Source organism: Schistocerca cancellata, chromosome 4, assembly GCF_023864275.1.
Source record: "Schistocerca cancellata isolate TAMUIC-IGC-003103 chromosome 4, iqSchCanc2.1, whole genome shotgun sequence".
In the NCBI taxonomy this organism is placed as follows: domain Eukaryota; kingdom Metazoa; phylum Arthropoda; class Insecta; order Orthoptera; family Acrididae; genus Schistocerca; species Schistocerca cancellata.
Window position 1 is genome coordinate 860,051,264 of NC_064629.1, and position 144,179 is coordinate 860,195,442.

Genomic DNA, 144,179 nt, shown 5'->3' on the forward strand with positions numbered 1-144,179 from the left:
TGAAGAAATTCTGGATTCAGCACTCGAAAAGTTGAAATATTATTCCACACAGTAATCAGATTTACGGTGGTCAAAATCTGTGTGCTGGACGGAGACTCATGACAATGATCATTGTACTATTAGACACTGACTTTTCAAAAAACTTTGCAATGTAAGAGAGTAGATATTGAAGGGTGCCGCCTGCTTTCCAAATCCAGAACTAAATACACCTATCTTTCATACTGAGACTATATTTCCTATCACACCATGTCGATGGCGCAAAGCTTAATATTGCATTCTGCAAAAGTTTTTCGCGCTGTCAAATAAATACATTGTATCAAACTGTTTCTAACGGTAAAATTTGGCACGGGAAAGTGCAATTTCCGCTTCCTTATTCTGGCAGCAAAAACATACCGGTAATTAACAAGGAGGCACGCACAGCGATAGGCCGAACGTTCAATTTTGGCGCGTGGTACTCCGCACGGAACAAAACAGCGCAAAAGCTGTAATTGCTGCATCTGCTCCGCGGATTAATTAGGGGGAAGTTTGTAATTAAGAAAACCACTGAGTTGCTGTTCTTTTGTTGCTGCGGGCGGTGTAAAAATCTTCATTGAGTCGATGACACTTCTTTGTCGCAATTATCGTTGTCTCCGGCGCGGCCGCTAATCTGCTTGCGCGGCTTCTTCCCTTTACTTCTTTTGTGGCCAGCAACAAAGCGGCATGTTGCCACCTCTGGCCGCGAGCCGCCCTATCCCGTGCCGTTATTTACATATTCCGAGCCTTCGCCCGTGGTTCGTCAGTGAATACGGTTAATTCGTAAATCATAGAATCATTAATATTTTGTGCAGATTTACCCCGATTAAAGAGGCTCGGTTTAATTGCAAAAGTTACTGAGCGGCGATATGAAAAACGGAACATCGCAGAAAGTAAGAGCCAGCTTTTCTGCTGCTCTCTGTCTCTTCCCGAGTTAATCAACGAGCTAATGCTGTCGGCTAATTTACATTTGTTCCTGTTCGCAGTGCGGGGATGCACACGTCTAGGAAGGAAGTACACAACGCCGAGATGAATATTTAATGATGTAACTGAAACTCCGTCATATATCCCGCGTACTGTACCGGTAACTTAAACGACAGATCTGCGCGCAGTTCGCAGATACGCACCGCGCTTCCCGGCAAAGTCTCACTCTTGGCTACGTGGCGTGCAGTAAAGGGGGGAAACTAATCATTTCTGGTAACTAACTTATACAGAAATATTTTTAAAGAGATTGCACCACAGCTCTGTAGTGCCTCTACAGCTTATGAATGCAGTACAATTTTAGCTGTATTCGACGACGAAGCAAGTAGGCTAGCATAGATTACCATTCACACCCTTTTTGACTAGTATACAACTTGTTTTTTGCTACTTTTACTACAGGAATGTGGACTTCTCAAGATCGAGGAATACGAAGATATTTGATAAATTAGTATATTTCTATATTTATGCGAATGTGATCACATACTAGTGAAATTCAGCATTATAGGTATTTCAACACTCCCGATACAGTTAAACACATATAAATAATACTTCATTAACACACGAAGGGCGCCTCATTCTCTGGTTATATGCTTTCCTGTAAAAGGCTAAATCCATAAAAAAAACTTAAATGAAAAAGCCAAGACGATAAATTAGATGGTTCGCAAAGGAAAGACGAATTCACGATTCTGAAAGATCTATGTTACGACAAGCAATTTTTGGACAATAGCTATCATGAAAATTTCCTCTTATAAAATAATAACATAATTTAATTCGTTTCATATAATAAGGAACTCCTTTAGCGCTTTCAAACGAAAGAATTCCATCAAAAATACGCAGTTTTATTTTAAAGTACGTAATCACATGTACATAAATGTTAAATCACCCAAAAATTGTAAAACAAGGTGAGGCAAGCCAATTGAGCACTCTAATATTGCAAAATTTTTCTCATACCGGAAGTATTTTCTAGTCACATTAAAGTTAACCACACTCAGCTAAAATTACAAATGATAAATGTAAATCCGACTGGCTACGAACAGCAATTAAACCCATGTACACATACATACGAATAATAATTGTGGCTGACTACAGATTTTCTACAACTATTTGAAGAAATTACATAAACTGCGAAATAATGTAGAATTACGATTATCGAGTTAGAGAAATAACTGCTGAGGCCATCGGTCCCTAGGCTTACACACTACTTGATCTGACTTAAACCAACTTATGCTAAGGACGACACACACCCATTCCCGAGGGAAGGCTCGAACCTCCGACGGGGAAAGCCGTGCGAACCTTGGTAAGGCGCAACAGTCCGCGCGGATACCCAGCGCGGCAACAACGTAGATGCCTCATTGTTTTCAACATGTCTGCGGCCGATAACAACACCCAGTTATACAAAAATCTCAATAAATACACAGTAATTTCTATTTAATATTTAAATCGTAGGAAAATATTTTTATAAAATCAAACTTTTGTTGTAGGATGTCGAAAATATTTCCACCGTTAGTTCCCATAAATACATCTTTCTGCGGTGCATCCGTCACGTGGTACGAAACACAAAACACAGATGTGTGGTTATTTCTAATACCCGAAAGACGTTCGCCCGGTGACAGCAGGCTGATGTGCCAGTAAGAGTACACAAAACTGCTTCGATCGGTTGATAAGCGATATCAGTGAAGGACGAACGTCGAGCACCGTGCATGCAAGGATTTGGTTTCTGTGCGTTGCACGGTACGTGCACCGTCGACACATACAATTAAAGCAGAAAACTTAAAGAGCACTGGCGTAAGGCCAAATATTATGCATGGTGTGAGATAAAGAGAGCAGTAGGAAGCAACAAATTGTAGCTCCGATAGTATAAGTGTGTAGCTTTTTACTGATAAACGCTGTCCAGCTTCACGACAAGTAAGCTTAAAGATCCAAACTGACATACGTTAAATGGTTCAAATGGCTCTGAGCACTATGGGACTTAACATCTGTGGTCATCAGTCCCCTAGAACCTAGAACTACTTAAACCTAACTAACCTAAGGACATCACACACATCCATGCTCGAGGCAGGATTCGAACCTGAGACCGTAGCAGTCGCGCGGTTCCGGACTGCGCGCCTAGAACCGCTAGACCACCGCGGCCGGCATATGTTAAATGTTAAAAAAAACAAGGTTTGCAATACGATATTTTCGACGGTACAGTACGGCAAAAATTTTCAAAAATTACCTCTAGTCGTGAAACAGAACATTTCACAATATCAATCTTTTCTAGAATTCTTAAAAAATCTATTTGAAGCGAAAAGTAGTTCAAAAAATAAAACAAGCGGTATACTTTTGTATAGTTCTTTGGCGATGTTAGTCAACTGTATTAAGATGAAAGCTGAAAATAAGCGTTACAAAAAATATAACGAAAACAAAATTAATCGTAATGGAATGGTGTCGATTAATTTCGAAAATAAACGATAGCGACTGAATATAGCTGAAAGGTGAAATAAATGTATAGCGAGCATAAATATTTAAAATTTAATTAATCGGAAGCAACCTACCTAAATTTCATTCGTCAACAAGTGAAGAAACAAAAGAAATTCGTTTGCCGTGCTGTCAAAACTTGGTGATACATTCTAAATATATAGCGCGGCCTGGGAGAGGCACACAACGCGGGAAACGGCTTCGTTGTCCTGTCGTGGTAATCGCGAATACCTGCGCTACATTATTCACGGCAATCAATTACCGTGCGCAGTACGAGACAGATGAGTGCATTGCATAAGTGGGAATGCAGCTCCCCTGAACAAACTGTTAGCATTGGACACACACTAGTATTTTGGTATCGCGATCTTCATGATGCAGAACGGGTTCGCAACTATTAGAGTGAACGAAATTTAATGCTTAGTTCTCATGTAAGATACAAAACAATATTATAATTTAATTCATTGCTTTCGTAGGATATTCCACAAATGAAGCCACAATTTAAAACAAAGTTATGAAACGCAACTGCTTATAATTCGTCTTATCATGTTCCTCTCCATGAGGCAATAAACGCAAAAATAAAATAACGCGCTCTCTACGGAGGTTCGAACAAGAGAACTTCGTCTTGATAGCGACGGCATTTATTAGGCCGCCATCGCACTCACGACAATATGTTTATTTTCATATTCATTTAATAATGTTACTACTGAATTTGTAACAAGAAAATCAGTATTTGTGATAACTTTTTATTGCGTGAGTTCACGAGCCACATACAAACTACATTCGAAGCTGCCTTCACTTTTCATTATTTGTACGTCCGGAAACACCAAAAACTTTCAAATAATTAAAAAAATATTGACGGTAAAATTAAGAAACTGAGAGGAAGTACGAAGCTACTGTGGATGTTTAAGCAAGTAATCTAAAATGAGCTGTGTAGGAGATTGTCGTTCTTTTCCCGGAATCTGATGATTTTCTAAAATCTTAACACAAATGAAAAATATGAAATATTAATACCGAGATAAGTTTATCAGTATCAGAACCCACTACAGCGTTTTTAAGCCCATTAGTAGCTAGGTTCAAAAATGGTTCAAATGGCTCTGAGCACTATGCGACTTAACTTCTGAGGTCATCAGTCGCCTAGAACTTAGAACTAATGAAACCTAACTAACCTAACGACATCACACACATCCATGCCCAGGGCAGGATTCGAACCTGCGACCGTAGCGGTCGCTCGGCTCCAGACTGTAGCGCCTAGAACCGCACGGCCACATCGGTCGGCAGTAGCTAGGTATATTTACTTTACGTACGTGCATGGTTCGTCATCGTCAAATTCTTTTCAGCTTGCGATGTGCTTGCTCCAACCTTATCCCTCTCAGAAAGTTCACAGAGCCCATGATGATAACAAATATCTTACAGCTTTGTGTATAAAATACGCTTTAGTCCACTTGATGTTACTAATCGCACACTATTTGAAACGTAAAGAAAAACATTTATGCTGTAATTAACGTCGCAGATTACTTGAGTAGCACTAAACCAGTACATTTCAATTTCGATACGCGAAGAATAAGCCTAGAGATGCATTCTACTTAAAGATGTCTCCTTTGTTGAGCCAGGAAACAGTGGCGGCAATGTTGGTGCCCCGTGTGTGTGCATGTTACGGATAACTTAATAATAACCTCTTGAAACAACCAACAATTTTTGTTATTGCAAATCGAGTGTTGACAGAACTCAACAAGATTCCGTGCAGAACGAATCTCGGACGTACTCCAGCGTATTATATTCCAAATCTAGAGTTATACCCTGTAACTCATTGCAGAAGTAAGTGCAGAATGTATTTCCCATTGTATCAATTATCGATAGTTCCTCAAATGCGGGTGAGGACTGTGGAACGATAAGAACAGCCACTAAAATATCTTTGCTGGAACTGCAACTTGTCCAATCTCATTTTTGAAATCCAAACGGGACTGTAGCGTCGATATTACGAAGTTCTGAGTTAAATTTTCAACTGTTTTTCTTTTCTAAAATATTATAAGTGGATATTCGAGAAATAATCGGCGTTTTGCCTCGAGTTCTTGCCAATGTAAGTTATTCAGCATCTCAGTAGCAAACTCGGGCGGATTGATCAAACCAGTGATCATTATACAGTGACAATAGACCAGTTTCCATCGATTACGTATTCTGTACGACGCCTATAAACACCCACTGTGGATATTTTATAGTATTTCCATTTAAATTGAGCCATAAGCGATTTCTAGAATCAACACCCATCTTCTTGTGACCAGACACGTTTGTTGCACAATGCGTAGCGTTAGCGACATACCGTCTGTTATTGCAGTGCGTGAAGGAAAAACCAAGAATTAAAAAATTACAACAGCAGCGGAAGATATGTCGCTAACGACACGCGCTAAGAACAGATGTGACATAGCCAACTGAAGATGTGTAAAGATGCCCGAAATCGTTTCTTATCTGTATAACATACAATACATACTATAGGTCATAAACAGGGTGTTTTACAAAAAATGGTTCAAATGGCTCTGAGCACTATGGGACTCAACTTCTGAGGTCATCAGTCCCCTAGAACTTAGAACTACTTAAACCTAACTAATCTAAGGACATCAAACACATCCATTCATGCCCGAGGCAGGATTCGAACCTGCGACCGTAGCGGTCGCGTGGTTCCAGACTGTAGCGCCTAGAACCCCCCGCCACCACGGCCGGCGGTGTTTTACAGCTCTTACTACAAACTTGTAGGTGAGCAGAACGAGACTTAGTAGATACAGTTTTGATGAAGAAACCATGTGCAGAAACGTACAGTTTGGATGCAAAATAAGTGTGAAGATCGGACCACTTTAAAATCTCCCCCTAGACGGTACGCGGACAGCGGAGCTCTGCAGAAGCTACTCCACGTGGCGGCTTTGCACTAGGTGTATCTGCGACACTTTTTCATATACATTCTCTAGAAACACTGGTGAGCGTTCGTAGACCACCACAATCAGCTCTCCTAGTTGCCAAGTAACAGTTCCTCACAGCGGTTTTCGTAGTCGGAGGAAAACGGTATTTGATGGACTGAAACGATTAGAAAACGTTTCGATACATGCGTTGAGCAGCTCTGCCATTAACGGGAGATATGAAAGTGATGTGAGCTTCAAACTTATTTTATATTCAACCGATACATTTCCGTACACGGGTTCATTATCAGAACTTTGTGTACTAAGTCCCCTCTATAAACGCTAGAAGCCTGTGATAGGAATAGTGAAGCACCTTGTACATAGTGACTTAGTATTTCGCGTCATCAACATACAAGATAAGTAGTCACAGAGTACAGTTCAATGAATTAAATTACGTCCTGTTTCAGTATTATAAGTGGTGCTTGTATATTATGGGAGCATTGTTGTGTCCCTTCAACGGGAGAAACCTTATGAACAAGACAAACGTAATGCAGATGCTGTGGCTGCCAGCGAGGAAATGTAATCTTTCAGTCATCAAACAAGCGGCACGTACATGGCACCTTTCTAGTCCAACGTATTTTCTCATCTAGGTTGTAATGATTTCAGATGATATATTCTTCATTAGAATGAATGAAGTACACATATATTCACGCATTTATTCGTCTAGGTACGACACGCACAATAAGGGCACACTAAAAACTCGTGTTTGCGTCAGGTATAGGAGTCGAACTAGAGACCTCTGTTTTACGAGACCGTGGATGTGATCAGAGCACCACCGCTTCCCTTTTGCGTCCTATAACTCGACATACAGACAGATGCCTCTCCGACAACATTTGCACAACGTTAATAGAAAGTATTGACATATCCGCAGTTGAGCTATGGAAGCTCCTCCATCTCGCTAGACGTTATTTTAGTTGTTTTGTTTCTTCTTTTGCGATAGTGACATTAATATTTCCTATTCCATCTGCGAGACGTTTCTAATAGTATGTGGATGTGACATACAGGGAAAATAATTTGTTTGATACGTGAAACCGTAGTATACCATGCCAGGTGACAACTTGGATGACATTTTTCTGCATGAAAGACCTTATCATTTTATGAAATGAAATAAAACGATGTTTCGACTGCCTTCCAAGAATTACCTGTTCGAGCCCTACTAAACAGACCCTCCAAAAAGAAAGCCCTTTTAATGTTGCAGAGAGAGATTTTTATTTCATTTTACAAGGTAAATGATTTTATCTGAATCGTCGAAAAGCTCGTTACGTTAACTGTCTTGGGGCTCGTGTAATTTTCTTCTCTCTTGCAACTGATTTACAAAACTGGTCACTGTATCAGCTATGTGAACGGGAAGATAATACAGACGAACTAATTTTGGAGATTAAGCGGGGCAAACAAAGACAAGTGAACTAACATGCATGCTACGCTTCCAAATGCTGTACCTCTTAGGAGCGCAGTTTGTAGTCCAGAAATCAAGATACGTGTTTTCTGGTGCACTTAGTGTATTCGGTGTCCGAAGATTTTCTACAACGCGCATGCATGATCAACTACGTTCCCTTCCTTTTCGACTCTAGGTATTCTCCAACAAAGTAATTGTAAAATCTAGTTCTCAACTTTTTCTGGACTTTTGAAACACTAATGTTCAATCAACAAAGTTGCACATGGTATCAGGTGAAAAGACAGGTAGTAATTCTCGGTATTTCTGCCCAAGAATACGCGCAAACGGCTATTTCTTTCGAGGAATACCTATTATTTTTTAGAACTGTATTTAATTTATTAAAACCTCGAAAATGTAAAACGGACGAGTGAACTCGGGTGCGCAGAATTCCTAACTGAAGGAGTTGGCACACATCTAGAAGTGAGCTTTGATACAGACGCAGGAGTGATCGGCAGCCCACGCAGAATGTACAGAATCACGCCGCTGAGGACTCAGCACTCTGGGGAGACATGGGCACCGGCCAGGCCGCCGTCATATTTGCTCAGCTTTATTGATATTCGTGTGACGTAAAATTCAAGGATAATAGGGGCCTATAGCGATTCCGGCCACAGTTTATACGCAGCCGTACAGTATGAGGCAGTTGTGTTCCATTCGGGAAGGACGTTTCATTTCATGCATAAGAATTTGGAAAATCATCCGTTGTTACGTTTCATGGTAATGCTTTCCGTACTATTTCATTTTCTCTGCATTACGAATGTGAAGAAACTGTAAACGCCTTAAATGAAGATTATGTACCTATTAATTGAGAGGCGACACTGCGTTTGGAAGCTTACTTAGATTTGTTCGAATTGCAGAAGCAGATGTAGCGCCCTCTTGTAATGGATCGAATCGCGAAGCGCTCAAGCCCAATACGATGGTTGCGCGTTTACATGCTCTCTTATCGTTTTCCAGAGAATGCATTCTGGACGTGGAGTGTGGTTCATTTCACTGCGTCCTGTTTCTAAAGAATCGTTCGGTTCCCTTACAGAACTTAAATATTATGTAAGACTGGTTTTCAGCGTTGTACAGGTAGTGGCGTTAGTGTCTGAACAAATGAGTAGATTATTAAGACTGTTACAGATATATGATGCTGTAATTTGCTTTGGAAACTGGAACATCAACAATCCTGGACACAGAGTGAACTGTGATTTACTATAATTCCAGCCCCTCGGCCAAAAGTTTCCGCAGGTGACACCTTCCAAAACCTCTTTAAGAGACAACTTATACTCAATGTTTCTGATTCACGACGGCCGGCCGGTGTGGCCAAGCGGTTCTAAGCGCTTCAGTCAAAGTGCGCGACCGCTACGGTCGCAGGTTCGAATCCTACCTCGGGCATGGATGTGTGAGTTGTCCTTAGGTTAGTTAGGTCTAAGTAGTTCTAAGTTCTAGGGGACTGATGACCTCAGATGTTAAGTCCCGTAGTGCTCAGAGCCATTTGATTCGCGACTAAAATGCTGTACGTGTACGCATATCTAATGCTACTCTATACGCTAGCTTCCTGGCAATGCTACTCTATACGCTAGCTTCCTGGCAAAATCCGAAACAGCTCCGCTGTTTTCGTTAGCTTAGGCCACAAATTTTATTTCTTTGAAGCCCATTGTAGAAAAACTAACGGTGAAAATCAAACGAAGATGTTTTCTAATTTCACTAGTCTGCGTCACAAGCATTAGATATCACGAACATGGAATACAATTTAGCTTTCGTACGCGGATCTGAGTTGCAATTTATATGATATTTTATAAACAGATGTAATTTCCAAATGTGCTAAATAATAGTGCGAAGTATTCCATAAACGTTTGAACGTAATCATGTAAAACGTGTAAACAATCAGAAATGTTCGTAAGCCATGGAAAATTTCTTCAGACTTATTCGGTAAAAACAAAGGTAGTTATTAATTAATGGTCAGAAATAATTATTTTACTGCAGCAGAGAAAAATATCTCGAGGGCGACGATGTACCCGTTCAACCACTATTAGTATCGTGTTTCGTTTTTAGATTTCTTCGATTGCGCCTATAATAAAACAGAGATTTTTGTTTCCTAATTAAAGAGATTTATTAATTTTTCTTGTTTTTATAAAATTATTGGATAGAAGAATGGAAGAACACCATTTTCGTGTATAGCCTCGATGACAATATAAAAGTTAGCAGACACTAAGCGTTTTTGTCTGTTAACCGTTACCTGTCCGCAGGAACGGAAGGTCTACTCCCTATAAAATTTCATCAATCACTACCATATGCAAAAAGTAGAGTATTACCATTACACGTGTATGGAAAGAGGAGAAAGTAATTTACCTTTGCCAGTGCCATAGCCTTAGACAAAAATCATAAGTACATGACAAAAGAGATGTGTCTCAACCAGATCATTCAAAGAAAAAACACTACACTTTGCTATTAAATTACTTTATGATACTTGATGTAGCCACGAGATGCTTCGGTTGTTAAGGTCTCAGAGTTGGTTATCGATAAGCATCAGAGTTCAGTCACTTTCAGTGCTGTAACATACATTATGTTTAAGCTGATAATTATGTTGATGCTCCCTCTTGCGTTAAACGTTGGAGAACTATTATTAGGCAGTGAATCGAACAGCAGAAACTAAATGTTTCCATACTGACCACGTGTGTGTAGGCAAATCCGTTCCCCGTAATCTTCAGAGGGGTCCAGCCGTGGAAGCTGAATGTCTCTGCAGCGACAGACGGTTAATCAAGAACTGACGAAAATAATTTCACCTGAAAACTGAGGCACATAAACGCGAGAAGTGGATTACGGGCTCTGCGTCCTACTGTTCTTTGCGCGAAAGAGTTTGTAGTTGGACGAGACACTCGACTCCAGAAAGAGAATCGAAAAATTAAATTTCGCCTTTTCCCGAATAAAATGTGTTTTCTTCTTTTATAATATGTCCATTCTGCGCACGAGTCCACTGTTATTGCACTACGAAAAATTTATGTTCTGAAAAAGCGCTACGCATTTCCCTCGACCGGGAAGGGGTATCTGCGCTATATCTAGCATACGAGCTGAAAGAATTCTCCCAATACTAAGTAAGGCACACTGCAAGCTGCAGTAACGGAGTATGTACGGGTTACATTTTATCATCGTCAGGAGACGATGTCTGATTCTCCCCTTTATTATCGTCACACTCTAAAGATCCACCCTAGGTTTACGAATTGCATAGGATAGTGTGTGACAGTGCGAGTCCAGTATATTATATTCACATTTTCCCATCAACAAGAACACCAAGTGCTTACCAAAGACGTGAATAAAGTCCCCTAGCGAACCGCGATTCTCCCATCTCTCCGAATGTATACTACACTAAATTCGCCAAAAGAAATTTCGCTCAAGTAAAGTATATACAATATCCGCTTTCATCAATAGTATTTTAGTTAATTTGGATCTATGCTCACCTGCGAAGAGAGATCGATGACTATTCATAGATTTCTCCAGCGAGGATATGGCGATAGCTACGGCAGGCTATATTTTCAGCCAAGTGTTGTAGCCAGCCCATTCCTACCCATACAAGGATAAGTTACTTCTTGACACGTGAAATTTGAAATTTTTTCACGTTTATGGTGCACGAGAGAGCAGGTGGCCGGGCCAATCTAGATATATATTTCGTAAATCACCCCACTGAATTTGCTGTTTCTTCTTTTCAGTTTGCTATTAGAGTCAGAGTTTCGAGACTCCTCGGAGATTAGGTCTCAGTTTGACAACTGCTTCCACGAAATTATGAAAATGGCAATTAAAGAAAAAATGTAATTCGCCACGTTATGAAGGGTCGCGGTGTAAGGCGGCGACAGCGAGCAGGAACGATTTTTCCTGAAAGGCGATAGCGTCAGGCGCTATTTGGGTTGCTGTATACGCAGAGAGCGCAACCGGCAGAATATGTGGCCGGCGTTTATAAACGGACTGATGAAAATACACAGCTACGAATTCCGAAGTGAGTTATAATGAGCAGAACGTCCCGTCTACCTCGCCCTAATCCCCCAATCACAGCCTACATTTCGATTGCTTCGTGCAAATATTGACCTCATACAACTGCAGTAAATATGACTTGTCTCTCTCAAATATTATTTTGTTAACGCTACTTAAGAAAAGGGCTCGATTTTATTACGAAGGACAGATTAGCGATCAAATTCTTTTATTGGAATTCTGTATGCCGCTCCTGTTATTGTTCGCTTGTGAAGTAGAGCCCTGCAAACTCGTGATCGTGCTATGTAAAGTAAGTTCAAAAGCAATATTATCCGACAAAGTTATTTCGTAACTAATATAAAGCAAATGGCAGATAAGCGTCAATATTTCGAATCCCGTTTAACTTCCGATATTGACTATTTAAACGCAATTCCAATTCGGCTGATGATATATTAAGTGTTTATACGACAAATGTTAAGCAGTTCGACGAAACGAAAATAATTGTCAAATAGCCGACTGTTTCAAAGATTGAAATGTGTTCATGGAACCAGGCACACACTGATTAATCTCTGTGACTTTGATACCAGTTAGAAATATTTTAGTTTTTTTATAGTTTTAAAGACAGAGGCCAAAAAAACGCGTGAAAGACAGACTTTCCCGTAACGTTGATAACTGCCGTCGAGAGGTACTATGAAACACGTCGAAAAATTCTAAGCGCCACAACACGATGTCTTGTGGCGATATTTTCGAAGAACGGGTCTTATGATAGATTTACCATGGTCTCTCTAAAATTTTCAGAAATATATCGCGTAAGTTCCATGCGCTGTTGATCACAGAACCTACAAACTAGTAGCGAAATGCATTTGTATTATTATTTCAATATCATAGATTAAAATTACGTAATTCCAAACATTTAGATATTAAAAACTGCACTTCTCGAACACGAACTTATAACACTGATATTAGAAAGGAATAAATGTAGTGAACATTGATGCATAAGAGATGAATATAAATACAGGAGGTAGTGCTTTATATCGTTTGTTAAGCTCGTATATAGTATTGGCTCTAGGTCGGCTTTCTGACTTTGGTGACTGATATACATCGAAGAAATACAGCAGGACAAACCGAACGCGCACAGCTGACAACTGAAATTAAAAAGGAGAACTTCTGTGTCCGTTCGGCCTCTGGAAGGAACAGATAGTCGCATGCACTGAGGAGGAAGCCTGATTTGGCTTACAGTTGCTACCAAAATAAAGATATATCTCTGTTGGAGACAGATTACGAATTTCTTAGAAGTAAAAGAACGATGAACACCGGGACGGAAAAAAAACGGGGCCTCTTATGTAGACCAGAGCGTGGAATACGCATTAAAATATACTCTATCCTGTACTCACAGAGTTTCCTATTTCTGACATTTGGTTTACAATCTATTCGGCTTTCAGAAATATTATGCCACCCTTTAAAATCGGTACGCGTCTAGCTCCAAAGATGAGGAGGACGGCAGCAGTGGAGGGGCGTGCACCGCGCAGGATAGGGGCGTGCCGCCGTCGCGCTAATTCGGATGGCGTGTCGCGATCGCATTTCACTCGTCACGTAATCGACCTGCAGCGTCGCTTGTCGGTTACTACACTTTGTGCGAGAGCCAGCCTCCATTTATATTTTGGGCGCATCCGCCACTTGTACAGCCGATAAACAAGCGAGCCGCGATTGGCGGCTTTAATTTTAGTTTCTACCTACGAGACGGATATCATAATATTTTAGATAGAGCAGTTTTTTCCAGTGTGTAAGTTCGGATCTGTGACTTATGTTTAAGCGGAAATTGTTTTATTGTCATTCGGCTCATAAAAAAGAGATACAGAGGTAATAGGATGCTGAAATGAAAACTTGCTTACAAAATCAACCCGGTGACACACAAAACAAATTTTGATGTTAGGTTCTGTCTTCTGACATTGCATTTTAGGATTCTAATATTTATCGCAATAAACATCCTACCTTTCGACACAGCAACTCCTCCGAGTTTTCTTTTAACTGAGCGATATGATGAAGAGGTAATAAACGAGACCGACAGCAGTAGATTGACACGTACCCCAAGTAACTTCAGCGCCCCTAATACTTCATAAAAGGCTCTATGTACCTAAACTTCTTTTTACCAGTGACAGTTCGCAAGTATGCGAGAGTTCAGTTACATGGCGAATGCTTGAAAATTTTCTGTGTTATCTCAAACGTGTATATTTTTTCTTCGAAATCACTGAAAAACTAGTGTATAGTGACATGCCGCACGTTAAAATTTGTAGTGACACGTTTTGCCAAAATAGCTGGAAAGGTGTGAAGTACGGAAAGCATGACTGCCAGCACAATATACGTGCCGCCCGCTGTCCCAGTGTTTGGATTCACATTTAGCACATTCCCCGTCATATGCAGATGAAAAAGGAATATTACGCTTATAGGTCCCGTCAGTGTCTCAAAATACTGCTCCTTTCAAGACCTCGTCGACGACGTTAAAAGAAATATTCAGCTTCATTAAACAGGTTGTTTTCAATATATCGTTAGTTTAAGCGTCGACTGTACAACAAAGTACTCACGCCTCTGTATATTACGAATTGTGGAAAAGCGTGTTTCGATATCTCAGGAATGTATGAGATATTAATATTGTCTTCGTTGTGCAGCATTCCTTGCAAAATTGACCACACGAAACGCAAAAAAAAAAGAAAAAAATTAAAAGAATTTCCAGATATTTCTACGCGAATCCATTTTTATACACTTTAAATTTTACTCTTCTACGCCGCACCAAGTAGGCGCTCGACTTTGCGTCACGGCATTTAAGCTAGCTGCCTGAAATTGATAAGATCGTACAAAATAGGCGAAAAATGGCGAGTGATAAACTCATCATACAGCGTGGTTCGGTGTGAGGGCTGGTAGGAGTGCGTGAGGTGAAGATCCCAGAGAGTCGGAATGACGTAGTTCCACGGCGAGCGTTAAGCAATGCTTGCTTATCACGAAGCACCATTTCTCTGCGAACAAGGGTGCGTTATCTATATCTGTCCCGCACAAACCACCGTATTGTGCTACTACCATAATTATTTTGTTCCCCATTTTGTTTCACTCGCGAAGGCTGTACGAGAACAACTCCAACCCGAAACATGTGTCGATGCCCAAACTCTTATAATTTAGCAACTGCGCCCTTACGATATATGTGCTCTCGGGAGAGGTGGGAAGTCACAGTTTGCGAAAGCGATGTGAGAGGTAACGCCTCGGTAACATTTGCCACGGTGACACGGACCAAAGTAGCACACAATCTCACTGGCGCAGTAAAATTAATAACGATTTCGCCGCTAGTTGCACGCATTCTACTAGCTCCATTGTATAAGTAGACTTACTGTAGAGTTTTCAGATTAATGTCAGTAACGTAGGTTTCATGTTATTGTAGGAAACTTGAAAGTTGATGTTCGACACCCGAAATCCGATCGTTTCATAACTTTTGCCGTGTAAGTGAGACTGTGGTCGGTGGCAGGCAGCAGGAACAATTTCGAATTTGAACTGTATTTTACGAACGTCAGTTGTCTATTTTTATTCATCTCTCGAGGTGTTGGTAACAGACACGGCATCAGTGTTCGCGATTTGGTGGAACGCAGGTACGTCCCCAAGCGCGCTCGGGCACTCCGGGGGCTCGTAAGGAATATAAAAAAAAAGAAAAAAAATAAAAAGTACAAAATAAATAAAGGGGGTGAATTCTGTCAGATTTGGCGGATAATTTTAACTGAAATTTCCGAGTGTACTTATTGAATGAGTGCGCGACGATTCCAGAGGTAAACGGGCAGGAGTGAGCGTGAGAAGGACTAGCGCTTACCTGAAGGGACCGCAGAAAATGCAACTCGAAAATAAATAAGAAATATGGCTTAAATAAAAAAATCAACAGAGCAAGGTACACAGCGCAGCAGCCCGCACCCATCTCCACTGGCTTTTGAAAAATCAACAGTGTAGTAGAATATGGACTAACAACAAACACATCTGATAAATACTCTGGTGCAAAGCCAACAAGTTGCGGGCTGGCTGCGCACAAATATTTCCTCACGTTCGCGCAGTTCGTTAGCACGGCCGGCTCGCCGACACAATCGAACGGAGCGGCATCCGCAGCCTCAAGTAACCGCGGCTCCTTCCCACAGCCCCTACCTGTATCGTATCAGTACGGTGTTAAACTAGGCTACGTGCTGGCGGCAGGCGCAGATTTGTTTCCCCGCGGCCAAGTGACCCTTCGGGACCGGGTCGCTAAACTTTGGCAAGACGGGGACGCACCTTCTTAACGGCATTCAATTGCCCACGATTACGCCGCCCATAAACAGCGCTTGGCGCAGAGCGACCCCAGTTTTCTGCCCGAGAAGCGACTTTAGGGAACAAAAAGCGGAAGGCGCTCTGTTTCCGCTTACCTTTCCTCCCTCGGATATCCGACGACAAACGGCGGGAGACGTGACGCTGCAAATACTCGGCCTATTTTCAACAGCGTAGCGATCGGCACATTTATTAGATAAATAAAGGTAATAGACAGGGTGGTGGAAATACTAAAAATAACGTAAGTTTGAACTGCTTGGGATTTGCTGATGATCCTGCTCTCCTAGCCAACAATGCACTCTTAACCAGGCAACGACTTAAATCACTACGAGAAATATCACAGAAAACTGGCCTCGGAATATCATTTGAGAAAACGGACATTATGCTAACTGACCCACAACTTGCAAAAAAATTACGATAGGAGATCAAGAATTGAAAATTGTCGATAAATTTAAATATTTAGGTGAAATCGTAAATTGCAGTCTAAATGAGAAGACATCGTGGTCGAACAGAATAAAGAAACTGAACGAAGCAAATTACGTTACCAAAAACATATACAGTAAAAAAGCCTATCCATAGAAACAAAATTAAAACATTATAGAACAGTTATAGAACCAGAAATAACTCACGCAGCTGAAACCATCTTCGAAACAACTACTATAGCAGAAACTGACAGAATACTGAAGATAGAAAGCAGAATAATTGGAACATGCATAAATAAACAATTTCAAGTACATGGACATTGGAGAATAGCTTCAAATGAAATGTACAAGAAAATAGAAGCAGTAATGAGCAACTGAATTGTCTTACTGAATTATTATTAAACTGTATTGTATTATTGAATTACAACAACCTGCATAAACCTTTGTATAACTGACTAGAATGGTCCAATGAAGGCCGTAAAATAAGCATAAAATAAATAATATTAATATACAGGGTGGTCAGAAACGATCTGAAAAGCTTTTAAGGGTGTTTCAGGGCAGATTGTGCTGAGAAATAATTATTAAGAAAAAAAGAAAAAAACATCGCGCCGTTTCCGATTTAATTAGCACTGTACTTAGTCAGTCAGGTTATTGCGCACGCAAAATCAAGCAGCCTGCTAGAGGAAGTGTCGCCGAAGGTAGTCCCCGTTTGGTTACCTAACTTAAATTTATCAGGTCCGAAAAAGGTGCATTTTAAATGACAATGAGCATTTGAAGACGTGGTAATTCACGAACCCATGCATGTGTGTGCATTACCGCATCTTACCACGTACTGGTGCCTGAATATACGCGCGCGACGACACTGTTGGCTAACTTCATTGTTAAATACCTCGGAAATGGCGAAATATAGAATTTTTTTCTTAACAATTATTTCTCAGCACAGTCTGCCCTGCAACATCCTTCCAAGCTTTCCGACCATCATCTGTAATTTTAATACCTATAAGTACGCCAGTTGTCTATATTTAGATGTTTTATTTTTATGTATATGTATTTTGGAGCCGATTCTCCAACTTCAGGCTTTACTAATTTCAGTAGAACTTTTTGTCGTGACGTGGTGAAGCAGTATCAGGTGAGGGTAGCTATAGTGTTACATAAACGGAAAAGAAATGAGCGGTAGTGTCTTACACTAGAATTCATTTGTCTCTTCCGTTTATTTAACAATATAATCTCTCTGGTGTGACTTCTTCACCACGCAATGATGAAAAGCCGTGATTGAAATTGGTAAAACCTAAAGCTGGAGTGTCCGCTTCGAAATACATATCGGTAAAAATAAAAAGTACCAACAGGTGACGGAATTTCACACATAAAAATATATACATGTTGTAATGTTCTTGTGTATCAAGTGCGACTTTTGCGGAAACGTTAAAAAAGGAAGTACGTTATGTGTGACATTGTGTTCTGCTTCCTCTACACACCAATGACTGATTTATTCGCAGTAACAGTTAACCAGACATTCTTCTGGACCCGAAGGAAATAGGGAAACCATTTTTCCGGTAAGAGTTTCGAAGCCAACGAACGAGCGCTTTGCGCTTAAGTCGTCAGTGCTAGTCACTTTTGTGGCCCCTGAGATATTTGTTTAAAACATGGAACGAGTTTTTAAGCGGGGTTCCAGTGCCGTAGATAAGAGCAGGTTAGGGATCTGAGACTTTGTATGGTTTTCAGCGAAGCGTTTCTCAAATTCTACCGGAGAATGTGCGAAGTGCGACGGCGTTCCTGCATAGCTACCGGTCCGCCTCCCAACGTTCCCGTGGCGGAGTCGGTGCCACCGCCTCAGCGGGTGTCACCACTACCATCTTTAGCCTAGTTTCATCTGGAAACCATAACGATCACCAACACAATCTCTGAGGGATTATCATTCAAATATACTGTTCAATGTTCTGTATCCTACTAGTCATACTCCAGTAACGCTTGAAGTCTTTGTCTTAAGTAGTCAGTTTACCAACGATTTAGTTTTCGAAACGAATGATGACCGGAATTTCATGTAAAAAAAAAAAATCAAGTTCTGCCGTCTACCATCATAATTGTCCTTACTGTTAATCGTAAATATTATTGAATCTGTACAAGGGATCGGAACAAGCTTTTACTCAAGCCACAGCACTTAAAGCGTCATGTGCGTTTTTATATGTTCAACGCTCGTAACTTTTTTTAATCTACCGCGTCGTTGAAATATGTTTTTGATGGAACTGTGTAATTTTAGACGGATTCTCTATTGCAGAGCTCTCGAATGCTGTCTAAAATTACACAATTCCATCAAAAACATATTTCATCGGGGCAGTAGATTAAAAAAAGTTACGAGCATTGAACATATAACAACGCACATGACGCTTTAAGTGCTGTGGCTTGAGTAAAAACTTGTTCTGATATCTTGAACAGATTCAATAATATTTTCGATTAACAGGAAGGACAATTATGATGGTAGACGGCAGAACTTGACCTTTTTTTTTTGACGTGAAATTCCGGTCATCATTCGTACCGTAAACTAAATTGTTGGTAAACTGACTACTTAAGACAAAGACTTCAAGCGTTACTGGAGTATGACTAGTAGGATCCAGAACATTGAAGAGTATATTTGAATGATAATCACTCAGAGATTGTGTTGTCAAGTACAATTCTTATTTAGAATTAAAGATATTAATGGTAATTCTTGGCAGAGCGGGTGAGCGTCCCAGGAATGCTCAACAGACTGACGTGGGAGAGACGAGAATAAGACGAGAGCGCTCACTCTAAAAATGCGACCAGCTACCTCACTATTCCCATGCCCAGTTCAGGTAATGAGCATTACAGAAGCTGGGGCTTGTACGGGCTGATGCTGTCAGCAGATGTTCCGCGAGTAGAATGGTCACCTTGTTGCCGCACCCTCGAAACGTGGATCCACAGGTTCGCTTCCGTCCAGGACACGGGTTCAATTTTTAGATGGGCCGCCACTGCATGTGTATACGCAAATTGGTTTTAAAATGTCAGAAATGTGTTCGTGCGTGATTATCAGTTTGCTTCGATTTAAATTAGGGTTAAGCGTAGATTAGTCAAATTAAGAAAGAAGATTGGTGTTGGAATATATATATTTCCAATATTTGCAGTCTACAGAGCACCAATTTTTCAAAAATGTGTTTACTTTATTTTTAGAAAGCCATTATCGACTTTCCTCAAATACGTTGAAGAAACAGATTGTATATTTCTGTGTGTTGGTCATCCGTGCATCTTAGATATGGCACAATTAATTATCTATTTCCTACGTATGTACGCTACTTCTTAAAGCGCTTTATCTTCTGTTTATGACTGCGTTGAATATTGAAACTGGAATGTACAAGAAGAAGGAATTTGGAGTGCAAGTTTCTGTCTTATTGTGGGAAGCTGCAACTAGCAGCGATAGAAGATCGCCCGACTCGCCCGCAGTTTTTAATTGATTACTCTACTTAACGCTCAAATTTTGATGTGCAATTTTCATATAACACAACAGTGCTGAGTTACCGTCAACAACGTCAAACTGACACATTTTACATTCGATAAAAGACTTCTGGGGAACATTTAGACCAAACTAAAGTTTTAAAAATTACAGGAATTTTTTTCGGAACAGGTGTGTGTACTTCAACATCAGACCATATCCAGGTGCAAATTTTAATCATTTAGTAACAGTTCGGAACGGAGGGTTCCAGTAACAATGCACGGCGAGCCAAGAATCCAGAAGGCACACTGGCCGAGTGGCAATCGTCATGGGACTGTACTGCCACTAAAGAAATAAACAATATTTTGCGTGTAAAGGAAGAGGAAACATATTATTCGATACTGAATAAGCAAACCGTTTTCAACAGATAGAGCTACAACTTGCCGATTCCTGTAGACTTGCGGCAGAGGGAGTAAATTCCCTGTACCTCTAATTGACGTGTGCGGGTTGTGGAGAGTCGGTTCTCCAGTGTGGACGAGGCAGGCAGTAAAAGAAGTCTCTTATAAATGTGAAAATGTGTCTTCTTACTGTTCGTGGTACAATCATAAAAAAAGAAAGAAAAGTATTTTGAAAAGCGGTTTTTTGTATCATATCGCTGGACATTATTCGAGTTAATGCAAAACGGTAATCGCTACTGATTCCTTAAATACAAAGCGAAATACTATTTATTAAACGAACTGAGTGGCACTTTGAGGTATATTTGGTGCTGGAAACCTTTCTTTTGGTTCCCTAGTCATGTTTCGGAGCGTATGTACGATTTTCTACGGTTATAGTCTGTTCTTTCTAATTCATAATGGCTGTATTGTCATCAGTGTTTTAAATTATGGGGGTGCCATTTTACAGGAAAACAGCGATTTAATATGTTGCGGACAAGCGCCAAGAACTAAATTAGTTTTCAAGTTCCTAAATATGTGTGGCTGGCTAAAATGAGGATAATATTTAGCATTTTTCAGAAAACGGATGTCCATAAACACAAATCAGTTCTGAAAGCGCAATACAGGAAATATATGAAAATTTATTTGTACGATTATTGCTAGAATATGTGTATTACAGAACTGTGCGTAATTTGAATACTACTTTGAAGACAGATCCTAAATTATTTCTGCGCTATGGTATTTAGTATTCTGTGAGACGACTTCTCCGCTTTTTTTTCTATAACGTTGATATCGTCAATATTTTCGCGCCAATACCTTTCCGAGAAGGTAATTTTCCGGGGAGCCACACGTGTTGGGCAACTGACGTGAACAGGGCGATTTAGTCGGACTGAGAGAAAAGAAGGATGGTCTGTATATTGCGAAACGAAGGCTGTAAAGACGGACAGTGAGAGAAGCGGTGCGGTGTATGAGGAGGGGGGCCGCACACTTACAGGACGGATCCCGCGCCGAGGGGCGTAGTGCGTGGTGCGTTGCGCGCGGTGCGTGCCGCGCGTAGCGGCGCCGCAGCAACGGCCGCCGGCCAGCGCCGTCTCCCGTCCTTACCTGAAAAACAATACAACCTAATTAAATCAATTAACACAAAAACACTTTCTTTGTTCTCGAGTTAATTATCGAAATAATGAAAGCTTAAAAGGAGCCCCTAGATGAAGTTGCACAATAGAATCCACGTTTCGAAATTTATCTCCACGGTGAGACAAAATTCCTTCGGCCGATAAGGTAAGACGAAGACATACATAAATTACGAGAAAAAATACGCTTCTGTTTTATTTGTGAAACAAAATCGTTTAGAAATAAAGGCCAGCGAAGTATCTGGCAGAGAGTTTTATTCTTTCGAGCACCTTTTTCCTTATTGTTGCTCGGTTTGTACGACTTTCGCCCGATATTGGCCACACAGTAAGTTAAAAGCGCACAAAACTGAATGTGGGCACATTATAATTTGGAAAAAACTCTCCGAGAGAACTAAGTTAACCGCTTATTTTAATTTCGGTGCCTCGTGACTGCATATTGCAACGAGTAGTATTAATGTATGCCCTTTCTAAAATTCTCCGCTTCTTACAACCGTCGTTTGAATCGCTTTATTACTGCCGAGCATCCTGATCTGATAAGGTGAATTTTCATAGTGAGCATGTGAGACCAAGAAATGACGAGTTAAAAACTTTGTGATCCATCCCGTTCGGAATTAATCGTTGATAGACTAATGAAGATATGAAATGTGAATAAAGTGAAACGTAAGCGGCATACTAGAAAGTACTCTCTGCCCATTGGCTTTAGCTGATTTACTAAAAAAAAAAAAAACTACGCTACATAATTTTAGATTCATTTACAATCTGTTAATAAACATATCAACAACAACAGTGGATGATAATGACGCATCGAATCACCATCAGTTGTTGATACAAAAGCTTGTTGGCAAAATGTGTACGTCAATATTGTAGTCATGTGAAACAGTTCTTACTGTGCAGTAATGAAGTTGAGTGAACGACAGATGCAGAACAGACAGTTGAATTCGCTTTGGTCAAAATTTTCAGTCTTGCACGGTTTTTGGAAGTCTTGGCCCGACCGATGATACAGCGCGAGGCAGAGAGAAGAGGGTGCATTTCACCTCCATTCACTCACAATTTCGGTTCCTCTAGTAGCACTACATTCTCACTAATTTTGGATGCAGCAGTACTACTGTTTCAGCTTGTCTGTCACCATGCAATTGCACCTGACTCTATCCGCTAAGCTGGAACCGGCGGTACCGTACATTAACAAGTTTCATATATGGTATTTTAAATCACTTTCGGTATGACGAAATCTTTTTACGATAGTAATGTATTGAACTCGTATTTCTTAGGGAATCTTTTCATAAAGACACAAATACGTCAGTGAATGTACCTTTGACAAGTTGATACATATCGTCGCCGACCCACTCAGTGCGATGGAATGTAAGCGCTATGCTTTAGAGTACGCATCTCGCCATCCCAAAGCCTCCCCATCGTTCGAGGGGCAGTTTCAAGCAAATTATTCCTCCTGCGAGGTCAACTTATCTGCGTTAAACGTAGCACTGAAAAATGTTTCGGAAATCCATATTACACAGTTTCCGAGTAAGTTTCAATATATCCGCGGATTTCATCCTGGTCGGTGTTCACGGTACGGCGACCGATCTCGTTGAACAGTGCGACATCGACGGGGAATTTATGAGCTCTACGATTTCAGTATTAAATGTACTAAAACTGAAGGAGAAGCTCCTGCGAAAAGTGTGCAAATTCCCTGCTACGGATACTGGAGAATGTCAACCATTTGTGTCTTAATCAAGCAAGGTACTCGATGCAAGTGTCATTGATGAGCAAGTAAGCCTTCATTAGAAAATATCCGATACCATAATTCTCAAACTTTTATTGTCTCGGGTTTGCAGCGGAATTGTGCTAATTTATGAACGGTACGTTCCGAGAGCAGAAGAATTTCACAATGTGGACATCTGTGGCCGCCGTAACTGACGATGAAATTCGTGGGTTGGAATGAGATAAATAGTTTCCACTTACGTTTTGGAGTCGATGTTGGATCTTTATACCCGGGTGTATTTTTGACAACGATCTTCACCATTGTTGAAAATAAAAAGCAGACCTAGTCCTTTTACAAAGACACCCGAAAAGAAGGATTTAGTATAGAATCCAATTTCACAGCAAAAATTTCTTTAACTGATCGCAACGCTGTGACACGGGACAAGAAGTTCATCAGGATGTTCACAGTTCCGACTTCTCCCAAACGCGTCGACGGGATGTTAAACGATAATCTTCTTTCGATCTTTCTTTCTCCCGACCGGAGCTAACCAAGGCAGCTCGAATGTAGGGCCAGACTGTTACTTCTGTTACAAAAGGGAGTTTATGTTTTGCCTGATACGGGGAACTCGCTTCCCACGAAACAAATGTTCGCCTTTTGTATAATTTGTTAATGAACTCGAGTACTTTTAACAGGGCGCGCATTGCGCTCCTTCTGATTCAGTCGTCAAAAAAAGTATAAAGCAATTTTCCGCCACTCGGAAGCTTTTAATAAGCACTTTACACGGAAAGACAATGGAGTTACTCACGTGTGGCAACCGCCGGCGTGGCGGTTCGGATGAACGGTTTACGAACAAAACTAATTCAGAATTTTGTTATGTGGTCGGCTTTGTGGGGCGCCACTTAATTTATGTAAAAGCTGAGAAATGCCCGCGCAGCAGCACCGGCTGTGATGTATTTGAACAATTCGTTTGTGCCGGGGTGCCTTCCTGCGGACTGACAGATAAGGCGTGGCCGCTTATCGCGTCTCGGCCACAACACGGCTGCTCCGCGGATCAACGCAACCTCCCGCCACGCTTCCCGATCGGCCACACTTACTTGTTCCGCTCTTCAAACCCGACTGTATTCCGTGGAGCCGCAAGCTGCGGCTTGGTCTCATAAATGTTCCGGGAAAGAGTCAAGTAAAATTAAAAATGAATTAGCGGAACGAAACAAATTATAATAATATAGATATGCATATCCTGAATGGAAACACTATAATTAGAACGGCTTTAAAAACATTACCGAGACAATTAAGAAACGTCATTCGTGTCCACGGAGATCATAACTTATAGTGTATTTAGTTTTACGGAAGAAAATTTTGCGGACGTTTTACCAACGAAAAAAATTGTAAATGTTGTTTTAAACATATGCTTTACGTTACAGACCAAGAAACAATTCTTCACGGCATCAGTATTTTGTGTAATGAATACACAGAAGTTGGATAATGTGATCATTACCAGTAATGAAGGACCGGAAGGACGAGAGCAATAAGAAAAGATGTAGTGAGGGTCTGGTTGTGGCCTTCTGGAAGAAAACGTCGCGGAATTTGAGGCAGCCTTGGAATACTTAAATAAAGTTGGTTCAACTGGCAATTCTGTCACGATTCTCCCGAAAACGATCCCGTTGCGCTACGTCGGTCGACGATGCAAGAAGTAGGTGTCGAAATGGGGGAGACTACGGCTCGATTCTGGGTACGAACATTTCAGGTGAGTCTGTTCCGCGTTCCTTCATCAGTAACATGGAGTGTGGAGGAAGATCCTCACGCAGATTGTCGTTTGATCTCTATTATGTTCTTACGAAACCTACGACCCCTGAAGACCAGTTTGCTGGGTGTCGCTCAAAAGCAATTCTTAGAAGGCGACTGCTGTTTTGCAGCTTATATTTACAGTGGTGCATCGTCTTTTACTTCCCATCACTTTGTCATAAATTAGCGCTATCGAATTTGGAGGATTAACCGGAACTTACTGACGTTACTATCACTTAAACTCTTTTTTCCTGTTCGTTAAATTGACATAAGTGGTCTGAAACTATTCCATTTCATCAGTAGAAGGATAACTGTTTAATGATGTCCCAGAGCAATTCGAAAACTCTTACGACAATTTAGCAACCCAGGAAAATACTCTGACGAAATGACTGACATCGATTATTTGAAATACGTGTTATTTATTTTGTCTGAATGAATACAAGACATCTAATGATACACTGGTATACGTAACGAAACTTCTCAAATGAAAAGTGCGTCTCTGGGAGGGGCGGGTGTAGGCGCAGCGACCGCAACGCTCTGCCTTGTTCCTTATTAACTAGAGATGGAAGTCATTTGTGAACGCGCTGTCTTCGAAAATATCGCACAATAGCTGTTACAGTTACTCGATATCTTTATGACAGTGACATAATTTTTTGTAGTTACCAAGAGGCACGTACCCAGCAATTCAATTAACATGTGTACCTCTGTAAAAGAGAAGAGTTTTCGTCTCTATTAGTTATTTTAAAATAAGGTCCCACAGAATTACTAAAATAAAGGGAGATTAGAATTTAACGTCTCATCGATGACGAGGTCATTACAGATGGCAGACTTAAAAATATGAAGTACTATTGCACATAAAAAAATTATGTGCTAGGATTTTTTTTGCTTCAAGTTAATGTACTCGTATGAGGAAAACTTGAATATCTTTTCCTTTCTGAGTCATTATACTTAGAAGCCATTGTGGAACTGTGCTAACATATTGGAAGAAAGTCAACATCAGTAGGTCCAAAACATTTATACTTTCAATAATTGAACGATTTATTCGTTTATGCCTCGTCGAACCTCAAATAAATCTTCCACTCTTAATTATACACACTTATCAAGTGTACGAAAGTATGGGATACTAGTCTTTTATTTTGTTTGTTAGGTCTAAGTAATTCGTATTTAATTTGATATTCGACATTTTTTCTGTTTTAGGTTGCTTTCGAGAAATCCTAATGCTTCGCAGATTACACTACCTGAACTCATAGTACAGAGATACATCAGAACACAGTGCATTTATATTTCTGTGCGTCTCGTGTTATGACCCCAGAGGAAAGCCTCGGTTTACATTTTTTGTCTTTCTCCTTTTCGAGCGCACCCACAGGTCTACTAGGCAGCTGTTCCGCCGGACTCGCAGCTGGAAGAGTGCGAAATTATTTACTGTTGACGCTTTCGGCGGCAAAGGGCGGAGGGGGGGCGGTCGGCAGTCGGCGGCTGTTGTGGCTCTTTGTTTAGGGGTGGCTGTCTCCATTTTTGAGCCGCGGCGATACAGGCGCGGAGGGGATGAGATTTCAATACGCTCCCCCGCGGCCACGTGCACCCTCACACCGTGACAGCCAAGTCTTAATTATACAGGGTGAGTGCCAAGCGGCACACCTGCCGTCTTCCGCTCCCGGTTCGACACCGGCAGTCGGCTCTTCCCTGGAAACCGGTGCGTGTAATTTAATAGAGACACGCGCGCCTCGGTGCTCCTTGACAATGGCGCGCAGTCTTATCTGGGCTCGGTACTCGGATGTAACTCAGATACAACAGAATGCCAAGCTGCCACGGACTGAAAAAAAAAAAAAAAGCGACGGAGCGCCAGCCAGCTTATCACCCTTCGACAAACCCTATTGTGTCTCACGTGAACAATTGCTTGCGTGTCCATACATATTCGACTATCGACGAATTCTGTCAGTTTCCAATGCTAAGAAATTTTTGAAAGGCTGAATGACACAAGTAGAGAAAAATTTATGGCATTCCCGCTCCAAACCGAGGATCTGCGGAGATTTTTTTACCTCTTCCTCTTCTTTTCGAACCTCGTTATCTAGAGGTTTCTTTCTTAAGCGAATTTCTATCTGCCGACTTTCCCAAGCATTAGAACGCTTAAACTAACGCTTTCTGTAGTGAAATTTGTCCCATAAAATCGTAAATGAAATGCCTAACATATTTCGATATTCCTTACTTACAGCTTAATTACCTGAAACTTGTAAGAGATTTTAATACAAGAAATAACAATTCTGGCATATTTAATAAAGTACAAAAGAGCTACACTATTGTTATACGTGAACATGGACTTTTGCGAAACAATTCCGATTCAGTAAAATTCTTTTGGGTAAGTGACCGACACACAGAGTAAATTAAATAACTACCAAGTTTCGTCTACTGCTGTAGGCACTCTTCGACACGTTCAATTACAAGTGTGGAATCTGGCAAAAAAAGTAATTATCTAGAAGGGGGCTGCGTAGCCAGTAAACGATACATCAGTTGCAATTTTATTTGGATTTGTGAAACGGTCACTCGCTCAGAAGATTTATACTGAATACTATCATTGTATGGCGCAAGTACTGCACATTACACAAGAAATATTGCTCATTACACGTACAGTTATGACGCAATGAAAACGTATACGAGATTAAGGTGCACGCGTCGAAAGAGACATAATTAATCAAACAAGTCACATGCCACAATTCACATATTTAACACGACATAAACGTAACAGTCACAGAGTGCAAAGAAAAGTCTATCACTATGACACACAAGACTCAGTTTAATACAGAACGTATAAAGGCAGAGCGCAATCTTAACATGTACGCAGAACATTCTCACACGAATAGAACATTTTAGTAGCGAATTAAAGCTACGCAGTAATGCAAAGACATATATATTTACAGATTTGTTTAACAGTAACACCAGTTGTAACGCCATCCGTCGCTGTCAAGTTACAGCAACAATGTTTGTGAAACAAGTAGTTTTGCAAATCGTGAATAAATTTGCTTACAGGGACGTAAATGGACACAGGATAGTTGCTGTCCTTCAGTGTCGCGCCGCTGACACGGAAGGGTGAAAGCGAATGACAAGGCAGCCGCTGAGCTAAAACAGGCGCAAAGCCGCGTAGCGCAACAATGCCGAGTCAAAGTTCCCGCCGGAAGCTGGCTCCTCCCACTAGCTGCCGCCTTTTCGGCGTCGGCCGAGCGGCGGCTGGCGTGCGATAGCGACAGCGACAGCAACAGCAACAAGACAGCAGACAGCGGGGGCGCGCAGCTGCGAGCACGTGCACGTGCGCGTTACCTGCACGGGGCGCCAGCGCGGTTCCAGCATGTCGGTGCGAGCTGCCGCCTGCGACTTGTGGTAGTGGCGCGGCGCGTCTTGGGCGGCGCAGCACGCGCCGCGGCGCTCGCTTCGGCTGCCTCCGCCGGCGCTCGGCGGCGCTCGCGTCGCTACATGAGTGACCAGAGCCACAACAAGCATCTGCGAGAGAGGCATGTAAGCAACGGCCCCCTCTCCCTCGGCTGGCCGTACTTGTTTACTCGCCAGCACTGATCAATACCCGCGCTGTTTGCTATCAGACAGAAACATACATGCTTATCGAGCCGCTCCAAATAAATAGGTCTCTCCCCTTCCTCTTAAACAAACCGTATTGTTCCACCCCTGAGCCGATGTGCAGCTGACAGCGGGACGCCATTTTTCTCGCCACCCGAACAATAGAGTTTAACTTAATTAATTATGCTATCTAAGAGGTAAGGAATCGTTAAGTTTTCCCAACTTATTTACTTCTTCCTTTTTTATCTTTTCCTTTACGCCGTTCTCATACCGCCGCGCGTCGGAGTATTTCTCACATTCCCGATCGTTTAACGACCGCTTTTATTTTATTATTATTTTTTATTGTTTAGCGAAAGCCTTCATTTTTCAAAAAACTTTTCCCCCTCGCGGGTCCGCCGATCTGCGGGGCGAAAGGAACTAAAATAAAGTAGGCAGTGGAAAGTGCGCGTGCGCCGCGCGCGCCCGCCACGCAAAGCCCACGCAACTATTTGCATCCCATTTATTTATATCCGTTTGCACCTGTCACGCTCTACCTATCACAACAACGGGCCGTTTATCACGTACATTTTTCATAAACGCGCTTCGGATTTTGCGCTTCGAATGTTGTGACTTTTTCGAGTTACTATTCGGACGACTGACGGAAGACGCGCTTTGAAATAATCCCTAGGCGGCTACAAAATCTCGCACGAAAAGTAAATTGTACGCGGTTATCGTAAGCCATTTCCAGATTTGTGTGAGTACTACCTCGAAGCCCGAAATAGTGCTTTACTAAAACTATATCTCAAACGCATTTTGTTAAACGATATAGGATTCTTTCTTGGTGAAAGACGATGACGGTTCTTTCTTCTTGATGAAAAAAATTTCACTTATTGAGCTGAAATGTAGGTATAGAACAACGTCTCCTCGGAAAAAATAAAGAAAAAAATAAACGAGGATCGCGCAGATTCATCAATTTCTTCATTCTGAAAAATGAAATGTGTAGATGTTCTTTGTTCCGTGTAAACTGCATGTGCTTTAATACAGGGCATCGATATAAACCTGAACTACTTCAATGGGTCACAATTTCCATCCGAAAGTTCGTAGAAACGGGAAACTTGTTTTAACGGTCTCAGTGGCTCAGGGCAATCAGAAGTACTGCCCGTTGGTGGCAAGTTGATTGTTGTTTCTGCGCATGAGCTCTTTTGCCCCGTATAATGCAGCACATGCTCGGCTCGTATTAATCCGTTAGTGACCTCGACGGTCGGGATTTGTGAAGTCTGTGCGTGTGTAGTTCGGGCCGCGTGACAATAAGGACTATTCAGCTGGCAGAAACATGCAGTACACACTTCGAGATCGGGTTTTTATTATGAAAATATATGGGAAGATAGGTTCATTGGTTATAACACAACGGGCATTACGGAGAGAATTTAATTTGCGGGATGTTCCAACAGAGGCAACAATCTTATCGACTGTAACGAAGTTGGAGACAACCGGTGTGTGAAACAGTGACAGTGGTAAACGCAGACCTTCACGGAGAGCAGAGGTTATTGATAAGGTACGAAGACGCTTGGAGAAATCGTTGCATCGATTGAGCCAGGAGACAGGCGTTTAATATTGCACATGTTGGAATGTTGCGAAGAAATCGAGACTTCCATCATACAGAGTGCACATAGCAAAAAAAAAAAAACAGATCGTCCGAAAACTTTCAAGGGTTTCTTATTCAGCGTCCACTCATTCTCTCCATAACTTGATTTACAGATGAGGCATGGTTCCAACGGTCAGATTAAATTAACACATAAAACACCTGATACTGGGCTGGTGTAAACTCCATGTCATCCACGAAACACTACTGCATGATGAAAATGTTGGAGTAGGTGTGCGGTGTCAGCTTCCAGGACTGTTGGCCCCATTTTCCTTGTTACGACCGTGGACACTACAATTTATACGGGCATCTTCAGTACATTTATGGAGCAGCTGGATGACGTAGAATTTACTGAAGTTTATTTCAAACAAGATGGGGTGAAGAGTCACACATGTAACGCTTCCATGCAACCTGTAGCCAGTTTCTTTGGTGACCGAATAGTCTCAAAAAAATTGTGTCTTGCTCGATCAACTGACCTAACCAACGGATTTTTTCTTGGGGGAGTATCTTAAGCCGGCCGCGGTGGTCTAGCGGTTCTGGCGCTGCAGTCCGGAACCGCGGGACTGCTACGGTCGCAGGTTCGAATCCTGCCTCGGGCATGGGTGTGTGTGATGTCCTTAGGTTAGTTAGGTTTAAGTAGTTCTAAGTTCTAGGGGACTTATGACCTAAGATGTTGAGTCCCATCGTGCTCAGAGCCATTTGGGAGTATCTTAAAAGCCGAGTGTACAAGACTAGACCAAAAACAACTGTGAAACTCCGCGAGGCAATTAAATACGAAATAAGCAACACTGGCAAGGATAAACGTCACAGAACGTCGCGGAATTTGGTGAAACGAGTACAGTTGTGCATCGATGCTGGTGGAGGGCACTTCCAACAGTTTTTGTAAGCACTTCGTATGTAGGCCCTATGTATGTGACATCTCAGTTGTGTAATATCACCTCGCAAAATGACAAATGTGTCCCATTATTAATTCAAATATTTGACTCATTAAATTAATGCAGTTTATATGAATCGAATTGTAGTAATGGTAAATATTTTTCTCCAGTGAGATGTACATCGTCGCAGTACAGCTTCGTCATGGCTACTGTACCAGACGTTTTCGAATTTTGATAGTTCTCCTCTTTCAGTCGTATAAAGTGATGAGCGAAAAAGAAGATCTCTTCAATACTTGAACTTCATGACTAACTTCGTAAATTATATGTAGTGACGATTTTTTTCGTAAACTCTGGGTGAAAGACGGATGCGCTAAATTACTCTGGTACTGAGGTGAGTTTAGATATGAGTAAGTGTTCATAATCATTACTTATGCTTCCAGAGGGGATTTTTCTCTCTACTGCGGATAGTGTGCTCTTATGGAACTTCCGGGCAGATGAAAACTGTGTGGCGGACGGGGACTGGAACACAGAACACTGCCTTTCAAGAGCAATGCTCTAACTGACTGAGCTATCCAGTCACCTTTTTCTCTGCCAGTTCTCCTTACTCCTCTCTGTACGCTGGGGAACTAGCTCTCAAGTGAAAGGCGATTCTTGGTTAGGCACACAGTTTTAAACTGCCAGGAAAATTCAGATCGGTACACACTCCGCTGAAGAGTGAGAATTCGTTTATAATTTCTTAAATAAAATTCCACCTCTGCCACAATGTCCTTTATTAGAGACGACCACTTTCGGAGGATTAATCCTCCATCTGCAGACATTATAACATGGACAGTTACAACGACATGACAAAATGTAAGCTACCAGCGAGCCGTGGCGAGCTGGCGCTTGTGTTATTTTGTTCATGTAGCGTTGAGATCGATTGTGGTAGAGCTGAGCTATCTTTGCTTTTCGCATGTCTTACTCGGATCTTCCGGATTGGTGGGCGAAGCGATTAGGTTGTTGGCCTTCGACGGGTAACCCTAGAGATCTCGTGACATTCGCTGGGAGACGAGGGTCAACGGCTGCCCAACCAGCGTCATGACAATTATATGTTGTGGTGTGAAATTGGTCGGGCGTTTTGGTGACATGGGCAACTTGGAGATACAAGTTCTGTGACTTCGCTGGCAACAAAATTTGAAGTGAAGCGGCGAAGCTGTGGAACCCGCTCCTTCGTATTGTGTACGTGATATGAAGTAAGTGGTCATAATTGGGTTTTGTTGACCGACGCACTCAGAGGCATTTAAATTTGATTATTATGGTAAGACTTTTATACTCGAACTTTAAGATGGTGTGGAAGAGTTCAGTTGGCCTAGTTAAATGGTGACCGTTATTTGAAAGTTCTCTGAGAAGTTTTACTAGTGCTCTGTGTTTCTTGTAATCAAATGATTTTATGTTGGCGTTTTCAAAGCCTGCACTCTATTAATAAGGTTGTTCACGTGTAAAATGCTTATGATCAAAGTTGCGAATTTGTCAGTAGTGTAACGTGTTCCTTTACACGTTTACTCATATATCGAGTCAAAGGTTCTGCCGAGTGTTTCTAAGAGTTATTCGAATGTCTTTGTGATTCGCACAAATACCTTTGATTGTGCCAGCACCTTGGCGGGGAGTGAAATGTCATCCGAGGACTAGGCCTGGCGGTGTTTAAGCACCTGGCCACTACCGGGGGTTGTTCACATACGAGTACCGCCTTCCAAAGTTTAGTATTTGTCTTCCTTCCGCTAAGGCAGGTTAAGCTCGTAGATATGTAAATATATATTGTATGTAATCTGTTCTTACACGAACCTGTTTCCTTAAATATTAGCGACTGGCAACTGGCTAAACTATAAATTGCATAGCATCTGCTGAGTTCCTTGCGCAGCTCCTTCTAGTAGTCTTTTATTAACACGTCTGAGCACGTGAATATTCATTTTTAAAGATCAGTGTTTCCGCTGTCTTAATTATGAATTGTGACGACCAACCACGATTCCATTCCGCTTCCTCTTTTATGGTATCTAAGATACGGTGGGTAAGTGTGATACGATTAGGGAACTACGTACCACTTGGTAGCAGAGATAGAAGGGGTGGGGGGCGGGGATTTGCTTTTCCTATCCTCTCCAATGTTGGTAGTCGTTGCTTAGTAAGTTGTAAAATTGTCATTATTGTGTTTTGAAACTTGTCTGCCTGTTTCAGGAAGTTATGTAACATGAGTCTGCGAGCTTGCCCCGGCATAACGTATTTACGGAAAGAGCGGCTTATGTATGAACTCCGTGTGCGCGGGCTGCCGGTAGACGGAAATGTGTCTGATTTGGTGGCCAGGCTTCGTGCAGCGTCAACACTCCCATTGCCCTACCGACAGACATCGTTGGCGAGGTAGGTGACTTGCTGTCGAATATCGATACAGCTTTAAGTGACGTAGGTCGGACAATTGAATTTCTGGCGTCTACTCAGCCGACGCATAAACAAATTTGTCGCGTGCAGGCGCATTTAGCCCATTACTGTAATTGTTTATCGGATATCGCTTCAATCGATCTCAATGATGCAATGGGTGCTCTCCGTCATAAGTTGTTTGGTGTTGCCGGAGGTTTGCAGTCACTGCAGTAGCGCTTGCTTTGAGCGGGGGAGGTTTAAGTACTAATTCTGAGCCTGAAAATGTGAGGTCACACGCGTTAAGTGTAACGAAGAATTTTTGAGTTTATTTTCCAGGTTACCTAATCCAATTATGAATGTCTTGAAAGATATATCTGTCTTCTATATCGAAAATTTGAACCAGATTCAATCCTTCCTGTGGTTGCTAGCCCGTCTCCAGATTCACGCTGATGCGTTGCATGTTCCACAGTGTCGTATTAGCATCATTATATCTGACGGCTAAGGGTGTGCTTAGTAGCATGATAGCCGAGGAAATGGAACAACAGGGTACCTTAGTTTAGCTCCGTCAGCGTATTATTAATAGAAGACTCTCGGCGCGCATGCGCATCAGATTAGAGCGGGAATGTTATTGGAAGGTCCAAGCGTGTAACGAAATCTTAGCGCAGTATTTTGAGAGGGTTCGCATGTCCGTAGGGGCGTTGGATATGCGTGTGTCCGACCTTGATTGTATCGAATATATTTGTTGGAAGGCATGCGAGTACAGGATCGCGCCAGGTTGAACCTTGTACAGCGCCCTTGCTCTACGGAACAGTTTCAACATTTGGTTGATGCTATTCATGCCATTTTTTGGGCGGATGAACAGCGTTCCGCCGCACAAGGGAAAGTAATATCTGAGGCACCAACGTGTAGTAACTTTATTAATGCCAGTTCAAATTCAGTAGTTCGGTGTTGCTACCGTTGCCATCCGGTTGATCATTTAGTACGGGAGTGTCCGATTTCTTTCTTAGGCCATTTGGTATCTGCAAAAGGAGTAAGCATCGTCTAGGATAGAACTAAGGCCTTACGGGATTTTCCCCCTCCCCAGAATAAGAAAGATGTCGCTCGCTCATTGGCATGGCGAATTTCTTCCGTAAATTCATTTGCCAATTTCGACCATCTTGCAGCCCCCCTTAATGATCTTCGGATGAAGAATAGTGATTTCGTATGGGGAGAAAATCAGCAGCGAGCCTCCGCACAGATTAAGACTGCAATTACTAATCCCCCGTTGTTAGCTGTACCGGACTTTAAAAAAATGGTTCAAATGGCTCTGAGCACTATGGGACTTAACTTCTGAGGTCATCAGTCCCCTAGAACTTAGAACTACTTAAACCTAACTAACCTAAGGACATTACACACATCCATGCCCGAGGCAGGATTCGAACCTGCGACCGTAGCGGTCGCGCGGTTCAAGACTAACGCCTAGAACAGCTTCCGGACTTTAATAGTACGTTTGTGGTACAGACAGACGCCTGTCATACCGGGGTAGCGGCACTTTTACTTAAAGAACATGAAGGGGAGACACGGCGGATAATGCAATTGCCGATGCTCTGAGTCGTATCTTTACACCCGACTCCTAGGAAGGTCGTCAGGAACAAGGCGAACAGGACATTAGTGTTCGGACGATTTTGTCCGATCTTGCTAACCTGTTTGGTGGGCTTAAGGAGAAGCGGGCGCAGGACCCGAGTTGTGATCCGATTCGAGAAAGGGTCATGGCTAGGGCTTCGGTGCCGGGTTACTGTGTAAGCAGGGTACTGGCGATCAACAATGGAGGGTGTGTTTGCCAATTGAGTTAGTGCCGATGGTCTTCCGGTATTATCACGATTCTGTTCTTGGCGCCCATTTGGGCCTGTATAAGACATTGGCCAGGATCTGCGAACATTTTGCGTGACCCTCTCTTTATCGCGACATTAGGCGACCGGTGGGGCAGTGTGCAAAAGGGCGAAGCCTGCCCCGGACAAAGAAAGACAATCATTACATCTTGGTTGTCATAGATGCTTTCTCCCGGTTTACATAGCTGCTTTCTACTCGGGCGGGGGAGGGGGGGGGGGAGCGTCACTGCGGAAATCACCACCCAGCAATTGTCGAAGCTCATATCATCCTGGTTCGGGCCGCCGAAATCGTTGGTAAGGGACAATGCACATGCCTTTCTGTCTCGTGTGTTTAAGGCCTTCTGTTTCAATCAGGATATTAGACATATTACCCACTATGCTTATTATCCTAAGGCGTCATTTAACGAAAGAGTTATTCGGGATTTGAAAAGAGCCCTAACGATCTACCACGTCCGGTCACCTGGTAGATGGGATATCACTTTGCCCTGGCTCAATCAGGTGTTTAATACGGTCAGACATGAGGCAACCGACATGACACCCGCTGCGTTAATGTTATCCTGTACCATTAATTCTCCGTTGTAAAACTAGTGGAGTATAAACGACCTCTTACCAACGTCCATTAATCCTCAGAGCCTCCGTGAGAATTGACAAAGGGCCAGACGGAACATCCATGCAGCCCACCGGCGACAGAAGCTTCGATATAACAGGGGTCGTAGACCATTTTCGGGAAAGGTTGGGGACCTGGTTTTTATCCGTAACTTGGCAGCTACATCTAGCCAAAATACCAAGGGAAAATTAAAACCGAGATATAGGGGTCCTTGTCGTATCTGCAAAACCTTGAGCCCGGTTAACTTGCAGGTAAGGGAGATCGCGTCGGGCAAGCTGTTTAGGGGACATCTCAGCCAGGTTAAGCTGGGATGAGTAGAGAGGGTCTGTCCCACCCCTGGGCGGCATCCTCTCGCTTAGGAGGGCGAGGATGAGCCGTGGCGAGCGGGCGCTAGTGTTACTTCGTTCATGTAGCGTTGAGATCGATTGTGGCTGAGCTGAGCTATCTTTGCTTTTCGCGTGTCTTACTCGAATCTTCCGGGTTGTCGGGCGAAGCGATTGGGTTGTTAGCCTTCGACGGGTAATCCTCGAGATCTCGTGATATTCGCTGGGAGACGAGTGTCAACGGCTGCCCAACCAGCGTCATGACAATTATATGTTGTGGTGTGAAATTGGTCGGGCGTTTTGGTGACATGGGCAACTTGGAGATAAAAGTTCTGTGACTTCGCTGGCAACAAAATTTGAAGTGAAGCGGCGAAGCTGTGGAACCCGCTCCTTCGTATTGTGTACGTGATATGAAGTAAGTGGTCATAATTGGGTTTTGTTGACCGACGCACTCAGAGGCATTTAAATTTGATTATTATGGTGAGACTTTTATACTCGAACTTTAAGATGGTGTGGAAGAGTTCAGTTGGCCTAGTTAAATGGTGACCGTTATTTGAAAGTTCTCTCAGAAGTTTTACTAGTGCTCTGTGTTTCTTGTAATCAAATGATTTTATGTTGGCGTTTTCAAAGCCTGCACTCTATTAATAAGGTTGTTCACGTTTAAAATGCTTAAGATCAAAGTTGCGAATTTGTCAGTAGTGTAACGTGTTCCTTTACACGTTTACTCATATATCGAGTCAAAGGTTCTGCTGAGTGTTTCTATGTTTAAGAGTTATTCGAATGTCATTGTGATTCCCGCAAAAACCTTTGATTGTGCCAGCACCTTGAGTGAAATGTCATCCGAGGTCTGGGCCTGGCAGTGTTTAAGCACCTGGCCACTACCGAGAGTTGTTCACATACCGCCTTCCAAAGTTTAGTATTTATCTTCCTTCCGCTAAGGCAGGTTAAGCTGGTAGATATATAAATATATATTGTATGTAATCTGTTCTTATACAAACTTGTTTCCTTAAGTATTAGCGACTGGCAACTGGCTGAACTTTAAATTGCATAGCATCTACTGAGTTCCTTGCGCAGCTCCTAGTAGTCTATTAACACGTCTGAGCACGTGAACATTCATTTTTAAAGATCAGTGTTTCTGCTTAGTTTTTTATGTAAGTGGTTCTCTCGTGTTATGTAATTGGATCTTAGCTTGGCACTAGTGTTGAAGCGTCATTAAGTCAGCCTTTATTGGTAATTGTTTTCATTGTACGTATTTTGAGGGAAATCCTATATGGGAGTTTGATTTTCTGAAGTTTGTCAGTAATTCTGTTTTCTTAATAAGGGAAAATAAAGCGAGGGGTACTAGCGTCGGGCAACGTTAAGTTTGTAATTGACCTTTTAACAAGTGCTTCTTTAACGGATTGAAATAGTAAGCTTATAAGGGTATTTTAGTGAAGAATGTTAAGTGTGACCATCTTAATGTAATAACTGGTTTTAAGGAGTTTGATGAAGTGGCTTTCTGAAGTAATTGATAATTGCTATGCTTAAGGATTCTATAAATGCCTTCCACATTAAGTTTTTTTATAACTTTCTCTTAAGGGACTGTTTGTTTGAGTACTGAGTACGTTGGGTTTCTAACTATATTTGCAAAGCTTTATCTAGTAGCTCGTTCACAATTTGTAATTGTCAAATTCTTTATAGGGCGTAATGTCAATAAACTGTCTTAATTATAAATTGTGACTGCCAACCATGATTCCATCCCGCTTCCTCTTTCATGGTATCTAAGATACAGTGGGTAAGTGTGGTACGATTAGGAAACCACGTACCAACCAGATTCCAATTATGTGCGTCGTGGAACAAGGTATATTATGTTTAATCATCATTACTGTGTTCGCTACCTTAATTGGCGGCTGTTGATTTATCCTTTGTCAAATGGTTCTAAATGTCCACGCTAAAATGCCTGAAGACGTTTAACAAAGGTCATTGTGGTAGAGGCGCAATTTTATTTATTGTAATTAATAGCTGCCGTATAGTCGCAACAGGGTAAGCTTCTTCTGTATGTCACGACACTATACTTAAAACAAAACTGTTGTGATGCTGGTAAGTAAACCTTTAAGCTCCCTACTTAAAACAGCACAGTGAAGATCTCTGAGTGACTTGTTTCACCAATGTCTAGAAAATCTATTTCAGTGGTGGAAATGTATTGAAATTTATACATTTTTTTCTCAGAAAACACTTACGAGGGAAATTCAATAATGATGTCACCACGACTTTGAGCGACATTCTTTTGTCAGAGGCGGGCAATATCTTGGTCGATACCAACGAGCTGTTTACATAACAGCGAGTAGCACCCACTTCGCCCTGATGACGACGGCGTCGCGTTGTTCCATAGGCTACGTGAGATGCGGAAAGCATTAGGAAGCAATACTAATCCATTGGGCGTCCATAACTCACAGAGAGCGAGTTGCACACGCATCGCTTGATTATGTCCCAGATGCACTCAGTAGGAGTGAGGTAAGGTGATGTTGGAGGTCAACTACCAAAAGCATCCTAGAGTAGCATTCTGACGCAGCTGCGGAGTAATGGAATGGAGATAGTGTCGCCTGTAAATGATCGGAAAGTAGTTTCCTCTGTTATTCGGAGAGAGACGATTGCAGATTACCAGTGGCTCAAATGTCTCTGAGCACTATGGGGCTTAACATCTATGGTCATCGGTCCCCTAGAACTTAGAACTACTTAAACCTAACTAACCTAAGGACATCACACAACACCCAGTCATCCCGAGGCAGAGAAAATCCCTGACCCCGCCGTGAATCGAACCCGGGAACCCGGGCGTGGGAAGCGAGAACGCCACCGCACGACCACGGGCTGCGGACGATTATCAGTGCTACTGTGTTAATTCGTACAAGCATTTCCTGCACGACAGTACCGTCTCATCTGCCTTAAGGACGTCTGAGGGGATGCATTGTTCCATACAGTTTTCGACGTACTCGTTCCCTGCCAACGACGTAAACCAAAGTGTACCGTAATTCATCAATCCAGGAGGACCTTTCACAAGCTTCGAGAGGTGTTCGTGCTGCTGCGCTAATGTGTGTGGCATGTGGCGTGCGATAAGAAAATACACGTGTGTGGCGGTGGCTTTTGTACCTTAGAGCGAGCATGTATTTCTGGATGATATGCCTGATCATCGACTGTTCTTGTCAACTAGTCGACTAGAGACTGATTTTCCGCACTGAGGCCCGTCTGCTTTTGTTACACTTTCCAATAGTCAACAGCGACTCCTTCAGTCTGTACCTAACCTTTCTCGCGTCAACATCGTAGCAGAAGCATCGCTCCGGATGACACTGTTTGTGTGTGCGGTGTTTAGTGAGGCGTTCATGTGTTACTAGAATAATCTTCGTCAGTGCAGATACAGTAGTATTCCAGTACACTAAGATAATCGTGTGAAACTATGACGGGGTTTCAGCTATAGGCCTACCCACGTCATTGAAGCTGACAGTGGAGGATAGATGCTGAACGAACGTTTACAGAACCGAGTAGGCCTGAAAGTGGATACGAAAAAGGTATATATCCATTCTACTTAAAAAAAATTGAAAACTGTCAAGAAAGGGCACGTGTCGTGGTCAATAAGAAGTTCGAACTTAATGTACACAAAATGGAGCGTATTATGACTGCTGTAGAATGTGAAGGGGAACCAAACAATTTAGTTAGTGTGGAAACTTCGACTGCAGAGGGGACAGAAGCCATTCGGGTAGTAAGGAGGAGATAGAAATCGGTGTAACTGAAAGCAACATACCGCAAGAGCAGACAAAACGTTCGAGGCAGGGGATCGACATGGCTCCCACCATGGACTGTGTTCCATTTCTCGTATACGCCGAGGGTATGACTCAGCGTCTAAGCACTTCCGAGCGTAGTATAGGTCGACTGCACCCCATGTCATTGGCCAAACTAATCCGTGAGGTCATGCCCGGAGCAAAGGATGCCACTGTCAATATACACGGTCCAGGCACATTAATGTGACCACCTCTGTGTTCGATGTCAATGTGCAGTAACCAGTCAGAGACGGCAGGTGGCAGCACTAGCAGTGAAGGGTATATGAAGCGTGTCGCGGGGACGGGGAAAACAATGCAGCTGTTGTCGTAATGCGGAAATGGATCGATGTTTCTGACGACCAAAAGGGCACGACCATTGGCTTTCGGGCCAAGGTTGGAAGCATTTTCGAAAAGGCTGAGTTTGTAGACTGTTCGCGTGCCGCCGTAGCTAAAGAATACAAACTAAACTAAACTCCGTCCGAACAGGCCTTGGAGGGCCCAACGGTACCGACCGGCCGCCGTGACATCCTCAGACGACAGGCGGCACTGGATGTGGATACGGAGGGGCATGTGATCAGCACACCGCTTTCCCCGCCGTATGTCAGTTTACGAGACCGGAGCCTCCACTTCTCAATCAAGTAGCTCCTCAGTTTGCCTCACAAGGGCTGAGTGCATCCCGCTTGCCAACAGCGCTCGGCAGACCGGGTGGTCACCCAGCCCAGCACGACAGCGGTTAACTTCTGTGATATGACCGGGACCGGTGTTACCACTGCGGCAAGGCCGTTGGCTAAAGTATACAAAGCATGGCAAAATGGCGCTATACAAAACTGGCGCCGAGGCAACTGTGGTGCACCATGGAAGACAGATGACGGTTGCGGTGTGTGTAAGGGCGAATAGAATGTTGAGCATCTGACCACCCATATAAACCAAGGGGAATACCAACAGCGTCTCCTCAACGACCATTCACCGAACGTTGCTATTTACGGGTCTCCGCAACAGGTGCCTGGTTTATGCACTCATGCTGACTGCTATTTATTGGCGACGAGGGCTGGAATATGCACTTCAGTACCGCAACTGGGCGTCCACTGAGTGGCGATGGGTGGCCTGTTCAGATGAGTCACATTTTGTGCTCCTTCGAACTGATGAACGTTGGCGCGTATGGCCCTGCAACAATCGCCAGGCCGGAGAAAGTAGCGTTATGGTCTGGGGAATGTTTTACTGGCATTCCCTGCGTGATATCGTCCTTCTGGGAGGCAAAATGGATCAAAAAAATAATCCATATATCCTTGGGGACCATGTCCATCCCTATCTTCAGTCTAGTTCTTCCTCTGCACGATGGCATCTATTAGCAGGACAATGCAATGTGTTACGCATCTCGCAGTGTACGTGCGTCGTTCGAAGAGCGTTAAGATAAGATTGCTGTACTCCTCTGGCCACCAAACACCCCGGATTAAGCTCCAGTTGATAATCTGTGGGACCACCTCGATCGGATTGTTCGCGCCACGGATCCTCAACGGGGAAACCCAGCACAGCTGGCCACGGCAATGGAAGCAGCTCGTCTACACATCCATGTGGGCTCCTTCCAGAACCTCATTGGCTCTCTTGCTGCAGGTCCCTGCATTTGACGGATGGTCACATTAATGTGGTTGAACTACATATCTATGAAAGATAAAAACCGCGTACAGATTGAGTTCAGACGGCGCACTGGGCGAACAACCTTGCAGTTTTTGCAAGCCACAAGCCAGTGGAATGTTACGTATGTACCTAGTTTCTTTGTCGTCAAGGAGGGTTTGATATTAGACGTAGATACTAACATTTCCGACTAAGAACTTGCGGAGCACTGGATACTGAAGTGAAAATCATTTATGTTCTCCGTTTCTTGAAGAATGATTCGAGACACAGAGCAGTTAAATATGTCCCTTCAGGGTCAGTTAAAATTACATTCGCCGGCAGAAACTTCTGACGACAGTTTACTTGTGGATACGATGTGCACTGTAGACCCTTACGTTCAGAATATCACGCAGTGCTGCAAATACCTTAGGATCGCCACTCGCAGAAACAGGGCCGCAGTGGAGTACGATGTGCAAATTGTGCTAGACCGTATAACATAACTCTATACAATTTCGAGAGAGTGACTCAATGTGTCTACTCATCATGGATCAAAATTTTACTGAATATCTCTTACTAAGTATTATACGACTGTGGACCAGGCTCGGCGGTTGGTAAACGGCAGCTCTTACGCAGGACGTGCTGTACCAGACTGCGTGCATCCGACGTTCCGCCATTGCTGTATGTTTCGTAGCCGCTGCCCGCTACCTGCTGGTCAGCCACGCTGTTGCCACCAGCATGTTATTCCAGCCCAGTTACACACCCTCCGCTTCACATGACGTTTATGTAAAATTGAAACGTCCCCTTAGAAAAATTATACAAGACTGTGCTTAAACTGACATACAATATTTTTAGCGCAACGCAATCTGACTTTCAAAAATCCCTACAAAAGGATGGCCCTGACTAACATTAACCTATACCTTTCACAAATCACTTACCTCACAAAAATCTTCGTTACTCAAGCTACAGCAAAACAGCGAGCGCCACTACTGCCAGCTAAATAACAGATTCAAACTACGGAAGGCACTAACTACTAGTAGGCATAGTTAGAAAATGAAAGATTTTAGTAGAGAACAAACCATGTATTTACCTTAATAATCATCAAAAGTCATAATATATACAGCAGTTCATGACATGCATTTTTACAAACTTTCAAAACTCCGCCATCTCTCCCTCCACATCCACCACTGCTGGCGGCTCACCTCCAACTGCGCAACGCTACGCGCTGTTCACGTCCAGCTGCCCAACACTACAATGGCAGACAACAATGCAAACTAGCCACAGACTGGACACAGCACAGCCAGTGATTTTCATACAGAGAGCGCTACGTGGCGGCGGCGTTACCAATATAAGAACCTAAACAGCCTACTTAGAACCTAAACAGCCTACACAGCCTACTTAGAACCTAAACAGCCTACTTACAAAATGTGTCTATCATTAGTAAGGGTCAGTCGGGTGCAGTAACAAAGGATTTGAAAAATCGTATTGCGAGAGTGATTGAGGTACATTCTGTTAATCTCACACAAAATTTGGATAGTAACCATTTTTATGTTTTACGTTTTGGAGCATCCGGTCAGCCCGTTCTAACAGAGAAAGTTAGTATTGTTTCTTGAAGGAATATAAAATTCATACTGTGGGATTGGCAGAACTTTGGCTTCGGACGAAAGAGAACTTTTATATGCCAGGATTTAAAATGGTCAGTACAGAGAGAGACGACGGATTTGCGGAAGTTGGTACACTAATAAGAAATGGGGTGACTTTAACCCACTACCTACAGATATTGGAGATGATCCATTCGAGCTATGTGCTATTAGGATAATCATAGTGAATGAAACGTCCATTGTGGTAGTATACTGAGTCCCATTTTCTGGTGGCAGCAGACGTGCCTTCCATAGTTTTTTTTGGATAAGATCACCTACCCAGAAATTATCATCTGGTATTTCAGGCCATAGTACGGCATGGGGAAGGAGTAGGATGGACCAGGTGGGCGCACTTGTGCTCGATGCGTTGGGCAAACATAACCTGGCAATGCTGACGATTCTGACACCAGAATATCAAGACCAGGCGAAGCCCAGTGGGTAGTAGATGTCGTTGCATCGTTCCCTCAGCAGACACCTCCTGAGATATGGGAAGTCCTGCAAGACAGCGGAGATTTGGAGTGTATATGCAGTATGACAATGTTAGGAATTACGGTCGAAGTAACAGTCTATATGTCTGGAATACGAAAAAAGGCAAATGGAGGAAGTACAATGCGGCAGCAGGTAGAATTCTCGTCATACATTGAATCCAGAGACGTAGAGGTAGAATAAAATGACTGGGATGCAGCGGCGACAATCGACACCACGAGTAAAGCAACGCCTGGTGAAGAGCGGGGTAGCTGGCCCCTGGTCGAATGAGGAATGCCGAGCAGAGATTTCAGACAGGAAAGAAGCACAACGAGCACACGAAAAGGTTAGTGTGGAGGAATACAGCAATCGGTTTCACGAGTGTCAGGCGCAACTGAAAAGAAAACTTAAGGAAAAAAATGCAAGTGGCCAGAATATTGTAATAAGTTAAATCATCAAACTCCATTAGCGACAGTCTGGAAAAAATACTATGGATGCACGGCCCTCTACGCTGACAAACTACCAAGAGATGGAGGAAATACTGTTCGGCATAACCCCGCCAACTGTAGAGAGCGTGAGTGAAACCGAGCAAGTCGAAACGACGACTCTCAACTTATGCAACATTAACTGAGCTAGAAATAGCCAGCAAATCATCCGAAAGGACAGTCCCCAGACTGGATAACATCTGCTATCCCTTGATCAAATTCTTGCTCTCATGAGGAAAACAGATATTATGTATTTTAAACAAATTGTTGTAGGATAGAATTAAGATTGCTGATATAAAAACAACACGCATCATGCCGATTTTCATATAGACGAATATTATTGTTATCCTGTGTGCATAAAACTTTGGAGTGTATGGGTAAAAAATGTTTGGAATGGTCGGTATAGCATTTAGAACAAGTACCCAATGTTTAACTAGGTTTTCGGCACGGACAGGGCACAGCAGATATGTTATCGCACCTGACAGGGGATAACCAGTTGTGTTACTCAAAGAACAAATATTTAATGGCGTTTTATACGGATTAAAGTAATGCGTACAATAAGTCCTGTTACCTATCCTTGCTCCGAAACTGAGGAACGTGCAGCTAGCACTAAGTTTTGTCTGCAGCCTTCTGTCTCTCTTACAGGAAAGGAGGTTAATGATGTTTTCAGATCAGGGTACTATCGGACCGAGGACGACCACCACTGCGCTGGCACAAGGATCAGTTCTCTCCTCCTTATTGTTTAACATTTATACCAGTGACCTCCGATGTATCCTATGAGCCATGATCAGTCTACTTCAGTTTGCCGACGATCTGTGTATTTATGCTACTGATGATTCCTTGAAGGCTATTAAAAATTAGTTGGGCGAAACAATACACCACTTCGGATAGTAGTTACAGATGAATGGATTTAGTATTACATCTAGTTAAGTCGGCAGTCAGCAGATACTCACGAAACAGATTCAAAACGATTGACTCCACACGACTAGGCACTTACCAGATTCCCTTTAAAGGATGTGTTAAATATCTAGGCCTCGATATAGATGGTCTCGCCACACTGCCCATATCGAAGGTAAGTGTGAAAGCGCTCTGAATTTACTTCGTACGACGGTGAGGAACACATGAGGTATGGATCCCGTAATAGCTTTGCAATGTATCGCACAGTGCTGCGACCTCAGCCACATTACGTCTGCATGTTGTATGGCACAGCCTCCAGGCACCTGCTGCAGACTCTCAACAGGTATCAATACAAAGCACCGTGATTATGCACAGGAGCTCACGGATCCACTCCGACAAATGCACTGTTAGTCGAAACAATGCGAGCACCCTTATCAATACGTAGAAAATCCCTCGGCAGAAAATTTATTCTGAAACACCAACAACGCCTACGGGATGAGGTAATAAATAAAATTTGAGGCCTTACAGTGTCCTGCTACACCAACCATTACTGGATACATAAATCAACACCACTATTTGTACAGGAATTTGCAACACTAAGGAAGCGCTGAATCTCATTCGAAGAACGCGATTGCTACCCTTCTTTGAGCAAGATTAAGAATAAATCAAGCAGGTGCTGTGCTTATGTATTAATTTGGATTACTGTCAGAACCCAGTAACCAATAACAAAAAATTCGAGTTCCTTCTAGAACAATGGCTTGGTCCTGGATACGTGTACTTCATCGGGTCTTGTGAGGGTCTTAATTTGAGCAATATTTTGTTTGCCATGTTTTAACGTTTTGTTGGGACGCTCCCTGTGTTAAGCAACAATATAGGTCGCTAATGTGGCGAGCAGGAAAGCAGTTCCAATGATCGGAACTCAGGAAGTGAGACTGGCAACGCCATATGGTGTTAAAACTACGCCGGTGAAGTGAGGAGCCATGTATACGCCGTGAGAGTGAATCCAATACCAACATTTAGGAGCAAAACTAATGTTTTTTCTCTATCGAATATTAATTGTTGGATTCCACTTTTCGCATATTAAATGTTGGGGAAAGCTTTATTACCGTAATATTACACTATGCAGTGAACTATTTATCTCGGGAAAAAATGGATTATTATTCCACTGACAACATACGAATCGTTCAGAAGTTATACGAAATGTACTAGAGACTTCGGTTACGCGGTGAGCACTTCAATCGGCGTTATGATGCAATTCTACTCTGACCTCTGTGAAAATCAAGCTATAAATTTTCAGTGTCTTTTTGAGATTAACTGTAAAACGATTTATCGCTGTTGGTCTATATAAACACTATAATGGTATCCCAATTTTGATTTAAACTAGATGAGTTACCCGAAATTTCTTTCATAGCTACATAAGTAGACTGCATCTAGTACACTGTGAGAACTATTTCGAGGGACTACATAAGCAACATAACGGCACAGAACAGACAGGACTGATTCACTAAGTGGAACCAGGAAAGGGTTAGTTTAAGGGGAGCCGGAGGTGGTCAAATCCAAAAAATTACAATTTTTTTTGCTACCGAAAATTAATTGGAACATTCCTCTTTAATGTAAACTTTGAATTATTGTTCTACTCGCCCTAGAAGTGGAGTTATTACCATTTTCCCCCACGCCTGCAGAGGAAATAGCGGCCGCTGAATGCATCTAACACCCTCTCGTGACTTCCTGGCAAACTGCTTGGGATTTTCTCGCCCTGTTACGCATACAGCGCCTTATGTTACGCATACAGCGAGTGTGCAAGGGTTGGCTACATTGTTTTCTGTGACAAATGAAGCGCTAAGAGCGCGGAACATCGTCTCTTTGCTGTTTACTGTTTCGAATTAGTTCAGTGTTGCGCCTGTTGTTGGTAGTATTATACTTCTTGTGTAAAGCGTTGTTCTGGTTACGATGCCACGTTTTAGTAACCGTGTATATAAGAGGCAGAACGTAGGGAAAAGAAAATTAACACTAATACCAAGTTGTGATACTACAATTACTGAAACAGTGCGTTCTTCTGCTAAGTGACACATGGCCGGCCATAGCCCTGTGACATCTTCTAGCAAGAAGCTGACTGGTGGAAGTGACAGATTTCGTGAATATGTTAGTGACAGTGATGATATTAACGAAGTACTGAATATTGAATTATTATCTTCTGTGCTGAAAGAAAGTGTTCTGTGCAAAATGTGTTCAAGTGTAGGAGTGGGACTAGAGATAACAAAGCACTTTGGTTTAGCTTGTGAGATGAAGATAATCTGTGCATGTTGCAAGTATCAAGTGACTTTCTACAATTCACATGCCAGTCTCTTTGGTGAAAATGGACGATCTAGAGTGTTTGATGTGAATGTTCGACTTGTGTATGGTCTTCGATCCATTGGAAAAGGGTCTGCTGCTGGTAAACTGTTTCGTGGTATTATGAACTTGCCATCGCCTCCAAGCAAATTTGGGTACTACTGTGAACTGGTAGGATCCTCTGTTGAAGATGTGGCTTTGAAAACCATGAAGGAAGCAGTGGAGGAATCTGTAGAAATGAATGGTGGTTCTAGGGATTTGGTAGTGGCATTAGATGGTTCCTGGCAAAAGAGGGGTCATAAATCCCTCAATGGGGTTGTAACTGCTACTTGTGGTGATAGTGCAAAAGTGATAGATGTTGCAATATTATCAAAACATTGTAGGTGCAAAAATAAAATCAAAGGAGAGCACAGTGGAACCTGTGAGGCAAATTTTAGTGGATCAAGTGGAGCAATGGAAGTGGATGGAGTGAAACAAATTTTTGAACATTCAGTTCCCAGGTACAACATTAGGTACAAATACTACGTTGGGGATGGTGACAACAAAGGTTTCAAGACTATAGAGGAACTGAAACCATATGGAAATGAATTTGTAGATGAAAAGTTGGAATGCATTGGCCATGTGCAAAAGCGTATGGGTGCACGGCTTCGAAGGCTCAAACAAACTTTGGGTTCAAGTAAGCTCAGTGATGGAAAGACAATAGGAGGGAGAGGCAGGCTTACTGATGAGGTGATTGAACGTCTACAGAGATACTATGGGTATGCTATAAGGCAAAATACTAGTAATGTTAGTGACATGTGAAAAGCAGTGTGGGCATTGTTCCTTCATACTGCCTCTTCCAATGAATACCCTCAACACAGCCTGTGCCCAAAAGATTCCTGGTGCAAATATAATGCAAAAAAGAACTATGACCACAAACATGGTTTGCCAGCAGCTGTGATAAATGCAATAAAACCATTTTTTCATGACTTAGCACAGCCAGAATCCTAATGAGAGTGTAAACAATTTGATTTGGAAAGTGATTGTTAAAAGGGTGTTTGTAAGCATAATAACACTGCACTTTGGCATTTATGATGCAATAGCAACCTACAACCAAGGGAACAGTGTTAAGTGTGAAGTTTTGAAGGCATTAGGTTCAAATGGCTCTGAGCACTATGGGACTTAACTTCTGTGGCCATCAGTCCCCTAGAACTTAGAACTACTTAAACCTAACTAACCTAAGGACATCACACACATCCATGCCCGAGGCAGGAGAAGGCATTAGGATTTACAGCTGGGGTGAACACTGTACGAGCACTAAGAAATATTGACAGAGAAAGGATAAGAGGAACAGAAAGAAGAGAAAGGCATATGAAGTATGATGGAACAACAGGCCAGAAAAGAAGACAGAAGAGGAAGCTTTTGGAGGATGAAGAAGAAGACCCTGATAATCCATCCTATAGCGCAGGAATATATTGAGAAACTTTGATAGCCATTTCCCGTAAATTAGACTTTTTCGAATATAAGGAACATTTTCTCAAAATCCACTCAAGCTAGAGAGATGAAATTTTTATACAGCACTCCTAGTGGTCAAACTTACATTGTAACACAGCCATTTGGCAATATGTTCAGTAGTTTCATTTCAGTTTAATTATAAAGCAATTATTTGTGCAAAAATTTGGATCATTAATAAAAAAAATAATTGGAAGGAAACTAGAAAAGATACTCCAAAATCCCTCTGTCATAACTGCAATACTAAACCACTCTATATGTAAAAAAAATTCAAATTTTTCTATTTGGTAGTTTATTCATAAATGTTCCTCAAACTTAGTGATTTTAACATGGGCAGCATAGGCACCTCCGGCTCCCCTTAACTTTCGCAGGCGCGCATGCAAAGGACCGACCAGTTGCATTGTATGTCACATATACCACTTTCTTCGGACTCGCAGCTAGAGTGAGAAATATTTATGGAGGTTTAGTATCATGGGGGAACTCGTAGTCTAAATACAAGTATTCCGTCAGCTGTGCCGAGTAGATATTAAAAATAAAATAAAAATAAAAATAAAAATAAAACTACACTAGGGCCCAAAACGTTATGGCAACTGCACACCGCATGACTGAATGCCTCCTGGTCATGTCACGGGCACGTGACGCAGTGAGGGAAGAATGTAAACGGAAGAGAGAGGAATGGGCAGTCATTAGAGCGAAGATACGGGCCCCAAATGCAGAAATCCACTGATATAAGCGGCTTTGAGAAAGGGCATATCATTTTGGTGCTACGGCTGAAAACGAAATCTCTGAAACGTCAAAACTGGTCGCTTGATGGCGTACCACCGTCGTCAGCACCTATGAAAAGCAGTTGAAGGGTGGTGAAATAACGAGTAGGCCATATGGGATTGAATGACCACGTCTTATCACAAAACGTACAGGTCCGAGGATCCCCCACTGTGTAATCCAGGATAGGCAGCAATATGTGGCAGATCTGACGCCAAAGAACAATGCTGGTGCAGCACAAGTGTTTCGAAGCTCGCTGTTCAAAGACCACAGTTGAACATGGAGCTCCACATCACACGACTCCTACGTGTTCCTGTGTTGACCCAACATGCAGCGGGCATCATTGAGTTTTCACCGTGGATCAATAGAAACATGTCGCCTGTCGAATGAATCGCATTTCTTGGTCCTTACACGCCGTCATCCGGGCGAATAGTTGCACGAAACACGCACCGCTCCACAGATGCAGGCCGGTGAGGGCAGAATTATGTTATGGGGTACGTTCACTTGGGCTTCCATGGGATCTGCGGTGGTAATCGAAGGCATCATGCCACCAGTGAACTACGTGAACGTTATTGCTGACCAGCTGCATCGCTTCGTGCATGAAGTCTCCCCCTACGGCGACGACATCTTCCAGCAGGATAACCGCCTGTGTTGCAAGATCAGAATGGTGCTACAGTAGCTTGAAGGGCATTATGCTGAGTGCACACTGATGTCTTGGCCAGCAAATGTGCCTGATCTGTACTCATTGGAACACACATCAGGCGCAATTGCTTGATCTGAGCGTAGGCATCTGGTGCCACATACTTCTGGGATCCTGGCAAGGACTTGTAGAATCCATGCCAAGCATATCTTCTGTGCTGTGTTTGAAAAGTGGAACAACACACTATTTAACAGGCGGCAGTAATGGTTTGGCTCAATTTACACGACTGAACTCCTAGCCATAGAAATGGCACTAAAATTGGGCATTACCATAGCAGCTACCCATATCGTAATACTCACTGACTCGCTCGCCGCGGTGCAAACACTAACGTCAGTTAGGTAGTTGGTATCTACCATTATGAATAGCTGCTGCCGTATCAGAGGTAAACAGAACCGGACGTAGCTATCATTTGAATGGATCAAAGACCGTGCTGGGATTGTTCGAAAGATTCTAGAGTATTATTCATGAATCTGGACTCTTACTAGGTAAGACTGATAGAAGAGACTGGGAAGATCCAACGCAAGGCGGCACGTTTCGTCACGGTATCGTTTAGTCGGCGCGAGAGCTTTACCGAGATGCTGAAAAAAATCCATGGGCAAACGCTACAAGAGGGGCGTTGTGCCTCACGGAGAGGTTTACTATTGACATTTCAACAGAGTACTTTCCGGGAAGAGTCGGAGACCACATAACTTCCTCTCACATTCATATCGCGAAATGAATACGGCGAGAAAACTCGAGAAATTAGAGCTAATACAGAGGCTTACCGACAAGCTTTATTCTCAGGAACCATTCGCGATTTTAACAGGCAAGGAGGGATCAGTTAGTGGTACCAGAAGTACCGTCCGCCACACACCGTCAGGTGCCTTGCGGAGTGTTCATGTAGATGGGGAAAACAGTTGATCAATTGGTCAGGACGCAACGAGGAATGGCGTGTAACAACGACGCAGTCCAGCATCTGACCTCATTGCTGCAGTTAGACACATTTCCAAAAGCGAACGGAAGATGGTGTGGGAGACCGAAAATCTTCACAATGGTACCTTGTACAAACAAATCCAGCCGTATTTACAGTAGACTTAATGGTATGTTGAAAAGTAGACTCTGAAACGCACCTCAGTTGACATAGGGAATGCGACACAATTTTCAGATATCATTACCACGTTGAAATTCAATCACCGCTGCTACCATCAACACCTTTATGCACTCCACATTATACTATCGCCATTTTACGACTGTAAGGAGATCCTGGGCGTAAACCATATCTACACTATGTGATCAAAAGTAACCAGACACCCGGTTGAAAATGATTTAAAAGTTCGTGGCGCCCTTCATCGGCATTGCTAGAATTCAATATGGTGTTGGCCCACGCTTATCCTTGATGACAGCTTCCATTCTCACACGCATACGTTCAATAAGGTGCTTGAAGGTTTCTTGGGGAATGGCAGCCCATTCTTCAAGGAGTGCTGCACTGAGGAGAGGTATCGATGTCGGTCGGTGAGGCATGGCACGAAGTCAGCGTTCCAAAACATCCCAAAGGTGTTCTATAGGTTTCAGGTCAGGATTCTGTGCAGGCTAGTCCATTACAGGCATGTTACTGTCGTGTAACCACTCCGCCACAGGCCGTGCATTATGAACAGTTGCTCGTTCGTGTTGAAAGATGCAATCGCCATCTCCGAATTGCTCTTCAACAGTGGGAAGCAAGAAGGTGTTTAAAACATCAATGTAGGCCTGTGCTGTGATAGTGCCACGCAAAACAATAAAGAGTGCAAGTCCCCTCCATGAAAAACACGTCCACACCATAACACCACCGCCTCCGAATTTTACTGTTGACACTACACACGCCGGCAGATGACATTCACCGGGAATTCACCATACCCACACCCTGCCATCGGATCGCCACATTGGGTACCGTGATTCGTCACCCCACAAAACGTTTTTCCACTGTTCAGTCATCCAATGTTTACGCTCCTTACACCAAGCGAGGCGTGATGTGTGGCTTATGTGCAGCCGCTCGACCATGAAATTCAAGTTTTCTCACCTCCCGCTTAACTGTCATAGTACTTGCAGTGGATCCTGATGCAACTTGGAATTCCTGTGTGGTGGTCTGGATAGATGTCTGCCTATTACATATTATGACCCTCTTCAACTGTCGGCGGTTTCTGTAAGTCAACAGACGAGGTCGGCCTGTACTTTTTAGTACTGCACGTGCCCCTTCACGTTTCCACTTCACTATCACATAGGAAATAATGAACCTAGGGATGTTTATAAGTGTGGAAACCTCGCGTACAGACGCACGACACGAGTGACACCCTATCACCTGACCATGTTCAAAGTCTATGAGTTCCGCGGAGCGCCCCATTCTGCTCTCTCACGACGTGCAATGACCACCGAGGTCGCTGATATGGAGTACCTGGCAATAGGTGGCAGCACAGTACACCTAATATGAAACACGTATGCTTTTGGGGGCGTCCAGATACTTTTTATCACATAGTGTACTTTTGCTGCCCTCCACACAGAGGAAAACCCTATTGGCTACTTACGGAGCTGGTCCACCTGATCAAGAACTTCATTCGAACATGTTAACGTGCTATTGACTACAATGAATACTGACATTAATCAATTGCTTGTGGAATTCGTGTTAGAAGATGGGATTAAACTATAAACGCTAAGTTATATGTGTCAGAGCAGCATTAGCGTGAAAGTGTGTGTGTGTGTGTGTATTTAATTCAGGAGAAGGCGTTTTGAATGAAAACTTACTTGCTTAGCAGTATTTTGTTGTGCCTGTCTGCGATTCAACGTTTCCATTATATGGTGAGTAACAGTCTACCTTTTTCATAATATTGTCATGACTCCGTCCTGGATTTTCCATTGTTTAAGTTTTTCTTTGTGTGTTTTCATTAAAACCGCCTGTCGTTCTCAACAGTTGACGGTGGATTTCTTTATCTACACCATCATCTACCCACATACTGCGCAAGCCATCCTACAGAGGGTACATCGTACCAGCATTATTTATTCCCTTTCCTGTTCCATTCGCTAATGGAACGAAAGAGAAGCGATTCTCTGTATGATCCTGTGCGAACCCTAATCTCCATTACTTCCTCCTTACAGTCCTTACGGGAGATGGACTCTGAAGACAATACAACAGTGCAGTTGTTTGTCGCAAATGCTGTTTCTCTAAACATCCTTATTATCGTTTCGCAGAAAGATAGTCTCCTTCGTACCAAGGATCCTCATATAAGCTCACAGGGCATATCTTTAATACTCCTGCACTAATCGAGTCGACCTGGATCAAGCTTGCTGATAACATGTAAATGGCAAACTCGGAGCTCGACCGTCACGCCGACCGTCATTATAAGTCTGACTACATCACATTCGCGTGACGCCGCGCTTTTCAATTTTCCCTCGTTTCAAGAACGCCTTGTCTTAAACACATGAGCTTTATCCCGTTTAATTCGTCACATAGCAGCTCTAAAGCTTGTGGTGCTTAGTGATTCGTACAAATACTTGCCTTTCCTGTTCTCTTCCATTCACGACACACAAGAAAATAGTGTCTGTTTCTGCATGTTTCTCATTATCACCACGAGAGAGATACAACGGAGGCAATAGAGCTGATACGTTTTGTACGTCAAACACTAGTTCTCTAAATTTACAAATAAGTATTTCGCGAGAACAATGTCGCCTTTCATCCACCATCTTCCATTTAAGTTTCCTGATTATCTGTGTTACATTCATACGGATTATATTGACCTGTTAAGAACCTAGTACACCATCTTCGAATTCTATTGACATCTTCGGTCTGAAAACCTTCGTAACAACCTGGAACAGGAATATTATCTGTCCCATGAACATTAACCCCAGTCTGTTATTATGTTAATATCAGTATATATGAATTATGCTGTGAGTCAAAACATGATTACCACTGCCCACCGTGAAGTTAAATGTGCCTGGTGGCGTTGTGGGCAAGTGATCTGTTAAGGAAACTTCATAAACGGAGCAGAAATGAATGGGGACTCATTCGCTAATGGAACGAAGGAGAATCGATTCCACGGGAGATGAACTCTGAAAACGGTGCAACAGTCCAGTTATTTGTCGTAAATGCTGGTTCTCTAAACATCCTTAATATCGTTTCGCATAATCTCCTTCGCCCCAAGGATCCTCATATAAGCTGCAAATGGGAAAGCAACAGACATAAGCACCTTTGACAAAGGGCAGATTGTGATGGGCCAGTACCTTGGACTGAGAATTTGGGAAATGGCGAAGCTAGTACATCGTTTGGGTGCCACTGTCGCGATTATCTATGGAGAGTGGTTGCAGGACGGTAGCAGTGGGGCTATAGCGACTTTTGCACACATTTTGTGAAGCTCCGGCTTTGGAAACGTGACGTCACCAACCTTATCAGAGACACCATACATGACTTCATCGATGACGTTGACTTGATGGCGTCATCAGTGACGTCATTGCCCTTACCAGTGGACAATCACACCCCCTCATCTCCAGCCAATCATAGCACAGTATAAAAAAAATTTCAAGGTGCTGGGAACAGTCCAGTTGTGCTAGTGGAAAAAAAATCAAGAAAGCCCTCCCCCCCCTATCGCCAACCAATTACACAGCGCAGTACTCTTTATCTCCATACCACAGAATTAAAAAAATCCAAGATGGCAGAAATAGCCCAGCTGCGTCAGTGGAAAGAATTAAAAAACCCCTCCCCTCTCCGTATTTCTAACCAACCACACAGTGCAGTGCTCCTTATCTCCATTCAGTCATAGCGCAATATTAAAAATCCAGATTGGTGGAAATAGACGAACTGTGTTAATTCAGTCCCACACCCCTCTTCTTCTCAACCAGTCACAGCGTAGTATTTAAAGGGAGTCAAATTACGTTACGTAGGATGTAAAAGTCCCTGTCTCCGATCGGTCAGACTCTACTATTAAAAATAACACCAAATATGCAGTAAAAATTACGTAACACCCAGATTAAAGTAAAAGATATTCATTATTTCCGAAAAACACTTACTCCCAGCACAAAAATGGCGACAGCTACACTGTTTGTGTACACTTATATACGTCTGACTTAGACAATATTAAAATGACTGAAAGGTCAAAGATATGCACTGTATTTGGAAAGTGGAGCACATAGATGGCATAGTGTTCAACCTACCCCTACTCTTTCCAACATATCAGAGCTTAGTATTAAAATGCAAGAGCCAACTACAATGTAGCCTCATCTACACTGAGATCAAAAGTATCCAAACAACCAGCTAGTACCGAAATGGAAGACCCAATTACAGGGTCTCCCTATCTGGGCTATGTGCTCAAAAGTATTCGAACGACCTGGATAGTTCATCAAAAAAATACATCACACGTCTCTCTCAGCTTATTAGAGTCTAGTATTACTATTACAATGTAGCCCCATGTGGACTACGCTAAGCAGATAATACGTCAAAGTATCTGAATTGCTTAAAATACCAGAAATATTGTCAACTAGGTTTGCATTACTGGCTTACAGAAAATCGTTTATGGATTGGCCTACCAGTGACATTGACAAATTTCATTCGAATCTATATATCATTTGCTGTGGCATATTGGAACGAGTATGTAACATAGTCTTTATAAATAATTAAAAAACACCTGATGCTTCTATTAGTAAAGTATAAATTACGAGTTAGGAATATGTAGTTGTAGAACATGAGTTTTGCCTTAAATACTATTCTGTAAGCCCTGGGAAATCATCTGCTGTTTCACATTCCAATTCGCTTACTGTCACCAATAGTTGGCTTCACTGTTAAAAAGTGTCACAAAATTGATCTCTGTACCACGAGTTGTTCTCATTGTCACCGTCATGTGTCAGTACAGAGTAAAAAAATTCTGTCTATGGACCAATGTTAGTTTAAGACACAAGAATTTCTTAAATCAATTATTTTCACCTTTCATGATGTCACAGTATTATAAAATGTCTTCAAAGTACGTTGGCAATGCAAAAAGGGGTATATCGATTAAATATCTAGACAGAACAATGCAAATTCGTATGAAATGGAATGAACACGTCAGGTTGGTGGTAGGGAAGCCAAATGGTTTATTTTATTAGGAGAATTTTGGGAAAGTGTAGCTCAATCATGAAGAAGACGGCGTATAGAACACTAGAGCGACCCATTCTTGAGTACTGTTCAAGTGTTTGGGATCCCGACTGGGTAGGGTTAAACGAAGATATCTTAGCAATTCAGAGGCGTGCTACTAGATACGTTACTGGTACGTTGTATCAGCACGCAAGTATTATGGAGATGCTTTGTGAACTGAAATGGGTATCCCTGAAGGGAAGAAGACGCTCTTTACACAAGGTGCTGCTGCAGATACTTAGAGAAGCGGCATTTGAGGCAGAGTGAAGGACGACTCTACTGCCACCAACACACGTTTTGTATAATGACCTTTAAGATAAGATGTGAGAAATTAGGGTCAGTACAGAGGCCTTTAGGCTATCATTTTTCGACTTCTCTATCTGCGAATGGAACTGGAAAGGAAATCACTAGTAGTATGTGTTGCTCTATGCCATGCACCGTATGGTGGTTTGCAGAGTGTGTATGTAGATGTAGATGCGAAATTACATTGATTATCACAGTGCTTTCTTCATCAAGTTATTTTTCGTCTATAAAACAAGATTCTGAAATTTAAAGGTTGTGTCACAATGGGAGAGGAGAGGGAAGATAATGTCTCAATAAAGAAATATAATCGATAACAATTACTGAAACTGATTAGGGACCTAGCTGAAGTTAATGCTGCAATGCCTGTTTTGGTGGGAAGAATGATGAAATGACCCTATGGACATGTATACATTTAATTCAAATAACATTACATTTTCTGACGAATTTTAGAGTACTGGTACATTTTTAACAAGCATCATAGTTTTGGGAAAGTAATTTGAATCTTTCAACGTTTTTCTTGTACTTAACCTCACCTATGTTCTGAATAATTTTCAATAATGGTTAACGATTATATTTATGTAGTGAGACATCTTTCCTCTCTCCTCCCATTCTTTTTCTTTATTGAATTTAAATTTCCCATCCGGGCGGGCTGACAGCAGCATAGGCGCCGCTCTCCAGCTGAGAGACAGTAAGTGTATAACAGAGAGACATTTAAAACAACACAAAGGAGAAAATATGGCAAAACAGAGGTATAAAAAAGGGGGACCATAATGGAAGTTAGCACACAAAGGGGGTGACTGTAAAAATGGAGATAATAAACGAAAAAGCAGTGTACACAAAAAACCACACACTGTGACGATTAAAAGAACACGAGGCGAAGTACAGCTGGACCATAAAAGTTGCGATGGGTGGTGTATCACAGAGCAATGACAGACAGCAACACTATGCTGAAGTCCAGCACAAATCACAGCACTTTATGTCACTGCAGAACAGCACTGAACACAACACTGATGTATCACACTGATCACGAAGAACAAACTGGGAGGATCTGCCAGGGGTACGGCTATGACGGAGAAGAGAAGTAACGGGGGAATGGGCAGTGCTAGAGGGGGAGGAGGGAAGGGGAGACAAAGTGGGGGGTGCATCGAAAGGGGCCAAGGAGGGAAGGATGGGAGAGGAAAACAGCCAAGGACGGGGTGCAGAGACTCGGAGGGGGGGGAGGAGGAAACACCGCTCTGGGGGAAGGAGGGGAGAAGAAAAGGGGAGGCCCTGGGGGGGGGGGGGGGAACAAGGCCGGCTACAGCAGTTGGTAGGAAGGGTAGACGTCATGGCGAAGTTCATCATCCGGGAAGGGGAGTTGCTGGAAATTTCCCTGATAAAGGAGATGGAGGGAGGGATACAGTGATAGCGTTGTGGCAAGAGGCAGGGGATGGAGAGGAAGGATGACACCAGTGAGTGGAGGAATCAAGCCTGCGGACCATGTAATGGATGTGGATATGTTGGAGGAAAAGGAGGAGGCGGGGGAAGGGGATGAGGTCATACAGGAGCTGTGTGGGGGACAGAAGGCGGCTACAGAAGACAAGGTGGAGTGCATGGCGTTGTAGGGTTTGGCGGACCTTTTAAAAGCGGAGAGGGGTGGGAGGGGGACGGAGATCCAGGCAACGCTGGCATAACAGAGGATAGGGCGGATGAGGTATTTGTAGGTATGTAGGATGGTCGAAAGATGCAATCCACATGTCTGGCCAGACAGGAGTTTCACGAGGCAGAGGAGGGTACACACTTTCTGCTGGATGGTCAGGAGATGAGGGGTCCAGGTGAGGTGATGGTCGAGGGTGAGGCCAAGGTATCTCATCTCAGGATGGGGGTGAGCTGGATGGGATAACCGTAAATGGTTAGGTAGAAATCATGGAGATGGAAGGAGTAGGTGGTGCAGCCTATGATGATTGCCTGGGTCTTGGAGGGGTTGATATGAAGGAAACACTGTTTTACCAAGTGGTGAACTGGTCAAGGTGGGTTTGGAGGGTGTATTGGGACCGTTGAAGGATAGGATAGAGAGCCAGGAAGGCAGTGCCATCAACATATTGGAGGAAGTGTACAGGTGGTGTTGGCTTGGGCATATCAGTCGTGTACAGGAGATAGATGAGAGGGGAGGGGACGGAGCCTTGGGGGACGCCAGCAGTGAGATAACAGATACGGGAGTTTGTATCGTGGAGGGTGACATAGGAAGGACAGCGTGAGAGGAAGGAAACGACCAGATGGACAAAATTGGTAGGCAGGGCGTAGGTTTGGATTTTAAAGAGGAGACTGGGATGCCATACATGGTCATTAGCATTTTGGAGATCGAGGGAAAGAAAAATTCGATGGAAAGAAAAATGGCGGAGCGATGGTAGGTAAGTTGGAGGGAGAGAAGATGGACGAGGTTAAGGTGTTGGTCTTCAGTGGAGAAGGAGGGTCGGAAGCCAACTTGTGTAAGGGTGTAAGACGTCCATATTTTTATTGTCTATTGTCAAACCACAATTTATGAAAGATGTTCATATTTTATTAATAGGATTAAGTAGGAATATTTAATATTTGTCATGTTGGAAATAATTGTGGTAGCAGGGAGTATCTGCACCAAAGTATTGTTGATATAATTTTAAAAAGGGCGGGAGAAACCGCGTACGCATACATTTTAAGAAAAGAGCGGGAAATTCATACATTTTGTAATGGTAGCAGGGATTGTCTGCACCAGAAAGTATTGTTGGCGGGAGAGACCGCACTTTAGCGTTCGTAGGAAGTCAGTAGTAAGCGAGATGTGAAGCGAGTGGGTAGCAGGTCTGAATCGAGAGGTTAAGAGGAGTAGTGTACCTGCCAGCCACCAGCTATGATTTACAAGAGATTATAAACGGATGTACAGAGACGTCAACTAACTATTATCATCAGAGGAACTAATATTATTGAATTATCTTCTTTGCGAAACTCAAGACTACTGAAGGTATGTTTGCGCAATGATAGTTGTAAGATTATTGTAAAAAGTAAGTCCCATTTGAACGTTTGTAAAATCATTTAATTACCAACAGTAAATATTTGAAGCGTTTTCAGAATATAATTAATTTTGGCAGCAATGTTGCATTACTGATTGTAATCCATCCCAAAAACCATCAACATAAAACTTTGCAAAAATTTTATTGTTGTCAAGAAAAAGTGTAACTATGAATTACGTAACTTCAGTCAAATTAATTAAAAACGTCAGCTTTGCTATTAAAGAATAACGTTGGCTTTGGTAATAAATACAGCCACTTATTATGACAGCCCACCAGCAGTTCAAAATGGCTCTGAGCACTATGGGACTTAACATCTATGGTCATCAGTCCCCTAGAACTTAGAACTACTTAAACCTAACTAACCTAAGGACATCACACAACACCCAGTCATCACGAGGCAGAGAAAATCCCTGACCCCGCCGGGAATCGAACTCGGGAACCCGGGCGTGGGAAGCAAGAACGCTACCGCACGACCACGAGCTGCGGACCCACCAGCAGTTAATAGAGTATAGTAAACCAGAGCAAGTATATTCATGTCGTAATTCGATGTAGCAGTCAGATGGCGATCCAGTAACAGTAAAAAAGGTAAGGATTAGTTTTGGGTTATTGCAGATAACGACTGAGGGCCACGACGTCGACGACGATGTTTCGTCGAAATAGTCAGTAAATCACTTTTAATAAGCAGAAATTAAATTTGTATGCGAAGACTGAGAAAGTGAATAAATTTCAAAGGGAAGATTTACTTTGTTATTATTAAGCAAGAGATATAAATCCTAAGGAAAGGTTTCATAGGTTATTGTAAAAAGGGAAGGTTATCAATAACAAAATAGGTATAGAGGAGACGGAAAGTTTTCACTTGGCGACATCCAATCGGTAAGACTCTTTAATGAATCTACTGTGAATATGAATATACTGACTCTGACAATTGTGTGAATAAGCTAGTGTTAAGTGGCGCAACGCTTATACTAAACTGTATACCTCTAATTCACAGCCCATCGGCAATTCTGTTTGCTCTATTGATTCTGCGTTGAAAAGTGTTTGTTCAGTGTTGAATCCGCTTTAAACAGTGATATATTTTGTTGCGTGTGCTAATTATAGACAATGTCCCACATAATGATTACTCGTTCTCAAAGTGATAAAAGTGTAGAAAATACTGACGAGAAATTCTTTTCAGAAATAGACAGAAATAATACGTGTGAAAAACCCGATAGTGAAACGTTAGGTTAACAGACATTCGAGAGTAGTAATAATATGGAATCTTTTGACGAACAATCAACTTCAGATATGCCAACTGATAATGAGACATTAGTGCAAAGTAATTTGTTTTTAAATACAACAGACGCTACACAGCCACAAATTACGCGTAGCAGACATAATAGTTTCAGTAACGAAACCACTATAATGCAGTCAAACAGTGTGACTCCATTACGTGCCGAAACAGATTCAAACGGTTCACAGCTACACAACCTGCGTAACAGATACCACAGTTTTATTGACAAAAATTCCGAATCCACGGAAGAGGTGACACGATTACAATCGCCTGAGGATGTTCAAATGAACACAGATGTACAACCTTTAACAACGAATACAAATACACACAGAAGTCAATCCGAAACCTATCCAATAATGGCATTTTTGCAACAAATGAGACAAGACATGAATGAAAACTTTAACAGAAGGGCACAAGAATCAGAAGACCTAAAAAACGAAATCAAGGCAGAACGCGCACACACACACAGATCAGAAATTAGACAAAATGTACCAAAATGTAAACCACGAAATCAAAGTAGAAATTCAAGCAGTCGCTGAAAAATCAAACCGAGAATTACACGCCAAGATTCAAGAAATAACAGATAAACAAGAAGCATTCGCGGTAAGCATACGAGAAACAATGACAGAGAACTTTTCTAAACAAAACGCTCCCACTGATGAACGTTTTAACAATCACACAAAAGACTGTTCGATACGTCACCGCAAATGGGTGCGATCGCAGAATAAAGAACGAAAAGAACTATCACAAACAATTAATAAACAGCGACAGGACGACAAAAAGAAAGTGTTTGCTCAAGGAAAAACTTAGGTGGACAATCACATACACTCGATTTCGGAAGAAATCGAAACGGTTAAAGAGACAAATATTCAAATACAAGAGAGGCTCACGGAAATCCAATCACACACAATTGAGGCCAAAATTTCTACAGATACTGAAATCCTGAATATTAGGGATAGATTAACAGAAGAAGTCCAACACATAACTGACAAAATAGAACACATAGAAATCAATCAAGACCAAGAAAATTTGAAAGCATATTTTAAGAAAGTAACCAAAAGTAATCGTAAATTACCAAACGAATTGACAGAAAAGATCAAGGAACTCACTACAAGAATAGACCTGTTAGATACTACCAATGACAGTAAATCAGATGACACTACACCAGTCTCAGTTCAACAGATTTCTAATAGTAAAGATATGCAAATTACAAATGTGCAACAAACAATCGCAGACCTAGAATCACGTAATAATTTGTTACATCCGAAAATCAATTATATACAGCAAAGGATAGCTGACACACAAGAAACAACTGCAAACAATCAATTCCAACAGAACACACACTATTACGACATGCCTCAGATGCACAATACATATGTCGGTAGACTTCAGAGAGTAAGAGAGTGAGTTCAGCCAGAAAGGCGCACAAATTCATATTCACAACATTACGAAAATAATTACACACAAAGATATGTCGGTTTCGACCACAAGCATTTGCTTTCAGTGAGAAAGTTTAAAACATTTAAAAACGAATGGACGCAAATACATCCACTGGACTGGATCCAACAATTCAATGCGGCACTTCCACCATCATGGCCAGTTCAACATAAGCTAGAATTTGTTATTAGTTTTCTTGAAGGGGAACCAGCGAGAAGAATGCGACCAATTGCTAGACAGTGTTTTTCAGTAGAAGCATTCCAGGAAGCATTTCTAGCAGCATATTGGTCAGATACCACACAGAGTAGCATTAAAGATCTGCTAATTAGTCTGCCAAATTTCGAGAATTCTACTTTCCCAACAATCACCCAATTTTTCGAGTATATGGTTGAACAAAACCAATACCTCAATGAGCCATACAGTCAATCCACATTAATACGGCTGTGTATTTCAAAACTCCCCAGAGCATTAAAAGTGTCATTTTTAACAGGCCAGCAAAAGGACAGCGTGTACGCATTTGGAGACATCCTGCAATTGCTAGAGGAACACCAGGCAGATTATGCGTTTGTTAATAAGAACTTTTCACGACATAACGCAAACCAGACAAACAATACTAATTTTGAGCAAACACGATTTGGCAATAATAATCATAATAAACGCTTTCGCAGTGAAAATGAAAACTTTAATCGAGAATACACACAGGGATTCAGTGAACAGCAATATAATAACAATGTACATTACAATTCAAGACAACAACAAAGCCATCCAAATAACACGACACATATACGACAGGAAATGCCAAACCGGTCAAACTTTCACATGACTCATCGCCAAGAAAATGCGACAGGTGCAAACAATTACATGGGTCAGCCGCAAAATACACAAAACGAACAAAGACAGCCTTTTCAGAGAAACACGCGTGCGTCGGGGCAGTATAACCACAGTTATGACGACAGAAGGAGAGAAAACAAACATCGAACGCAAAGGACATTCTACAATGATAATTTTCATAGAAATTCAAACAGTGCACAACAACCAAGTTATCGTATGAATGTACCAGACACAAGATTTCATCCGCCACCTACCGCTAATAATCAAAACGGTATAACAGTACAGCTCATAGAAAATACACAACACTCCCCGACAGAAGATGAAATGTCAGAACATTTATGACTAGAGATAGCCTGTGATGAATCTCTAAACGACGACACTATGGATAAGGACAGAGAAAAGATAACGATAGAGAATGCCATTACATTCGACGACGAGCGAGACACATTGTTGCACGAAAAACCGATCATGCAGAAAACTATATGCCACCCAATAATCCAGATAAATTTAGTCACAAAATATTTTAGCAATAATTGAGTTAGGCTCACCAATTTGCGTAATTAACGAAGACACATTTAACAGATTCAATAGCAATAATGATTACCCAGTATTCTCATTACACAAAACTAAAGTTAAGGGAGCATGTCCAGGAAAAATCATTGAAGTCAAAAGACAGACACAATTAACGTTTGTTTTTGCAGGGCAAACTTTCCACAGCAATTGTTGGATAGTTCCACATTTAACAACTGATATAATATTAGGAACGAATTTTCTCGTACAGTACGACGCAAAGATTGACTTTAAATCGTCATACCTAACATTACAGAAGGAAGACAGTGAAGTGGTAGTGAGATTTCAAAACACAGTATCCTCAGAAGAACAAAATATGTACAGGATCGAGATTATTGCAGATTCTAAACATAACGATTGTTATCTCACACTATACACGAATACACATAATAACGACATGGTAGAGGAACGGGAGTATAATGTATTAGAGACAATTACACTCAAGGTTGGAGACAGTATAGCAAAAGACGACACAGAGCGCACAGAATTAGAAAATATTCTTGTGCAACGTAAAACAGTTTTTAACAAAGTTCCAGGAGCGATGACACGATTTATGTACGAATTTCAGGTGAAACCACATGAGACTTTCAAAGCAAAGCACTATCCAATCCCGCATATATATATACAGAAGCAGTTAAGAAAGAGTTACGAGCAATGACTGATCAGGGTATAATTGAACCAGCAGCAAGCCAATATATAAATCCTTTACACATCGTTGAAAAGAAGGATGGACCACTCTGTTTAGTTTTAGATTCACATGAGGTTAATAAAATAATCATTACAGAAACTGACCGACCACAGACGTTAGAAGAGTTACTGCAAAAGTTTCATGGCACCTCTATATATACCACTCTCGATCTCAAATCAGGAGTTTGGCAAATCCAGTTGCATCCAAATTGCCGAAAGTATACGGCATTCCTTTGCTTTGGTGAATGTTACCAATTTTGTAAACTTCCGTTTGGACTAACGATTTCGTCTGCAGCCTTTATACGAGGCATGAATACAATTCTCCCACAGGATCTTAAAAAGAAAATTACTACATATGTAGATGACATTCTAATCGCAGCAGAAAACTGGGAACAGCACAACCACACCCTTCAACAATTACTGAATACATTCGAGCAGAACGGTGTAACTATAAACCTCCGTAAATCTGAATTTGGAAAAGCCTCAATAGAACTTCTAGGTCATATCATTTCACAAACAGGTATTGCACCAGACTCCGACAAATTGCAAGCATTGAAAGATATCAACGTTCCAACAAATAAGAACTTCGGGGCTTTTTAGGCCTTATTAATTATTTTAGAAAATTCATTCATTATAAAGCATTAGACACACCCTTGCTATACCAGCTCACAAGTAAAAACACAATTTGGTCATGGAATGAAGACGCTGAAGCTGTATTCGAGAATTTGAAAGAAGCGTTACTAAGGGCACCTTTGTTATAGCTCCCTGACCCAACACAAAATTTTTCCATTGCAACAGATAGTTCAACTACAGCACTAGGAGTACATACTTTCCAGGAAGTAAAGGAGGACGGTAAGACAATCGTTAAACATATTGCGTTTGCAAGCAGGATACTTTCTCCAGCAGAGTGCAATTACTCTGTAACAGAATTAGAGACGCTATGCGTTGTATGGGCATTTAAGAGATTCCGTCGTTATCTATATGGAAGACACACCACAGTATATACCGATCACCGAGCAATCCAGTTTTGATTATCAGCAAAACTTACGCATGATAGATTAAGCCGTTGGAAATTATATCTACAAGAGTTCAACTTTACTATTGTACACATTCCAGGCACGCAGAATATTGTTGCCGACGCACTATAGAGATCTATTCAGCATAAACGACTAGAGAAAGAAAATACCTTCTGCCACAACAACCATAGTAGTATGTATGTCAAACAAGTAGCTTTCGAAAACTTTATATCATCAGCATTACAGGACATAGAGAGAGAAGAGCAGAAAGATGAAACACTAAAAGAGATTGTAACGCTTTGGCGAGACAAGAGCAACGCAAAAATCGGACATAATTACACTACACATTAAAATATTCTGTTTATTCGCTCGTACCCAGACGGCAACAATTGGCTTTTATGCATTCCAGAAGGGATCAGAAACAAACTGATGTGGTATACGCACCAAAGCTATGCACATTACGAAGCTAGGAAATGCTTTCTAATTCTTCGCCAAAATTGTCACTACAACAATATGGAAAAACACATTCGCAAAGTTAAGGCATCCTGCAAGATATGTCAGAAAGCTAAATCATCTACAGTATACATATTACACCACTGTATCCCATCATACCGGTTAAGTTAAGATACATGGCAGCAGTAGGTCTTTCCGGTCAAATCCCCAGAACAAGTAAAGGTTATAGTTATATTCTAGTAGCTGTAGAACTGACATCCAAATTTGCAACATTTTCTCCACTAAGGAAAGCAACAGTTAGATCACTATCAAGAACATTTGTAAGAGATTTTCTATCAATAGCAGGACATGTACAGAAGGTTATTTCAGATAACGGACCACAGTTTAGGTCAGACATATGGCAACAAATGTTAGAGAGTAAGAACATAACACCAATTTACATATCAAGATATCACAGTTCTTGTAACCCGTCAGAAAAAATAATGAAAGAGATCGGGAAACTTTGTAGAATTTATTGCCACAGAAAGCATACAACATGGGACGAATACATTTCACAGTTTCAGGAAGTAATAAATGCAGTACCTAATGAGTCAACGATGCTCTTACCAACTGTAGTACTGACGAATAAAGACCCACCGAATAAACTTACTGAAATGATTACTTTTCCAAAGAAGCGTAGACTCCGTCATTATGAGATAATAGACATGGCACTAGCGAACATTAAACGAGCTGCAGATCGTCAGAAGAGACAGCAGAAGGAGGTAAGTAGATTACGCAAGTACGAGATTGGCGATAAGGTACTAGTTCGTACCCATTATCTGTCACACAAAGGGAAGAAACGATGCAAAAAATTTGAACTTCTATACGCAAGACCGTACAGAATTCGAAAGATTCCGCACGCTAATGTAGTACACATTGAGACACTCAGAACAAAAAGATCGAGAGGAAACCATCAATGTCAAACATAAAGAAATTCTTAAAGTAGAAAAACCTTCTTACAGGGATACATATAGACAGAGTATAACAATGAGCTTTTTGACACATTCCAGCAAGCCCGAATACAGTGAGCTACTAATGGGTTATTTACGTGCACAACAGGTCACCTCGATTCGACCGCAGATAAATACACTGAACATTAATAGCAGTCTTAGAAGCGTTCTCGCAGGACATTTATTTCACATTATGTAAGGTAAGTGAAGCAATTAACAGGACTACTTTAAATGTAAATGTATAACACGTACAAATAATTTTCACACAGTAGTAGCAATTAGATGTATTCTTTAACGCGTGCATGCGGCATTGTTGTCATAGTTCACCAAAATAAACGTAGTTTTAATTATAATATAAGTATGGAATATGGAGAAATGTGGATTAATGCTTTACAGGTCATGCGGAGAGCTGAAGCGATATTCCAGATGCAGAGAGATGTTGAAGTCATGCCGTGCGCTGATGATTATTAACAAAGAATATTTTATTATAGGCTATGCAGACAGATGACACGAGGTACAAAGGAGAGAGGAGAATGAAGATGTTCGTATGTAAGGAATATGATTTAGTAATGGTTTATTTTGATAACAGGTGACACAGTGCAGCGCAGCACTATGGATGGAGAAACCACATTAAATTGCTTACTATATGTACTTTGCTATTCGAAAAATTTTGTCTGCATTGAACATGATATCTTTTACATCAGATACATACATAGGAAAAACAGATCACACCAAATGTCAGCATACCGATTCGCACTCTACGTAAAATACAAATGTTTTCTCTTAAATAACAATGACGATGTGTGTTACACAACTCAAACATAATATATAGTCGACTGACAATATGACTCGTAACTGACGACCACATTACCGAACATACTGAAGTCACAGAAAGTGACATATTTTGTCAAAATGTACTTTCATATTTCAAAAACTGAATTCACAACCTGTGAAGTAATATAACAATGTCTTTATGTAATTATCTATATGAGCACCAGATTATGATTTATTTAGAGTCACAGAAAGTGACATAGTTTGTATAAAGGTAATTGTCTATTTTATTTAAAATGTTGATGGCTAAATGTACTACTAAATTCCACCTACAGAAATATTTGTTTATGTAATTGACTGTCACGTAATGTAATATGTATTGTAGGCTGAATTCACTACAGATGGAAAATGTGTTTTTTATGTAATTGTTTAAAACTATAAACTTTTTCTACAGTCACACAAGGTGACATATTTTGTCCTTTTAAAAATTAAATAAATAATTTTTATGAGCACAGAGGAAAGAGATGATGTAAAATTTGGTAATAACGGTATCAACCATATCCGTGAACCTTTTGACAAAATGATTATACCTGTACCTTAATTCCTGTGCATCCCCATGGTTATGGAGCACAAACCAAGTGAATAGTGACCCACGTTACTTCAATCTACGATGTTTTCTATGAGGTGTCGGCATACCAAGATGCACACCACAGTCATGATGTACGTCAATAGGTGCTTGCATACCAAGATGCACACCATCACTACTAATCGACAATTGGAGTTGGAACTTGTACCTGATGTAGCTGCGGCAACTCAGGCAATTCGATGGTTCACTTAGTGTTTGGTTACACTAAAACTATGGATCAAAGAGACGACGGAATCACATGGCGAAACCTGGTGTTGTGCTATGTGAGGGAAAGAAACGGACTTCTGAGTGCATTCACAGACAGTTGCCAGTGCTTCGAACATGCTACCCAATTCCTTTTTTCCCTTCCTTGAATATGGTAGTAATGGATGACAATTTATAATGAAACATAAACTATGTTCTAAGTTTTGCCATCCATTACTATTAGAAATATAAATAACTTATACTACCTGATGGACGCTTCCAACCTACTGACTCATATTATTTGTATATTTTGATGTATACTCTTTTGAATATTCCCTTTGTTAGACTTAGGAAAACAAATTCTTATTACAGTATATGTATGTGCATTGTTGAAAGAAATATTCTATCATTAACTTACTTATTACTACACATATTTCTATAACCAAATTTTCTCCTTATGTCAAGTCCAAATGACTTAACGACGTAGGAAAATTTTAAGGAAACCCAGTGGAGGGTTATGTAAGACGCGTATATTTCTATTGTCTATTGTCAAACCACAATTTATGAAAGATTTTTATATTTTATTAATAGGATTAAGCAGGAATAATTAATGTTTGTCATGTTGGAAATAATTGTGGTAGCAGGGAATATCTGCACCAAAGTATTGTTGATATAATTTTAAAAAGGGCAGGAGAAACCGCGTATGTATACATTTTAAGAAAAGAGCGGGAAATTCATACATTTTGTAATGGTAGCAGGGATTGTCTGCACCAGAAAGTATTGTTGGCGGGAGAGACCGCACTTTAGCGTTCGTAGGAAGTCAGCAGTAAGCGAGATGTGAAGCGAGTTGGTAGCAGGTCTGAATCGAGAGGTTGAGAGGAGTAGTGTGCCTGCCAGCCACCAGCTATGATTTACAAGAGATTATAAACGGATGTACAGAGACATCAACTAACTATTATCATCAGAGGAACTAATATTATTGAATTATTTTCTTTGCGAAACTCAAGACTACTGAAGGTATGTTTGCGCAATGCTAGTTGTAAGATTATTGTAAAAAGTAAGTCCCATTTGAACGTTTGTAAAATCATTTAATTACCAACAGTAAATATTTGAAGCGTTTTCAGAATATAATTAATTTTGGCAGCAATGTTGCATTACTGATTATAATCCATCCCAAAAACCATCAACATAAAACTTTGCAAAAATTTTATTGTTGTCAAGAAAAAGTGTAACTATGAATTACGTAACTTCAGTCAAATTAATTAAAAACGTCAGCTTTGCTATTAAAGAATAACGTAGGCTTTGGTAATAAATACAGCCACTTATTATGACAGCCCACCAGCAGTTAGTAGAGTATAGTAAACCAGAGTAAGTATATTCATGTTGCAGTTCGATGTAGCAGTCAGATGGCGATCCAGTAACAGTAAAAAGGGTAAGGATTAGTTTTGGGTTATTGCAGATAACGACTGAGGGCCCCGACGAGGACGACGATGTTTCGTCGAAATAGTCAGTAAATCACTTTTAATAAGCAGCAATAAAATTTGTATGCGAAGATTGAGAAAGAGAATAAATTTCAAAGGGAAGATTTCATTTGTTATTATTAAGCAGGAGACAGAAATCCTGAGGAAGGGTTTCATAGGTTATTGTAAAAAGGGAAGGTTATCAATAACAAAAGAGGTATAGAGGAGAAGGAAAGGTTTCAAGGGGGAGGAGGTGTTGTTGATTATGGTGGTGATGGATACGATGGGAGAGGATGGATTCGAAGACCTTACTGAAGACAGTGGTGATACAGATAAGACGATAGGAAGAGGTAATGGAAGGGCGTTTGTTGGGTTTGAGGAAGAAGACGACGTGGGAAGTCTTCCACAGGTCGGGTTAGAAGTCGGCGGAGAGGATTACTTTGTATAAATCGGCATGGACAGTCAGTAAGGAGAAGGGGCATTTTCTGAGGTGGCGGTAGGCGACACAGTCGTGACCAGGGGCCGTGTTTCGTTTTGACCAGAGGATAAGTATAATGTCTTGTACCGTGACTGGAGTGTTGATGTTGGAGGGGGTAACTGCCCCAAGTACAGGAGACTACGAGAGAGTGGATCGACAGAGGTATCGGCGCGTTCCATGATGGTGGGGAAAAGGAATAATCAAAGTGGTTATCATCAGGGAGGGAGAAGACCTTGGAAAGGTTGTCGGGAAGGGGACGGTCGTTATGTTGAAGGGGGTAATAGGTTGCGGAATGGGAACCAGGAAGGCACACACTTTAGAGTTCAGAATCATGTTTCATTGACAAAACGAAACATGATGAAGAAAAAAAAACACTCTGATAATCTATGTAAACATCGCTTTCTTTGCACTGTCAGCGTATTTTGAAGACATTTTACAATATTGTTACATCCTACATGTAGAAAGTAATTTAAGGATCTGTTGTGTCTCACAAAATCTGTGGTCCATAGATCGAACTTAGAACGTTTTTACCAGTACAGACACATGTTGGTTATGCTGTGAACTACTCAAGATACAGTGAGCGATCTCACAACACTTTTTAACAGTGGTGCCTTGTGTTGGCGACAGTAGGAAACAGAGGATGTGAAACAGCAGGTGATTGAATATCACGTTTTCAGGGTTTACAGAATAGTATTTAAGATAATAATCACTTTCAAAAACTACGTCTTCCTAATTCGCTGTTCATACTTTAGAAACAAATGCTGATTTTCAATTATTTCAGGAGAATACGTTGTATATTCGTTCCAATATTCCGTAGAAAATGATATATAGAATTGAATGAAATTTGCTGATGTGGTTGGTGCGCCAGTCCATAAACGATCTTTGTGGAAGTCGGTAATGCAAACGTAGTTGGCAACATTTGCGGTATTTTAGGGAATTTAAATACTTTGACGTATTGTTTGATAAAAGTGCTTTGCATAATTATTAAGCTAGCCCCCAGATGGGTCTACACAGTAATAGTAATACTAGACTCTGACTGGAGTAGAGCAAGGTGTGTGATCTATTAATAGATACAAATAATTCAGCTTGTTCGGAAACTTTTGAGCACAGCCCAGATGGGATTATATTGAAATTGGCTCTTGCATTTTAATACTAAGCTCTTATTTGTTGGAAAGAGTAGATGGAGGTTGTACACCATGCAGAGAGAGAGAGAGAGAGAGAGAGAGAGAGAGCGAGTGCTCCATTTTCCGTATACACTGCGTATCTTTGACCTTGCAAACGTTTTAGTATTACATCAGAGGTATATATGCGTACATAAATAATGTAATCTGACACTATTTTTCTGCTGGCGGTTAATGCCTTTCGGAAATAATGAATATCTTTTACTTCAATCTGGGTGTAATGTAATTATTAACTTCATATTTAGTGCTAAAATAAAAGTCTGGCTAGTTGGAAACAGGGAACTGTACGTCAAAAATAATGTAATTTGACGCCTTTTAAATACTACACTCTTACTGATTGGGAAGATAAAGGTGTAGGAGATAGAAAGAACGCAACTGGTCTATATACGTCAACTTGGATTTATAATACTGCGCTGACTGACTGGAGAAGGAGCACTGTACTGTGTGGTTGGTTGGGGATAGGGAATGGAGAAGGTTTTTTCCAACGACACGATTGGACTGTTTCCGCCATCACGGATTTTTTAATACTGTGGTGTGATTGGGTGGAGCTAAGGCTTGGCTTGGCTCTGAGCACTATGGGACTCAACTGCTGTGGTCATAAGTCCCCTAGAACTTAGAACTACTTAAACCTAACTAACCTAAGGACATCACACACACCCATGCCCGAGGCAGGATTCGAACCTGCGACCGTAGCGGTCGTGCGGTTCCAGACTGTAGCGCCTTTAAGGGGCTCCGGAAAGGCTCAAAATCATGAAAAGTTCAATTTTTACTTTTTTGCGTTTTCTGAATCTGCAGACTATTACCTTTTAATAGATATATAATTTATTCAATTCCGAAGACTACAACTATTTTTAAATTTTTTTAAAAATGTGTTCTACATGGGCGTGACCCACTGTGGCGCTGTTAAACTGCTGTCAAATGGTGTTATTATTAACGTCCGTGTTCATCAGGTACATTTTAGTGATGTGTGATAAAGTATGTGTTGTGGCTAACCTGTGATGGTTCAATATATATCGCTGGTGTGATTGTCGATTGTTTCATGTTTATTTACTCTGTCGTTATCTCGAAAATATTCGTAATTAATTCTGTTTCTTGAGTCTCTGTTTTGTTGAAGTATAATAATGAGTAAAAGTAAAGTTATTAGAAATTAGAAATCCAAAGTGTCGACGAAATGAAGAAGGCTGTTTGAGCTCTTTTTTTTCATACTTCTTCAACCGATGAAAATCCCCAACATAGCTTGTGTCCCAAAGAAGAAGACAGTTGGTGTAAATATAACAAAGGATTGCTAACTGGTGAAGTGTACACTCATAAGCATAGTCTGCCTCATGCAATAATGGAGGTGATAAAACCTATTTTCAGAGATTTGGCAGCACCTGAACTGTTGAAAAAGTGTATTCACGGAAAAACTCAAAACCCCAATGAAAGTGTAAATACATCTACATCTACATTTATACTCCGCAAGCCACCCAACGGTGTGTGGCGGAGGGCACTTTACGTGCCACTGTCATTACCTCCCTTTCCTGTTCCAGTCGCGTATGGTTCGCGGGAAGAACGACTGTCTGAAGGCCTCTGTGCGCGCTCTAATCTCTCTAATTTTACATTCGTGATCTCCTCGGGAGGTATAAGTAGGGGGAAGCAATATATTCGATACCTCATCCAGAAACGCATCCTCTCGAAACCTGGCGAGCAAGCTACACCGCGATGCAGAGCGCCTCTCTTGCAGAGTCTGCCACTTGAGTTTATTAAACATCTCCGTAACGCTATCACGGTTACCAAATAACCCTGTGACGAAACGCGCCGCTCTAGTGTTATATGGTCGAGAATCCCCAAGACTGTATTTGTTGGAATAGAAACAGTTCACTTTGGTGTGTATGATGCTGTTGCGACTTTCAATGATGGCAACATTGTAAGGTGCAAGGTATTTAGAAATATGGGAATGAAGATAGGTTCTAACATGGTACGAGCGATGCTTGCTTTAGACAAGGAACGCCTTCGGGCTGCAGCCAGGGCTGTAAAGAGTCTAGAAATACAAGCAAGAGTAAACAGGAGGAGGAACAAGAGGAAGCTGGAGGAGGAGTTTGCAGAGGATGAAGATAATCCATCCTATGGACCTGGAATGCACTAAAAAGTTAATCCAATCTTTGTCGCTCGATTCCCAAAACTTTTATTTTCTCATACTAATTACATGTTTTCTAAGGATCTTCCAAACATATTTGTTTCAAACTTTCAGTAAATGTTACACAGTACCTTCTGCATAATTTAACACAGCCTTTTTCCAAAAAACTGTATATTTTTGAATATATAGATAAAAAATTGCAAAAAATGTTGTGAATTTTCATTACAATTGAAAAAAAAATCATCTTTAATAACTGAACTAAAATTTTGTAAAATCCCTGTGTTAAGTTGTAGCCCATATTCCAATAAATAATCTGTAAAACGTTCAACTTCCTACCTCAAATACTTTGTGAGGAAAGATGTAATTTATAAGCGTTATTTTAACATTGCAAGTATAGGGCGTTCCGGAGCCCCTTAACCGCTCGGCCACTCCGGCTGGCGGTGGAGCTAAGGGAATACTGCACTGTGTAATAGTGAGATCATATAGGGTGGGAGGGTTGTTTAATTTTTTCCACTGACGCAAATGGGCTATTTCCGGCAGCTTGTATTTTTTTAATACTGCACTATGATTAGCTGGAGATAAGGAGGGGCGTAGCCACCAGCTGACAAGGATGATTACGTCTCTTATGACTTCATCAAGGCCATCGATGACATCATTCATGGTAGTACTGATGAGGATGATGACGGCATTTTTAAAGGTCTGGGGAGCCAGAGCAGCTCGAAAAGTGTCCCAGGAACGCCATTCCAAGACTATTGATGCTGAAACCACGAGTAGTGACAACGTGCTGGATATTCACACCTCATTACAGATCGTGGTGGCTGGAAGTTTGCCTGTTCTGTACAACAGGGCAGGTGCCGATCTACAGCAGATGTGATGATACAGTGTAGTGCTCTTGCGGGCACAAGTGTTTTGGAGAACACCGTTCAAAGCACGTTGTTGAACATGAAGCTTTGTAGCAAATGACTTCTATGTAATCCCATGTTGACCAGACGATATCATCAGTTATGATGACCGTGGATGAATGGAATTGTGTCTCCCGGTTGGATGAATCACGTCAGGTCGACGGTGGTGTCAGGGTATGCTGAACTGCTGTCCGAAACATGCACCACACTACTGACACAGGTCAGTGGGAGCAGTATTACGCTATGTGGGGCATCCACCCGAGGTTCCTTGCGACTTGTGGCAGTAATCTAAGGCACAGTGACAGCTACGAACTATGTGGACATTACTGCAAATTAGTTGCATCCCTTCATACTTCATGTCTTCCCCAAAGGCAATGGCACCTTCCAGCAGGTTCAAAAAAATGGCTCTGAGCACTATGGGACTTAACTTCTGTGGTCATCAGTCCCCTAGAACTTAGAACTAGTTAAACCTAACTAACCTAAGGACATCACACACATCCATGCCCGAGGCAGGATTCGAACCTGCGACCGTAGCAGTCCCGCGGTTCCGGACTGCGCGCCTAGAACCACTAGACCACCGCGGCCGGCCTTCCAGCAGGATAACTGGTCGTCTTAAAAGGCCAGAATCTTGATACCGTGGTTTGAGGGGCATGATACTTGACACAGTTTGATGTCTTGGCCACCATATTCGTCGGACCTGAAACCGACGGAACACATGGGATGCTATCTGGAGCCATCTCCGTTCCCACAAATCACTGGCCCGCAATTTGTGGGAACTGTGTGAGTTGCACGTACACATTTGGTGCCGTATGTCTCCGGAAACCTATCAATGACTTGTCGAATCCATGACACGCACAGTCGGTGATGTATTGCGTTCGAAAGGCGGACCAACACTGTGTGAGCTGCACGTAGACATTTGATGCCGTATGTCTCCGGAAACCTATCAATGACTTGTCGAATCCATGACAAGCACAGTCAGTGATGTACTTGCATTCGAAAGGCGGACCAACACGTATTAAGCAGGTGGTCGCAAGGTTTTGGTTCATCAGTGTCTGCTTTTTGTTCTTAACCTATAATACCTCGACATATCGAATATCCGTGTTAATGTGATCCATGGATGAATAAAACTACTGCTTCTGCTACTAACACTACTGTTACTATTACTAGGTCGCTCTAGGGTGATGAATGCAATTTCCTTCACAGGGTTACTTACGTTCCATAAATCTGCCAACGACTTTAATTCTTCTACGCTGTTGCCCTGTTACGGTATTCACGTGTTCCATATCATGTCTCCTCGTTCTGTTACTCGTCCTTATGTGACCAATGTGACTGGCCCAACACATTTAACCACTTCTGCATAATTTAACACAGCCTTTTTCCAAAAAACTGTATATTTTTGAATATATAGATAAAAAATTGCAAAAAATGTTGTGAATTTTCATTACAATTGAAAAAAAAATCATCTTTAATAACTGAACTAAAATTTTGTAAAATCCCTGTGTTAAGTTGTAGCCCATATTCCAATAAATAATCTGTAAAACGTTCAACTTCCTACCTCAAATACTTTGTGAGGAAAGATGTAATTTATAAGCGTTATTTTAACATTGCAAGTATAGGGCGTTCCGGAGCCCCTTAACCGCTCGGCCACTCCGGCTGGCGGTGGAGCTAAGGGAATACTGCACTGTGTAATAGTGAGATCATATAGGGTGGGAGGGTTGTTTAATTTTTTCCACTGACGCAAATGGGCTATTTCCGGCAGCTTGTATTTTTTTAATACTGCACTATGATTAGCTGGAGATAAGGAGGGGCGTAGCCACCAGCTGACAAGGATGATTACGTCTCTTATGACTTCATCAAGGCCATCGATGACATCATTCATGGTAGTACTGATGAGGATGATGACGGCATTTTTAAAGGTCTGGGGAGCCAGAGCAGCTCGAAAAGTGTCCCAGGAACGCCATTCCAAGACTATTGATGCTGAAACCACGAGTAGTGACAACGTGCTGGATATTCACACCTCATTACAGATCGTGGTGGCTGGAAGTTTGCCTGTTCTGTACAACAGGGCAGGTGCCGATCTACAGCAGATGTGATGATACAGTGTAGTGCTCTTGCGGGCACAAGTGTTTTGGAGAACACCGTTCAAAGCACGTTGTTGAACATGAAGCTTTGTAGCAAATGACTTCTATGTAATCCCATGTTGACCAGACGATATCATCAGTTATGATGACCGTGGATGAATGGAATTGTGTCTCCCGGTTGGATGAATCACGTCAGGTCGACGGTGGTGTCAGGGTATGCTGAACTGCTGTCCGAAACATGCACCACACTACTGACACAGGTCAGTGGGAGCAGTATTACGCTATGTGGGGCATCCACCCGAGGTTCCTTGCGACTTGTGGCAGTAATCGAAGGCACAGTGACAGCTACGAACTATGTGGACATTACTGCAAATTAGTTGCATCCCTTCATACTTCATGTCTTCCCCAAAGGCAATGGCACCTTCCAGCAGGTTCAAAAAAATGGCTCTGAGCACTATGGGACTTAACTTCTGTGGTCATCAGTCCCCTAGAACTTAGAACTAGTTAAACCTAACTAACCTAAGGACATCACACACATCCATGCCCGAGGCAGGATTCGAACCTGCGACCGTAGCAGTCCCGCGGTTCCGGACTGCGCGCCTAGAACCACTAGACCACCGCGGCCGGCCTTCCAGCAGGATAACTGGTCGTCTTAAAAGGCCAGAATCTTGATACCGTGGTTTGAGGGGCATGATACTTGACACAGTTTGATGTCTTGGCCACCATATTCGTCGGACCTGAAACCGACGGAACACATGGGATGCTATCTGGAGCCATCTCCGTTCCCACAAATCACTGGCCCGCAATTTGTGGGAACTGTGTGAGTTGCACGTACACATTTGGTGCCGTATGTCTCCGGAAACCTATCAATTACTTGTCGAATCCATGACACGCACAGTCGGTGATGTATTGCGTTCGAAAGGCGGACCAACACTGTGTGAGCTGCACGTAGACATTTGATGCCGTATGTCTCCGGAAACCTATCAATGACTTGTCGAATCCATGACAAGCACAGTCAGTGATGTACTTGCATTCGAAAGGCGGACCAACACGTATTAAGCAGGTGGTCGCAAGGTTTTGGTTCATCAGTGTCTGCTTTTTGTTCTTAACCTATAATACCTCGACATATCGAATATCCGTGTTAATGTGATCCATGGATGAATAAAACTACTGCTTCTGCTACTAACACTACTGTTACTATTACTAGGTCGCTCTAGGGTGATGAATGCAATTTCCTTCACAGGGTTACTTACGTTCCATAAATCTGCCAACGACTTTAATTCTTCTACGCTGTTGCCCTGTTACGGTATTCACGTGTTCCATATCATGTCTCCTCGTTCTGTTACTCGTCCTTATGTGACCAATGTGACTGGCCCAACACATTTAACCACTACTGCTGAAATGTGATACTTTCAGCTACAGGTGATTTCGAAAATAATGAAAACACTGGAAGAAATGCAATTTGTGTTGCGTTGCAGCACATTTATACTGTCTTGTAGTTATGACAAACTGGCGATTACGTTTGTTAATTCCTCCCAATCATGTATTGTTCCATTCATCTCGCAGTACAGCTTTTAGTTCAAAATTGTTCAAATGGCTCTGAGCACTATGGGACTCAACTTCTGAGGTCATTAGTCCCCTAGAACTTAGAACTAGTTAAACCTAACTAACCTAAGGACATCACATACATCCATGCCCGAGGCAGGATTCGAACCTGCGACCGTAGCATTCGCGCGGTTCCGGACTGAGCGCCTAGAACCGCTAGACCACCGCGGCCGGCACAGCTTTTAGTATCGACAGCGATGAGTGTATAGGAAATCTGCACCGATTTTTCCTTTCAAAACAAGAACGTAATTCTTGTTAATGATGACGTCGGGTGATTTGGTTACCCATTGGAGGTTAAGTCGTTGATATCCATATTTTTCAAATTATGCAAGAACAGGGCTGACAGCATGAACTGGGGCATCTAATGTTGGAGGACGGCGTCCATTTACGCAAAATCTGTATCAGTGCAACACCGGGTCGCTTAAAATGGCTGTCTATGTTACAAACTAGGGGACTAAGAACGGCGTAAGGAAATACCATAATTCTTCCCCCAGCGTCATCATAGAAACACATGCGTGGCAAATAGACAGCTAGCATAAGCATGCAACATATATACAGAAAATCTGTCGGATCATACTACTCCCTACCACTCACTGCTGACCTACAATACACGGCGGGAAGTATCCCCCACACAAAGCGTTGTTTAAGACGTCGTGTGATACAGTGTAAGTACCTTGCTTGAAAATCACAGACTAGTTTTTTGTGAGATTGAGTCAGCGCAGAGAACTGAGTGATCTAATCAGTGTAAAGTTCAGTCAGGGACTACTTGCTAAGGTAGTGTGAAGAAGGAGCGCCGTGGAGGAGCTAAGTCGAGTGATCTCTACCTAAACTGGGTGTGCAACTGCAGCTGGGTATGGGTGCCTGTCGAAGATATTTGTACTTCATGGCCGCATGTTGTAGTTACCCAAGAAACATTGTGTCGCTTCAACGCAAAAGAAAAGATTCTCCGATTCTACACCCACTTGATTCTACTACATCGGATTTTTCATACTTCTGGAGAAGAAACTTGAGAGTAATATGGACATCGGCAGGCTGATCATAAACTGATTGTACTTTATTTTCGCTTTACTTATTCATTCCACTGTGAAAATCAACTCCTTGTGATGCAGACCTTTATGAGTCTCAAACAACACAGATGCCTCCGAAACAAAGTTAACGTCGTTTTCGTAGACATACCAGTATTAGCGATAAAAATTACCAATGGACTATGCATATAATCTTTACGCAGAAACAGATGTTAACCTGTGCAAGGACACTTTATTGTCACTCATTTTATATTTTCGTATTTGGTATATGATGTGATGCATTGTCTACCAACATTTATGTTGCTGCTCATCGCCTCAGAGATTCGTACAACAATGTATTTCTCTCAACAGGGCAATAAATGTAGAGTTAACAGGAAAATTATTTTCACTTCTGGATACTTCATGGAATCCACTTTGCCAACAGGTATACATGCAGGACGTGCCAAATATTGGATTTTTGTTGTCAATGCTTTTCAATTGTCTTCAGGCTATAGATATTCAATGCACCTTCGCAATTTTAATTTAAAAAGATTGTAATAATTTTCTGTTACCATTTGCAGAACAATAGCGCATGAGAAACTATAAAATTCTTTACTCATATGAAGGAAGAGATTATTCTGCTCATATGGGGGGGGGGGGGGAGGGCGGGGGGGGGGGGGGCGTCACGAAGCATTACAATATTGTGTTGATCAGGTAGTTCTCCAACTTCATATACTGTCATGGTAAATAACGTAAGGCTTACAACCAGAAATAAATTAAGTTTACCCATTTACACAGCTACCGGAACTTTTACAGATGACAGGAATGCGCATGCTACTTTTCAGAACACAAGTCTAAATTATTAGGCCTGTCACCTCATCTTGTAGTCCTCCCTTCACTCAGTTTTGTAGGAACTATTTTGAATATTAATTTGAATTTATATTCTTAATTAATATTCATTTAGATACAGTTACTATGTCATAATGTTGACAACTAATCTGTGCCGCGCGGCTTAAGGCGCCATGTCATGTCACGGATTGCGCGGCCCCTCCCGCCGGCGCTTCGAGTCCTCCCTGGGGCATGGGTGTGTGTGTGTGTGTGCGTTGTTATTAGCATACGTTAGTTGAAATAGTGTGTAAGTCTAGGGACCGATGACCTCAGCAGTTTGGCCCCTTAGGAATTCACACACATTTTTAACTAACTGCTCTTGTGTGCTACAGCCAGCACTCAGTGTGCACTATCTGATCAAAGCATCTGGACACTTATTAGTGGACATTACTATGAAGTGTGTCCGCCCCTCGCTTTTATGACGGTTTCAGCTCTGCTGCGGAGGTTTTCAATGAGATGTCTGAATGTCTGTCGAGAAATGGAAGCCCGTTCTTCTTCAAGAGCCGAAACCAAAGAAGGTAGTAGTATTGGATGCTGTTGTCTGGGCGAATTCAACGTTCTAACCGATCTTAAAGGCGTTACACTTAGTTCGGGTCAGGACTCTCTGCAGACGATTTTATTTCAGGAATGTTATTGTCCACATCTATTCCCTTATACATGCTGCTTTATGATAGGCTGCAATGTCATGCTGATACAGTCATCGTCTCTGGACTTAGGCAGTTCGCTGTGTTGTAACATGTGTTCATATCCTTCCACATTTAGTGTTTCCTTACGCGCAGTAGGAGAAACACGCCCTAAATACGAAAAATATCCTCATACCATAACATCACCTCCTCGGCACTTCGCTGCTGGCGCCGTTCTCCAGGCGTACGCCAAACCCAAAACCTTCCATCCAATTGCCACAGGGTACAGCGGGAATCTTCATTGCAAGTCACCCGTTTTCAGTCGTCCACTGTCCAGTGGCGTCGCTCTTTACGCAACCCCAAGCGTCGTATATCAATGATTAGAAGAATCATGGCTGTTCGATTACTGTCATTGTGTTACCTGGACTGCTGATAGCACTTTGGAACCCACTAGTTATTCCTCTGCTGATTTCATATTTCGTGTCATTTTTTACAACCACCCTCTGCAGTGCTCGACGGTGCCTGTCCGTCAGTATATGAGGTCTGCCTGGTCTACGTTTACCTATGATAGTGCCTTCGCGTGTCCACTTCACAATCATCTAACCAACAGGTAAATTGAGCAGCCTTAGAAGGACTGAAATGTCGCTGATAGATTTGTTACTCATGTGACAGCCGATGACTACACATTAAAAATCACTAAACTCTCCTTAGCGACCCATTCTGCTGTTTCTGTATCTCTACTGACAACTCAACACTCCGTCTCTTTTTACACTGAAGATCCAAAGAAACTGGTACACCTGCCTAATATGGTGCAGAGCCCCCGCGAGCACGCAGATGTGCCGCAACACGACGTGGCATGGACTCGACTAATGTCTGAAGTAGTGCTGCAGAAATTGACACCATGAACCCTGTAGGGCTGTCCATAAAAACGTAAGAGCACGAGGGGGTGTAGATCTTGTAAGTAGGCTGTTTATGTTTTCTTATTGGCAACGTTACGTAGCGCTCTATATGAAAATCACTGGCTGTGCTGTGTGCAGTCTGTGGCTAGTTTGCATTGTTGTCTGCCATTGTAGTGTTGGGCAGCGGTAGCTGGATGTGAACAGCGCGTAGCGTTGCGCAGTAGGAGGTGAGCCGCCAGCAGTGGTGGATGTGGGGAGAGAAATGGCGGAGATTTGAAATTTGTAAGACTGGATGGCATATATATTATGATTATTAAGGTAAATACATTGTTTGTTGTCTATTAAAATCTTTCATTTGCTAACTATGCCTATCAGTAGTTAGTGCCTTCAGTAGTTTGAATCTTTTATTTAGCTGGCAGTAGTGGCGCTCGCTGTATTGCAGTAGTTCGAGTAACGAAGATTTTTGGTGAGGTAAGTGATTTGTGAAAGGTACAGGTTAATGTTAGTCAGGGCCATTCCTTTGTAGGGATTTCTGAAAGTCAGATTGCGTTGCGCTAAAAAATATTGTGTGTCAGTTTAAGCACAGTCTTGTATAATTTTTCAAAGGGGACGTTTCAATCTCTTCTGAACAGCACGTTGCAAGGCATTCCATATATGCTCAATAATGTTCATGTCTGGAAAGTTTGGCGGCCAGCGGAAGTGTTTAAACTCAGAAGAGTGTTCCTGGTGCCACTCTGTACAATTCTGGACGTGTGGGGTATCGCACTGTCCTGCTGGAATTACCCAAGTGCATCGGAATGCATAATGGACACGACTGGATGCAGGTGATCAGACAGAATGCTTACGTACGTGTCTCCTGACAGAGTCGTATCTAGACGTATCAGGGGTCCCATATCACTCCAACTGCACACGCCCCACACCATCACAGAGCCTCCACCAGCCTCAACACTCCCCTGCTGACATGAAGGATACATTGATTCATGAGGTTGTCTCTATAAACGTACACGTCCATCAGCTCAATAAACTTGAAACGAGACTCGTCCGACCAGCCAACATGATTCCAGTTATCAACAGTCGAATGTCGGTATTGTCTGGTCTAGGCGAGGCGTAAAGCTTTGTGTCGTGCAGTAATCAGGGGAACATAATTGGGCCTTCGGCTTCAAAAGCCCATATCGATGAAGTTTCATTGAATGGTTGGCACACTGACACTTGTTGATGGCCCAGCTTTTAAATCTGCAGCAATTTACGGAAGGGTTGCACTTGTGTCACATTGAACGATTCTCTTCAGTCGTTGTTGGTCCCGTTCTTACGTGATCTTTTCCCGGCTGCAGGGATGTCGGAGATTTGATATTTTGATTCCTGATATTCACGGTACACTCGTGAAATGGTCGTACCGGAAAATCCCCACTTCATCGCTACCTCGGAGATGCTGTGTCCCATCGCTCGTGCGCCGCCTATAGCACCACGTTCAAACTCACTTAAATCTTGATAACTTGCCATTCTAGCAACAGTAACCAATCTAACAAATGCGCTAGACACTTGTTGTATTATATAGGCATTGCCAACCGCAAAACCGTATTCTGCCTGTTTACATATGTCTGTATTTGAATACGCATGCGTATACCAGTTTCTTTTGGCGCTTCTGTGTATATTGGTGGATACGTCTCTAGTGGTGAACTCTGCATTACCTACGGGAGTCCGGATGCTTTTGATCGGACAGGGTACACCGCCGGACTCTAGACGTCTGTTGCCAGAAGTTTTACGTTCAGTATTTTAGTTCTATGCAGAAATGTGCAGTAAAACAGTGATGTTTAGTTGAAACATATACAGATGTAGTAGTGACACATGTTTACGCATCTGTGAAGTGAGAAAAAACTAAGTTACAGTAAACAAATTTAATTAGAGATTGTTGTACCGCCATTCAGCAGCTACCGTCAACCATCCTTTCATTCCACACCACGATGTGGCGCTAATTGCTGGCTAAGCAGTGCGGTCATAGCAATGGTAGTATTAAGTGTACCGTAAAAATCAGTAGTCAGACGTGATTCTCAGCTGTTTCAGGGCAATTCAGTTACAGTCTCAATACAGAAGCAGCTGGGATGACGCTGTCTTATGTCGTGTCCGGAACAACAAACTCACGACGTCTCTTAGAGGTGCGCAAATGAACCCTTCGTTATTGTAAGGTTCTGTGTACCGATCACTCACGGTTCCGTCATGTGTGGGAACTTAGCAGATGCCTCGATAGTGGTAAATTAGGTGGAGGTGGCGTGAGGATGGGGGGCTGTTTCTCTTGTTTTCGGCTCGAGCAGTTGGTGTTTGGTGCGAAATAAATGAATGTGCGTACTTATCAAAACGTTTCAGCTAATAGAACCCTTACCACACTGGGAAAAGTGTTTGATTCGTTATGTTTCTGTATGAGCACAAAAATACTCATGTCCTCTAAACAGAAATTACTGCACCTTAGTTCAAAGGAAAGCACGCGGATTTTCTGAAGGGGCAAGTTTGGACACTCGACCTGTGTTACAATGACTGTCTTGCAAATGCGACGGAGCATCGGCTGTGTGTCCGATCGATTCATGTACAAATCGAGAAACCACTTTTCTCTATGCTTCAAACAGAATTAGTAAAACGGAAATAAATTTCATATGAATGCACTGGTCTTAACTAAGGGTAAGAGAGGATGGAAGTTTAGATGTTAACGTCCCGCCGACGTGGTGGCCAGTGGAGATGAAACGCAATCTGGTATTGGGAAAAGAGATCGGCCGTGTTCTTTCAATAGCGCCAAGCTGGAATTTGCTTTAAGCGATTAAGGCAAACCAGTGGAAATCTAATCTTACATGGACGGTTGGGAATTTGAACACCGCTCTTCCCGAATGCGAATCAATATTTTAAACATTCCAGCATATCGCTTACAAATTTAAAAGCCTCCTGCCATATCGATGTATATGTTTTCCGATAAATCATCTGAATGATATCTATCCTGATGATATGTTGAAGGTACAATACGGATATTTGTGATGTATCAGAAAGAGTAACCCTCATTCGAAAAACATTGTTAGGATTGAAGTAGCAAACTGTTTCTATTTAAATTTTGTTGTTGAGAGGATAAGTCATTGTGGATTCACAAACAAGTTTTGGCCAGAAATTTGTTTAGATTTTATAAAGCTTTTAACCGTTTCTTTGTTGTTAAATGAACTCGTTAATCAGATACCAAAGAAAGAAAGAGTCCTCGTAGATTTATAACAGTTTTTTTACATCAGTAACATTAAAATTATTTAAAGATATACTTATTATTTTAGTTAAATGGTGACTCAGAGGAATGATGCTCAAGAGTGGGGCTAATCACTGGTGTGCAAAACGTAAGGACGAAAATATATTTCGCACCACTGTGTCACTGCCAAGTAACATAGTTCGATGAAACTTGAACTATACATAGAAGGAATTGATGCAGTGCAATACAACAGGTAAGACAGGTAAGTGTAAGAAATATGGAATAAGGCGAACAGAAATGACACTTTTATTCAAGGACAGTAATTGCACTGAATTCACCGCAATTCGTGGTGGTTCCCTGGACTTTACAAAAGACAGTACATGGTTCTTAGTAGTGTGTGTGACCGCTACTGACGGCTGTGTGCTTCCACGCTGGCCAAGATGTTGGTAAGGAGTTCTTGTGGTAGAGCATTCCATTCTACCACCAGTGCGGTTGACAACTAGTAGATGGTCGTTAGTCCACGTGGACGTGCCGCAGTACGTCTTCCCAACGCATCCCATGGATGGATTTAAATCGGGGGAACGAACAGGCCAGGCCATTCGCCGAATATCCTCTCGTTCCAAGAACTTCTCCAAGAGCGCTGATCAATGCGGTCGCATAATGTCATCCAAAAAGGTGAAATAGGACCCAAATGTGATACCTACCGCGCAATAAGAACACTGCCTGGACCAGCAATGTAGAAGAAATTTAATATTAAGCACATGAACTCAAAGCTACTTCTTGAAGTACGTTTTCACATCAATAGTGTATGGTTAGGTCAAAGTAGCGTATGACTGACACAGTAACTGCGTGTTGAGCTGAAAACCTCGAGAGGTAACGAAGTAAATTTTTGAGTGCACTCTGGAACGAGAAAATTAATAATACGAAGCACTGCGATAGTCAATACTGATGTCCATACATTTCTCCTGTGCAGAGGCCACATCTTGGTGTAGCCTTATGATGGTACTGGCTGCTCCACGCAGAGGAGATTGCTGAGTGGGATATGGCGTTGAAGATCCTGATATTTCCTTAGACTCTGATGAACAGCTACTGCAGTTGGCTCTTGCTGGATGTAGGCCTAAACACTGCGAAAGTGACAGGATACAGCCGAATATATTTGTGGACATGTGAACCTCCAGGAGGCAAGTAGGTCCACAGGGCCAGTGACCATTTGTGGCGATCACGCTGCCACCTGCCGGCCGATACCCTCTGACTGTCGTCTGCTGGAGTGGCCCCTGTGGCTTTGCTGTGTAGGTCATCTGCTCGACGCTGATGCATGACTGCTTGCTCTGTGAGAGGGCGAATAGCATCACTCACTCCCCTCCCGTTCCCCTCACCACCTATGGACGAGAGGGCGTGGCGTGTCTCGAAATTCCAGGAAGAGACGGTCTTCCTGCCAGCAACCAGCGGAACCGGTGAAATCTGAAGGCTGCTATCGACGTCCATGGATTTGGGCTCTCAGTCATGGGAAGGCTGAACTTGCCCCTCAGCTACTGGCGAGTGCGTGGCAAGTTGTGGTGGCGGTTGTAGTTTGCTGTCGATGGTTCTGGGTGTCGAGAAATGAGACTCTGGAACAAAAAGCTATGGAAGACGTCCAGTTGATAAGTTTGTGGCATTTGGGGCCATCTTTAGCTGAACCTTGACCATTGTCTGACCTAACAGATGCGTTACAACTGCCGGCATCGTGTGTTGGAAACCATTGGAATTGATGAGCTCCCAGATCTCACCCTATAGGGAGCATTGGTGGAGACTCGACAGCAAAGTAGTCGGGTGAATAACGAGAGTTGGCCATCGATGCGGCCTGCCATACAGTCTTTCAGCTGACCTAGATCCATCTTGTCGTGAGGAGCAATAGGAGGTTGAGAACAATGTGAGAGCCTCACCCAACGTGGTACTGGTGCATCTCAACCGTCTCCACCAGGCTGTTGGACGATGGATGGAAGTGTGTCATGTGCATCCAGGTGATGCCACTATCTGAACAAAAAATGCTGAATTCAGTTGATGTAAACTGACGGCAGTTGTCTGTCACGATGGTTTCTGGGAGCTTCTCAATGGAAAATTTCAAGCCAGCGCTTGGATTGTTTTCACAGAAGATGTTGAAAACATTTGAGACACTTACGGGAAACTGATGCTTGCATCAGTGACAATTAACCAGAAGTATCCCAAGAAAGGGACCGCATAGTCTAAGTCGGGGCGAGACCATGGTGATGATGAGTCCAATATCACCTGGATGCAGCTGCCTGTTTGCTCTGGCAGGTTGTGGTGCATGCTGCAATCAATTTAGTAACATCGTTATCAATACCTCTCCAATATACATGTTCGTGAGTCAGTCGTTTGGTCAGGACTATTCCCAAATGACCTTCATGTAGGAGCATCAGGATGCGTTGCCGGATGGTTCGTGGAATCATGACTGATGTGTGACCATTCTCCCCCTGAGACAAAAAGACGCAACAGAGAGTTGATAGTTCGTTTCTGCGATACCAGTAGGCTTGCACTTCTGGATGGTCTAGTTGTTTGTGATCCACTAATTGAAATACTTTGTGAATGACTGGGTTGTTTAAAAATTGACGGGCGATGACTGCCGAATCCAAGGGGAAGTCGGCAATGGCTTCTTCTGCTTTGGTATTCACGTTCAAACAGACCTCTGGCACTGTGTCGAGCTTTGGGTCTTGCCCATGGGGTAGTCTTGAGAGGATATCAGCATTGGCATGTTGCGTCATGGACCTATATTGCATGTTGTAGGTGTACCCCGACAGGGACAACGCCTATCGTTGGGGCAACGTGATGTTCTGGTTGGAATGTTGGAGTTGGCCTTGAATAGCAGCAAAAGAGGTTTGTGGTCTGTCAATAGAGTAAAATATCTGCTGTACATGTAATCATGGGACTTTTTGAGAACACAAATTATAGCCAGGGCTTCCTTATCTACTTGGCTCTGATTACATTGTGTTTGTGTTAGCGTCTTGCAGACATATGCAATAAGGCACCCAATCAACCTCATGAGTCAGGATTCCCAAGACAAAGTCCGATGTATCTGCTGCCACAGTTAAGGGCTTGTAGGCTGTAACGATGCAGGCTGTGAGATATTTTGGACGAAGGAGATATTATTTGAGGTGCTGGAAATCCATGTCGCATAAAGGAGTCCAATTCCACTTAACGTTTTTTCATAGATTCTGCTGGAGTGGTTCAGCGATGGCCGCTGCATGAGGAATGAATTTTCTAAAGTAGGCGAATTGTCCAAGTACCGATTTTAGTTACTTGGTGTCGCTGAGGGCTGGAAGTTTCTGGAAAGCCTGGATATTGTGTGATAGGTACTGCATCCCCACTGCACTGAATACGGGTCCCAAATATTCTACTCGTGGTACAAAAAGCAACATTTGTCCATGTTGCACTTGAGAGTGGCTTGCTGGAGCACATCAAATAAGAAGGTTGGCGACTAAATCTTGATAATTTTTACCAGTAACAATAATATTGTCTAAGAAGATGGCCATCTCTAATACCTCTCATGTGTGATGCTCTAAGTAGCATTGAAGGACTGGCAGTGGACTGATAATGCCAGAGAGGAGCTAATCATACGGGAAATGGAGTGGTGATGACCAAGAAGTTTTTTGACATTTCTTCTAGCAGGAGTTTGTGATGAACATCACGTGAATCAATTTTTGCGAAGATCTTGCCACTAGTGAAGTGCGCCATGATGTCTTCTACTGTAAGTATAGGTTAAGCATCAATGATGAACTTGGTGATAGTTGAAGTTTTGAAGTCTCCACAAATCTGTAGAGAATCTTTCAATTTTTTTCACTATGAGGGTGGGAGTGGCTTACTGCCTGTTGGGGACTGGAATGAATATGCCCTCATCCTGCAGGAGTTGGAACTCGCTCTGAAGCTTATCACTGAACACACACACGCACAAAAACATTGTTCACTTTAAACCAGTTGTTCATAGCCGACGGCAGGAGCGCGACATATGCCTCAAATCCTGTGACGCTGGTAGGAGGACGAGAGGAAACTGATTCAGATTTGGAGCAAAGAACCAGCAGGTGTCGGCTGGCCAGGAACGCTTGGATATTGTTAGCAGTATCATGGGCTTCCCTCTCAGCGGAATTAAATACCTATAACCCTAAGGTGTTCATAAGCGCCCGCATCTCGTGGTCGTGCGGTAGCGTTCTCGCTTCCCACGCCCGGGTTCCCGGGTTCGATTCCCGGCGGGGTCAGGGATTTTCTCTGCCTCGTGATGGCTGGGTGTTGTGTGCTGTCCTTAGGTTAGTTAGGTTTAAGTAGTTCTAAGTTCTAGGGGACTGATGACCATAGATGTTAAGTCCCATAGTGCTCAGAGCCATTTGAACCATTTGTTCATAAGCCCCTTCACATTAAACGCGAGGAAGCGTGCTGTGAATGAAACTGCATATTACTGGACTTTGTTGTAGCTCTTGAGTTGTTTGGGGAAGCATGAATCGGAAGCGAGCCCAAGTGGTGGCGATATGTATCTCAATCGGCAATCGTCGTCGAGGAACCTGCATCGATTTGGAAAACCAAAAAATTGTTCAAATGGCTCTGAGCACTATGGGACTTAACATCTGTGGTCATCAGTCCCCTAGAACAAAGAACGACTTAAACCTAACTAACCTAAGGACATCACACACATCCATGCCCGAGGCAGGATTCGAACCTGCGACCGTAGTAGTCGCGCGGTTCCGGACTGAGCGCCGAGAACCACGAGACCACCGATTGGAAAACCACTGGAACGATATTGACAGCCACTGTCAGCGTTAAGAGCGTATCGGGAATAGGGAGAACAGGCTAGCATGCAGTACATCAGGAGGTTATTCACCAAGGACCCCAACTGATCCAGAATCTGGAGGGTCCAGGCGAGTGCAGCCCACGCTCATTTTGAGACATGACTGACAGGCTTCCCCCTTGTGTCCCATTTTTCCACAGGCCGAGCATTTGGTTCAAGGATAGTAACACTGTTGACGATGATTGTTCATGCGGTAGAACGCGCAGCTCGAGTTTGGGTTGAGCTGCTGCAGTAAATAGTACACACATAGGTCAAAGAGAATGCATGCTGCTGAACATCACCTTTGATGCCGTGCAAAAGGAATGTTGTTCAAGCCAAGTCATGTAGTCTGCTCATGGCTCAACCTTTTTGTCACATGAAATAAAAACATCTGCAGCCGTCTCATTTACATTTAATTTATTTACGCAATCAGTTTCGGTGTTCCATTACACCATCTTCAGGACCTTTGACCAACGTAAATTGGGAGGTGGTCTAATCTCGCGTGCAGTCATAGAAGGAGACAATTCTAAATAACTGGCGTCAGTAGATCTCTGGTTTACACGACACTATCCCTTCGTTCATCAAAAAACGATCCTGCTCATTAGGAATGAACTGGCCTGGCACAGCTCGGGGTCCAGTCTAAATACTGTGAAGGCACCAGGATGCAGTCAGGTCTATTTGCAACCATGTGACCCCGCGGAACTCACGCTGTCACCTGCTGGCCCAGTTGGCGCACGAAACCTTCTGCCTGTCATATGCTGAGGCTGCCCCTGCAACTGTGCTGTGTAGGCCACATGCAAGACGCTAAAGTATGACTGGTTGGTACGAGAGAATACGGACAGCTCCGACATTGCGCCATGCAACCCTGAAAAGAAGCAAACTGGGAAGGAGTACAGTGTCACAATAACACTGACCAGTGAGTGTATCGTGTTCAAAGATTTGGAAGTCAGAACGCCGGCGCAACATTGTGCCTACCCACACAATAATACATGGCCACCGAAACTATTTTGTTCGACAGTGCCGGACGTACCCTCATATGGCGGGGGTGCGAACACATAGGGCACGCATGAGTATTGTCGAACGTGATCGTTTCGGTGGTTCAGGTGTTATGATGCCGGGTGGCTTGATATTGCATGGCATACTGACTTCCAGATCTTTAGCACGGTATACTCACCATTCAACGCTACTGTGACGCTGTACTCCTTCTCCATGTACGTCTTTTCAGGGGTGCATTACACCGTGACTTCATTTTCATGGATGACAATGCGCAATCGTATCGAACAGCCAAGATGGAGGCGCTCTTGGAACTAGAGGATGTTCAGCGAATGGAATGATCTGGCCCCCACCTTCCCCAGTTTAATCCCATCGAGATCTTGTGGGATGCGTTGGAGAGTCGTATTGCAGCACATCCACCTGCACCATTGACCATCCAGCAGTTATCAACTGCGCTCTGGGGGAGCAATGGAACGCCCTACCACAATAATTCCTTACCAACGATATGGCCAGTGTGACACCGCGTTACAGAGCATGCGCTGCCGTCCATGGTGTTCAGACACCCAATTAAGGATATTGTCCTACCTTTTGTAATGTTCAGGGGACAACTGAGTCGCGGTGACTTCAGTATAATTATTGTCTTTGAATAAAAGTGTCTTTCTGTTCGTCTCACTGCGTGCTCCTTCTGTATTTATAGTGTAGCTGGTCTTTCTATGTATGGCCCAAGTTTCATCGAGCTATGTTACCTGGCAGTGACACATCATGGAAAGTTACTTTGGTCCTTAAGTTTTGCACACCAGTGGATCATATGCCACGGACTCCGTGCTGTCAGGAGCTCCAAACCTGCACTGCTCAGTTTTTCAAGGGAAAATTAACCTTGGGCAGTTTCTGTTGTGTAGCACTGTGTGCACGTGATTCTGTAGTGCTGGAAATAAGGCGCCATTGACATAAAATAGTGCGATTAGTGCGATTTTTTGGAGGTTAGAAGAATACATTGGTAGTAATTTTAATTTTACTTAACCATACTTCACATATTCTAAATTGATAGAATACTCTTATTGTAGTGTTAAGAATTTGCACCGCAATATTGTGAACAAAGTTTTTTTTATCTTAAATTGTTAGCAGAGATCTCCTAAAAAATCTAGTGGAAAGCGTCAGGTGCTCTTTGAGGCTGTTCGGAGATGATACGGTTGTCTATGATAAAGTAGCAACGCCAGAAGATAGGAACCATTTGCAGAATGACCTCCAGAGAATTGATGAATGGTGCAGGCTCTGGCAGTTGCAACTTATTGCGCATACACAGGAAAAGAAATCCACTACTGTACAGATACACTATTGACGACAAATTGCTGGAAACTGTACCTACAGTATAATATCTAGGAGTAACTACCCAGAGCAACCTTAAGTGGAATGACCACATACAACAATTAGTGGGAAAAGCAGATGCCAGACTTAGATGCATAGGAAGAATCTCAAGGAAATGTAACTCATCCACGGAGGAAGTGGCTTGTAAGGCGCTTGTTCGACCGACTCTTGAGTACTGTTCATATATCTGGGATCTCTACCAGGTAGGAATGATAGAAGAAATAGAAAAGATCCAACGAAGAATGGCGCGATTCGTCAAGGATTCGTTTAGCCGACACGAGAGCGCTACGGAGATGCTCAACAAACTCCACTGGCAGACGTTACGAGAGAGGCATTGTGCATCACGAAGAGATTTACTATTGATATTTCGAGAGAGCACTTTCTGGGAAGAGTCGGACAACGTATGACTTCCCCACATATACGTCTCACGTAATGGCTGCGAGGAGAAAATTCGATAAATTAGAGCCAATACAGAGGCTTACCCACAACCATTCTTCTGACGCACTATTCGCTAGTGAAACAGGTTTGGAGGCCTGAGTTAGTGGAACAAAAGTACCCTCCGCCATACACCAATAGGTGGCTTGCGGAGTATGGTGTAGATGCAGAAGAATTTAAGGTTTCTGACAATCTAGCTCATTTAGTGCTGTTTTACATTCCTTTCACTCAGTGTGCCGTTATAGTAGTTTTATTTGTGAAGTATCAACGCTTTCTGTAAAGTATACGTGGGTACTTTAATACATGTTTAATTCATTCTGATACACCAGTGTGCTCATTCTCCTTCCGGCGAATGTCGCAGTGTTAGGTTTCCAGCTTCCACTGCTGTCCATCTTTCCTAACGTTGGTCCGTAGCTTTTTATGGTGTTGCATAATCCTATGGAGTGTTTCGCGAAATTATGTTCTATCCAGAGGTCTTTATTAATTTTGTGACACGACGCATTTTACTTTTTAAAAGTGAACTGTACGGTCTACGTGTGTGAGTACTTGAAACTACGGGCAGTTGTCAGTTCTGCTGTCTGGTTATTCGAGCGATTGTAAGAAACTGACTTTGTGGTTGCCTTACTCTACCCACTCAGTGAGAATAAGAGTAATAAAATCCTGGTCACGTGCTCAATTTCAGCATGATCCAAAATTTTTCTTTAATTTTTATGATGAATAACCTTATTATTCCTAAAAGGCAAGCTACTGCTTAATCTAGAGAGATAGAAGTTTATTAGGCGTCATCTTTACATTTTATATGGAAGTAAAGTGCGTTAAAAAACTAATGTGAGTACATATTGCTGAATAACATCAGTGCTATGGACGAAACCATTTCTGGTGTAATGTAAATGCTAACAAAACATTGTCAGTTCAAGAACAGATTCGCTCTTTTAAGACATCCCAAAAACTGTAAACTCACTTTCAAAGCAACGATTTTTTTTTTTTTCGAGGAGACTCATTTCTGTCTCATGTAAAGGTTGAGGTTACAGCATTTTGTGCATGTATCGTGATTTACAATAACACTATATGTTAACTTCGAATATTTTTGAGGCAGTCTATTAAAAACAAGAGGTTTATTTAAGAGCTTCGTACACCATGCGCTTATCTTCTCTGTGATGATGTTGCCAGCTTTTGAAAATAGTCATGATTTAAATAATGAACTGGTTCATTTAAATCATGAAAGGAACAGCTGCAGTCTTTCTAAAACATCGATTAGGATGCCTGAAATTAATTTTCTTGTGAATAAAACCGTCTAGATGGCTTAATAAATTTCTTTATATATTACGACGTTTCGGCTACGGCCATCATCAGATATCTGAAATTAAGATTAAAGGAAGATGAAGAGCGACAGACGTTTGTCACCAAACATCAAGGTACAGAAGATGAAAAATTATAAGTCTAAAAATATTTATAAAAGTTCACTCACCAAAAAACTTAGAACTTGCAAAACACGATTCAATGCTAGTATGTTGTATAACAAACGCCTGTTGCTCTTTATGTTCCTTTTACCTCACCTGCAGATATCTGATGATTGCAATAGCCGAAACGGCGTAGTAAATAAAGAAATTTATTAAACGAACTAGACGGTTTTACACATAAAATATACGCAATGATCGCTGACTCTTACAGGAAATTTATTTTCTTTATTAGTAAAAATAAAACTGTAAGGGGCTATCAAATGAAAACGAGAAAGACGCGAAAGTAAATAAACTATTTACTATTTCAAAATTAATCACCATAACTGTTAATACGTTTATCCCACTGTGAGACAAGACGATCAATGCCTTTATGGGAAAATGTTTTTGGTTGCCTGAGGAACCATGATTGTGTCCAGGCGTGCATCTCTTCGTCCGAAGCAATCGACGGCCACGAATGTCTTCCTTCAAGGCTCCAAAAATATGGAAATCGCATGGAGAGAGATCGGGCTGTGTGGATGTCGTGTAAAGGGTTCCCAGCGAAAGTTCTTCATAGTAGTCGAAACAACCTTGGCAACATGAGGGCGGGGACCATTGTCTCATTCACCGCAAATGCCCTCCCATCTAAAAATTGTGATGGACTAAGTAGTGAAACCTGTGAACTTCATAAAATATGCGACTTTTTAACGTTTTGTGTCAGGGAATACGCACACAGCACACTACACTTCTGCTACATACAGACGTACGGTGGTTATTTCGAGGTAAAATGTCAATGCGTGTTTGAACTTATAGATAAGGTACTTGCATTTACTATTGATGTGCATGAGCATGCGGATTTCTTTTCTGCTGACGAATGGGTATCCATGTTGGCATAAATTTCCGATAGTTTCGTACACTTAAGTGAATTAAACAGAAAAATTCAAGGTAGAAACGAAAATATCCTGACTAGTATTGATAATACTCAAGGATATATTAAGTTAATTTTGTGGATACAAACAACTGAAAATGGAAGGTGGGAGATGTTCCCAACTGTATGATCTCTTACTGACTATAATAAGCTGTAGGTAGACTTAAGTAAATAACATTTAGTCCTCTTGCAGCAGAATTTCAAGGAATCTTTTGGAGAGAGTCTTTAAGATTTTGACTGGGTTCGTGATCCACTCGCGGATTCGAAACATCTTTAGAGTAATTTAGTTTTAGGCCTACAAGAGAGACTGGCAGATTTGGAAGCAGACAGAACACTGAAGGCAAAATTTTTCGAAATGCCTTTGGATACATTTGGTTGTCAATAAGCAGTGAATACTCGGCATCTCACAGATGGCATTTAATGTGTTATTACCACTTTCAACTACATGTTTGTGTGAATTGGGCTTCTCGATGTTGACTAAAATGAAAACATCAAAGAGAGAGAGAAACACAAAGATCCATCGATGAAGGAATGAGGTTTGCTTCACGAATCAAACGTCTGTGTGCAGCTAAGCAGGCTCAAGAACCACATTGAAGGTATGAGCAGAGTTATTTATTTAAAAATTAGTATTAGAAAATGTCTGTTTACTTCAAATGGTTCAAATGGCTCTGAGCACTATGGGACTTAGCATCTGAGGTCATCAGTCCCCTAAAATTTAGAACTACTTAAACCTAACTAACCTAAGGACATCACACACATCCATGCCGGAGGGAGGATTCGAACCTGCGACCGTAGCAGTCGCGCGGTTCCGGACTGAAGCGCCTACAAGCGCTCGGCCACGAAGGCCGGCGTCTGTTTTCTACAGTGAAATAAAGTTAATAAGTTTTTAATAAATGCATGAGTCTACCACTCTTTTATAATAATAGTAACAGATTACATAACGACGTAATAATTCGTAATTATATTTAGATCCACACGATTTTGATGAGACAGAAATTTTGGTGTGCCGTGTTGAATCTAGGCTAGGGTTGCCATCCGTCCCGAAGTACCGTGACCGTCATCGTTATGGACTTTCCTCTCCCTACATCCCGACAAGACCCAATTTTGTCCCGAGTTTGCAAAATACTGTTATGAGATTGACTAACGTACTGAAGTAGCGCCGTACGTTAGAGCAACATGTAAATGCAGCCTCAGTTTTATTTATGTTAACATATTTATGTTGCCAAGGCCGTCTCACAGATGGCATTGCATGTCGCATATCCTGTATCGGCGATTAAGCGCCTTCTAAATCTAGTGCCATCATTCGAGAAAATACCAGACTTCTCCAGTAGTACGGGGCTGGAACTATTTAAGTAGCACCACGCGAAAGAGTCGGGCAGTTCCAATTTGAACAGCGATCAGATAAGGCGATTATTTCTATACGTAATACGAACAACGAGTGCAAGTTAGTAATTTTTGAAGTGTTGCCTGCGCGTGTATAGTTCGTGAACTGTATAGTGACGTGTTCTTCGATGACTTAAGTGTTACTATCGACTGTTTAACGGCTAATAAACTTCTCTTACGATAGCTTTCAAAAACGCCGAAGGATGGAAAGAGAATGTGTCAGTGTTTGGATAATTACAAAAACTAGTGGTCTTTTGGCAAGAAAAGACGTACGGATCAGGACACGTTGCTTGAGACATATGTAGCTCAGTAACTTACAGAGGTAAGGCAGATGTGAGGCATCAGATTTCTACGAAGAATCATACAATTCGACTTCAACGCCTATTTCTATATTCACGAATAAAGAAGATACCCAGGAAGAATTGCTCGTTGCAGTTGCAGAACTAACGACACCTTATAAAGTTGTCAAACGTCATCTGTCCTTCAGCTCTCTTGAGTGTACCGTAAAACTGAATGCCGCAATGTATCCTGACTCCAAAGTCGCCACAAAGCAGTCTACAGCCAGGACCTAAGCTACAGCGATTGTTAAAAATGTTCTCTCACCGCAGTCCGTTTCCGAATGCATAAAAAATTGCAAGAAGTTTCATTTTACGGCATAGGCACCGACGCATCGAACCACAAGGCTGAAAAGATGTTTCCTTTAGTTGTTCAATACTTTATTGAAACTGACAGAATCCAACAGAAGCTTTTGAAGTTTGATTCACTGAATAACGAAACATCAGAGGACTTACAAAGATTTGTTTAGGCACTTTAAGACAATCTCAAACTTCATCAGATAAATTAATCGCTTTTTGTTGAGATAATACCAATACCAAATTCGAAGGGCTTCATCGACGCGACCTGTGGAATGTCTCTCACCAAATTAAAGAAGAACTAGGAAAAAATGTAGAAGGAAAAAATTCTGCTTATACTTTGATATCAGTCATCAGGCTCTTCTATCTCACTCAAAAACAAGATGGCAGTCGTTAATAGCCGCAGTTGAAGGAATTCTTAAGCTTTGGATTACATTCTAAATAATTATTTGATGTCAAAGACAGACCACTTAAAATAATTTCAAATTTTTTCGTTAGTTCAATCACTGAAATTTGCTTCATATTTCTGAAATGAAACGTGGCTCTGTTTGAAAAAAATATATAAAAAGCCTGGAGAAGAATAAAGTCTCGATAATTGAAATAAGAAATATATTAATTGACACTAAAAGATGTCTGAATGAAAGGAAGGCTGCCAATTTTATTGGCATGGACTCAACGAGTAAGTCTGTGGAAGTTCCCTGCAGAAATACTGAATCATGCTGCTTCTATAGTCGTCATAAATGCTAAAGTGTTGCCGGTGCAGGATTTTGTGCACGAATCGATCTCTCGATATTGTCCAATAATTGTTCGATTGGATTCATGTCGGGCGATCTGGAATTTTCCAGAATGTTCTTCGAAGCAATTTCGAACAATTATGTCTGGGTTACATGGCGCATTGCCATCCATAAAAATTCCATCGTTGTTTGGGAACATGAAGCCCATGAATGGTTGCAGATGGTCTCCAGTTAGTCGAATGTAACTATTTCCAGCCAATGATTGGTTCACTCCTAGTATTTCCAAGCAAACACAGCCTACACCATTTTGGAACCACCACCAGTTTGCACAGCGCCCTGTTGACAACCTGGGTTCATGGCTTCGTGGGGTCTGCCCCACACTCGAACACTACCATCAGCTCGTACCAGCTGGAATCGGGACTCATCTGACCAGGCCGCGGTTTTCCAGTAGCCTAGGGTTCAACAGATATGGCTATGCGCCCAAGATAGGCGCTGCAGGCGATGTGCTGTTAGCAGAGGCACTCGCGTCGGTCGTCTGCTGCCATAGTCTATTAATGCCAAATTTCGCCGCAATGTCTTAACGGATACCTTCCTCTTACGTCCCATATTGATTTCTGCGGGTATTTCATGCAGGTTTGCTTGCGTATTGACACTGACAACCCTACGCAAACTCCGTTGCTCTCGGTCATTAAGTGTATACAGTCGGATGACAGGTCTGGCTTAGCGGTACTAAATTATATACCAAACCTTCCCCGTGATTTAGTCTCACTGTTAGTGAAAGCCGCATATCTTTACAGTAGTTCCTGGCGTTAACCTACACATACACACAGGAAGACTCGACGGGGGACTTTAATTTATAATATGTAGTGATACATACACTATATGATCAAAGGTATACGGGCACCCCCAAAACCATACGTTGTTCATATTAGGTGCATTGTGCTGCCACCTACTGCCAGGTACTCCATATCAGCAACCTCAGTACTAGTTAGACATCGTGAAAGAGCAGAATGGGGCGCTCCGCGGAACTCAAGGACTTCAAACGTGGTCAGTGATTAGGTATCACTTGTGTCATACGTATGTACGCGAGATTTCCAGACTCCTAAACATCCCTAGGTCCACTGTTTCCGATGTGATAGTGATGTGGAAACGTGAAGGGACACGTACAGCACAAAAGCGTACAGGCCGACCTCGTCTATTGACTGACAGAGACCGCTGACAGTTGAAGAGGCTCGTAATGCGTAATAGGCAGACATCTATCCAGACCATCACACAGGAATTCCAAACTGCGTCAGGATCCACTGCAAGTACTATGACAGTTAGGCGGGAGCTGAGAAAACTTGGATTTCATGGTTGAGCGGCTGCTCATAAGCCACAAAACACGCCGGTAAATGGCCAACGTCGCCTCGCTTAGTGTAAGCATTGTGTACATTGGATGACTGAACAGTGGAAAAACGTTGTGTGGAGTGACGAATCACGGTACACAATGTGGCAATCCGATAGCAGGGTGTGGGTATGGCAAATGCCCGGTAAACGTCATGTGCCAGCGTGTGTATTGCCAACAGTAAAATACGGAGGCGGTGTTTTTCATTTAGGGGGATTGAGCCCTTTGTTATTTTGCGTGGTAGTATCCGCCTGTGGCGGAGTGGTTACACGACAGTAACATCCCTGTAATGGACTGGCCTGCACAGAGTCCAGACCTGAATCCTATAGAAAGCGTTTGGGATGTTTTGGAACGCCGACTTGGTGCCAGGCCTCACCGACCGACATCGATACTTCTCCTCAGTGCAGCACTTCGTGAAGAATGGGCTGCCATTCCCCAAGAAACCTTCCAGCACCTATTGAACGTATGCCTGCGAGAATGGAAGCTGTCATCAAGGCTAAGGGTGGGCCAACACCATATTGAATTCTAGCATTACCATTGGAGGACGCCACGAACTTGTAAGTCATTTTCATCCAGGTGTCCGGATATTTTTGATCACATTGTGTACGTGTATACGAGGGCGTGCTGAAGAGTAATGCCTCCGAACTTTTTATGTGATAATTCTTAAAGCTTTGTAAACTAAATTGAAAGTTATTAACACTCTACATCTTTATTATTCTTCACCGATGTGAAACGTAATTATGTCGGTACGTGAGAAACAGCGTACAGTAATCGAGTTTCGAATTAGGAGAGTTTGTCCACATATGGAACATCCTCTCCTTCAGCAGGACAGTGCTAGACCACAGACTAGCGCTGCATCTGCAACAATTCGACGCCTTGGGTTCACTGTCATCGATCATCCTCCATACAGTTCCCACTCAGCTCCAACTGATTTTCATGTTTCCAAAATTTAAGGAACACCTTCGAGGACTTCACTCTGATAGTGATGAAGCTGTGTAACCAGAGGCGAGGATACGCGTTTGTCAAAATTGCACAGTGATGTTTCAACAATCTGGTCTCTCGTTGGAAGACATGTGTTCCTCGCCAGGGTGACTATGTTTAGAAGTAAGTATGTAGATATGAAGAATAAATATGTAGAATGTTAGTAATGTTTGTTTTATTTTAAAAAAAGCTTTCAGAGTTTTCACATGAAAAATTCGGAGGCATTATTTTACAGCACGCCCTCGCTGCACTCTGGGGTTGTGGTGGCTGTTTACTGCTTTTCCCTTTAGACACTTTCCTCTGTGGATGACCAGCTCGTACATCTCACCATTGCCACGAGATATCACACTTCAAAAGCCAATTAAATATGAAAAAGATGACAATAAATGTATTACACATACATAGTTACTATAATCGTAAATTATATCAAACCTTCCTCATAAATCAGTCAATCTATTAGTGACAACCGTATCAGAATTCCTTCAGTATTTCCTAAGATGAACCTTCACATACAGCCAGAAAAAATGTGTCGAGGAGAGGGGGGAGGCTAGAGGAGGGAATTTACATTATGATATGTATAGATATCCCTCAGCATCACTTATTTGATTCGGTTACCTTCCATTACTTTTGTTTTACTTTTGTTGATGTTTATCTTGTGACCTCTTTTCAAGACACTATTCATTCAGTACAACTGATCTTCCAATTACTTTTCCATCTATGAAAGAATTACAATGTCATCGGCAACCCTTAAAGTTGTGTTCTTCCCCAAAAACTTCTATTACATTTCCAAATTTCCCCTTGGTTTCCTTTATTGCCTGCTCAATTTACAAACTGATTAGCAATGGGATGACTACAACCCTGTCTATCTTCTCAATTATTGCCAGCTGCTCATGCTCTTTAGTCTTCCTCTGTAGCTGAGTGGTCAGTGCAGCTGGCCGCCATGTGGAGGACACAGGTTCGATTCCTGGTACTGCCAGGGCTTTTTCCTTGGTGCGTGGACTATGGGACTACTTGACCGAGTGGTAGCGGCGCCAGGTCTGCTAAAGGCGCGTCCTCACAAGTCAACTTTAGTTGATCAGCACAAAAATTGAATGAAAAACCTAGCGAGAAGCTTTTGTTTCAATGGAGTTTATCAACATTTTAGTGGATCGAGAAAAGTTTTGCTGAGTCAAATTTTACTGTTCAAGGGATGAATCATCTTTGAGCTGAACCAAGTATTGACACGTGTGAACCATCCGGATTACCCAATTGGCCTGCCAATTTGCTTTCAACTCGTATCGAGTACCGATGCTTTTCCGTGTAGTATCTTGTGTGCCGTGTTTAATAACACATGTAGGAAACACAGAATCTGCCAATCAGTTTACTCCAGAACGATCATAACTGACAAAAGTGTATCGTGCTCCTTAGAGTCACAAATGGAAAAAGGTTCATTAGATGGATGTAGCGATAACTAATGCAAAGTAATAATAAAACTGATACTGAAAATTAACTTGATATATTTGCTAAATATGTTACTGTCTAGCTAAAGCAGATGCCTCATTGTGATGCTATCATCTGCCAGGAACAAATTAAGACTGTATTAAGACAAAAATTATAGGAAGTTATAACGAAACAGTTCCAGTACACAACTCCATCGCTAGTGCTTTGACCTTCCCTAAGTGCTACCCCTTCACTAGCGTGTTCAAATAACATCGATGGAGAATATCGGTCATCCTCATTTGCAACTGACTCCAACAGCAAACAACAACACAAGAAGATTCGACGCAGCCATCCAATATACATGCCAAAGCTCTAAATAGTATTCTACAGAAAAAAATAAAATAAAGTGTCTTAAATTTAACGCTTTTGTTAAACATACTGTACTTACTTTAATGAATTCTTATAAAGCCTCCTATATAGCCACAAAAACTTTCTCCAAGTTGTGTTTTTAGGTACAAGGTAATAGAAGGAAGGGATGAAAATGAATCTCCTGCAGCTAAATATCTTAATGTTACTTGCAGCTTTAGGCTCTGTGTGCAAACACCTCAAAGATGTTCAGGCTCACATGCGGTTGCTCTTCGTCGAAATGTCTTGGCTCAAACTCGTCTGGGGGTTGAACCGCACGTGTCGCATTCCACGCCCTAAATTAGACACTTGTGATCATTTGGTTAAACTGTCTGGCTGATGGAAAGTTTGTGAAATTCTATGAAATTAATATGACATATAATAACAGTAATAGTAATATCGGGAACTAAATTAATGACCCATAAATGATATAGGCCACACAGTTGCGATTTGGTTAGAATATTGTTTATTAAGAAAGCAAAAGCGAAAGTGGTATTTAGAATTACTATTACACTCGAGCGCATATTCATTTGACACAGTAATCATTCACAATCTCATCGTGAATTATAAGTTCAATAGTCCACCTCGTTAACTACGCGAAAAGTTACGCGTTCACACAAGGCGCGCAGCTGTTCACAGCTCAGAGACTAAGTCCCACGATACCACACAATGCGAAATTTCTAAGTCGTTTCACTTCCTAGCTACCTCAAGACCGACTTTCCGTTTTCGCGTCTCAATCCGTACTGTTCCCTTTGGTGTCTAGACCAGAACTGTCCCTCTGCCCGTCTTCGGCCGCTTTTAACGCGCGCCGAACCTCCTCGCTCAACTGACTAGGGCAGTTCCTTTTCCTGAAGCCGTCCATCTGATTGGCTACATCTTATTCTACATTATTTTACATTTTAACATATTTAAATAATCAAAGCTTGACCACTTTCACGTTCTAAATAAAGTAACAATAATATCAACTACACAACAAACGTTAAATTATTTTACATAAAACCAATACCATTCGCTTCTTAACTTTGAATGTCATGACCAGTAGCCTTGCACCAATGTGCTTTCTGATAAATAAATACAGAACAAAAGTAACTATTATGCACTAAACTTTACAACAAATATTCTATTACCTAATGATTCAATAAGGTGTCATGCTGTCATCGTTCAATGTGTTTTGTGTGGTGGAAATGATGATCTGATGCTTAACTGAAAATACTGATAATTTAAATTTACTATATCTTTTAAACAAATAAAGTTACAGAATTTTTATTTACAAAATTTGTCATTTTAATGATGCGCTTCTATATGAAATGTCGATAGTTAAGATAGACCAATGCGTTCAGATTTTAGCATTCAAGTCTTTGTTACAAAACTTGTTAATGTCACTTTGAAAGTAAATGCTAAACTATTATAGATATAATCATTATTCAAGTTTTATTGGGATCACCATGAAATTTTATGGAGGATGGCAGATTAAAATTACTGTAGCTTTATTCCCTGCATTACTACAGAATTAAATAGTTTTCATAAATGTTTCCCTTTATGGCCGATCTTAGGTCCGCCATATTTAAGACTGCTACGTCTCCTTGGACATAAACGGCTTCTACTGAGTTTCCCTCTGACGTAGGTTCTCGTCTATCTCACTCGCACACTACAGCGCTTGGGCCTCAATAGACAATAGACGCCTGTGAGTTTCCCCATCTCGTGGTGAATCTGCGCACTCGGTGGAACGCGGTCCTGGACGACAGGGTTCGTTTCACAATTCCTATAGGCTGACTCTTTTGGCCATATATTTAAATGTGAGCGCAATGCTCGTTGACTCACAGCTTGGTGAAATAGCTTGTCGCTTCACTGTGTCACTTTTTTTTATGTGACACTGAACATTCAATAGCAATTCCCCAAATTTTTCTTCCGACTTTCTAAAATGATTTCTATGTCCTTCACTATTCTCTAATGCTAGTTCCTTTAGTAATCTCTCCAGAGTTCCAAGTCCGTTTCTTCTCAAGATCTATTGTCTCACCCATCAATCACTTGACAGAATTGTTCACAGTTCTTATTGTAACATAACTGTACGCACAGCTTCGCAGACTGCTAACTTCAAAGTCATTATCACACTGAAATGGTTTGATCGATTTCAGTTGAAGCGTATGAATCAAAACTGATTTAAGTCACATTCAACTTTTGCTGATCAGCTAAAAATCGGTCATCTTAACGTGATTCGTAAGAACGCGCCGCGATAATGGCCGGGAGTGCGGTGTGCTGACCCCATCCCTTCGTATCGCATCCACAGAACGCCATTTGCTTGTGTACTTCGAATTCGAGTAATCTGGTTTCTGTACAATTTGTCGGTAACCTATCGCTCCCTGTAATTTATTCGTGCTACCTTCAGAATTTCAAATAGTGTTTTCCACTCAATATTGTCAAAAGCTTGCTCTAAATCTAAAAATGCTATAAACGTAGGATTATCTTTTTTCAGTCGATCTTCTCAGATAAGTAGTAGTACAAGAATTGCCGTGCGCACTCCTACTGCTCTCCGGAATTTAAAGTGATATTCCCCCAAGTCAGCTTCGTACCGGTTGTCCCATTCTTCAGTAAATAATTAATCTCAGTATCTTGCGACCATATTCAAACCTGTCATCACCTGCGTTCTTTGAATTTGGACTCTGTAATTAAAAAAACTGAGTGGAAGGACCAACAAACGAAATTGAACGGATGTAATGTGACGTCCGCAACAACCAACCACAACGATCAACAACTAACAAAATGAAAAAGAAAAAAAAAAAAAGAAAAGAAAGGAAAGACGTGGCAGGCGAGCGAGACTCCCGTCCAGGCGACCCTCGTTCGAGACCCGTCTATGCTACTTTTGTTTTCGCGACGCTAGACCCATCGCAGAAAGAAGTATTCCATAACGTCAATGCAGTGGCGTTTCCTACAGACTTGAGAAAATAAATATGCGATTGCGACGAAAATGAATGTGAATTCTTCCATCGTTCGTTCTGTCGAAAGTACAAATGTTTCGATTGTTTTTATAACGAGTATCATCCGTCGGAATGTACTCGTCAAAATATAGAAAATATCGATTAATTTTCCCTTAAATGAAACATTTTTAATAAATATTTCAAGAAATTACTTTACGGTTAAATTCCTGTTAAAATTTAAAAAAGCGGATTGAAACAAAATGTGTCATTCAATTTGTAATTTTGATTTATAGAGGCTTTTAATTCTTTTTAATCAATTCCTTGCGGAATGTTCATGATTAATTATAAATTAAAACAGGCATTAAGAAAAGGGAACAAAAGCAGCATAGACGGGTCTCGAACCAGGGTCGCCTGGACGGGAGTCTAGCTCGCTGGCCACTTTTTTTTTTTTTTTTTTTAAATCTCATTTTGCTCTGTATTGATCGATGGATTTGTTCGTGGCGGACGTCGGGTGACAGCCGTTCAGGTTCTTTGTTGATCCGTTCCCTCAGTTTCTTATTACAGAGGGTAGCTAACCCTCTGACCAAGCACGCTGAGCTACCTTGCCGGCTATTCACTCGGCTACTCTCTCACTTGCCACAATTGTGAAACTTTTATGTATATAAAGAGCTGTCCAAACTTTAACAGGCAATATTTCAAGAACGTGGCCGCATTGGCACCTACAATTACCTACACTATAAGCAGGCGAAGTGGGAGCTCATAACTCGATGCATCTCCCAGAAGGTCCCCTCGTAAGTCAATATAATCAAAATACACGGCTATACATATAATGTGTTTTGAAACTCGTAAATTCAATCATCAAAATGTATAGATGAACCAGACTGTCCAGTTACATTAATGTGACCACCTGTCAGAAGTTGAGTAACCACCTCTTGCAGCGCGGACCGCTGCGAGACGTGCAGGAAGAGAATCACTGAGGTTCTGGAAGGTACCGCCAGGGATGTGCAGCCCTGCTGACTCCAGTGCCGTCGCCAGCAGCCATACATTTCTCGGCTGAAGATCCATGGCGGGAACAACCCGCCTGAGGTGGTCCTATAGAGTCTAGAATGGGTTTAAATCAAATTCGGGGAGTTCGGTGGCCAGTAATATGGTAAACTCATCCTCGTGCTCTTCGCACCACGCACGTACACTGCGAGCTGTGTGTCACGTTGCATTGGTCTGCTAGTAGATGCCATTGTGCCAAGGAAAACCAAACTGTGTAGCGGTAGGCATGGTCCCCAAGGAGAGGTGCATTCTTGTGTTGATCCATTGTGCCTTCCAGACTGTCAGGACCACATAGTAAATGCCACAAAAATATTCTCCAAACGATAAACTTCCCTCACCCAGTCTGATCCCTTCTGAGAATTGTTGCAGGGTTTTTGCTTTCAATTAGATGCAGCATAATACGTGATTCGTCTGGAAGGGCCACCTGTCACCACTCGGTGGACGTCCAGTTTCGGTATCGGCTTGTAGATTCCAGCCTTCATCGGCGATGAACAGCAGTCAGCATGGGTGTATGAACGAGACGCCTGATGTGGAGGCCCATACGCAGCAACGTTCGCTGAACTGTCGTTGAGGAGAAAGTGTTGTGTAATGCGCCAGATGCCTTCAGCTCGAAAAAGTGCACCACTTTTTAATATTGCCTCAACTTATTATCGGCTTTAATGTTTTGAGTGAATGAGGAGTTTGTAAAGAGGTTTGTAAGGTTTTCTTATGTTGTAGATATGTGACACCTAATATTCGATGAAAGCTGTGTCCTGTCAATGTCAGCGAATTTGTAACGACCAGCCGACAGCTGAATCGCAGAGTGCGGTAAAGTTGACAACAACTGAGCAGCTGGCCACTAGAAACCTTTGCCGGCGACTGCTAAGAAGAAACATTTATTGTTAAAGAGAGAATAAGCGTGACATGTTTGCTCGCAGGGAATTGTTCCTGGCTTGTCCTTTTAGAATATGAGTTCAGTATCGAGTACTGTTCGAGTAGTGAGCCTCGAGAGAGATTATGTCAAGAGTGTGATGAGATCGGCTCACACCTACGATACGCGAATTAGTCTGCAACGGGGATGTGTTTTCAAAGCAGTTCTAAGTCGTTTCGAAAGATATTTTGAGAAGATTATCGCCTTGTGTAGAAAGTGATTATTTCGCCAATTTTGGTAGAGCGTAGACTCGCCATGTATAGGAAAAGCTCCGATTTACTTAAGTGTGAGATTAGTTTCTCCTAGTTGTGTTTAATGGTGGCTCGTGCTGCTTAATAGCCACGCGTTTGTAGGCGAACCGTGTTTCACTATTTTTGAGCGATTTGCCATTGGATGGTGTATGGGAAGACACGTGTTCACGCGAAGTCGTTTAGTTCAAATGGCTTTGAGCACTATGGGACTTAACTTATGAGGTCATCAGTCCCCTAGAACTTAGAACTACTTAAACCTAACTAACCTAAGGACATCACACACATCCATGCCCGAGGCAGGATTCGAACCTGCGACCGTAGCTGTCGCGCGGTTCCAGACTGTAGCGCCTAGAACCGCTCGGCCACCCCAGTCGGCAGAAATATCCAGGATACGGAAAAATATTACGGAAAGCCAGCGTCTTGTTTTTCTTGACATAGAGTAGTGGCGCACATTTCATCCTGTTTTTGTGGGAGTGTGATGATTTTAAGCTTCTTTTTCTCACCAGCACTGTCATCTATTTTACTACTGGCATCCGTAGATGAAAGAAGTATCACGTTCTTGTTCTTTTTTGAAATTCAAATAAGCTACTGTTTACTTCATCTAACTTCACATTCACAAATTCTGGAGTAAGTTCAGTTTTATTTTTAAGAACACTTCCATCCAAAGTTTTTTCTTCAGTAGGCACTTGGACAAGCTGCAGCTAGTAAATTGGTTGGAACTTCCTGGCAGATTAAAACTGTGTGCCCGACCGAGTGGCAGAAGTAAAGCTGTGAGGGCCGGGCGTGAGTCGTGCTTCGGTAGCTCAGATGGTAGAGCACTTGCCCGCGAAAGGCAAAGGTCCCGAGTTCGAGTCTCAGTCGGGCACACAGTTTTAATCTGCCAGGAAGTTTCATATCAGCGCACACTCTGCTGCAGAGTGAAAATCTCATTCTGGAAACATCCCCCAGGCTGTGGCTAAGCCATGTCTCCGCAGTATCCTTTCTTTCAGGAGTGCTAGTTCTGCAAGGTTCGCAGGAGAGCTTCTGTAAAGTTTGGAAGGTAGGAGACGAGATACTGGCAGAAGTAAAGCTGTGAGGGCCGGGCGTGAGTCGTGATTCGGTAGCTCAGATGGTAGAGCACTTGCCCGCGAAAGGCAAAGGTCCCGAGTTCGAGTCTCGGTCGGGCACACAGTTTCAATCTGCCAGGAAGTTTCATATCAGCGCACACTCCGCTGCAGAGTGAAAATCTCATTCTATTAAATTAGTTGTTTGCCTTTATATTACAGCCATCTCCTCAGTTGTCTTGCTCAAGCAAATTGCCGTATCTTGTGGCGAGCTTGGTACTTTGTATAGCCCATATGGCCCTTATAAGACGTATATCTTCAAGGCAAGGGCGTACAAAGTCCTGACATCATAGAGCATTACTTCGACAACTTGCTTGGTATACCGGCTGCCCCTTAAACGAGACTTCAGACGCATTTTCTTCGGTGTTTTGGCAGATACTTGCAATTTCGTTTTTGCATTGTGTAACTGGAATCAGCCCAGACGATTACCACTCATTACGTCTTTCATGCGTTGCCGAGTATGAACAGGAATCGTCTGTTTCCCATTACAAACAAAATTAATTTTAAATCGGAATTTTACGTTCCCATTCGACAGAGCGCTCCCATATTAGTGTAGCCTGATATTTTTTTCTATATGTATTAACAGGGACAGTAAAACACGAAGAATAAACGGCAATCCAACAGCGACTGAGTAGCGCTGCGTACTGGGCGGTAGCAGTTAGCACGGGCCAGGACAGCGCTAGAGTGCTGGTTATTCTTCGAGTTGTACCATCCCTGTTAATACATATCGATAAAACAAATATTGCACTAGACCAATCTGGGACCGCTCTATTGAATGCGCGCACGTGAAATTCCGCTTTAAATATCATTTTGTATGTAACAGGAAACAAACCGACGCTTTCTGTCGACATTGGGCGCCGCGTGAAAGTCGTGATGAGCACCATTTGTTCGGGCTGACTCCTGTTACACAATACAAAAACGATGTCGCAAATATCTGCTGAAACACCAGAGAAAATGCTCCTGACGGCATCTGAGACACCCTGTATGTCGGCAAAAACTACACTTTCCTCTGAAAGCGACTAACTGTTCGTCCACTGATGGATATTCAGACACTGGGTAGTTCTTGTTACAGTTCGCCTGGAACAGTTCAGATATTTTCCCTAATATTTCCAAGTTATCAGTTTTCTTTCTCTCGTAACTGTTTTTAATGTCATCAAACAGCATTGACAATGTTGCAATACTGCAAGCAGTCTGTCAATCTTCTCTTGAATGGTTCGTACTGATGTGATTTCATTGTTAATTGTAACTGAGGAGGTAATTTTACAATCCCCAGTGCCTGCGAAGTGTGATCTGGCACGAGTGTCACATCGATTAATTTTCTGAGACGTCTCTAGAGTTGAGAAGCCACTTTTATGCTTAAACGTTCGTCGTTAGTTGACTTGACGTAGCTGCTGTACCAGTGTTCGCGTGAGGCGGTTAATGATAGCAGTCTTTCGCGGCATCATATTTGATAATAGCTGGAGGCGACAACATAGTATCACTGATGAGGTCTGCATGTTCTCAGAGATGACACAGCGAAGTGAAGAACTTTTAATTGTCATCAGTAGTGCTGTAATTGTGGACAATGCACTCGATGATGGCGAACCATATGTCGGGTTGTTCGGGGAGGAAGAGGGCAGCTTGAGTGCTGAATTAAATCGCACAACACTGATGCGTAAATTCTAATGTCCATGTAGCACTGTATGTGGTCGCAGAGCAACGATGGACGAGATCTCATAAGGAGGCCATGGCGCGGGTGGAAAATCCAGGTGCATGATTCGACCGTATGGGCTGCGTATCACACTGTAAGAGTGTTCGATAACATTGTACACGACGTGGTGGGCATGACATGATAGGACAACGTCAGTCTATGTCTGTCCATGGTAGTTTGCTGAGATGCGTCTTGTTTGGTTGTGGAGGAATGCCATTTTTATCCGTAGTTATACAGAAGGTCAGCAAATAGTACACGTTGTTTGGGTACAAGAACTTCATTGTTGTTACCAACGACGCTGTATGAGGGAATGTCACTTCCATGTCTAACCAAAGGCAAGAGTTGTTAATGTTGTTGTAAAGCACTGAACTAAATACCGAAATAGTCTCTGTCTGGTAATTGTTGGTCTCCGCCCATAAAGCAGATGCAAGATGAGTTCAAGAACGTAAAAAAGCTTGTAGCTAGTGGCGTAGTAGTGTAGTGTGGACACGGGTAGAGATAATCCAGATGGAATGAAGAAGACTATAAATACCAAATATGTACGCCTTATTAACTGGCGGAGGCACAGACAAAACAGTAGTGCAGAGTGGCCCGCCGCACAGCACTCCGAGCCCGAGGGATTCTTCCGCTCTACCATCTACATCTACATCTACATCGACATCCATACTCCGCAAGCCACCTGACAGTGTGTGGCGGAGGGTATCTTGAGTACCTCTATCGGTTCTCCCTTCTATTCCAGTCTCATATTGTTCGTGAAAAGAAGGATTGTCGGTATGGCTCTGTGTGGGCTCTAATCTCTCTGATTTTATCTTAATGGTTTCTTCGCGAGATATACGTAGGAGGGAGCAATATACTGCTTGACTCCTCGGTGAAGGTGTGCTCTCGAAACTTCAACAAAATCCCGTACCGAGATACTGAGCGTCTCTCCTGCAGAGTCTTCCACTGGAGTTTATCTATCATCTCCGTAACGCTTTCGCGATTACTAAATGATCCTGTAACGAAGCGCGCTGCTCTCCGTTGGATCTTCTCTCTCTCTTGTATCAACCCTATCTGGTACGGATCCCACACTGCTGAGCAGTATTCAGGCAGTGGGCGAACAAGCGTACTGTAACCTATTTCCTTTGTTTTCGGATTGCATTTCCTTAGGATTCTTCTAATGAATCTCAGTCTGGCATCTGCTTTACCGACGATCAACTTTATATGATCATTCCATTTTAAATCACTCATAATGCGTACTCCCAGATAATTTATGGAATTAACTGCTTCCAGTTGCTGACCTGCTATATTGTAGCTAATTGATAAGGGATCTTTCTTCCTATGTATTCGCAGCACATTACACTTGTCTACATTGAGATTCAATTGCCATTCCCTGCACCATGCGTCAATTCGCTGCAGATCCTCTTGCATTTCAGTACAATTTTCCATTGTTACAACCTCTCGATATACCACAGCATCATCCGCAAAAAGCCTCAGTGAACTTCCGATGTCATCCACAAGGTCATTTATGTATAATGTGAATAGCAACGGTCCTACGACACTCCCCTGCGGCATACCTGAAATCACTCGTACTTCGGAAGACTTCTCTCCATTGAGAATAACATGCTGCGTTCTGTCATCTAGGAACTCTTCAATCCAATCACACAATTGGTCTGATAGTCCATATGCTCTTACTTTGTTCATTAAACGACTGCGGGGATCTGTATCGAACGCCTTGCGGAAGTCAAGAAATACGGCATCGACCTGGGAACCCGTGTCTATGGCCCTCTGAGTCTCGTGGACGAATAGCGCGAGCTGGGTTTCACACGATCGTCTTTTTCGAAACCCATGCTGATTCCTACAGAGTAGATTTCTAGTCTCCAGAAAAGTCATTATACTCGAACATAATACGTGTTCCAAAATTCTACAACTGATAGACGTTAGAGATATAGGTCTATAGTTCTGCAAATCTGTTCGACGTCCCTTCTTGAAAACTGGATGACCTGTGCCCTTTTCCAATCCTCTGGAACGCTACGCTCTTCTAGAGACCTACGGTACACCGCTGCAAGAAGGGGGGCAAGTTCCTTCACGTACTCTGTGTAAAATCGAACTGGTATCCCATCAGGTCCAGCGGCCTTTCCTCTTTTGAGCGATTTTAATTGTTTCTCTATCCCCCTGTCGTCTATTTCGATATCTACGATTCTGTCATCTGTGCGACAATCTAGAGAAGGAACTACAGTGCAGTCTTCCTCTGTGAAACAGCTTTGGAAAAAGACATTTAGTATTTCGGCATTCAGTCTGTCTTCCTCTGTTTCAGTACCATTTTGGTCACAGAGTGTCTGGACATTTTGTTTTGATCCACCTACCGCCTTGACATAAGACCAAAATTTCTTAGGATTTTCCGCCAAGTCAGTACATAAAAGCCGGCCGCGGTGGTCTAGCGGTTCTGGCGCTGCAGTCCGGAACCGCGGGACTGCTACGGTCGCAGGTTCGAATCCTGCCTCGGGCATGGGTGTGTGTGATGTCCTTAGGTTAGTTAGGTTTAAGTAGTTCTAAGTTCTAGGGGACTTATGACCTAAGATGTTGAGTCCCATAGTGCTCAGAGCCATTTGAATCAGTACATAAAACAGTTGCATTCGACGCGGCCGCCTGGTATCTCGTGGCTCTGGGCTACGTCTGCCCGCCGCGGCCGAGCCCAATGCGTTACTTTCGTAACAAGAACTGAATTTTTAGTTCTGATGATGACTCATTACAGTCGAAACCGGCAAACAGAAATATACACCGACTGTTGCTGACTGGAAACATGTTGCATGGTCGAACAAGTCTCGATTCAAATTGTATCGAGCGGATGGACGTGTACAGGTGTGGAGACAACCTCATGAATCCATGCATGTCAGCAGGGGACTGTGCAAGCTGGTGGAGGCTCTGTAATGGTGTGAGGCGTGTGCAGTTGGAGTGATAGGGGACCCCTGATAAATCTAGATACGACTCTGACAGGTGACCTGTACGTTAGTGTCTTGTCTGATCACTCGCATCTATTCACGTCCATTGTGCATTTCGACAGACTTGGGCAATTCCAGCGGGACAATGCGGCAACCCACACGTCCAGAATTGCTACAAAGTGGCTCCACGAACACTCCCCAGACACGAACATTATTGAGAATATCTAGGATGCCTTCCATCGTGCTGTTCAGAAGAGATATCCACCCTCTCGTACTCTTACGGATTTATGGACGGTCCTAGATGATTCATGGTGTCGATTCCCTCCAGTACTACTTCAGACATTAGTCGAGTCCATACCACGTCGTGTTGCGGCACTTCTGCGTGCTCGCGGAGGATCTGCACGATATTAGGCAGGTGTACCAATTTCTTTGGCTCTTCAGTGTACATACTTCTCTATATACTGAATGTGAAACATCGTAAGTTAACGCTGAAATAAATCTGCCCTGCTGCTTGAAAATAAACTCAGTTTTATTTCGTTTCAAAAATTCTAAACTAATCTGAAAAACAATCTACGTAAATCAAACATATACAACGAAATGTGCAATAAGCGAAAATTTTTCCATAACTACAAACAACTCAAAACGAAACTTAACGTTCGATAATGTTTCAGCTTCCTCTTTCACTCATTTATCTCAGATAGACTTAATATGACTAAAAAGAAGAGAATCAGTATTGCATGGGTGCAAAAGTGACCGTTACGCGTTCGGAATTGAACGGCAGCACTAAAATTTCTTTTAGAAGCAGAGCTAGATGCTATTGCAAAGCTGTTTAGGTTTTTATGTTGGTAACGCCATGTAGCGCTCTATATGAAAATCACTGACTGTGCTGTGTGCAGTCTGTGGCTGGTTTGCATTGTTGGAATTTGCTATTGTAGTGTTGAGCAGTTGGTTGTTAACAGCGCGTAGCGTTGCGCAGTTGGAGGTGAGCCGCCAGCAATGGTGGATGTGGGGAGAGAGATGGCGGAGTTTTGAGAGCGGATGATCTGGACGTGTGTCCATCAGAGACAGCAAATTTGTAAGACTGGATGTCATGAACTGATATATATACACTCCTGGAAATTGAAATAAGAACACCGTGAATTCATTGTCCCAGGAAGGGGAAACTTTATTGACACATTCCTGGGGTCAGATACATCACATGATCACACTGACAGAACCACAGGCACATAGACACAGGCAACAGAGCATGCACAATGTCGGCACTAGTACAGTGTATATCCACCTTTCGCAGCAATGCAGGCTGCTATTCTCCCATGGAGACGATCGTAGAGATGCTGGATGTAGTCCTGTGGAACGGCTTGCCATGCCATTTCCACCTGGCGCCTCAGTTGGACCAGCGTTCGTGCTGGACGTGCAGACCGCGTGAGACGACGCTTCATCCAGTCCCAAACATGCTCAATGGGGGACAGATCCGGAGATCTTGCTGGCCAGGGTAGTTGACTTACACCTTCTAGAGCACGTTGGGTGGCACGGGATACATGCGGACGTGCATTGTCCTGTTGGACCAGCAAGTTCCCTTGCCGGTCTAGGAATGGTAGAACGATGGGTTCGATGACGGTTTGGATGTACCGTGCACTATTCAGTGTCCCCTCGACGATCACCAGTGGTGTACGGCCAGTGTAGGAGATCGCTCCCCACACCATGATGCCGGCTGTTGGCCCTGTGTGCCTCGGTTGTATGCAGTCCTGATTGTGGCGCTCACCTGCACGGCGCCAAACACGCATACGACCATCATTGGCACCAAGGCAGAAGCGACTCTCATCGCTGAAGACGACACGTCTCCATTCGTCCCTCCATTCACGCCTGTCGCGACACCACTGGAGGCGGGCTACACGATGTTGGGGCGTGAGCGGAAGACGGCCTAACGGTGTGCGGGACCGTAGCCCAGCTTCATGGAGACGGTTGCGAATGGTCCTCGCCGATACCCCAGGAGCAACAGTGTCCCTAATTTGCTGGGAAGTGGCGGTGCGGTCCCCTACGGCACTGCGTAGGATCCTACGGTCTTGGCGTGCATCCGTGCGTCGCTGCGGTCCGGTCCCAGGTCGACGGGCACGTGCACCTTCCGCCGACCACTGGCGACAACATCGATGTACTGTGGAGACCTCACGCCCCACGTGTTGAGCAATTCGGCGGTACGTCCACCCGGCCTCCCGCATGCCCACTATACGCCCTCGTTCAAAGTCCGTCAACTGCACATACGGTTCACGTCCACGCTGTCGCGGCATGCTACCAGTGTTAAAGACTGCGATGGAGCTCCGTATGCCACGGCAAACTGGCTGACACTGACGGCGGCGGTGCACAAATGCTGCGCAGCTAGCGCCATTCGACGGCCAACACCGCGGTTCCTGGTGTGTCCGCCGTGCCGTGCGTGTGATCATTGCTTGTACAGCCCTCTCGCAGTGTCCGGAGCAAGTATGGTGGGTCTGACACACCGGTGTCAATGTGTTCTTTTTTCCATTTCCAGGAGTATATATATATATATATATATATATATATATATATATATATATATATATATATATATGATGACTTTTGAACAATATTAAGGTAAATACATTGTTCTCTATCAAAATCTTTCATTTGCTAACTATGCCAATCAGTAGTTAGTGCCTTCAGGAGGTAGAATCTTTTATTTAGCTGGCAGTATTGGCGCTCGCTGTATTGCAGTAGTTCGAGTAACGAAGAATTTTGTGAGGTAAGTGATTCACGAAAGTTATAGGTTATTGTTAGTGAGGGCCATTCTTTTGTAGGGATTGTTGAAAGTCAGATTGCGTTGCGCTAAAAATATTGTGTGTCAGTTTAGTGTTGATCAGAATAAGTAAAGAGAGTAATGTCTGAGTACGTTCAGTTTTGCTCAGCTGTTTGAAAAGCAAATAACGTAAGAGATTTATCAGCACAGCCATTCATTAATTTTTCTAAGGGGACGTTTCACTATTCACAATATTTTTCTGGTGACTCTCGGAAGAGTCGGAAAATTTTGCTCTCTTTTTTCCAGTAAGAAGCCGCTTTTTTCCATTTTGCCGTTTTCATTTAAATATCTCTTCAACTCATCTATTGGGGCAACATTACCATCGACATCTGCCCACTAAGCAAATTTTGTTAGTTTTCTGTTAGTAGAATTTTTGTAGCATCTGATGATAGAATTGCCTCTTCGTGGTTTGTACATTCCTTTCTCAACATAATGTTTTATGCCTCATTGGAAAAACACAAAAACTCTGTAGTACATCGTTTTACAAATCCGTGAAATATTACCTCTATTCTTAATATGAAAAGTATTGAAAATAAACCAAATGCTCTGTTGTTGAAGGTATTTGAACTATTTCATTCCATTTCAGGGCTCCATCAAGATCGCTTACAAATTTGATCGAGCGATCAGATAAAATATGCTCGTATATTCGGCTATTCTTTAGGCGACGGAACATCGACTCTGAACCTATGAGGCCTATACTCGATTCTGTAATCGATCTTGGTTTCGATTGGGAATTGTCAGTTCCCTTTCGAACTGGCCACTGAGGAACTATTAACATAACAATAAATGGATTTCCTCTGCCATGCTTTCACACCGTTTATCTTCAGATAACATTTTTAAATGTCGGAATGGTGGCTGCTTCCTCATGGCACCTCTGGGCAATTAACATTTCCTCTAAGTATAATTTCAGGCATATTTCAAAGGCTTCTCTGTCCTGCGGCACCTGACTCAAATGCTTTGATATTGTCATGTTCCATGCCAACTGAAGGGGCAGTGAAAACGATTTCTCCATTTCTAATTCCACGGACGCCTCCTTCAACAGTTGCAAAAGCCCTCATCGTTTAAAAGTTGTAAAATTATCTATAACGTATAAGAATTACAGCATTAGAATATTATATATACCGTGAGAAGAGAAATTAGTTCGTTCATCAACATGATATGAAATCTAGTAATTCGAGCTGTTTCTCTCTTTTCGGAGAGTTTTTCACACACACCCGAATATTGGCTTCCTACCGATTCTAGCATTATCAACCGCATATTTCAGCGAGTATCGTTGGATTGTTGCAGTGATTTATCAAGAGCATTAAGAAGGTCCTTTACTTTGCGTTAAGTGATGATTTCTTTCGCTGCAGTCAAAAGAACATGAACTTGTGGAAATAGATGCATCTATACTCCACATTAAAAGGATTCCGTAACACTGTATTCAGCATGTGGCAGGAAAAATTCAACTGTGAACAAGCACACAGCACGGCGACAGTGTTGACACCTTGATCATCCATAAAATGCACGTCTTTTACAGCAGGGTCATGGGTACCAAAAGACATAAACCGTCTCAACAGTTATCTTCAAATGTAATCGTCCGTTTTTTGTTCATCTGGGCCTGGGCAGTAAACAAAACACGAGATCTCAAAGTCTAGTGCCGGTCGTTGTGGCCGAGCGGTTCTAGGCGCTTCAGTTCGGAACCGCGCTGCTGCTACGGTCGTAGGTTCGAATCCTGCCTCGGGCATGGATGTGTGTGATGTCCTTAGGTTAGTTAGTTTTAGTAGTTCTAAGTCTAGGGGACTGATGACCTGAGATGTTAAGTCCCATAGTGCTTAGAGCCATTTGAACCATTTATTTCAAAGTCCAGCCAAGAAAATTAGGAGACAGTACATGTCGGATAATGGTTTCTTCTTGCACTGCTCCACATGTCTGTACAGGGCTATTACAAATGATTGAAGCGATTTCATAAATTCACTGTAGCTCCATTCATTGACATATGGTCACGACACACTAAAGATACGTAGAAAAACTCAAAGTTTTGTTCGGCTGAAGCCGCACTTCAGGTTTCTGCCGCCAGAGCGCTCGAGAGCGCAGTGAGACAAAATGGCGATAGGAGCCGACAAAGCGTGTGTCGTGCTTGAAATGCACTCACATCAGTCAGTCATAACAGTGCAACGACACTTCAGGACGAAGTTCAACAAAGATCCACCAACTGCTAACTACATTCGGCGAAGGTATGCGCAGTTTAAAGCTTCTGGATGCCTCTGTAAGGGGAAATCAACGGGTCGGCCTGCAGTGAGCGAAGAAACGGTTGAACGCGTGCGGGCAAGTTTCACGCGTAGCCCGCGGAAGTCGACGAATAAAGCAAGCAGGGAGCTAAACGTACCACAGCCGACTGTTTGGAAAATCTTACGGAAAAGGCTAAAGCAGAAGCCTTACCGTTTCGAGCTCATTGATGGGGACATGCTGCGTCGAGTGTGGGAGTAACTTGATTATCGGCTGGATGTCTGCCGAATCACTAAAGGGGCACATATCGAACATTTGTGAATGCCTAAAAAAACTTCTTGAGTTTTTGTATGTGTGTGCAAAGCATTGTGAAAATATCTCAAATAATAAAGTTATTGTAGAGCTGTGAAATCGCTTCAATCATTTGTAATAACCCTGTAGTTACTGAGCATTTAACTTTTGCTATATGAGCAATTACCTCAGTCATAATTATATTTCTTAGGCTCTTAGCACATTCCCCCAAGCGCCGCGACTCGGCTGTGGGTATAATAGCTTTTCCAGTTGCTTTAATGCAAGACTAACGTCTGAACGAGACCCGAAAAAACTTAATCTCCTATAGTTCAGTACGACCTTAGGACTCGCACGTACATAGCAACGCACGCATTTATTGACAATATCTCCTGAGCAGGATTTGAAGACGTTTCTTGTCCACACAACACCAATGTTTATTAGACACTCACGCATGGCGAGAAATTTGAGAAGTGTCACTAGACTCTTCAGCATGAACGTAAATTTCACTGCACAGCGAACAGCAAAAAAATTAACATTTTCCCTTCGCCATCCACTATAGGCTTAAATACTTCTCAAATGGAACTTTTTAAGACTCGTTCCAGGCTGTGTAGTTCTAATCTCAGCACTGGTTAGTTTCTCGTATAGTTCTCATTTTCTTGACGTGCTCTCCTTCCTCTGCAAAACCATATTTGGGTTCTGGGCTCATTTTCTGTGTTAAGAAAAGAATGGAGAAATCGCACCACTCCTCTACGCACAGCTGTACTCGCTGCTCGTACACCGTAGCTCGCAATGGTGTTGACTGCTACCGCACCAGTGCTTGCTCACGGCGCTGGCCAGCCCATGTGGTGACGTCACGGGCTGAGCAGAGAGGTCTACGAGAAAGACAGGCCGCGACGCGTTACGTCACAAGGATAGTCCTGAGCTAGCTCACTCAACTCAGCAGACGAAATGCGTTTCTAACCGTGTTAACTCGTAATTGCATAGTCTACTGCTTTTGTAGAATCTTTATGATTAGTAGTACCACAACAAAATACACGACTGTGCAGTAACTGTAATTAAAAAAAAAATGGTTCAAATGACTCTGAGCACTATAGGACTTAACATCTGAGGTCATCAGTCCGCTAGAACTTAGAACTACTTGAACCTAACTAACCTAAGGACACCACACACATCCATGCCTGAGGCAGGATTCGAACCTGCTACGGTATCGGGCGCGCGGTTCCAAACTGAAGCGCCTAGAACTGCTCGGCCACACCGGCCGGCCAACTGTAATTTAAGATCCATGGTCTGCATAAATGGTATAAAGTTCGTTTATACCATTTAATCTCTACTGCTTAACAGTTCTCATTTCATAAAAAGTGTGGTGCCTCATCCAGCCGACAACATTTTATTATACCCAGTACAGCCGTAACAAACTATTAGTAGGCATATGGACTTTCGATCGTTGTAGGGGTAACAAACAATAAGACTCTATAATAGCGGATTCACAGTAGAAGGTGCAGTTCTCATTTGTAGACAAACACGCAATTACGAGTCAACAGGTGCAGAAGCGTAGTCAGTCTGCTGAACTCAGCGAGTGAGCGAGTCAGACCTACCTTCGTGACGTACTCGCCCCGGCCTGTCTTTCTCGTGGGCCTCGCTGAGCAGTGAGGCTGCTTCTCTATGCGACTGCTGAGCCAGCAGCACACCTCTGCTTTCGTGCAGCAGTGCTCGGCGCGTGCGGTGACATCACGGGCACGCTTCGACTTTTACTGTTGTGGTCCAATGCAACCGCAGCCCTATGGCTGGACCTCTGTGACGACTCTCGTACTAAACACATGCTTACAAAAGTCAAGAGCCGACTGAGTCAGAGATTGTTGCTCCGTGGACCACACTCGATCGCTGCTAGTTCGCCACAAAATATATGGTATTTATATGAATTCCACTATTCGTGGACACATTTTAAAAAAAATTCAGATGTTAGTGTTAGCAAGAAATGCATGCTGAGTATAGACTTCTCGTTTCAGTAGCAACGACTTGGGCCATTCCAGCTTGCAGCTGTTCTACACCGAGATAAAGCTTCTCGAACCAATGATTAAAAGCACCACAAAACAAATTAACATATGCATAATCAAATCTATCCTCACATCTTAACTTGAGACCAATTCAAATACACTTTTTCACATCAGCTAGACCGAGCGAGGTGGCGCAGTGATTAGCATAATAGACTCGTATTTGGGAGGAAGACGGCTGAAACCCGGGTCTGGTCATCCTGTTTTAGGTTTTGCGTGATTTCCCTAAATCGCATCAGGCAAATGCCGGGATAGTTCCTTTGAAAGAGCACGTCAGATTTCCTTCCTCATCCTTCCCTAATCCGATGAGACCGGTGATCTCACTGTTTGGTCCCCTCCCCCAAACCAACCAGCCAATGACGATCAGCTGACTTGCTATCTGTTAATAGCTGGCCCCTCAAGCACCAAACGTTTCTACTGTGTTACCAAAAATATCATCAGTCCTTCAAACGTAAACTGCAATTCCAAAGCCTTGAAACCACAAATACACTCCTGGAAATTGAAATAAGAACACCGTGAATTCATTGTCCCAGGAAGGGGAAACTCTATTGACACATTCCTGGGGTCAGATACATCACATGATCACACTGACAGAACCACAGGCACATAGACACAGGCAACAGAGCATGCACAATGTCGGCACTAGTACAGTGTATATCCACCTTTTGCAGCAATGTAGGCTGCTATTCTCCCATGGAGACGATCGTAGAGATGCTGGATGTAGTCCTGTGGAACGGCTTGCCATGCCATTTCCACCTGGCGCCTCAGTTGGTCCAGCGTTCGTGCTGGACGTGCAGACCGCGTGAGACGACGCTTCATCCAGTCCCAAACATGCTCAATGGGGGACAGATCCGGAGATCTTGCTGGCCAGGGTAGTTGACTTACACCTTCTAGAGCACGTTGGGTGGCACGGGATACATGCGGACGTGCATTGTCCTGTTGGACCAGCAAGTTCCCTTGCCGGTCTAGGAATGGTAGAACGATGGGTTCGATGACGGTTTGGATGTACCGTGCACTATTCAGTGTCCCCTCGACGATCACCAGTGGTGTACGGCCAGTGTAGGAGATCGCTCCCCACACCATGATGCCGGGTGTTGGCCCTGTGTGCCTCGGTCGTATGCAGTCCTGATTGTGGCGCTCACCTGCACGGCGCCAAACACGCATACGACCATCATTGGCACCAAGGCAGAAGCGACTCTCATCGCTGAAGACGACACGTCTCCATTCGTCCCTCCATTCACGCCTGTCGCGACACCACTGGAGGCGGGCTGCACGATGTTGGGGCGTGAGCGGAAGACGGCCTAACGGTGTGCGGGACCGTAGCCCAGCTTCATGGAGACGGTTGCGAATGGTCCTCGCCGATACCCCAGGAGCAACAGTGTCCCTAATTTGCTGGGAAGTGGCGGTGCGGTCCCCTACGGCACTGCGTAGGATCCTACGGTCTTGGCGTGCATCCGTGCGTCGCTGCGGTCCGGTCCCAGGTCGACGGGCACGTGCACCTTCCGCCGACCACTGGCGACAACATCGATGTACTGTGGAGACCTCACGTCCCACGTGTTGAGAAATTCGGCGGTACGTCCACCCGGCCTCCCGCATGCCCACTATACGCCCTCGTTCAAAGTCCGTCAACTGCACATACGGTTCACGTCCACGCTGTCGCGGCATGCTACCAGTGTTAAAGACTGCGATGGAGCTCCGTATGCCACGGCAAACTGGCTGACACTGACGGCGGCGGTGCACAAATGCTGCGCAGCTAGCGCCATTCGACGGCCAACACCGCGGTTCCTGGTGTGTCCGCCGTGCCGTGCGTGTGATCATTGCTTGTACAGCCCTCTCGCAGTGTCCGGAGCAAGTATGGTGGGTCTGACACACCGGTGTCAATGTGTTCTTTTTTCCATTTCCAGGAGTGTAGATAAAATTAAATCTCTCATACTTCTGCTCCTCTCTGCATAGTCAAACTAATCGCGCATTACATGCTGCGATCTGTTATTGCACCTGTTATAGCCCGCTGAGCACTTATTACATCTCTCAGTTCTCTGTAGTTAACAATTTATCATCCCCAAGATAAACATAAAATATACTCGGCCCAACCAAAATTCTTAAATCCAGTGCTACAATAAGCTGACCCCCAAAATATGAAACATAACATATAAATATTAACCTAACATAACACGCAGCAAAATGACTCCCAAAGTATTAAATTAAACATAATATACATTCATCATCTTAAATCTCCACCACACTGATTGTAGGTGCCTGTTTGCAAACTCTCATATTATCTAATGCAGTCGGACAGTGGTTCATCAGTACCTTGCTTTTAAATACATTTACATAATAATGTCCAGAAAAGGAGTGAAAAAGAGCTAGAAATTGATCCGCAATCTACTGCCTACATGGGTACATATCTCTGATAACCTTAGGGTACCCTTCTTTCTGTGCCACTTCTGCATTAATCAGTTCCACTGTTAAACTGGCCACAATGCCCATCGACTTAAAGTATTCTTAAATTTAAACTTCTTTCTGCCACCTCCAGTATTCAATTCCAGTACTTTCTTCTTGCAACAAATGTTTGCTTTCTGCTTACCCACAAAATCTGTTCCTAATACTATTGAAACACAAGATATTGGAACCACTAGAAAAGATTCGCTAAACAACCTATTCTCTATGTTCACATCCAAGATTATATCTCTCCTCACAGGCGTACTATAATTCCCAGTAGCATCACTCCTGTAACTGGGAATTCATCTGTGTTTCTGTTTTTAAAATATTCATAACAATTGTGAAATCCCACATATGGAACTCCCAGTGTCCACTAAGGCACTCTCACATACACCCTCAATTTAACATTTATTATTGGCTGACTTTTCTTAGTAAAATTATGTTTCAGTTTTGTTACCGCCAAAAGATCTTCTTCTACATCACGTATGCAGTCTTTAGTCGTCAAGCACACCTTTTTTTAGATAAATGATTCAGTCTCATTATCTCCCACAAGTATTAAATTAAAAGGTTCTTTAAAATTTTAATTTTCACTACTCAACCCTCCTACCTTCCTAACAGCACTATATTTCGCTTGCTCCAGTGATCCAGGTACTAACTAATGACGAAATTTTGCGAAGTTTATGAAATCCTTAGCCTCATAATTACATTAACCCTCCTCTATCTACTCACTGCTTAATTTACTCTTATCCACAACCATATGTTTCTCATCATTTATAATCACAAATGTTTGAATCTCTTCATCATCCCCATTATTTGCAATGTCATCAGTTCCACTATCATCACCCAATGTATTATCCATATGATCTTTCCTCATCATAAACACATTTTCCCCCAACAATTAAAAATCCTTATCCCCATGAAATATTTTCTTGAAAGTTTCTTCTCTTCATTAAGCTGCCTTATCTGCCTAACATAATCTTACTAAGCTCATAATCTTCAGGTGCCTTTTTCTGAAGTAATTTAGGCCTGGCTCCCCAGGCACTAGCATCTAAACTATTCTCTGTCTTATACTCCCAAGGTTCACTGCTATCATCCTCATCATTAACCATCAGCTGATCACCAAGATCCAATAAATGCGCCTCATAACCTCTTCATTCACGCGATTTGCAACATAATTCACTTTATTGGCGTACAGTGCATCCTTTACAGTTTCCACCACAGAACAGGATCCACAACTACCATAACCAAGAACACCTGACACAGGAACCACTGTCTGCTCATTATTAATCTAAACAACATTACTGAAGTGTGTACCTTCATATATGTCTCCACCCACAAGAACACTAGATTCAGCCCTACTGCACACACATAATTGACACCAACTTCCACTGAGGTAGATTTCAATTCACTTTATTTAATATTACTACTGTTGCCATTCACACACTCACCTACAGCACTGCAGCACACATTTATTCTCTCAGGCAGCGCAGCTAGTTCTCATTCTGACGCGAGATGTATAAAAGATGCCAAACCCACCTGTCTTCAACATTATTACAATTGCCATCGCCTTCATCAGATAAACCCCCAAATATTGATTGCCTCCGCATGACTCTCTGCTTCGATGTAAAATTTTCCTTTACTTAATTTATCCTTCTATCACGCTGTTATTACCCAGAACTCCCTCTAGTCTAGATATTCCTTCTTCTATTACTTTTTTATTTATATTATTATTGCAGAACACCTTGCTATTGTGCCCATTGTTGTTTTCCCATCTCCTGGTCCAGTTTCTTACAAAATTTCTTGTCCCAGACTTGACCCCAGCAAGATCAGAATTTAGTATCCCCAGAATCCTGTCTCTGCTGTTCTCCTCTGTTCAGTTCAACTAACCTAGCCCTATAATGATTTTCCCATTGACCCCCATGGTTTCTGCTCCCGTCACTGAATCATCTTCATCTATTTACTCTCCAATTCTCATCCTGATTCCCATGTCTATTTTCATTCAGCTAACTGTTCCCCCAGTTCTCATCGTTTGTGTTATCTTTGTAATTTCTCTGGTTATTGCTTCCCCAGCTGCGTCTGTGGCACATCGTTTGATCCATCTTCCCTACAAAATGTGAAGACTTTAAACTGAATCTTGGGACAATGTACTAACTGCCACTGTAATATTTCTCGTATTCTCCTTCCTACTGTGGAAATTTCAGTGAGTACCTTGAAGAGAGTATCCAAATAAACTAACCTTCTCAATTGCTCTCGGCAAAATTCTCTCATAGTGAAGCTGCCTCCCCTGTACACTGGTCCATTAAAGAACCCATTTTGCAGCCTAATTTGTTTTACCTGGTTCTAACATCTATCTACATGTAGTTGCTCAGAAGCGTCATATGATACAAACGGGCCAGCACTTTGATTTGTCCGTGTCTGATCAGAACCTTCTAACAATATTTTCACAAATTTAGTTTTGCTCTCGTCATGTTTGCCCTGCACAGAACAATTTTTGCGTGCAGCTAGAAACTCTACCGCACAGTACTCTTATTTCCTTTCACTCGAGGAATTTTTGTTATTGGGTACCTGCATCACAGGCAACCCTGCAGTTCTAGATACACTGCGTAGTTCTAAATTACTTATTCTTCTGTACACACTGTGAAACTCAATGTTCACTTTGCTTACAGTTACGTCAACCAGTTCTTCTACCTCATCCTATAAATTACCAGCTGTGCCTGTTAATTTACCAATCAATAAAGATTTTATTTCTTCATTGCTAGCTACCAGCTTTTTATCCGCCTCACCTAGAGCCTGCCTTGTCTCAGCGTCCACACATCTGCTTGCCGGAATCAATCCCATCCCTTAATTCAGCTTCAAGTGTATCAATCCTAGTAAGCAATTTCTGTTCTACTTCTCCAAACCTTACATTTAAATCCCCAAGTTTCCTGTTCAGACTCCCAATTTAAATTTTAAATGCCGGCCGGAATGGCCGTGCGGTTCTAGGCGCTACAGTCTGGAACAGGGCGACCGCTACGGTCGCTGGTTCGAATCCTGCCTCGGGCATGGATGTGTGTGATGTCCTTAGGTTAGTTAGATTTAATTAGTTCTAAGTTCTAGGCGACTGATGACATCAGTAGTTAAGTCGCATAGTGCTCAGAGCCATTTGAACCAAAATTTTAAATAATTTTTAAACCAGAATGAGATTGTCACTCTGCAGCGGAGTGTGCGCTGATATGAAACTTCCTGGCAGATTAAAACTGTGTGCCGGACCGAGACTCGAACTCGGGACGTTTGCCTTTTGGTAGAGCACTTGCCCGCGAAAGGCAAAGGTCCCGAGTTCGAGTCTCGGTCCGGCACACAGTTTTAATCTGCCAGGAAGTGTCAGTTTTTAAACCGTTCATGGAATTATCCAAATCGGCTTTCATTACATACTTTAAAACTGCCATTGAATTACATACATTTTTCAAATCATTTCTCATATCAATTTCTCTCATCATTGAACTGACTATAGCGTTTAAACACATTTCTGCTACTACCTCCTGCCTCTGTGGGTTCACACCGTCACTTCCACTAGCTGTGGAACTACAGTAACTAGGTGATTTCTTAATTTCGTACTCCATTGCTGTTCCTGACAAGAGATCTGAAATTAGAGTAAAACTCCTGCTGCAAGACTTTACTTTGTAGTTCCCGGACCTCTGCTGCTTCTGCAGACTGCTGCTGTATTGTGAGATGTGCTGCTGTGCGTATGGAACTGCTTTTGACTGCTCACTGTGTCTCGCTGTCACTTGGCGACGTGGTGTGGCGTTGTGTGAAACAGCCTGGCGGCTCACGTTGGCTGGCTGCTCCGCGCACAGAGACCGCTGCTCTTAGAAAGGTGAATGCTGATCAGGTTGTCACGTGCAATCCTACACTATCTACGAGACAGTTTATCGCAAGCTGTCCCGATGCAGAGACCCCATCTTCGAGTGTACTGTAAATTAATTCACTACAAATTGTTGATCCCGGACGGGACCAACTATATGTGACTTTACTGTGTGGAATAAAAAATAAAATGAAGATATGATTTAAACTGTTCATGGGTTTCAAGATGCTTGGTTGCTTTTAATTATTTGTCTACGATTAACGTGTAGGGGCCAACCAATGAATCACTCAGAATATTCTGACGATTAGTAATAGAACAGTTCAATAATAATAATAAAAAAAAATACAGGCAGGATTTATCTTTGCGGTGAGAAATAAATAATTTTCACAATTCACAAAACCTTCGAGTTAATAAATAAAATGTTACTAATTCCTTTTCAAGTAGAGCCACCGTAACGACAGCACTAACGCTATTAAATTAAAAAGCTGGAGCAGTATACCACATAAACTGATGGGTTCTTCCTGTAAACTACTGAAAATTGTTCAAAGTTAAATCATGTGTGTTCAAAGTTAGAGTTCCACACTGGCTAACCCGTGCATATCACATATCCAAAACGCTCACACTCTAGAGAAAATGTTTCACAGTTGAGTCCTTTCCACCCGGAGTGAATTATTCTAAGTTCGCTCTCCCGCTAACTCGGCAAAATCTACACAGCTATATGACCATACATTTTCTAAGTATTCGATGCTGACACGGGCGAATGTCAATAGTCCATGACTCGTACTTCCACAATTTCTGAACACTGCAGAAACGCCACCCCTACATACGTCCTTACTGCTCCAGCTCTGGCAAACAAATGACCCTGGACAAGATGGCCATCACCCTTTTCATGCCCTCGCACTGTCGTTACAAAAATTCACATATAAGCGTATTCCATACACACAACTATTAATCTTACTTCAGACATAGATATAATACGGCGAATAAGATGGTATTTTCTCAGTTTTCCGCTGTTGTCCTCAATTTTTTTCTGATTTCACTAGTTCAATCAAAATTTTGCAGTCATAAAATAAACTTAGTCGTCAATAAATTGGAAACAAATAGAACAAAAACACTTATACACAGATACCTAATTCTAAATCGATATACTGCCGCTACTTTCATTGTATTATTAATCATACTGAGTAAAATTGTTTTTATGTACAGAATGTATACTGGAGGAGGAGGAGATTAGTGTTTAACGTTCCGTCGACAACGAGGTCATTAGAGACGGAGCACAAACTCAAATTAGGGAAGGATGGAGAAGGAAAGCGGCTGTGCCCATTTCGAAGGAAGCATCCCGGAATTTTCCGGTTTGAAGACTGTCTCCTGATTGTGAGCCCAGTGTGCTAACCACTGCGCTACACCACTCGGCACAGAATGTAGTTTCTGGCATGTAGTTTCAAATACATATAAATAAGAAATACACTGATGACCCAGAACATTATGACCACCTACCTGCCTAATAGCCGATATGTTCACCTTTGGCTCGGATAACAGCACCGACGCGTCGTGGTATGAAAGCAATGAGGCGTTTGTAGCTCGCTGGAGGAAGTTGGCAGCACATCTGCACACACACAAGTCACCTAATTCCCGTAAATTCCGATGAGGGGAGCGATGATCTCTGACGCCATGTTCAATCACATGCCAGATGTGTTCGATCGGGTTCAGATCTGACGAGTTGGGGGACGAGCACATCAATTGGAACTCGCCACTGTATTCCTCGAACCACACCATCACACTCCTGGCCTTGTGATACGGCGCATTATCTTTCTGGAGAATGCCACTGCCGTCAGGAAACATGGTCATCAAGAACGGGTGTACGTGGTCAGCAACCAGTGTGCTACACTCCTTGGCCGTCATGGTGCCTTGCACGAGCTCCACTGGATCCACAGAAGCCAACGTGAATGTTCCCCAGAACATAATGTAGCCGCTGGCAACTAGTCTCCGTCAGCTTTTCCCCTGGAAGACGACGGTTTCACACCCTCCCGTCGGCACGATGAAAAATGAATCGGGATACATTAAACCATGCGACGCTCTTCTAGCGCGTCAACATCCAGTGCCGATGGTCACTTGTGCTTTTCAGTCGTAGTTGCCGTGGTGTTAACGTTGGCATGCGCATCGCTCGACAACTGCGGAGACCCATCTTTACCAGTGTTCGGTGCACAGTGTGTTCAGATACACTTGTATTCTGCCCAGCATTGAAGTCTAATTCTAGTTTCGCCACAGTTCACTGCCTGTTCCGTTTTACCAGTTTGTGCAGCCAACGACGTCCGACATCTGTAATAACGGGCGGCCGTCCAACCCCACTACGTCTGGACGTAGTTTCACCTTGGTTTCGCCATGTGTTGAAGACACTCATCACCGGTCATCAGAATCTGCCTTCGGTCATACGCAGATAAATCGCGTTCCTTCCCATTTCTACACACAGGCAGCACTCTCACCGATATTACACGCACAGTGCGTTTGCCTGACTAGCAGTCATTCCTCACCAGGCGACGCTGGTATCGCCTGGACGGGTTTATATCGATAGTAGGTCGGTGGTCACTGTCTTCTGGCTGATCAACGTATAGTAGTTGAAACGTCCCCTTAGGAACAATTATACACGACTGTGCTTAAACTGACACACAATAACTTTTAGCGCAACGCAATCTGACTTTCAAAAATCCCTACAAAAGAATGGCCATGACTAACATTAAACTATACTTTTCAGAATACACTTACCTCACAAAAATCTTCATTACTCGAACTACTGCAATACAGCGAGCACCACTACTGCCAACTAAATAAAAGATTCAAACTACGGATGGTACTAACTACTGATAGGGATAGTTAGCAAATGAAAGATATGAATAGAGAACAAACAATGTATTTACCTTAATAGTCATAATATATATACGTAGCAGTTCATGACAAATTTCAAAACTCCGCCATCTCTCTCCCCACATCCACCACTGCTGGCGGCTCACCTCCAACTGAGCAACGCTATGCGCTGTTCACATCCAGCTGCCGCTGCCCAACACTACAATGGCAGACAACAATGCAAACTAGCCACAGACTGCACACAGCACAGCCAGTGATTTTCATACAGAGCGCTACATAACGTTGCCAATAAGAAAACATAAACAGCCTACTTACATAGCCCCCATGCTCCCCACAAAAAATTTTACAAAATAATTTTGGGCAGTGGCCAATAATGATTTGAAAAAATTTTTCATAATTACAATAACAAAGATATCAAATGCACACACTTATTGATACAATGTTGGTCAAAAGCTAAAATTTTCTCACAGTCCATAAAGACAGTCCTGATCATTCATCACAGTGAAACTGCCGTTTCTTTTCTCAAAGTCTGAGCAGTTAAATCTTCACGTGTTTGTTCGAGAGTTTGTTCCAATGAGTCTAACTTTTGAAGCTTTTGCTGTGTTTGTCTCTGATTTTGTTCCATTTGTTGCATTAATTGTAGATTCCAGGTTCGGATCCTGGCAGGGTCGCCATATGAAACGTCCCCTTAGGAACAATCATACACGACTGTGCTTAAACTGACACACAATAACTTTTAGCGCAACGCAATCTGACTTTCAAAAATCCCTACAAAAGAATGGCCCAGACTAACATTAAACTATACCTTTCAGAAATCACTTACCTCACAAAAATCTTCATTACTCGAGCTACTGCAATACAGCCAGCACCACTACTGCCAGCTAAATAAAAGATTCAAACTACGGAAGGTACTAACTACTGATAGGGATAGTTAGCAAATGAAAGATATTGATAGAGAACAAACAATGTATTTACCTTAATAGTCATAATATATATAGCAGTTCATGACAAATTTCAAAACTCCGCCATCTCTCTCCCCACATCCACCACTGCTGGCGGCTCACCTCCAACTGCGCAACGCTATGCGCTGTTCACATCCAGCTGCCGCTGCCCAACACTACAATGGCAGACAACAATGCAAACTAGCCACAGACTGCACACAGCACAGCCAGTGATTTTCATACAGAGCGCTACGTAACGTTGCCAATAAGAAAACATAAACAGCCTACTTACATAGTATGTTCTGATGGATCTCCATGGACATTTAGTTTATAAAAACCGCACAACTCATAGGGGAGATGTAATATTTAAATTTCATTTTAATTGTAAAACATCTGCCACTGAGTAACTTAAACTAGTTGCTTGATCGTTGGTGTGTTTCCACGCATGCAATTGTCTTATTTTCCTCTTTTTAAAGCTGTTGTTGGTTTTTCTCTAACTGCGTAGAATGAGTCTTTATTGAATTTATGTGTATTTAGCTGTCAATGCAGTCCACTCAATTCCGCAGTGGTGGCCAACCGAAGCATGCTCATCGCCAACAGCTATTGGTACCGGGTTTTTCGAGCTGCTGAGCGAAAGCACGAGTTTAGCTGCTCTTCTACAGCCGTGGTATTTCTCTTACTCTTAGTGTCGGCCAACCTTAGTCTAAAAAATGCAGTCGCCTGCTGAGCGTTGCCGCTAGTGCGAGCTCCGCGCCCCCTGGTTGTCAAATAGACGGACACAGCACGGAACGACGCGCTCAGTCAGTTGCCTCTACTATTTAAGTTTTCATGTTCAGCCCTATTTCGCTGTACCTTCATAATATTTCCTCCGATTTCTGTTGTAGGGTATCCACCCGTATATATTGACAAACCGACGTGTCCACCCACTCATACGCACTGACACCAATGTAAATGAGGTAGTCTGACTCACGTTTTAACTTCTATAATCGTAAGATTCAAGTTGTCGTGTGGTGGTGTTATTCAATAAATATTTGGTCCCTGCAAGGTGTGGAACATTTAAGAAGTTACATACTACCTTACATTTACTAGGATCTACACCGAAACAGCAAGGCAGAATTACCACGTCGTCCCAAGCGACTGAGGAGCATATTGGCTTCGACTATAATACATTTACTGTATCAGTGCGACGAGAAAAAAATGATAACCGAGCAAAACACTCAAATATCGTGACAAGTTATCGAGAAGGAAGTGAGTTTACAATTTAACAACTAGTCAGGTGGAAATCATTCATGGTCAGCTTAATGAACTATCCACAAACATTCTGCAAGGATTTTTAAGATCCATGGTAAAACTAAGCCTGGGTATATGTGCAGAGAATGATCCCCGTCATCCTAAATATGAGTAAAGAATATTTCAACAGTGTCACCTCGTCTCATGACAGGCTATCTATTTATATGGATAAAAAGTCCCGTGAGTAAAACAAAGACAGTTGACTGAAGCAACAACAATTCGATGTTGATGAAATAAGAATGCTGAACAAAGTTTCTTAAAACTACAGAAAAGTTTTCCATTAAAAAGGGCGGGAAGATGAACCTCGTACTACACTCCTGGAAATTGAAATAAGAACACAGTGAATTCATTGTCCCAGGAAGGGGAAACTTTATTGACACATTCCTGGGGTCAGATACATCACATGATCACACTGACAGAACCACAGGCACATAGACACAGGCAACAGAGCATGTACAATGTCGGCACTAGTACAGTGTATATCCACCTTTCGCAGCAATGCAGGCTGCTATTCTCCCATGGAGACGATCGTAGAGATGCTGGATGTAGTCCTGTGGAACGGCTTGCCATGCCATTTCCACCTGGCGCCTCAGTTGGACCAGCGTTCGTGCTGGACGTGCAGACCGCGTGAGACGACGCTTCATCCAGTCCCAAACATGCTCAATGGGGGACAGATCCGGACATCTTGCTGGCCAGGGTAGTTGACTTACACCTTCTAGAGCACGTTGGGTGGCACGGGATACATGCGGACGTGCATTGTCCTGTTGGAACAGCAAGTTCCCTTGCCGGTCTAGGAATGGTAGAACGATGGGTTCGATGACGGTTTGGATGTACCGTGCACTATTCAGTGTCCCCTCGACGATCACCAGTGGTGTACGGCCAGTGTAGGAGATCGCTCCCCACACCATGATGCCGGGTGTTGGCCCTGTGTGCCTCGGTCGTATGCAGTCCTGATTGTGGCGCTCACCTGCACGGCGCCAAACACGCATACGACCATCATTGGCACCAAGGCAGAAGCGACTCTCATCGCTGAAGACGACACGTCTCCATTCGTCCCTCCATTCACGCCTGACGCGACACCACTGGAGGCGGGCTGCACGATGTTGGGGCGTGAGCGGAAGACAGCCTAACGGTGTGCGGGACCGTAGCCCAGCTTCATGGAGACGGTTGCGAATGGTCCTCGCCGATACCCCAGGAGCAACAGTGTCCCTAATTTGCTGGGAAGTGGCGGTGCGGTCTCCTACGGCACTGCGTAGGATCCTACGGTCTTGGCGTGCATCCGTGCGTCGCTGCGGTCCGGTCCCAGGTCGACGGGCACGTGCACCTTCCGCTGACCACTGGCGACAACATCGATTTACTGTGGAGACCTCACGCCCCACGTGTTGAGCAATTCGGCGGTACGTCCACCCGGCCTCCCGCATGCCCACTATACGCCCTCGTTCAAAGTCCGTCAACTGCACATACGGTTCACGTCCACGCTGTCGCGGCATGCTACCAGTGTTAAAGACTGCGATGGAGCTCCGTGACACTGACGGCGGCGGTGCACAAATGCTGCGCAGCTAGCGCCATTCGACGGCCAACACCGCGGTTCCTGGTGTGTCCGCTGTGCCGTGCGTGTGATCATTGCTTGTACAGCCCTCTCGCAGTGTCCGGAGCAAGTATGGTGGGTCTGACACACCGGTGTCAATGTGTTCTTTTTTCCATTTCCAGGAGTGTAGATACACGCTGAATGTATACTTTCAACGTATGCCTGTATATGTTGTATTAGCACTGCGACAGATTACTTTGGGAGCCCTTCGTATTCTCTGTATACATAAATTATCTAACGGACAGGGTGAGCAACAATCTTCGGCCGTCTGTCGATGTCGCTGTGCCGTTCGGGAAGCTGTCGTCGTTGACTGACAGAATTACTAGTTGAAGCAATGAACTGCACCTTGATATAGTTGTAGAAAAATGAAAATTAATGTAGGTGAGTAGGAAAGACAGTCCAGTAATATTCGAAAAGAGCCGTCTAACCCAGTCACATTGATTAAATATCTGCCGGCCGCTGTGGCCGAGCGGTTCTAGGCGCTTCAGTCCGGAACCGCGCGACTGCTACGGTCGCAGATTGGAATCCTGCTTCGGGCATGGATGTGTGTGATGTCCTTAGGTTACTTAGGTTTAAGTAGTTCTAAGTTCTAGGGGACTGATGACCTCAGATGTTAAGCTGATACGCTGATATCCAGACGAACGGTTGCTCAAAACTTTTAGAGAATCACGGACGAAGGCCAATTATGGGTGTAATATTGTATGGGGGACATTCATTACTAATCTAAGCCATCATGACTAAGTGGATGTTATTGCGGACCACCTACATCCCTTCGTGCTCGACGTCTTCCCCGATGACGATGACAACTTCCAGCAGAATAACTGTCCTTGCTGCAAGGCCAGATCCGTGCTACAGTGTTTTGAGGAGCACGATAAAGAGGTCACATCGATGTCTGACCACCAAATTCGCTTGATCGTTGCCCGATGGAACACACACGGGACGACACCGACGCGTTAAGTTGCGTGGGCTGAGCGTAGACATGTGTTGGCATAAAACTCCAGAAACTTATCCAGAACTTTTCAAATCCATGTCAAGCAGAGTCGTTGATGTAATGTGTTCCAAAGGTGGACCAGCACACTATTAAGCAGGTGTTCATAATGTTTTGGCTCATCAGTGTATATTGGTTTTGGAAAAATAGTCCAAAACTATCTACGCCTTTGTTTCATGTCGGAGACATTTGTGTGGAAATTTTCCAGAAGCTACCAATTTACTTTAGAAATGTAATGTTGTTCTGTGTTGTTCAGCAAGCAGTTCAGTTGTTTTATAAGATGAAAATGAAACGTGTTCTTAAGGTTGTAAGTGACACATTGTAACTACTAAAGAAAGTGGTAAGTGTACGGACGCCAAGGGCTTTTCTTCCTTGAGCGGTTAAACATGCAGGCATGGATACCATCTTCACAAACAAGACTGTCCTTTATACAGGGTGTTACAAAAAGGTACGGCCAAACTTTCAGGTAACATTCCTCACACACAAATAAAGAAAAGATGTTATGTGGACATGTGTCCGGAAACGCTTAATTTCCATGTTAGAGCTCATTTTAGTTTCGTCAGTATGTACTGTAGCCGGCCACGGTGGCCGTGCGGTTCTGGCGCTGCAGTCCGGAACGGCGGGACTGCTACGGTCGCAGGTTCGAATCCTGCCTCGGGCATGGGTGTGTGTGTGATGTCCTTAGGTTAGTTAGGTTTAAGTAGTTCTAAGTTCTAGGGGACTTATGACCTAAGATGTTGAGTCCCATAGTGCTCAGAGCCAGTTGAACCATTTTTGTACTGTACTTCCTCGATTCACCGCCAGTTGGCCCAATTGAAGGAAGGTAATGTTGACTTCAGTGCTTGTGTTGACATGTGACTCATTGCTCTACAGTACTAGCATCACGAACGTGGTTTTGCAGTCAGTGCAATGTTTACAAATGCGGAGTTGGCAGATGCCCATTTGATGTATGGATTAGCACGGGGCAATAGCCGTGGCGCGGTACGTTTATATCGAGACAGATTTCCAGAACGAAGGTGTCCCGACAGGAAGACGTTCCAAGCAACGGAACATTCCAGCCTATGACTCGCGACTGGGGAAGACCTAGAACGACGAGGACACCTGCAATGGACGAGGCAATTCTTCGTGCAGTTGACAATAACCCTAATGTCAGCGTCAGAGAAGTTGCTGCTGTACAAGGTAACGTTGACCACGTCACTGTATGGAGAGTGCTACGAGAGAACCAGTTGTTTCCGTACCATGTACAGCGTGTGCAGGGACTATCAGCAGCTGATTGGCCTCCACGGGTACACCTCTGTGAATGGTTCATCCAACAATGTGTCAATCCTCATTTCAGTGCAAATGTTCTCTTTACGGATGAGGCTTCATTCCAACGTGATCAAATTGTAAATTTTCACAATCAACATGTGTGGGCTGATGAGAATCCGCACGCAATTGTGTAATCACGTCATCAACACAGATTTTCTGTGAACGTTTGGGCAGGCATTGTTGGTGATGTCTTGATTGGGCCCCATGTTCTTCCACCTACGCTCAATGGAGCACGCTATCATGATTTCATACGGGATACTCTACCTGTGCTGCTAGAACATGTGCCTTTACAAGTACGACACAACATGTGGTTCATGCACGATGGAGCTCCTGCACATTTCAGTCGAAGTGTTTGTACTCTTCTCAACAACAGATTCGGTGACCGATGGATTGATAGAGGCGGACCAGTTCCATGGCCTCCACGCTCTCCTGACCTCAACCCTCTTGACTTTCATTTATGGGGGCATTTGAAAGCTCTTGTCTACGCAACCCCGGTACCAAATGTAGAGACTCTTCGTGCTCGTATTGTGGACGGCTGTGATACAGTACGCCATTCTCCAGGGCTGCATCAGCGCATCAGGGATTCCATGCGACGGAGGGTGCATGCATGTATCCTCGCTAACGGAGGACATTTTGAACATTTCCTGTAACAAAGTGTTTGAAGTCACGCTCGTACGTTCTGTTGCTGTGTGTTTCCATTCCATGATTAATGTGATTTGAAGAGAAGTAATAAAATGAGCTCTAACATGGAAAGTAAGCGTTAACATATTTTCTTTCTTTGTGTGTGAGGAATGTTTCCTGAAAGTTTGGCCGTACCTTTTTGTAACACCCTGTATATGGGTGATGTCCAAAAGAACGGACACCAACCACATATAAGCCATCAGCGTTACGATATTTCAGTTCGGATGCACAACGGTATCCGAACACAGTCTGTGAGCAAGTGGATTAATAGACAGGGGGCGCTACTCTGTATCGTGCGGCATGTGGAGATTTCGGTCGGACGGGGGACGTAGTCGGATGGCTGAGGCGGTTAAAGGCGACCTCTCGCGTAATGCGGGAAATCCGGGCTCGACTCTCGGTCCTGCGCAAATTTTCGCCGTTGGGTTTGCTGCACCTACTGTCGGATACTTCTTTCGTCAAGACTGTATTTCTTTCACCATTAGAGCTGTTCGGATGGCCTCTTCTGTCGTAGTAGAATGGATGTTTGTCTTTAACAATACAGGCACGACAAGCACGCTAGAATTTAACTAGAGGAGATTCAGGTTTTCAAAAAAAAAAAAAAAAAAAAAAAAAGTGCCGATGCCGAAAGCGTTATGTGACGAGCAAATTTATAATGAAACTGATTATATTATACAAAATCATGAGCCCTAAATAAGCGATTCAATTAATAATGTAAGACAAGATAAATGAGAGCCATATATTTCGACTCCGTTTACTGTCCTCGGGGTCCGAACCCTAGAATGTGGCGCAAATTTGCTGTGTGGCAAACCTTCATTCTTTTCTGATCCAAGCTGATGACTATTCTTTAAGGACATATTCAGAAATGAAGCTGTTATTATTGATATTTAGTTCTGTACGTCCGTGATGATCGGAAACGATTATGTTGCTTTGGTTAAGCCTCGTGTTTTTTCTCTCCGTAATAAGGCCGAATATGAAAAACGGATTGTCTCAACTGCTAGTTCCAGTAGCTCGCTTTTGATGCTGTGCGGACCCATGATCCAGTGGGAGAAAATTAAAAGTCCGAAGTGAACATTATAAAAAGGTTTACCTCTTTATCCTAGCCATTATCAGTTTCTCAAGTAAAAGACAGACAGTGCCTGTGAAATGAATGGTTATATGCAGTTTAATGGACGAGAAGTTTTACAGTTTTGATGTTAAATATTAATTTCCGATTTTCTCCGCCTCGTGATGGCTGGGTGTTGTGTGATGTCCTTAGGTTAGTTAGGTTTAAGTGGTTCTGAGTTCTAGGGGACTGATGACCATAGATGTTAAGTCCCATAGTGCTCAGAGCCATTTGCCAAGCCATTAATTTCCGAGTCTAAAACCGAAATGTGAGCGAGTAGGTGTTCAGTATTAATCTCTTGTATTGGCTAACAATTTTCGCAAGTGCAGCAATCATTTGGTATTTCTAACGAAATACGTGGTTTCAAATGAAAGAAGCGTGGCCTTAACGAGGAAATAAATACTTTTCACATTGTGCAACACCATAGGACATGGTGTTAACAACATGCGGTAGTTAATATGTGAATATTAATATTTGAAGATGGCCATGAATGACTGAATAGGGCAATGGCTTGAATAAAGAGAAATATGTCTTTAGGAAATAGTGACAGTCGGCTTTTAATTTCCGTACAATATAAAAACAAGTGTCTGCAAAAGGTGTCGACCCAGTCTTCTTGCCCTTTCATGGTGCTCCGAAGGTTTACTGATACAGTTTAGCTTCATGCATCGATACAAGGTAAACACATAGCGAGGGTGAACGAAGGTAACGGAAGAAACGATTTCAAGGACTCTTTTCACGGAAATGAGCATACCTCTGTCGTTGCAGATTTATTTATTTATTTTTATTGGAAACCGCAACAAATTCTGTTTATTCGAATTTCAAGTCCTGATTTCACGTACGATAAAACATCTACTGTGCAGAAATACAGAGTTCAGACCTCCTCCGTTTCACGTTCCTTGCGCAAAGCTGTAGTCCCTTTATCACGCTGACTCGTCACAAGAGGGCAATGGTAAACAACTTCCGGGAACCCTGCCAATAAAGCTCTTCGGATAATATCCAGGGAGTAGCCGAGCTTTCTGTAGGAAATCGTACAATACGCAAGACCGTTGCACCCACCGCAACATCGTGAAAGAATTTTGTGGTTCATGAGTTCGCTGTTTAACGTTACGTTACTCATTAGTTACTCTAGATTTTGTCTTGCGCTTTCATTGGAGCTGTGATACGAAAAGAGTGAATCAACGCATAGCTACCTCTCACGTTCTGAAACCGGTGGCTTGTTGGTGTGGTAATTCTGACCTAGATTAACACTTATATCATTAATTTATTGTCAACGAATGCTTTGACGGTTCCCTTAGCATGATCACTACGGTGCTTTCTATGCTGACGATGAAATAAAATTCTTACTTCCTAACAACGAACGGGTTAATATACAAAGCTATTCGAAAAGCTTGTGTAATAAATCGTGAAAATAGTTTCACAAGAATTTGAAAATTGCGAAATTCAATAAGTAAGTTTTAGACAAGCTTGTCAGATTGTTGCAATGACATACTACGCGAAAGTGGGGAATTTACCTACAGACGTGAATGGAGACGTCGCAATTGTATTCTTCACAGTACCTGGGGCTTCAAAGTTTTCATTGATGACTTATAGGTTCTTTGCTTCGAGTTTTGGTTTACTGATAGAATAAGTCATACGTTGCACCTGAATAAATCACGTGATGATGTTCTTCAAAAGAAGAATCGAAGGGACGTAGTCCCACGTCTCGCTAACAACATTGGTTCATCTCTTCGTGAAACTGCGAGGGCAGAATATCCCCGTCGACTGCACACAGCACCCCATGAAGTGCATTACTCGGCATTTGCATTCTGCTACCGAAGAAATTAACGATAACCCCTTAATCATCTTAGGCTCTTCTGCACTTAAAGCTCTCAACGGCGGCCACCGCAGGCTTGGGGGAGTTTGTTCCTATTCGTATGCCCTTAACAAATCAATACAGAGTGTCTGAGGAGTTCTTTAACAAATTATTTTCTCGCCGCTTTTCCAGATATATTTTGATCAGTTTTTCGTCTCCTTGGTCGCTTTCCAGTACCGTTTCCCGATGTTTTTGTTTATTGACATCCCCATGATGAACTGTCAATTTATCCTACGGCCGAACTGTTACTTGCGAGCCGTTCTGGTAAGGTTTATAGACCTTCTGCATTTCATAGACGTGTTTTCTTATTTCACGATCGTGTCTAATGCACTTTATGTTTCTAATTTCGCAACATCTACATTTCAGTTTCTTTCGCCATTCGATTCTGAAGTATGACTCTATGGACGGAGCGATAGAGATCATTCGAGATATAATTCGGCGATTTGTCACTGCGTCTGCTTCAAAGTAATGCCCAAGAGTCTTCATCCACATCTACACTCCGTGAATCAATGTAAAGCGCTTGGCGGAGGGTACATTTTTCGTATTACATACTAAGATTTCTTCACGTTTTTATCTCGGATAGAGCGTGGGAAGACTGTTACTTGCCTGATTTTACCTGCAAGATCTCTTCTGAACAGACTAGAGGAACTGGAGAATATTCATAATTTCTGCCCTTACAGACAATTTCTGAAGTTTTCTTATCAAGTTCTCGTGATGTTTACAGCGTCTTTCTTAGAGTACTTGTCAACTGAGATATTTCAGCGATTTGTTTCACGCTCTCACCAGTCAAGCAAAGCTGTAGCCATTCTTTGTATACGCTCGATATCTCTTTTTAGTCTGACGTGATATGGCTCCCATATGCTTGATCAGCATTAATGTATGGGCCGTATAAACGTTTTGTATGAAACTTCAAACTTTAATAGTGAAAACTATTTATTTAAAACTTATAGAAAATAGGTATACGCTTCAAAGCCGTCACCAGCACTGTATATAACCCGTTGCGGACGACGTGGAAGTCGGATTGTACCTTAGCAGCACCAGGTATGTTGACAGGGTGGAGCGGTCTGCTGCCCTACGAATCTCTGAAACAGTTCTGAAGCGAATATAACGAAGTGCTTCCTTCAATTTAGGAATCAATTCGAAGTCATAAGGGCTTAAGTCCGGGGAGTGTGGCTGATGGTACAGCACTTTCCAGCTCTATCGTACGGACATACCAGTCACAACTTGCGTCATATACGCCCGAGCATTGTCCTGGAAAATGATGTGCGGGTCCTGTGGAAAGTATCGACGCTTCTTTCTCTAAGCTATCAGTTTTTGGAAGTCAGCCTACGACCAGCTAAGAGAAAGAAGATGCGACACTTTCTGCAGGATCTGCTCATCATTTTGCAGGACAATACTCGGTTGCTTATCCGCACCTTGCTACTCTTAGGAACTGGTATGAAATGACTAACTTTACTTGTAATTCATTAAACCTGTAGTCAAAGGATACCATAGTTTCACGTTCCGTGAAGTGCACAGTTTTGCATTACTCTCCATTTCAGTTTCATCCTTCTATCGGCCACCGAACACAGTTGCAGAACAACTGATAACATCAGAGGAAATCTCCTTTCCATTGTGTGTATGTTTCCAAGTTACGCTACAGTTAATTGGAGATTTGAATTACCCCACAATTAGCGTAAGAATGGCCATACGCGAAGATTTCAACCAGTTCGGTAAGTAAAACTTTTTTTCTACCGATCTGAAAAAAAGTCCTTAGAAGTTTTAGTCTTATCTTAAATCAGTAAACGGATCAAAGTCATTTGTCTGAAGACACTGTGACCATAACGGCATCGAAGCAGGAGCTGACAGAGACAAGGCCGAAATATTACATTTCTTTTTCAAAAATGGTTACACTGAGGATGCTCGTTCTGTGGTTCCTTATTTACACTGAGGTGGCAGAAGTCATGGGGAACCTCCTAATATCGCGTTCGACCTCCTTTTTCCCGGCGTAGTGCAGCAAATCGACGTGGCATGGACTCAACAAGTTGTTAAAAGTCCCCTGCAGAAATACTGAGCCATGCTGCCTCTATAGCCGTCCATAATTGCGAGGATGTTGTGCACAACTGGCCTATGTATTATGTCCCATAAATGTCCGGTGGGATTCATGTCGGGCGATCTGGGTGGCCAAATCATTTGCTCGAATTCTCCAGAATGTTATTCAAACCAGTCGCGGCCCGGTGATATGGCGCTTTGTCATCCACTAAAATACCATAGTTGTTTGGGGACATGAAGTCCTTGAATGGCTGCAATGGTCTCCAAGTACCCAAATAACCATTTCCAGTCAATGACGGTTCAGTTGGACCAGAGGACCCAGTCCATTCCTTGTAAACGTTGCCCAACTATAAGGGAACCATCATCACTTTGCGCAGTTCCTTGCGACAACTTGGGTCATGGCTTCGTGGAGTCTATGCCACACTCGAACCCAACCATCAGCTCTGAAATCGGTACTCATAACATCACGCCACAGTTTTCCAGTCGTCTTTCGTCCAACCGATAAGGTCACGAACCCAGGAGAGGCACTGCAGGCAATGTTGTCTGTTGGCAAAGGCACTCGCGTCGCTCGTGTGTTCTCATAGCCAATTAACGCCAAATTTTGCCGCACTTTCCTAACGAGTACGTTCGTCGTTCATCGCACAGTGATTTCTGCGGTTATCTCACGTTGTGTTGCTTGTCTGTTAGTACTGAAAACTCTAGGCAAACGCTGTTGCTCTAGATCGTTAAGTCAAGGTCGTCGACCATTGCGTTTTCTGAGGTGAGAGGTAATACCGGCTTCCAGGGTGATGCCGTATGCCTTGGCTTCCGGAAGGCGTCCGATGCAATTCCACAGTGTTGCCTAAAGAACAAAATTCGAGCGTACGGAGTATCAGACCAGCTGTCAGACTAGATTGAAGGACTCATGGAAAACGTAATACAACATGTCGTCCTTAACGGAAAGAAATCTTTAGAAGTAAAACCAACTTCTGGCGTAACCCAAGGGAATATACGTAAATGACCTAGTGCAATGGTTCCCAGCATCGAGATAATTACCCCTGAGTGAGGGAGGGATAAAAGTAAAAGTTTTCAAATGTGTTTCGGTCATGAGACTACATCATTTTTAAAAGATCATTACTAGTATTAATATATCATAAGTCTATAATACTGATTACGTAAATTACCAGTAATTACTATTTTCAAATACAAGCATTAAAGCGTGACAAAAAGTGGTGGAGGCTAGAGCTTGCGAAATGGATGTGTGACCGTTTCGTTCACATAGTCCACCGACTACAGACATACGTTGTACTTTGCACTATGCATATATGACAATGCCGGCCGGAGTGGCCGTGCGGTTCTAGGCGCTACAGTCTGGAGCCGAGCGACCGCTACGGTCGCAGGTTCTAATCCTGCCTCGGGCATGGATGTGTGTGATGTCCTTAGGTTAGTTAGGTTTAATTAATTCTAAGTTCTAGGCGACTGATGACCTCAGAAGTTAAGTCGCATAGTGCTCAGAGCCATTTGAACCATATATGACAATAAAATTGAAACATTTATGTGTCACATACACTATATGATCAAAGGTATCCGGACACCTGGCTGAAAATGACTTACAAGTTCATGGCGCACTCCATCGGTAATGCTGGAATTCAATAAGGTGTTGGCCCACCCCTAGCCTTAATGACAGCTATTTTCGCAGGCATACGTTAAATCAGGTGCTGCAAGGTTTCTTGGGGAATGGCAGCCCATTCTTCACGGAGTGCTGCACTGAGAGGTATCGGTGTCGGTCGGTGAGGCCTGGCACGAAGTCGGCGTTCCAAAACATCCCAAAGGTGTTCTATAGGCTTCAGGCCAGGACTCTGTGCGGGCCAGTCCAGTACAGCGACGTTACTGTCATGTAACCACTCTGCCACAGGCTGTGCATTATGAACAGGTGCTCGATCGTGTTGAAAGATAGCAATCGCCATCCCCGAATTGCTCTTCAACAGTGGGAAGCAAGTAGGTGCTTAAAACATCAATGTAGGCCTATGCTGAGGTTGTGCCACGCAAAACAAGGTATGCAAGCTCCTTCCATGAAAAACACGACCACACCATAGCACCATCGCCTCCGAATTTTACTGTTGGCACCACACGCGCTGGCAGATAACGTTCACTGGGCATTCGCCATACCCACACCCTGCCATCGGATCGCCACAATGTGTACAGTGATTCGTCACCCCACAAAACGTTTTTCCACTGTTCAATCGTCCAATGCTTACACTCCTTACACCAAGCGAGGAGCCGTTTGGTATTTACCGGTATGATGTGTGCCTTATGAGCACCCGCTCGACCATGAAATCCAAGTATTTTCAGCTCCTACCTAACTGTCGTAGTACTTGTAGTGGATCCCGATGCACTTTGGAATTCCTGTGTGATGGTCTGGATAGATGTCCGCCTATTACATATTACGACCCTCCTCAACTGTCGGTGGTCTCTACCAGTCAACAGACGAGGTCGGCCTGTACGCTTTTGTCCCGTACGTGTTCCTTCACGTTTCCACTTCATCATATGGGAAACAGTGGACCTAGGGATGTTTAGGAGTGTGGAAATCTCGCGTACAGACGTATGAAACAAGTGATACCCATTCGCCGGACTACATTCGAAGTCCGTGAGTTCCTAGGAGCGCCCCATTCTGCTGTCTTACTATGTCGAATGAGTATAGAGGTTGCTGATATGGAGTATCTGGCAGTAGGTGGCAGCACAATGCAAACGTTGTCCGGATACTTTTGATCACATAGTGTATGCTTAAATATCTCATAAAAATGCCTTTTCCAAGGTTAGGTAGTTCCCGCAACAGTAAAACAACTGCTTCATTATTCACTTCGCAACAATAAACGAACTAATTGACAAATAATGAACAGTAATTATGCAACTGCTACTAACTGTTGTAGGTCCTACACCGCATTATTGTTACTACCATTTATTATTATTTGCGAATAAGCGCTTTAGTACTATAGAAAGTACTTGGACGTGTTCATTTGCCTTCCTTC